The sequence below is a fragment of the Rhipicephalus microplus genome, unplaced genomic scaffold (genome assembly GCF_043290135.1).
Source record: "Rhipicephalus microplus isolate Deutch F79 unplaced genomic scaffold, USDA_Rmic scaffold_21, whole genome shotgun sequence".
NCBI classification, from domain to species: domain Eukaryota; kingdom Metazoa; phylum Arthropoda; class Arachnida; order Ixodida; family Ixodidae; genus Rhipicephalus; species Rhipicephalus microplus.
The window spans coordinates 4,545,405-4,689,583 of record NW_027464594.1 but is presented as its reverse complement, the minus strand read 5'-3'; the positions used below and the strand labels follow the sequence as shown (position 1 = coordinate 4,689,583).

The window sequence follows — 144,179 nt, the reverse complement described above, 5'->3', positions numbered from 1 at the left end:
AGAAAAGCCTGTTGTTGATTGAATCGCCGTATTGTAGGCGTACGTCACGAAAGAAAGAACAACGTCCCAGTTGGAGTGGTCGGAATCAATATACATAGCGAGCATGTCTCCGAGGGTTCTGTTGAAACGTTCCGTTAGGCCGTTTGTCTGAGGGTGATAGGCTGTTGATGTGCGGTGTACCGTACGGCATGAATGTAGGAGCTGCTGCAGAACTTCTGACAAAAATACGCGTCCTCTGTCACTCAGGAGCTCCCGTGGTGCACCATGACGAAGAACAAACCGGTGCAAGATGAAGGTTGCAACGTCACGAGCACCAGCCGAAGGTAGCGCTGCCGTTTCGGCGTACCTTGTCAGATGGTCGGCAGCCACAATCACCCATCGATTGCCACCTACAGAGCACGGTAGCGGGCCGTATAGGTCAATCCCAACACGGTCTAATGGGCGTGCAGGACATGGCAAAGGCTGCAGTTGACCGGGTGAATGAGGGAATGTCTTGCGCTGCTGACACTGGGAACATGAGCGAATGTGTTTGCGTACAAACGTGTACATACCCCGCCAGTAGTAACGTTGGCGGATCCGCTCATACGTCTTTAGCGCACCGGCGTGTGCGTGTTGCGGTTCAGCATAAAAATATTTGCAGATATCAGACCGCATATGGCTGGGTATGACTAGCAGCCATTTACGACCCGTCACTTGATAGTTGCGACGGTATAACAGGCCATCCCGTATGGCGAAATGCGTTGCTTGGCGGCGAAGAGCACGCGGGTAACCGGAAGTTGATGCGTCAGAAAGCATATTCAATAGCGAGGCGATCCAAGGGTCCTTGCGCTGTTCGGATGGCATGTCTGTGACGCTGACGGCAGAGAGGGGAAGGTCCAGGGCTGATATATCCGTATCATCGGATTTCACGGGTGATCGTGAAAGCGCATCTGCGTCAGAGTGCTTTCGCCCCGATCGGTAGACGACGCGTATGTCGAATTCCTGGAGGCGTAGTGCCCAACGTCCGAGGCGGCCGGAAGGATCTTTTAGCGAAGCCAACCAACAGAGTGCGTGATGGTCAGTTACCACATCAAAAGTTTGGCCGTACAAATAGGGGCGAAACTTGTTTAACGCCCACACAATCGCGAGGCACTCTTTTTCCGTAACAGAATAGTTGGCTTCTGCCTTAGTGAGGGCGCGGCTGGCATAGGCGACCACATACTCCGTAAAACCTGGCTTGCGTTGCGCGAGTACTGCACCAAGGCCAACGCCACTTGCATCCGTGTGTACTTCGGTTGGCGCAGTAGGGTCGTAATGGCGCAGTACGGGTGGTGAGGTAAGGAGTCGGCGCAGTGTTGCGAAGGATTCGTCACAGGCTGCTGTCCAATTCGAAAGATCTGCAGGGCCAGCAAGGAGTTTGGTGAGTGGAGCGATGATGGAGGCAAAGTTCCGGACAAAGCGACGAAAATAGGAGCACAGGCCCACAAAGCTCCGTAGTTCTTTAACAGTAGTCGGCTTAGGAAATTCGGCAACAGCACGAAGCTTGTCAGGGTCGGGAAGAATGCCGGCTTTCGAGACGACATGACCAAGTATGGTGAGTTGTTTAGCCCCGAAGTGACACTTCTTCAGGTTAAGCTGAAGCCTGGCGTTTGTAAGGCACTGTAGAATCTTGCGCAGACGAGTGAGATGCGAAGTGAAATCGGGTGAAAAAACCACAACGTCATCAAGATAGCACAAGCAAATGTTCCATTTGAGACCACGTAAAATGCTGTCCATCATTCGCTCGAATGTGGCAGGCGCATTGCAGAGTCCGAATGGCATCACGGTAAATTCATAGAGGCCATCCGGTGTGACAAACGCCGTTTTTGGATGATCAGACTCAGCCATTGGGACCTGCCAATAACCCGAGCGAAGGTCAAGCGAGGAAAAGAATTCTGCACCTTGGAGACAATCGAGAGCATCGTCTATGCGGGGAAGAGGGTAAACATCTTTCCTCGTAATGTTGTTTAGGCGCCTGTAGTCTACGCAGAACCGGACTGAACCATCCTTTTTTTTTTGACGAGTACAACTGGGGAAGACCAAGGACTACAAGAAGGCTTGATGACTCCGCGCTGTAGCATGTCGTCTACTTGTTCTGCAATTACCCGACGCTCCGCTGGTGACACACGATAAGGGCGCTGGCGCAAAGGAGTACTCTTTCCTGTGTCAATTGTGTGCACAACGGTGTTCGTTCTTCCTAGCACCGCTTGGGGAAAGCCAAACGAACGCTTGAATTCGTGCAGCAGGGTAACAAGCTGCTCTCGTTGAGCCGGGGCGAGATGGCTGTCAATAGAATGGTGAAATGCATCGGTAGACACGCTGTTCAAGGCAAAGTGAGGAACCAACGCGTTCAGCTCCATATTCGGCTTGGTGTCGAAGAAATCGGCAGGCACGATAGTACCTTCATCGATGAGCTGAATGTGGCCGAGCGTCTCGTTGCGGCGCAAACTGAGGGGGCACGAGTTGGGATTGGAAATAAATATCCCGGTAGTGTCTTGACAAAGCTCAAGAACGGCGAATGGCAGCGATGTGTGGTGGCGGCTACCGAAGATGTCAGATGGCGTGAATAGGACGGTAGCGTCAGAAAGTGAAGCACAGCAGGCAGGGACAAACTGGGCGCTGAAAGGAGGAAGGTCTATGTCCGTCGCGACGACAAGGTTAGCCACACTAGATACGGCCGCATCAACAGAAGGCGCATCACCAAACGGTAACAGCTCCACTTCGGCCCGAGCGCAGTCCACGACGGCGTGATGACGTGATAAAAAATCCCATCCTAGGATGACATCGTGGGAACATGAAGCCAACACGTGAAATTCAATGGTGTACAACACGTCTCGAATCACAACTTTTGCTGTACATGACGCGACGGGCTCAATTTGTTGGGCGCTCGCAGTACTAAGAGAAACCACGGGAGAAAGCATCGTCACTTTACGAAGAGAGCGGCAGAGTCTCTCACTAATCACAGATATCGCGGCACCGGTATCGATGAGTGCGAGTGTTCGTACACCTTCGACGATTACATCGATAAGATTGGCGGGAGACAGGCGAGGACTTAAACGATTAGACGATGACGCAGCTCGTGCCTCCGGAGCTGCGGCAGTTAGTTTTCCGTCTCAATGGAGGTGGGTCGTCGACGCATAGGCGACACGGAACGACGACTTGGTGAAGGTGAAGGCGAGCGGGAAGTAGAACGTCTAGAAGCGAATGTTCGGGCGCCGGAAGCAGTTTGCGCATCGCGTTCGTGAACTTCAGGTGGTACGTGAGGCGCGTGGTATGGAGGTCGAAACGAATAGTCAGGATATCTTGGTGCGTTAACTGTGAAGCGCCGACGACATAGACGTGCAACGTGACCTGGAATTCCGCAAAAGTAACATATAGGCCGGTTGTCAGCGGTGCGCCAAGGATTTCCGGCGTGTTGCTGTGGAAACGGCGCGGTGGACGGTCGCACAGGTTGTGGCGTATACATTGGCAGACGAGATGCAGGAGGCATTGCCGCGACGGCCGCATAAGTCAGTGGCGCGGCAACAGGCGTTGGTTGAGAGGCAGGCGTAGGTAATGGCAACGCCTCGGAGACCTGCTCCTGAATAGCCTGTCTTATTGTCGGCGTTAGGCGGTTCGTTGGTGCTTCGGTGGTCGGCAGATACGAGAGACATGAAAGTTGTCGTGCGACCTCTTCGCGTACATATTCTTTTATCTGCTCCAGCAGGGAGCTGTCACCACCGACGGCCAGGGCAGCGAGAGAGTCGTCTGCAGTCGTCGACCTCCGAACTGCTGCACGTTGTTTCCGAATCTCTTCCAAGCTCTGGCACAAGGTCACAAGTTCGGATACGGTACTTGGGCTCTTTGCCAGCAACATTTGATAGGCATCATCGTCTATGCCTTTCAAGATATGCCTGATCTTGTCATGTTCGGTCATCTCAGGGTTGAAGCGCCGGCATAAATCGATTACATCTTCAATATAGCTTGTGAAGTTTTCGCCCTGCCTTTGTGCACGTCCGCGTAGGCGCTGCTCAGCACGCAGCTTGCGCACTGCGGGGCGATCGAACACAGCTGCGAGGGTGGTCTTGAAACCGGCCCAAGTGATAAATTCAGTGCGGTGGTTTGTGAACCACAGGCTGGCGACGTCTTTGAGATAAAATGGGACATACTCTAATTTCGAGGGGTCGTCCCACTTGTTGGCGGCGCTCACCTTCTCAAACAGCTGCAACCAGTCCTCCACATCTTGGTCCTCGGTGCCACTGAAGAAGGGCGGATCTCGTTGGCGCAGGGTGGTAGGCACGATGACCAGTTGAGATTGGGCCGTGCTTTGCTGGGTGGTGCCTTGCTCAGTCGTCTGATCAGGCATTGCTGATGTAGTGGGCAGCTTCCGGCTTCGAAGTTCCAGGTTTGCGTACCCAGCACACTTCCACCACTTTGCAAGGGGGTTTATTAGCGACGCCAGGTAATAGGCAGACAGCCGGTACAGAAACAAATGCTCGGGCAGTCCAGTGTCTACAGCTCGTGCTCGCGCTTCGCACTCAGCGATGGTCCCACTATCATTGCCTTGCGAATTCTCCACTACAACTGTCGTTTTATTAATTTATATGTACACCTATAAGCGAGCAGGGCTTGTTGGGCGATTAGGCAGTGAGTAACTAACGTTATCAAAAATAAAATAGAGCATAACGAAACATGTGCTGGGGAAAAAAGCGCGCAAATATACGCAAAAAGCTTGATACACTCTATGTCGAAATAAAAGAATACTGCGATTTCTTGCATTCTTGCAGAGAAAAAAGGCGCAGGACGCGCACAATTATGCATTGATTATCGAAAGCTTAACTCTGTCACTGTGCCTGACTACCAACCTATTCCACGTATAGACGATGTTCTAGACTGCCTGGGAAAATAGAAATATTTTTCGACATTGGATATGACATCAGGCTGCCGGCATGTCAAAATGAACTAAGAGGAGATCCCAAAAACCGCTTTCGTCACGCCGAATGGCCATTATGAGGGGCTTGTTACGCCTTTCGGTTTGAGAAGTGCTTTTTCTACGTTCGAAAGAGCTGTGAAATCAGTTATCAGAAAACATAACTTGAAGAATGTCACTAATTATTTTGATGATATCGTAGTCTTCTCCAACACATTTACTGAGCACAGCAACTCCAATATCTATTGCGTGCCCCGAAAATGGAGAATATAAAACTTAAACTGAAGAAGTACCATTTTGCCCAAGATTCTATTGGATATCTGGGTCACAGAGTGCCGCACGGTACAGTATCGCATATACGAAGAAATATGGAAGCTGTATTGCGATTCTCAAGACCGAAATTCCCGTAAGAGCTTCAGTGTTTTTTAGGCACCACCGGAAGTGATTCTCTTGTGGAACACATCTTGCGGTCTGTGCTGTATTTTCTGCGTTCCAAAGCGCAACAGCGGGGTCTCCAGCCCCCTACATCTCGGTCATGGATGTACAATCCCCGGAGATTCCGCCCAGTACCAGTTCATCCACGGGCATTGCGTCAAGAAAGCGTAATAATCCATCTAGTGAGAGCGAGGACACCGAGCTGTACTCTGCATCAGACTACGAGTCCTCGGAAGACGGCTTCGAACCTGTGCTCTACCGCAAGGCCAAACGAAGAATCATGAACGCATCATCGGCATCAAGTACAGCCACTGTGAGGACACCGCCTCAGCGATGGCCTCACTCCATTCTGTTTGTGCCGCAGACTACTACTGCCAATCTACGCTTCCTCAACAGGCAAGCACTGTCCTTGTACCTTGAAAACATTGTGCCTAACGAGATTAAGGACATCAGGATAAACACGAGGAAGAATATTTTGGCAATCGACGTGAGGAACCCGAGTGCACTGAACACGCTACAGCATGTGTCGGAGCTGGGAAACATCAAAGTCCGATCCATCATACCAGCGAATGGTGACACCGTAACAGGAGTTATCTATGACATAGACACTGAAATCGCCAATGAAGATCTTCCTGTACTGATAAACCCAGTGAGTGAAAACAATGTTATTGTGCATGCTGGTCGCCTAGGCAACTCTCGTTGTGTGCGAATAACATTCAAGGGTGACTGTCTTCCCTCTTACGTGAAGGTTGGCCATTTCCGTCACCAGGTTCGCCCATTTATTCCGAAGCCTATGCAGTGTTTCAAGTGCCAGAAGATTGGCCACGTGAAGGGCGTTTGCAGAAATTCCGCAGTGTGCCCCCGATGCGCTGAACAGCACTCAGAAGACGACTGTAATGCGACTACGTTGAAATGCCCCAACTGCCAAGGAGCTCACAGTGCTTCCTCCAAGTACTGTCCTCAGATTAAGAAAGAGATTTATATTCTGAGGCAAATGGTGCGAGACAACTCGACTCACAGAGAAGCTGCGCAAAAAGTAAGGCGAAGGCGCCGTCATCGTCGAAGGTCCTCACGAAGGACAGTGCAAAATCGGACGAGAAAGTCAGAAACTCAAGTGAAATCGACAGGCGCGGCTCCTAGCACGGGAAACATCTGCGCTGAAAGAGAAGATGCTGGAAGATCTCTCTCTCCAAAGGAATAACCACCCCTTCAGCCTAGACGATCTGTTGAGCCTCAACAGAAGCCGCCTACACGACCTGTTGAGCCTCAACAGAAGCCGCCTCAAGAACAAGCACAAAATGCTGCAACGGCCGGGAAGCCAGATCATCGCGTGATGGTGATGCTAAGATCATTAGTGGACACCATTCGCATGTTGTTAAGCGACATGAATACACCGTCAGCCAAAAGTGCCCTTCAAGTACTGGACGTGCTTAGTCCAGTGCTAGCAGCCCTAGAGTCGACCATGGCTAACCCACCACTGTCTTTCAGGGATGAGGTTCGTAAAGCAGCAATACTGCAGTGGAATGCCAGGGGACTGAGATCGCGCATTGGTGACTTTCGTCGATTTGTGTACGTCAATATGTTTCCCGTAATCGTCATCTGTGAGCCGAACTTATCGAGTGCGATACGACTCTTGGGATACGAACCTTTTATGTCGTCTACTGTTACTGAAAGCAGCAAGGTTCTGGTGTACATTCGCCGAGACCTCACTTACATCCTTCAACTTGTACCACCTCATGACGGAAACCAATACGTAAGCTTAAGAGTGAAAAAGAGGAGGCTCAACATCACTGTGGTTGGCGCATACCTATCACCATCAAGCCGTTTCGATCAAAAAAGACTACGAGACATCATAGCGTTAACTCCTGACCCGTGTGTTATCATTGGGGATTTTAACGCTCCTCATACATTATGGGGAAGTCAGAATACCAACATGAAGGGCAGAAGCTTGGTGTCTTTTGCCTCCGACAACCAACTTTGGTTACTGAACGATGGTAGTCCTACATTTTTACGTGGCTCCACATACAGTAGCTGTCTCGACTTCGCTTTTGTTTCGCGAAGCCTAGTGAAACATACTGAATGGTTCACGGATATAGAAACGCATGGGAGTGATCACATTCCAACATACGTCAAGATCAGAGGATTGTCGCCTCCTAAAGTGCGCGACATAGTTCAAAAAGTGGACTGGAAAAAATTTCAGTCTCGTATGGAAGACCAATGCCAAGAACACATATCGGATTTACAAGAGGCCATCAAGAGCACTGTAAAAGAGACTGTGTGTACGATCCCATGCCCTGTAAGAATCATGGACATCGACATAGAGCTGGAGCGGCTTCGAGCCTTGCGACGACGAGCTGAAAGACGGTACCGGCGCACGAAGGACATAGAAGATTTACGGACTGCTAGACGTATGCAGAAGAAGATCAAACGTCAGTTGGACAGCTAGAATTCCAACGCTGGATTACCTTCTGCGAGTCACTCGACCCTCGTAAGCCTTTATCGCAGATATGGAGGACGGTTAGAGGTTTGCGGTCATCGCCCATTCAGAAGTCGCCATTCAGGGCCTTAGCCCTTCACTAAAATCGACCAGATGTGGACGTTGCTGAAGAATTCTGTGCCGGATAATCAGGGCAAACTACAGCCATCAGCAGCTCACCACTTTCGAGCAGTTGTCCGCCACCACGTGATTCCTGTATGGACTTCCCGTTCACCATTCAGGAGCTCAAAGCAGCACTCGCTTCATGCAAACGTACCTACGCACCAGGACCTGACGGAATCTCCTACAGAGCCCTGTGTCATCGGGGCAGAAAACACCACCTTTACATTGGCCCGCTCCCCAACCTTTTTCTAGTTGTGGGAGATTCCATGCAGATAAGGCACTACGGCAAGCTTCTGACGTCTTACTGGCTCAACATGAGGGAGAGCTTGCTGCAAGGACTGAAGCTTCTTGACCAGAATACCCGCGACGGAAACCTGTACGTGAGAGGAGCAGCCAGCGTCCAGAAGTCGTTCTGCTTGTTCCTTGAAACTATCTGCCATCAGATGTGGACAAGACCTCTGTAAGGCGTTACTAAAACACATGTTTACAATGCCTCGTTTTACGAGCTTAGTATGGGCGGAGTGGTACGGAAGCAAGGGTTTTTTACTCCTTAGTGACAACCTTAGTGACCTTAGTGACCTTAGTGACAACCGAATCATGCGCATCCTGATATTTGTTGACGACTTCCTCATTCTTCTTGACTGTGACCCCACTTTTTGTGCCCTAGATATCTTGAACTTCATCAAAGAGCGGTTTAGTCCCCTTGTTTTAACCCATGAGTTGCCTGTTAATAACACTCTCAGATTTTTAGATATCGCTCTCATTTTTCAACTAGACCACATTTGTTGGATGTACAAGCCGAGGAGTAAAAAAACCTTGCTTTTTTACCACTCCGCTCATACTAAGCTCGTAAAACGAGGCATTGTAAACATGTGCTTTAGTAACGCCTTACAGAGGTCTTGTCCACATCTGATGGCAGATAGTTTCAAGGAACAAGCAGAATGACTTCTGGACGCTGGCTACCCCTCTCACGTACAGGTTTCCGTCGCGGGTATTCTGGTCAAGAAGATTCAGTCCTTGCAGCAAGCTCTCCCTCATGTTGAGCCAGTAAGACGTCAGAAGCTTGCCGTAGTGCCTTATCTGCATGGAATCTCCCACAACTTGAAAAAGGTTGGAAAGCGGGCCAATGTAAAGGTGGTGTTTTCTGCCCCGAAAAAGCTCTCATACTTGTGTATGAAAGTTGTTTCACATGCAAAACCAGGATGCTCTAAAAATCACTTAACACTGTTTGTCACATGCGCGCAATTTGTAATCTATCAGATACCTCTTTCATGCGGTAAACACTACATCGGACAAACTGGCAGGTGCATTAATGACCGGCTCCGCGAAGACGCTTGCAACGTGGGAAATGGTCGACGTGGTTTTTTGCCACTACATTGCAGCACGTGTGGCTGTAAACCACTTTTTCATGGTACGGTAATCACAGGAAAAAACAGAAATAAAGTGACAAGGGAGATTATTGAAGCAGAAAAGATTAGTAGATTAGGGCTGAACTGCGTCAGCACTCCTTGTCTCGGTCTTTGTAAAAAAGAATTGTCATTTTTGAGATCATAACTTTTTTGCGCATGGCATTAGAGGGTTTTAATCTGTTTGTCTGTTGTATTCGAATTTCGTGAGCATATATATGTGCGCTCCTCGAAATAAAATTTTGTTGGAAGTAAGCGCTCCCTTCTGTCCCTTCCCTTGTCCTATGATTCTAAACGCGCTACGTCTATTAAATAGCTCTACTTCAGCTATATAATGATTGTTGGCTAGAGGGCAGTGTCCCCTCAAGTTGGAAAACTAGTCGTCTAGTACCATTACTAAAACCTGGCAAATCACCATTGGAACTCTCCTCCTATCGCCCGATCGCATTGGCTAGTTGCGTGGGTAAAGTGATGGAGAGAATGATTCTCAGCCGACTCGAGTGGTACTTGAAGTATCATGAGATCTACCCAAATGCAATGGCTGGCTTTCGACGTGGTCGACCATCGATCGATAGCGTCATCGACCTAATCACGTACGTTGAACACGAGAAAGGCCATAAGCGTCTTTGCGCCTCTCTGTTCCTTGACGTCAAAGGAGCCTATGATAACGTTACAAATGAAGCCGTCCTTACCGCACTAGAAGAGATTGGAGTGGGTGGCCGAATGTTTAAGTGGATACGCAGTTATCTCCAAGTGGGATCCTGATTTGTGAGTATAGAGACCGGGAACACGTCTACACATTTCAGTTGTCGTGGCGTCCCTCAGGGTGGTGTACTGAGCCCCGTGCTATTCAATATAACACTAATCGCTCTCAATACGCACCTACCAAACAATATTTATCTATCAACTTACGCTGATGACATCTGCATCTGGACATCTGCGGTAACTCGCCTGCAGTTGCGAGCGAGAATACAGAGAGCTGCTACTGCAACTGATTTGTATCTACGCAATCGAGGCCTGGAAATTTCCTCCGGAAAGTGCGCTCTTCTGGCATTTACGCGCAAACCCATGTCGAATTACAGTGTCAATTAACGGTCAAAATATACCATATCGTCGATCTCACAAACTTCTGGGTGCCATAGTCGACAGAGACATATCATGGAGCCCTCATGTGTCGTATTTGAAAAAGCGATTGACAGGCATATGCCATCTTTTCAAGTTTCTCGCTGGAAAGACTTGGGGAATGCAGCCTTATGCTATGTTACGACTGTACAGGGTGCTTTTCCTTGGCTTTTTACTATACAGTCTGCCTGCATTATCAAACGCCAGCAAAGCCAGTCGACGCATGATACAAAGCGTTCAGGCACAGGCGCTTCGACTATGTCTAGGTCTGCCTCAGGGAGCCTCAACAATGGCGACTATAGCTATAGCCAAAGACCACCTCGTGCAGACCCATATTGAAATTGAAGCCTTGAGGACTCACATAAGGCATGTGGGCCGGACTCCCCATCACCACATAGCCTCTCTACCAGTGGATAGACCTCATACTTCCTTTTGTCGAACAATAAATGCCCATGGTGACTCCCTACCAACTGGTTTTACGCCCGCGGCGAGACCTTCAATTCCTCCATGGTGCCTCAAACAGCCAGTCATCAACCTGACAATACCAGGCATCCAGAAGAGACGAGATTTGGGAATACCAGCCCTCAAGCAGCTCGCCTTACTTCTGCTGTACGAGAAATACCAAGACTGCACCCACGTCTACACTGACGGCTCCGTCCTGCCAAACAGCTCAACTGCGGCGGTCGTTATTCCAACGCACGTCACAACCATCAAATTCAGGACAGCTCATGCAACCACAACAACGGCAGCAGAGCTTGCAGCGCTTCGCGCTGCGCTGCGTTTCATTAACGACCAAAGCACACAATGGTGGACGATTTTCTGCGACTGCAAGGCGGCACTGCAGTCACTTCTGTCAAATCTACGCCGTGGCCCACACGAGCAGCTGGTATTTGAAACAGCAGAAATGCTACACCATACAACAGAGAAAGGGCACCACGTTATATTTCAGTGGTTGCCAAGCCACTGTGGAATTATCGGTAACGAACGAGCTGATCAAGCTGCCCGTTCAGCCCATACAGAAGACAACGACCAGTCAATACCTCTCTCAAGGACGGACGCTGCTAGGAGGCTCCGCATGCTTGCTCGCCAACGCTCCATGGCTCTTTGAAGTGATCCTCTCTTTACGCATGCAAGATTACGATCCCTTGATCCAACGTTAAGCATGCAGCTTCCAACAAAAATTCGACGAGGCGACGCTACTGCTCTGTGCAGATTATGGTTGGGAGTCGCGTTTACCCGTGCGTACGCGTTCCGCATAGGTATGGCCGACACCGCCGACTGTGCACACTGCGGAGATGAAGAAACAATTAGACATATCCTGTGTGACTGCCCGAAATACAACCTGGAAAGACAACTCCTTTCTAATAAACTAAACAGGTTAGATGACCAGCCGCTGTCAGAAGAAAGTATACTGCGCCCAACGTTACTAGAATAGCTTCTAGTAACGTTGACTGCGCCATCGTCATGACTCATCGTCACAAAAGAAAGCCGTGCAAGCGCTACTGGGCTTCTTACGAACTACTGGCCTGTCGGAACGCCTCTGAGTGGACTGATTTTTTGTGTGCGTGTGTGTCGGTGTTTTTCTCTTATTTATTTTTTAACTCTGTCTTTCTCTTTCAACCCCCTATTACCCAACCGCAGTGTAGGGTAGCAAACCGGATACTAACATCTGGTTAACCTCCCTGCCTTCCTTTTTTCTCGTTTCTCTCTCTTTAGGCACCACCAATGTTTACCGCCATTTTATACCGCACTTCAGTGACAGTTTTCCCACTTACAAAGCTGTTGACGGAAACACCATGGAAATGGAATTCCTCATGTGAACAAGCTTTTTAGAACATGAAATACTGTTTGACCAAAGAACCAATTTTACAAATTTTCTCTTGCGAGAAACCATGCAGTCTTTGTTGCGACGCATCTAACGTAGGCATAGGTACAGTTCTGAAGCAACGAGATTATGATGATAAGGAACACCCTATTGCCTATCATTCGCGAAAAGCTACTCACGCACAAATTAAATTATGCCATTACAGGGCTCGACTGCCTCGCTATAATTGACGCTGTTGACAAGTGGCACTGCTATCTTCATGGGCGACCATTCACTGTTGTTACCGATCTTGCTGCTTTACAATGGCTCAAAAACATAAAAAACCCACGGCCGGCTCTTTCGATGGTCTCTCAAGCTGTCGATGTATGGCGTAAACATTTGACATCAAAAAGGCAGCAAACAAATTGAGGCGGACGCATTTTCGCGGAGCCCTATGGCTCAACTCCTTTCGTTACCACAACTTCAAACTTACCAGGATGACCGCCCTCGCTGCGGAAAACGGGGTCACTATCGTGACACGTAAAGAAATTCGCAAAGTCTACGTTTCTCTCAAGATTCGACTGGGCCTTCTGTAGAAAGCACACTGTCAGTTCGGACACGTTGGAGTAAAAAAAAGTCTGGGCTTGTTGTCATCAACCTACTATTAGCCAGATATCATCACAGACGTTTCATCCAACGTCCGCCACTATGACATATGTCAGCGTTGCAAGAACCCGAAAACCAAGAGATTCGGATCTCTCGAGTAATTACCACCTGCAGAACAACCCTTTGATCATTTAACGATGGTCACTATAGGTGGCCTTTCATGATATGGCTCGACAAAAAAGTTTGCTTAAGAAGTTTACATGGCGATCGACCACGCTACGGGGTATGTCTGGGCGTTTCCCCACAAGAATGAAACTTGGGACGTGAATTTCGTAGATTTCGCGCACCACCACCATCTTGGCTGCAGGAAAGCCAAAAAAGTTCCTATCTGATCGTAGACCAGCTTTCACAACTGGAAAATCCAAGCAGTTCCTAAAACGCAATGGTGTCCACCAATTGTTCACGTTCTCCCAACACCCTCAATGTGATCGCATGAACGAACGTACGAATCACACTATTGTAACCCGGTTAAAGTGCAAAATGAATGAGCAGCCACAGAAGTCTTGGGTCAAACATCTTTCGGATGTCGTCGATAAGTACAACAGAACCCCACATAAAGTAACACAATATCCACCATCGTACCTCACGTATGCAATCCCTTCATACGACACAATTTTAAACGCACTAACGGAAAGTGTGCAAGAAGCAAGGAAACGTGCAATTAGGAACACTCTTGCCTACCATGAGAAGAACAAGATCATCTATACGACAAACAATTCCTACCACAAGATCTTTAACCTAGCGAATTGGCCCTCTACGAAACACCTTGGCACCCACAAAGGAAAGCTCAGTTGGGTTATCAAAGGACCTCACACAATTCTTCGCAGAGTCTCTCCTGTGAACTATGAGATCGACCGATGCGTAGCACCGTTAAGCAAAACTACTGACATTGTGCACGTTAACAAACTGCGCTGCTACTATTGTCCCAATAAGTTGACGCTCTCTCGGGGGAGGGGGAAACGTGTGACGCTTAATGGGTGAATGGATGAAAGGAAGATGAGGAAGAAGAAGAGTCAAAATAAACTGGTGGTTCTGACTGACACTATGTTTCCTACGTTATATATATATACATACATATATATATATATATATATATATATATATATATATATATATATATATATATATATATATATATATATATATATATATATATATATACATTCTCATTTACATTACAATTGGTCTAATATCTTCCCCTATACCTTCCTTGGCAACATTGTCTGTTAGATCTCATTAATATTGTGTAAACACGAAAAACGAGCCCTTAAATATACACTTGTTTCCCTTATATATATATATATATATATCTATATATATATATATATATATATATATATATATATATATATATATATATATATATATATATATATATATATATATATATATATATATATATATATATATATATATATATATATATATATATATATACAGAGTGTTGTGCATTATTGTGACCAGGGCAGGGGTCAATGCTCTGTCAGGCATTTAGCTGCCTTTTCATCACCAGTTCCCATTCCACCACTAGATAAATCAATGTTGTATGTTTTCGATAATGAATAAACTTCAAACTTCAAACTTCAAACAATACTACTTCTACAAGCTCCCTCAAAATCAACATGATATGAACTCGTCCGAACTCACGACCAGAAGAAACAATTGGCCATCGTTTTCTGGGCTCAAAGAGTTGGAGCCACGGTGACGTGCCCGACAACTTGGTCGAGTGACAGTTGATACCACCACCACCTACACATCGGAATTTTCCTGAATTGTGCAATTTCTGATATCGACCTTAAGCGTTGTCCAGCATGTCGCTTTTATTCTGCCAATACAAAATTTCGAAATGAAGCACCCACCGAAGATGTAGTGCTGGTGAATTGTTCTTTACATCAGCAGCAGGATGCATTAAAATCATTCAATTTACATCGGGCGAGCACGGGTGCGTGCGCCGCATGGTCTATACTGTTCATGGCTCTCCATTTCGGAGCACGTCGACGCGAGCTCAAAACACAACCCTAGAAAAACAAGTCGTCATAATAATCAGCAGCAGTAGCAGCAACAGCATAACTATGCCCACTGCAGGGCAAAGGCCCTGCAGTGGGCATAGTTACCCTTGCTCCTTCGCCCCACCGTGGTGGTCTGGTGGCTAAGATAGACTCGGCTGCTGACCCGCAGGTCGCAGGATTGAATCCCGGCTGCGGTGGCTGCATTTCCGATGAAGGCGGAAATGTTGTAGGCCCGTATGCTCAGATTTGGGTGTACGTTAAAGAACACCAGGTGGTCGAAATTTCCAGAGCCCTCCAATACGGCGTCTCTCATATTCATATGGTGGTTTTGGGACCTTAAAGACCACATATTAATCAATCAATCACTTTATCCGCCAATTAATTTGTTTCTTTGTATCCTCTAATCCATGGCTCGTACCGACTCTGGGGGATTGGCCAAGAGAACATATAGTCTCATATGGACGATAACTGCATTATTGCTTACAACGAAAAAAAAGGGGGGGGGGGGGAGTTGTATAGTGAAAACAGTATGTTAAAAAAAAGAAAGAAACCAAAGATTTAGATAGTGAGAAAAAAGAATAAACAACAAAGTAGACACTAACAGCTACAACTTGATTTTGGGAGCCGACCAGACAGCTGGTTTTGCCAAACCTGATTAATTTGGTGTGTCACGGATTTATCCAGAATTGAAAATCACTTTTCGACCCTTTTTTTTTCAGTATCTGTTAACGTGGGCTTAATGTTGAAAAACGTTTAGAGTCTTGAATAAAATTACACACCGCATCGAATGCATCTCTGTAGCAATTTCCCAAAACAGAGGCACCAAAACTTAGAACCTTTTCTGTGGTTAAATTTAAACCTAGCTTCGCAAATGGAATATCTAAAAGTTGTTTCCTAATTAATGCATAGTTAAGACATGAGCCAAAATAATGTTCAATAGTTTCTGATTCTTCGCAGAACGGACAAGGGGGGGAAAGTGTCAGACCAGCTCTGTGTAAATAAAAATTTAATGGGGGCACACGGCACCGGAATCAGGAGATTACAATTTCAAGTTTTTTTGACGGACTCCACTGGGCTTTCCATGGAAATTTGAGGTGCTGATAATCTGTCCATTGTGTGATATTTTCTAAACTACCTGTAAAAATATCGGATTTTCTATATCTAACCCCTGATAAGTATTCTAACTCGGGAAGTACTGAAATTACTGGTCCATCGAGTGATGCTCGTGCCAAAGCATCTGCCAATTCATTTAATTGTAATCCGCATTGACCTGGGACACACACTAATTTGAGGAGCTTTAAATGTGGCGGTGCTAATGTGTGGAACGCTGCTAGGGCACGAGATTGTTCAGAGGTTGTCAGAGCTGCACACACCGAAAGTGAGTCTGTTAGGACGATTGCACTGGTCTCGGTCGTAGGAATTTTACGAAGAGCCAATTAACCCGGTCCTGCGCTCTCTGCGGCTGCGTTTTACCTGCAAACTTCTTTCTCTCATCTGCCCACCCCAATTTGTCTCCCTCTCCCACGTTTGCCTTTTCTTGGAATCCACTCATTTACATTTAGTGGCGCTTATTGATGTGTTTATTTAAAGTGATAGTAGCGGTGTGCATTTTAACGGGAACCGAATTAACAGGCACTTGAGGCGATGGAATTGATGCGAGCGATTTTTACTGCTGCTTGATAGTGGAGTCAGAGACATTTTGGAATGCCCTTTTCATCCAAATTTATGTGGTTCAGTAAGCCCACTCCTCCATTGATGAAGCCATCGGACACGTCAGATAGAGAGAGAGATAAAGATACAAGGAAAGGCAGGGAGGTTAACCAGACGCACATCCGCTTTGCTACCCTGCACTGGGGAAGGGATAGAGGGGAGAAAAGAGGTTGCAGAAAAATGAGAAGGTACACACAATCACGAGCACACTCGGGGAGCACACACAGTTTACAGGCGGTCGCTCAGGTTTGTTGACTTAAGGTAAAGTAGCAGTGCTTTAGTTGCTTTCTGCGCAACTGAGGCAGATGCCCAAGGTCCTAGTATCCTCTGCACACAAAATGGTCCGTGGTCAAGTCGATTCAAAACCATCCGTAACTGGCATCGATGTGTGTCGTAGCAAGCGCAGCTGCACAGTACGTGTTCGATGGTCTCTTCATCTCCGCAGTAGTCGCATGTAGGAGTGTCTGCCATACCAATGCCAAAGGAGTACACCTTTGTGAATGCAACGCCCAACCAAAGGCGGCATAACAGTGTCGCATCGGAGTGGGAAAGTTGTGATGGTAGCTTTAGCTTGAGCGAAGGATCCAGTTCATAAAATTGACACCTTTGGAAGCTGGTAGACGACCAGAACGTGCGTGTGAGATCTCGAGCCAGCAGGTAAAGTTGTCTTGCTGCATCATTCCTTGATAGAGGAATCGGGACTACACGGGTTTCTTCATGGGCTGAGCGGGCTGCATCATCGGCTAATTGATTTCCGGTAATACCGATATGTCCAGGCAGCCATTGATATATAATATCATGCCTTCGTGCTAGAGCTTCATGATGGCAATGTCTTATTTCTTGTACCAATTGTTCATGACTCCTCCTACGCATGGCAGACTGCAAACTCTGAAGCGCTGCCTTCGAATCACAGAATATGACCCATTTTCCTGGACGTTCTTGAACGAGATATTGTAAAGCAGCCCTTATAGCAGCAAGCTCTGATGCCATAGATGTAGTCATATGCGACAACTTAAACTTGATTGTCATTTCTGCAGCCGGAATTACAGCGGCACCTGATGAGCTGCTGGATGAGACGCACCCATCAGTGTATATCTGCGTTCGGTCTAAGTACAACTCATGTAATAATAGCAGTGTTGCTTGCTTCAATGCTACTCTGGAGTGACTGCTTTTCTTTTTGATTCCCGGAATTTCTAGACGTACTTGCGGCTGGTCGAGGCACCACAAAGGACATGCCGTTCTCGCAGCTGGCGTATATTCTGATGGAATGCTGTTTAGGTGCTTAGCTATGACGTCTGAAAACGTAGCACGTGGTCTTCCGGAAGGTAGAAGGGCCAAGTGGTGGTCAGGGACACGGCTAGCATGTCGAATGTGCGCTCCACAACTATATATGTCCTGACCGGATGGTCTTTGGCAAGCATGATTGTGGCATAAGTAGAAGCGCATCGGGGCAGTCCTAGGCAGATACGCAGTGCCTGACCCTGCAAACTCTCCAATGAATGAGTATTCGATTTGCAAGTGTTAGTCAGTACCGGCAAGCTGTAGCGCAATATACTCAGAAATAGGGCCCTGTACAGCTGTAGCATGGAGGCCACAGAAGTTCCCCATGCTTTACCGCACAATAATTTCATGATATGCACAATAGATAGCAGTCTCTTCTTCAAGTACGCACAATGTGGGCTCCACGAAAGACTTCTGTCGATTATTATGTCCGGGAAACGATGCGTCCGTGCATATTTGACACTCTGCCCATTGATGTAAACAGGGTATGGCGTCATTGGTTTGCGTGTAAACGCCATCAACGCGCACTTCACAGTTGATATAGTTAGGCTTTGTTTCTGAAGGTAGGCTCTTGTGAGGGTTGCTGCCCGCTGTATTCGTGCACGCACCTGAGGGCGAGTAACTGCAGCACTCCAGAGGCAAATATCATCGGCGTATATGGATAGGCACACCGACTTTGGCAGAACCTTCACCAGACCAATGAGAGCAACATTGAACAATGTGGGGCTTAAAACGCCTCCCTGAGGTACTCCGCAGTAGGTGTAATGTTGGGCAGTTGTACCCTCATATGTTTGTACGAAGAAACCCCTGCCAGTTATATAATCTTTTATCCATTGAAACATTCGTCCACCAATGCCCATTGCTGCGAGAGAAGTGAGGATGGCATCGTGAGCTACATTATCATATGCACCCTTCTCGTCAAGAAAGAGTGCCACTGATATGTGCTTGCGACTTTTTTTGTTGAACAAATGTCGATAAATCAAGGACACGGTCAATGGAGGAGCGGCCCCGACGAAAGCCTGCCATGCAAGAAGGGTATTTGGTGTATCGTTCCAGATACCACTCGAGACTAAATAGAACCATTCTTTCCATCACTTTTCCGAGGCAGCTTGCGAGGGCAATAGGGCGATACGCTGTCAAGTCCAATGATGACTTTCCCAATTTCAAAAGTGGTATTAATCGACTAATTTTCCATTCTCGGGGAACACTTCCGCTGAGCCAGGAGTTGTTGAAGCATGTTAAAAGTTCTTTTCTAGCTTTTTGTCCAAGGTGTCCCAACGCACTATAAGTAATACCATCAGGACCTGGCGATGACATGCGCTTAGAAGCGACTAGCGCACCTTCCAGTTCTTCCATGGTGAACGGAATGTCCATTTCTGGTAATCGCGTCTCAGGAACGATCACGGCGTCGATGCTCTCGTTCATAATATTCCCGGCAACTCTCGTGCAAAATTCTTCAGCCACCTCGAGTTCTGTTTTTCCATGATGGAGTGCCAAAGCTTTAAAAGGGTGTCGTTGTTGTGGAGAGAAGCGAAGACCACGAACTGTTCTCCAGATATATGACAGCGATTTATGAGGGTCTAGAGATTCGCAGAATGCTTTCCAGCGTTCGCTCTCCAGTTTGTAAATGCGCCGTTGAATCTTTTTCTGGAGCCGCCTTGCTTCCCTGAGATCGTAAATTGATCTTGTGCGTCTGTATCGTCGTTCAGCACGCCTTCGTATAGCTCGTATTTTTCCAGTTCAATGTCAAACTGTGTTACTTTAGACGAAAATGGTAATTTACATTTGGACGCTTGCATAGCTTCCACTATGGTATTTTCCAGGCTGCAGGCGAGGCCTTCTTGGCAAGCGTTCTCAACACGCGATGTAAACATCGACCAGTCAGTGCCAATTGCAACACCGGAAGAGAAATTTTTTATGATACCATCGATCGTCACGTAGGTGGGTATGTGATCACTCCCATGAGTCTCAATATCGCTAAACCACTTAACTTTGTGAGAGAAGCACCGTGACACCAATGTCAGGTCAAGGCAACTGCCATACGTGAGACCCCGCAGATATGTGGGGGTACCATCGTTCATGATGGAAAGGTCGTAATCGGAAGCGAATGTAACAATGTTCCGGCCCCTGGCATTCATCCTAGTGCTCCCCCAAAGCATGTGATGGGCGTTGAAGTCACCGGTGATGATCCAAGGCCCATCGGTTTTTATTAGGATGTCTTTTAATCTGTCGCAGTCAAATCGCGATGACGGAGATATATATCCACCAATAAGCGTGAACGAAACTGCATTCTTCTTCACACGAAGACACACGTACTGATTGTCGTCATTTGAACTTATTGGGTGCGAAAGATAAGTCAAGTCTGTGCGAATGTAAACAATTACTTTGCTTCGTTCTTTGCAAGCGGCTGAACAAAAAGCTTCATAACCGGACAATCTATAAGGCGTTGATACGTTTGGTTGACATATGACAAGTATAGGGAATTGATTGGCCCGAACAAATTGGCGAAAGTCCGAGATACGGGACTTCATGCCTCTGGCATTCCACTGAAAAATCGACGCACATTTAACTTCAGTGCGGAAGTGGAGATTTTGTTGAGCCATTGTGCTTATACGAAGTTTGCAAGAACTGGATTCAGTGCATCCAGTATTTGCAGTGCACTCTTAGCAGACGGAGATTGTATGCGGCTCAGTAGCGTGCGAATCGTGTCAATTAATGATTGCACGATTGCAGCCACTTGCCTGTCTTGGTTGGAAAGATCTCGAACCGGGATGCTTGCAGTCACTTGCCTGTCTTGGTTGGAAAGATCTCGAACCGGGAGCGCGGACTGGCCGTCATGAAGCTCCTTCGGTTCGCTTGATGCTGCTTCCCTTTGAAGTGCAGGCCACTCTGTCGCAGTTAGGGTATGCTCACAGGCTTTGTCCTTTACAGCCTTTCCCACGGCATGTGGTCTGGGAGGCAAAGGAGGTGGTACTGATGAGGGATCACGCAAACGTGTCAAGGAGGTAGCGGGCGTCCTCGAAGACCGACGTCGACGTGAACGACGCCTTCTGACTTTAGCTGCGGCTTCTCGATGAGATGAGTGATCGCGCACCATCTCCTTCAAGATGGCAATTTCCTTCTGAATCCGCGGGCAGTCCTTCGATGTGGCTTCATGAGATCCATTGCAATTAGAGCATTTCTTGACAGTTGCGACGCACTCATCCGCTTCATGGTGCTCGGCGCAGCGGTGGCATACCACCGAATTCTCGCAGACGCTGCTCACATGTCCAAGTTTCATGCATTTACGGCACTGGAGAGGCTTTGGAATGAAAGGCCGCACAGCATGTCTGAAGTACCCCACCTTCACATGAGAGGGGAGTGGTGTGCTCTTAAACGCAATCTTCACACAGCGAGACTTGCCTAGCCGGGTGACATCAACAATTGGAGTATCAGTTGTTGACTTGACAAGAAGTTGTATGTCCTTATTGGAAATAGCGACATCAATGTCGTAGATCACGCCGGTTACTACATCACATCCCAAGAGAACATGAGAGCGCACCTGGTTGCCGTCCAAGTCAGTCACACTGCGCAGAACGCCCAACGCACTTGCGTGCAAAACGTCCACAGCCAGTATATTCTTTCTGGCGTTCACTCTTATGTCCGTGATCTCATTTGGCACGAGCGTTTCCAGAGACCTCGACACAGACTGTCTGTTAAGGCGTTTCATGCTGACGGTAGGAAGCGCAGGCAGAAACAGGATGGTATAAGTGTTCGATTTTGGCGCTTCACTTACAGTTTGAATAGTTGAGGATGAGGATGTCCTCATGTTCCTTCTCTTCACCTTGCGGCTCAGCACAGGTTGGAAACCGTCGTCTGAGAAGTCCTCACTGCTGAGATAGTAAGCATGAGTATCTTCACTGTCGCTGTCGCTCGCTTGTCCCATCCGCTTCCTGGAGGCGGTCGCCGCTGACGCCGCTGGTGCCGGCAGGCGCCCGGGGTGGTCTGCTTCCATCCCCTCCAAGGTAGCAGCGGAAACTGATCAACAGACTTAAATTACAACTGAAATACGCCGGAGTTAGCAGAAGCAGCTCCTATTCGGACACGTCAGTGTTTGTGGAAAGCACCCATGGTATGTCCAAGAAAAGTACGTACATGCTTTGTAGAAGACTGTGTTGAAGCAAGTCAAGCATTATTTATGCTCTGTACAGTGTAAATATTTTTTTAAACGAAGAAAGTTTCTTTTAAGTTCATTAAGAGTAAACTAGTGACATATGGTGTATATAAATAGCTCGGCGCATTCATGGGCAGTATGAGCGGCGTGGTCAACTTGGTTAGTGTACCGCGTTCAAGAGTGAGGCGCCCTAATTTCCGGGGGTTCCCTTGGAAGTTTTTCTTTCAATTTATTTTTCTTTGTACCTTTTGTAGATATATACATATTTATACATATCCGGGACATGGTTACGACGACGACAGCAATAATTAATCGAAAGTGGCCATATAATTGCTATCGCTATAAAAATCGTGATCATTGTCAGCAGCAGTAGTAGCAGCAGCATAACTATGCCCACTGCAGGGCGATTTCCTCTCACCTTTTTTCGCCAATTAACCCTATCCTGTGCTTTCTGTGGCCACATTCTACCTGCAAACTTGTTAAATCTAATGTGCCTACAAAAATTTCTCTCTCCCTCTCACACGTTTGCCTTTTCTTGCAATCCACTCAGTTACACTTAATAACCAGCGGCTATCTTGGTTATGTGCTACGTGCCCGGCCCATGTCCATTTCTTCTTCCTGAACAAGAATGGCGTGGAGCACATTCGGCAAGCATTCTCAAATCATGGATGGTAGTCTGCCGGTATTCCTCAATAGGAACGTATGTAACAGCTGCAGCTTCCCTGTATTCACTTACGGAGCAGCTACATGGAGGGTTACAAAGAGGGTTCAGCATAAATTGAGGAAGACACTGCGAGCAACGGAAATGAAAATATGTTTAACATTAAAAAAAGAAAGAAAACAGAGCGGTTCATTACCTTTTGCAGCCATGAGTTTTTTTTTCTTTTTTAACTGGCAGAAATTTTTGTTTCTGGTTCAATGGGAGTTACTTCACGCTCCAGAGCACGAGAATATTTCCTTTCTGAGCATCCCATCAGTATACAAGAAAAATGACTGCATGCCCTAATTAGAGGGCACCGGGGCTTAGATGTTATAAAGTGAAATAAGGTGAATTTGAACACATCTATTTATTTTGACCCTGTGAGTGCAAGTTACCATTGTGAAGCTAACATACAGCAACCGTGTATTAGTTACACTGCCCAGACTGTCCAAGAACAAGTCTTTGGGCTCGTGACACACAGCTCCTCATTGCACTGGCATGGCCGCCGTCTAACTATTAAACACTTTGGAAGATCCAACATCATATTATTGCCGAATCCTGCTTTGCAGTGTCAAAATAGATTTCGGCCATGTTTGTAAGGGCAAGCTGTTGAACTGCCATGGCCGCTGGATAAAAACAGTGGCCGTAGAACTGCGCACTTTATTGTCGTCATCTTCTAGCTCCATTATTATATTTCACAAAGTGAATTAAAATTTATTACGTACTATCTCGCTATTAGACACCCCTTACATAATATGTAAGTGATTTGGGCAGGTTTATCGACTAGAATAGCAAGAAATCGTGAGCTTTTCAAGAGCTACACATCTATATTAGCCTGGATGCATTCAGCGGTCTTACAAATACTCACCTCTGATGTTCAATATTTAGGACATGAAGATTTTCCTCTGCTGCGGGTGATACGGTTAGCGCTAGGAAAGACCCCTTTGTAAATAACAAGTCAAACATCTTAGAACTTGTCAGCAGGAACTGAGTGAACCAGTGTATACTACGCATGTCCTGCAGTGTTAGAACCATCGCCACCAAATGAATGGATAAGCAACCCACCGTGCCCAAATGTACTCTCATAGATTGTGCAATAAAGCGTTCTTCCAAAAGCTGCTGTGGCGTTCACGTCGGTTATTACAGAAACAACATGAAAAAAATAGAAGCTACTGCTAATATATACTCGGGGACAACTTTATGTGGCAATGAAGGGAAAGCTACGGGGGCGGACATACTGCTCCTGTACTCTTCCGCGAAGTAGTCCGGTTCGGCTCGCTTTTCAAGTGGCGGCCGTGTTCAGGTAATCTCATTGCACACAATTCGATACGGCTGCTCGCGTGCGCAGCGATTTGTGGGTGAAGTTTGACTCAAGCTCCTTTGGTGAGTCGTCTGAATAGCTCGATGGTGACGCGCTTATATACCTAAAGACGAAGAAGCCATTTTGGCCACGTAAAAAGTGCGATGTTTTCAGACGCGCAAAAACGCGGAGTTACTCTTCAGAAAGCAACGACAGATATGAGTATCTTCATGGTGCGTGCAGCGTCTCTTTATGAAACAGCATCCAGAAGAAAATATTGTTTTTTTTTAATTATTTTCACACGAAAAACATGGGCGCATTTGTGACACTATATTCTACAGCGGTGGCACACGTCCACTTTGCCTCCGTAGCTTTCCCTTCATTGCCACAGAAAGTTGTCCCCAAGTATAGTTGACGAGTAGACGATTTATTATTTAGTTGCGGCAAGTTTCATCGTTATCGCATTCCGTCATTTTGATTGACTGATTGATTTGTGAGGTTTAACGTCCCAAAACCGCCGTATCATTATGAGAGACGCCGTAGTGGAGGGCTCCGGAAATTTCGGAAATGCAGCTGCCGCAGCCGGGATTCGATCCCGCGACCTGCTGGTCAGCAGCCGAGTACCTTAGCCACTAGACCACTACGGCGAGGCGAAGGAGCAAGTGAGAGGCCTTTGCCCTGCAGCGGGCATAATTATGCTGTTGCTGCTACTGCTGCTGATTATTATGACGACTTGTTTTTCTGGGTTGTGTTTTGAGCCCGCGTCGCCGTGCTCCGAAATGGAGATCCTTGAACAGTGTAGACCACGCGGCGCACGCACCCATGCTCACCCGATGTAAATTGAATGATTCTAATGCATCCCGTCGATGATGCATAGGACAATTGACCAGCACTACATCTTCGGTGGCTGCTTCATTGCGAAATTTCGTATTGGCAGAATAAAAGCGACATGCTGGACAACGCGCAAGGTCGATATCAGAAATTGCACAATTCAGGAAACTTCCGATGTGGAGGTGGTGGTGGTGGTATCAAATGTCACTCGACCAAGTTGTCGGGCACGTCAGAGTAGCTCCAACTCTTTGAGCCCAGAAAACGATGGCCAACTGTCTCTTCCGGTCACGAGTTGGGGCGAGTTCATTCCATATTGATTTTGAGGGAGCTTGTAGAAGTAGTATTGTTTGAAGTTTATTTATAATCGAAAACATACAACATTGATTTATCAATGCGCATGTGCACTGCGCATGCTCGAACCTCACGTATCATGCCGCATGCTTGCATTTAGTGCCAACTGTTTGCTCCCTCCTTGTATCACCTCGCAAGGCCGACGAAGGCAGCGTCTGCTAGTAAAAACTGACAGCTGGAGCTGCACAACCGTTCACTGGCCACCCCGTACATGTAGTTCTGGGTAACCTGGTGTGAGCAAATGCACACGAAACACAACAGCAAAAAATAGACAGGGACTCCTCTGTCTATTCTTTTCTGTTGTCGTTCGTCTGCATTTGCGCGCACCAGGTTACCCAGAATCATGAACCAACTCTGCCAGCTACAAGTTTTACTGAACCGTGTATGTAGGTATACTGGATCGCACATCCGCGTCCCATCACTCGTTTAGGGCAACGCTTCAGCTCCGTTCAATAAATAAGAATGATAAGGACGACACAAAGAAACATACCTACATAAAGATCGGACACTCCCGTAGGGCACAGTGGCCCAGCTAGTGCGCTGCTTTCAGCGCCACGAGTTGTTGGTCAGACCCGATAATGTCTTCAGCATAAATAAAATAATACATTTTTTTCTTTACGACGCTGGAATTTGAACCCGTGTCCTCATGCTCCTAGAGCGAGGGTCTTGACCTCTACGCTACACACCTTTTTAGGGGCAAAGCTCCTTATAGCGGCACCCGTTCGTCCCTCGTAGTCTGTAACAAGTATAACATTTTGACTTCCAAGGTGGTGTCGGTGAGAGACTTCTTCTGTGCGTTGTTGAGCAATAAAACATAGTGCTCAATGTACATGTCAATGGCTGCTAATGGGGAATGAGAGACAGGAGCATTCGGCTTTTAGTTAACGCGCAGGCTGCGATCACCATTAGCAGCCATTGGCATGTACATTGAGCACTATCTGACAAGAAAGGGTTGGTACGTTATACTCGCTGGGTGTAACCTCCTTAGCTTTAGAAAAGTTTAGCGAGCGTTGAGTCGCAGTGCCATGAATACAATGAACTTCTATATACCATGAATGAACTCGAGGTGGTTAAAATGGGAAGTAGATACGAAGAGCAAGCCGTAAGAAAGTAAAAGCCGAATTCTCCGCCTCTCATTTCCCATTAGCAGCCATTGGCATGTACATTGAGCACTATATGAGTGAAAAAGTTTGCTACGTCATACTCGCTGGGCGTAACCTCCTTGGTTGTCGAAAGGTTTAGCGAACGTTCGGCCGCAGTGCCATGAATACAGTGAACTAGTATATACCATGAACTCGAGGTGGTTAAAGGTGGGAAGTGGACCCGAAGCGCAAGCCGTAAGAAAGTGTGCGTGTGCCACCTCTAATTTAGTACTTGGAATGTTCGCTGGTTTCGGTGCTTCTATATGGGGAATATATGATGAAAAGATGCGAGATAGTGGTACTTGGAGTGTTGAATAGATGGACGAACGGACACATAGACAGATGCATGGATGGACGCATGAACGGACGCAAGGGTGGCTGCATGGACGAACGCAGGGACGAACGCACGAACAGATGCACGCACGGACGGGCTTATGGACGCATGGACGGTCACACTGACGGACGCATGGACGGACGGAAGCAAGAACGAATGGACGGATGAATTCTTCGCCCCACTCTCCATCGTTCACTCCGTGGATATGCTGCAATTTTTTTTCTTTCCTTTATTGAACTACGCTACACACCCATGCGTCCACAAATGGAATACAAGTACAGTACATCTAACCCACACCAATGCGCCTCTCTGTCCAAAACGAAATGTAGAAAGGCAACTCTTTCTAGTCATACTTCACTGTTTTCTATTGTAAGACATTAAATGTCCTTAGCAGCACATGATGTAGAGCAGATATAGAAAAGTGCACAAATTAATAAACTTTTTTTGCAAAAAATTTATGCCGAACTTGGGTATTCATTGTCCTCCTGAGGAGGCCTGTCTCCTCAAACATGTCTTAAAAAAGAATGAAATTGAGGACGGGTACGCCATCAAGTGGTTAATGAGACCCTTTCTTACTGGGCTGTGAAAAGGCTTAAGTGGCCACTCTACATATAGTATGTTGCTCTACGAATGCCTGCCTGATAAGTCGAGAGAGCAACCCTAAACAAGTTTATCGCAGAGACCTCAGGGAATATTGGTCTCATTTTAGATTGCAAACACCCGGTCACTCAGACTGGGTCTCCGCCTTCCTCGGGCACTAATAATGCCTGAGGGCGGTCATCAGAGCTTCGGTCTAGAGCAAGCCCCAGTTACCGAAACCAGCTTCACGCTCAAGCGGAAACCCACAACTCATCATCGTGGACAAGGGTGTTCCGAGATCGCGGATGCGTCTCGGCGATCGCAGAGAAAAGATTTATTTTCTGCCAAACCGTACAGACAATATTTCAGAGAGGTACATTTCAGCTGAAGAACCGGGAAACTTCCAGAGATAATACAACACCTATTGTCAAAACCAATCACAAACTATGCACCAAATGCTTTCTGTTGGCTTATCCCACCACAGGAACACACAGGACAGGTATTTTTCCTAACAAATAAACAAAACCACTTGCTATCACGTATGCGAAAACCAGTACAACACATCATATTTTACGTCTTTCAAGTATCGGCCTTAACTCGGCCTGATAAGACCGTGTCATGGCACTGCAACATCTGGGAGCGCCACTGTGAGCCGCACTTTTTTATTAACCACTACCAAAAAAGGACACGACCGGTGACGCAGGAAATCTGCTTCGCCGTGTGTTTCGATTTGAGACTCAAGATAACTGAGCAATGTTTGCCTAAACTGCGCTAAAAGCGGCCACTGCAGCCGCAAGCGTTGCCGACGGATACATGCTCTGCAGTGATTCCGCCAAAGGACGTATTCGCCCGCGGCGATTACCAGCCTCCCGATGGTGCCCCGTGGGCACCGGCCTCTTGTGTAGTAGTGTGCGATCCGTAATCCTGGCATACACCTGTGGATAACCCTCCAAAAGGTCTTCGCTACTACACACATTGCAACGGCATGAGCTGCAGTTTCTTTACCACCGCAGTTGGGGCACCTAGCGTACTGTACTAGCCCCACCTCTGTAAACGATCTAGGGTCGGCAAAATTCGCCACGCTCCTTGCCATTGAACATCTGCTACCGGTTTGGGTAGCCTGCCTGAGGTTAGCTCTACCCAGGGGAACGTTGGTGGCGGGCTACTTTGTGACGATCGGGCAGACACCAAAAGTTCGCACATCCGTGCTGGTGACACTTCTCTAGGTTCGAGGTCAGGATCCACAGTTGCGAGTTCCCGAAACAGTGCTACGAGTGCTTTGTAGTAGGGCGGGGGGCTTTCCGCACTTGGGCACAGACTTCCTAGTGCTCGAGGAACCAGAACTCTATGCAGTGGACCCAAAAAAAACATGGCAAGTGCATGGCCTTGCGGGTGCCCCAATGTCGTCTAACACTCTTAACAGTGTCTTCAGTGCGAGTAGCTGTGACGTCGTTGCCAGACACGGGAGACCAAAGCCTCCGAGACCCCGGGGTAGACGTAGTGAGTCTCTACGGAGCCGCTCTGTGCTTCCGTCCCAAAAAAAGGAAAACACGGCTCGGCTGAGAACCTGCACCACCGGTGCCGGCGGCAAAACCAACCGCGCTACATAAAAGAAGCGAGCAAGAAAAACGCACTTGATAAGATACGCCTTTTCGGCAAACGAAAACTTGCATCTTATCGCCTTCTGTGTCGAGTCAGTTACTTCGTCGATTAACTGGTTCCAAACTTCCGCCGCTGATCCCGTACGCTCAAAAATAACCCGACAATTTTTATGTGTTCTTCTATTTTTAAGTTTCTAGGCAGGCTAACCTTCCGCGGACCGCCAAGCACTAGGGCGCTACTTTTGTTCATGTTTAGTTTAGCACCATAGAGCGGACTGTAATCTTCAAACTGCCTCAAGACATGGATCATACTTTCCCCATCGCGGATAAAAACCGTCACGTCGTCTGCATAAGCAGAAACTTTCACTGTCGTGGAACCCGGCAAGGGGAGACCGCGTATTTTTGAATCGGCCAAGATCAACCGAATAAACGGGTCAATACACATGACAAATAGCATAGGGCTCAAAGCGCACCCTTGCCGTACCCCTCTGGTTACCCGTATCCTATCCTTGACTACACCATTGATGACCAGGGTACTCGTCATGCTGCCGTACATGCTACGAAACGGATCAATCACGCCCGACTGAAAACCGTACATACGTAGCGCTGCGAAAAGATACTCGTGTCGGACACAGTCAAAAGCGTGTTCCTGGTTGAGCGAAACGCAGAGCCCCGGTATTTTTTGTGTGCTGCATGTAGGCCAACAGATCGCGAGTAAGCGTTAATGCGTTAAAGATATTTCTCCCGATGACAGAGCCTGTTTGCTGACTGGAAATTATTGCCGGCCACCAGTGCTTAAGTCTGTTCACCAGAAGTGCAGCAAGTATTTTATAGTCAGCATTTAATACCGTGATCGGTCGCCAAGCCCCGGGTTCTCGGTGATCTTTGCCTTCCTTGGAGATCAAAACTAGCTTACCCTCTGCCAATGACTCTGGAAACTTATCATTGTTTAAAACGCGGTTAATCATCCTTACGAGAGCTGTGCCGATTTCCCCCCAGAATTCTTTTTAAAATTCTGTTGGTAAGCCATCCGGACCAGGGGCTGAGCCCAACTTCATCGCGCGTAAAGTTATGAATACTTCCGCTGCCGAAGCTGCCTTTAACAGGTTGACGCTCGCCTCCGCAGGCAGTTTCGGCACTACGGCGCACAGGCGTTCCAATTCCTTGATTAACGCATCCGCGCTGGCCTCCGGATCGCCCTCGGTGAACAGGCGTGTGAAGTACTCCGAAAACCGCGTCTCTATGTCTGCGATATTTTCGGACACGGATGTATCTGGCAGGCGGACCGACGTAACGTACTTGCTGGAGCTATCCTGTGTGCGCCGCGTACGCAAAAAGCGGGTAAGCTCTGGGGCGTCTCGCAAAACTGAGTCCTGCGCATATGTGATCGCCTTTTGCGTGCTCCTCCAAAAATTTCGATCGTATCTGGTCCTCAAGACATCTAAATACTTCCTCGTGGTAGGGGTCAGGGGGGCACCTGCCTTGACAATCCTCATTCTTCGCAGGGTTTCATTGAGCTTACATGCGAGTCTCAATCTCACGTTACGCCCACTTTCTCTCGCCCAATGCTGCCACTGCGATTTTAGGTTATCCCATTCCTGGGAGGGGTCCCTCGCGTTAGCTAGTGCACTACTAATCCCTGCTCTCAGGATTTCTTTAGCGTCGTCATCCGCCAGTACGGCCAGGTCCAATTTCCAAAAACGCGTCCCCTCCAGCCGACGGTCTGGCAGGGCCATGGATAGGACCACGGGAAAGTGGTCCGATATACGCCCCGCTTCGTCTGGAAACGAGTGCACTGTCACATCAGAAACCAACGGCACTAAGACCTCGCTAACATAAAATCGATCCAGTCTAGTTTCGGAAACCCCCCTTTTCCATGTCGGGATGAAAGTTTCGTCCTTCAGTAAAACCCACGCATCCTGAAGACCGAAGTCTCGGATTAGACTAGCGAGTTCTCGCGCATGAGTTATACCCCTGCCTTGACCGGGGCCCCGAACATCGCGCACACTATCTAAGACACAATTGAAATCACCGCAAAGGACAGTGACGTAATCATCGAGAAAGTACGGGGTCAATGAGCGGAAAAAAACATTCGTACATCTTCTCCGAGCGGGAGCATAAACAGCCATAAAGCGCATGCGCAGGCCACCGACCACACATTTCAACATAAGTGCGCGCCCGTCGCTATCTACCGTGTGAAACACGGATGTAAAAGGGGAAGGGTTTACTATCACTGCCCCGGCCCCGCTCTTACGTGCGGATGCCAGGAAAAAAACATGGAAGATTAACTCGCCTTTGAAAGGCAGCTACCTCTGAAGAAGAAAAAAAACTCGAGGTGGTTAAAGGTGGGAAGTGGACCCGAAGCGCAAGCCGTAAGAAAGTGTGCGTGTGCCACCTCTCGTTTAGTACTTGGAATGTCCGCTGGTTTCGGTGCTTCTATATGGGGAATATATTGTAGCGAAACGTCGGGGTTGTTCAAAGTTAGGCGCATCGGACGACCAGGGAGACGAATAAGTGTGGGTGAAACTCCGCGGAGGCAATCGATGAGACGTCAACACGATGATTTCGGGGAGCACTCATTGGGGGTTTATTTAGCTAACACAACTTCAATTTACAAAATGCACTGGGTCACAAAGACAAAACATAGAAAATGGTGACATACCCCTCGGCCTGCATGGCCTGGTCTCCCGTGGTGAGATCCGCTGTTTACCCCGACTCCGCTCACTTTTCAAGTTCAAACATCCTCTTTTTAACCCTTGGTCGAACAAAGAGTCTTCACAAAAACCAATCACATGTTGGGACTCGCAGCATCACAACCAATCACAGAAACACTTTCATAAAAGGCACTACAGTTGTAAAAACCTCCTTACCAAATGAAACACGCACAGGGATAAGTTCTCCGCACGGGACACTCTCTCCCATACCAGGCCGTGCTGCCTCCTTCGGCCGACTACCGTCGGCGGCCGTTCCCACGCTCGGGCCCCGTAAGTTCTTTCATTAACTGTTGCTTCCTAGAAGCGTCCTTCAGAGCGATGGGTACACCATTGCTTACCAGGTGTACATGCGACAGCGAGGCGCCCCGACATCCTAACAACCGCGCGAGAGAATATGGTCGTTTACCTGCCGCCACTATGTCTCGGTCAGGCTAAGTGGTCGCGTCCCCATGTCATTCTCAATGACACGCGTGCCTGTTAACAATGGCTTAGACTCAGACGGTGGCGCCGGACCTGCCTCTTGCTAGACGCTTTTCCGAGTAAGCTTTCCCCTTCTAATCCCGAACGGGGGCGACCTTGACTGCTCCGTTTGTAAGCCGTAAAAGAACAAGATTCTCCGCGAAACCTTGCTCTCGTGACACCTCCCCCCTACGAAAAAGAGTGCCCCACTCGTTTTATCTGCAAAACACGACAATAAATAGACTAACTATACAAAAAGGTTTTGCATTCAACAAGTGTGTGAGATGCTTATTTAAAAACACTTATGCATGTGTATAACAGGTGAGAGGCTTTAAAAAATTACATAAAAACAACAGATGAAAAACAAAACAAAATCATTGGACACAGAAATATATGGGTTCACTCGTCGGTACTGCAATACAATTCAGTGTCCGTTTCGTAAGCACTGACATTCTGTTGTGCGTTGTTATTACTTGAAAATGTCTTCCAGTCCGAGTAAAGTTCAGTGTCCGTGTCGTAGCTTTCGCACTGCTGTACTGGAACACTGGTCTGTGTCCCGCGCACACAATGTTGCAAATGGAGTTCCTGACCCACTCGCGAACCGCACTCGCGCACATCACCATTGGAGCCGCACTCGCGCACAACACTTTGATGCAATCCGTGGTCATCTCTCCTTGCACTGCACTCGCGCACAACACTTCGATGCAATCCATGGTCATCTCTCCTGGCACTTCCCTCGCGCACATCACCACCGAGATCGCGCACCTCATGATTATCATCAGACTCATCGTCCGCGTCGTCGGCATCGGAGCCCAATCGAACGTGGCAGGGCTTTAAACGCGCCACATTCACAACGTCACGTTTTTTCCCAGTTTGGTCTACCACCTCCCAGTTGTTCTCGGCTACCTGGCGCACAAGACGGAAAGGTCCGTGATATTTGTGAAGAAGCTTTGTCGTCTTCCCTTTCTCCCGGAAGGGAGTCCACAAGTACACCAAGTCGCCCTGATGATAAACAACACTTCGTCGCCTAGCATCATAGCTGCGCTTGTTCTTCTCCTGCTGACGCTTCTCCCGTTCATTTACTATTTTTCGAGCCTGCCGCAGCCTGCGGGCCACTTTCATTGCATCCAGGGTGTAGTCGAATCCGCGTTGCGCGCCCAACCCTACATCCACCGGTAGTGTCGGTTCATGTCCGTGAAGAAGAAAGAAGGGAGTGAATCCAGTCGTCTCGTGGGTGGAAGAATTGTATGCAAATAGAACGTACGCTAGGAATTCATCCCAGTCGCGGTGGTGTGAGGAAACGTACATGCTGAGCATGTCAGCCAACGTGCGGTTAAAACGCTCGCACAAGCCGTTGGCCTGTGGGTGGTATGCTGTTGTGGTGGCATGCTCGCTACCCACGAGCCGGAATATTTCTTCGGTCAAGTTGGCGACAAAGTGCTGCCCACGATCGCTTATTACTTTCTCCGGGGCACCATGACGTAGGACGATTTGTTCGACGAAAGCTCTGGCTGCTTCTGCGGCGGTGGCCGCTGGACACGCGACAGCCTCGACCCATTTCATATGGTAGTCGGTAATCACGACGATGTAGCGGTTCCCTGCTTTGGATTTAGTGAAAGGCCCAATGAAGTCCATGCCCACCTGCTGAAAAGGTCGACCTGCAGGTGGGATCGGTTGGAGGAAACCGACCGGCCTCCCCGGTGGTTGCTTTCGTGTCTGGCAGTCGGGGCAGGAGAGAACGTACTTGCTTACGTACGAGAACATCTTCGGCCAGAAATATCGGCAACGAACTTTCTCCCATGTGCGCTTGACACCTAACAAGGCCTGCCGTGGTGGCGTCATGGCAGTACCTTAAAATCTCAGATCTCAAGCACTTGGGGACAACGAGCGCAGCACGATCCTCCTGAAACCCTTTCGCCCTTCGATACAGTACACCATCGATCAACCGAAAGCTCCGTGCCGTTCTTTTAGTTTTCCTGACAACGGGCGCATCCGGGTGCTCCAGGTGCTGCATAATTTCTTTCATCCATGGGTCTGCCCTCTGCTTTTTTCCAACATCCACCTGATCCAGAACCAGCAACGGTAAGGGGTTTTCTTCGCTTACAGGCGCGGGATCATGAGGAAGGCGGGAAAGCGTGTCGGCATTTCCATTCTTGAGGCCAGGGCGGTGTCGCAACGTTATGTCGAATTCCTGAAGCAACAGGGACCATCGCATAAGACGACCGTTCGGATTCCTTACTTTCATTAGCCAAGCCAGGCTGGCTTGGTCAGTCACGACCGTGAACTTAGAACCAAAAACGTATGGCCGAAACTGTCCGCAGGCGTACACAACGGCGAGGCATTCTTTCTCAGTGGTACTGTAGTTCATCTCAGCCTTGTTAAGGTGGCGGCTGGCATAGGCGACGACTCTCTCTTGAGTTCCAATTTTCTGTACAAGCACGGCGCCAATGCCGTAATCACAGGCATCAGTGTGCACCTCTATCGGCTTTCCCGGCTCAAACTGACGCAGAATTGGGGCTGTGATCAGCTTCTCTTTGAGGGTTTGCATGGCCACTTCGCATGCCGCATCCCAGACGAAAGGAACATCCTTTTTGGTTAAGTTGGTCAGAGGTCGAGAAATGCGAGAGAAATCTTTGATGAATCGCCGATAGTAGTTACAGATTCCGAGAAAGCTCTGTACACCTTTCTTGTTTCGTGGCTTTGGGAATTTTTCGATCGCTGCTACTTTGTCTGGGTCCGGCCGGATGCTTTCACCTGTGAGAATGTGTCCAAGATATTTGATCTCCTGGCGAGCGAAGCTGCATTTCTCGGACTTCAGTCGTAAGTTTGCCACGTCCAAAGCCGAAAACACACTTTCCAAATCTTGCAAATGAGTTGCCATAGTCTTCGAGAAAATAACGATGTCGTCCAAGTAGGCCAAACAAACTCTCCAGAGAAGACCACTGAGGACTTTGTTAATCATTCTCTGGAATGTGGCAGGGGCGTTGCACAGGCCGAAAGGGACAACATTGAATTCGTAGAGGCCGGGTCCACAGGCAAATGCGGTCTTTTGCTTATCTTCCTCCTTGATGCCCACTTGCCAGTAGCCTGATGTTAGATCAAGTGTGGTGAAGTATTTTGACCCCTGTAGCACGTCGAGAATGTCATCAATTCGTGGCAGTGGGTGCACATCTTTTTTAGTGACCTCATTGGCTCTGCGGAAATCGACGCAGAAACGCCAAGTCCCATTTGGCTTCTTCACGAGGACGACAGGTGATGACCAAGGACTGTGAGACTCTCTAATTATCCCATCGCGCAGCATTTCTTCTACTTGTTGCTCAATCTGTTGTCTTTCAAAAGGGGAATGACGATATGGGTGCTGATGAATTGGTAGAGAATCACCTGTGTCGATCACATGTTCAGCGACATGAGTCTGCCGGATGGGGTTGTCACTGCTCGTAAATAGATGGCGGTATTTCTCAATGAGCGACAGCAGTTCATCCCGCTCAGATGGCTGTCCCCAGTCTCTATGTCAAACTCTTGAGGCACTTGATCATTCTCGGGGGCCGTGATTGCCAGCTGTGCGTCATGAATAGATGAAGCCCATCCAAGCTTTGTTCCACTGAGCAGGTTTACTGGCGACATGGTAGGATTAGCTATGCGAATGAGGCCTCTCCCATGCACGATCCTCGTTATTGTGCGTGCAACCTGAAGTCCGTTTTTGAGCGTGCTGTTCGGTTCGACGAGGTGAATTCCGTCCCTTGCGACCTTTACTTCAATAGCGACTTCTGTGCGAGGTTCAATGCGAATTTGCTCGTGGCACCGCACTGTAAGTTATGTTCGGGGGCACTTGAGTCTATACGTAGCCGGAAAATTTCACCGTTTAGTTGCAGCTCTTTTTTGGAGAAGTCAATGAGAAGCCGGGCTGCTCGACAAAAAGGAAGACCACCGAGTAGCTCGTACGGGCAATCCTTGACCACTAAAAACGTCTCGTGAACTTTGGTGGTGCCAAATTCAAGTTTTATTTCAGCTTCGCCATTGGGGGTGAGCAAGCCTCCGCCAATTCCTCGGATGAATATGTCTTTTCTCGATTTGAATGAAGCACCTATTTTGTTAGCTAATTCTTCTGAGATGACATTTACGGCCGAGCCGGTGTCAATTACAAGTTTTGTTTCTGTACCGTTGGCTCGTGTGGGGACTGTGAGAAGCTGACCTTCCGACAATGTGCCGATGAGGCGGCCGGGCTGGCCCCCTAGGCCCGGCCGTTCTCGTTTCCCGAAGGATTAGGCTGTACATTCTGATTGCCTTGGAGCTCCGCCTGATCGTTCCTGCCATCTCGGAATCGCTGCCAGCACTGTTGTGCTATGTGACCTATGCGGCGGCAAATCTGGCATCGGGGACGCCCGTCGTTGGCACGAGAAGTTCTCTGAGGCCAAGGCATTGGGGGGCGACGCACCTCGTCTTCGATGCTTTTTAGCCGGTCAGACAGCACGGCGATCGAGTCCGCAATCGCTTTTAGGTCTCTTTCGCTGTCAGCAGCCTCCCGTGGGCAACGCAATTCGGCCGCGGCGCAAGTGGAGGACACACGTAGGAGGAGAGTACCCTGTCGCTGCGGCGGGTGCGAACCCTACGGGATGCGCGATGTTTTGCATCCACGACTGTAATCCGGTGGAATACTGGATGCCAATTGGTTGTGGCGCCTACGCACGGCTCATCAAAGCTGCCAGATTTATGCGTTGCAAAATTTGGAGGAATGCAGTGCAGCTCTCCGGGTTTACGATCATCATCTTCTCCAGAATATCCGGACGCAAACCGCGCATAAGGTGCCGCAACCGATCATCTTCCATCATGGACGGGTTCACTCTTGCACACAACTGTACGACGTCATAGTAGTACTGCTCGGGGGTTTCGGACGGCAATTGGGTGTGGTTTTGTAGCCGCAAATGGGCGATCTCGACTGAGTGGCGACTCGTAAAGGACGTTTTAAGTAGCGTCGCCCATTCTCCCCATGTATTAGGAGCACCGGTTAGAATTTGAGTGGTGTGCCACTTTTTCGCATCTCCGTCTAAAGCCAGATATAGAAATTTCACCTTCGTGGCTTGGTCCCAATTATTAAGCGACGCTACATGTTCGTAGCAAAGTAGCCGCTCTAAAATAGATTCCTCCGGCGCGCCTCTAAAGACTGGTGGTCCGACGAATGGTTTAACTTGGGGGGTAGACATAGCAGAGAAGAAGGTAGGGGGTTCCGTCATAGTAGAGCAGTCAGAGGTAGGTTCCTGATATTTGTTGTTGACTCGGGGCATAATTTCAGAGCGGGACTATCGTTACCGAGCAACCTCCACCACTTTGTAGCGAAACGTCGGGGTTGTTCAAAGTTAGGCGCATCGGACGACCAGGGAGACGAATAAGTGTGGGGGAAACTCCGCGGAGGCAATCGATGAGACGTCAACACGATGATTTCGGGGAGCACTCATTGGGGGTTTATTTAGCTAACACAACTTCAATTTACAAAATGCACTGGGTCACAAAGACAAAACATAGAAAATGGTGACATACCCCTCGGCCTGCATGGCCTGGTCTCCCGTGGTGAGATCCGCTGTTTACCCCGACTCCGCTCACTTTTCAAGTTCAAACATCCTCTTTTTAACCCTTGGTCGAACAAAGAGTCTTCACAAAAACCAATCACATGTTGGGACTCGCAGCATCACAACCAATCACAGAAACACTTTCATAAAAGGCACTACAGTTGTAAAAACCTCCTTACCAAATGAAACACGCACAGGGATAAGTTCTCCGCACGGGACACTCTCTCCCATACCAAGCCGTGCTGCCTCCTTCGGCCGACTACCGTCGGCGGCCGTTCCCACGCTCGGGCCCCGTAAGTTCTTTCATTAACTGTTGCTTCCTAGAAGCGTCCTTAAGAGCGATGGGTACACCATTGCTTACCAGGTGTACATGCGACAGTGAGGCGCCCCGACATCCTAACAACAGCGCGAGAGAATATGGTCGTTTACCTGCCGCCACTATGTCTCGGTCAGGCTAAGTGGTCGCGTCCCCATGTCATTCTCAATGACACGCGTGCCTGTTAACAATGGCTTAGACTCAGACGGTGGCGCCGGACCTGCCTCTTGCTAGACGCTTTTCCGAGTAAGCTTTCCCCTTCTAATCCCGAACGGGGGCGACCTTGACTGCTCCGTTTGTAAGCCGTAAAAGAACAAGATTCTCCGCGAAACCTTGCTCTCGCGACAATATGATGAAAAGATGCGAGATGGTGGTACTTAAAGTGTTGAATAGATGTACGAACGGACACATAGACAGATGCATGGATGGACGCATGAACGGACGCACGGGCGGCTGCATGGTCGAACGCAGGGACGGACGCACGAACAGATGCACGCACGGACGGGCTGATGGACGCATGGACGGACGGAAGCAAGAACGAATGGACGGACGAATTCTTCGCCCCCACTCTCCATCATTCACTCCGTGGATATGCTGCCATTTTTTTTTCTTTCCTTTATTGAAGTACGCTACACACCCATGCGTCCACAAATGGAATACAAGTACAGTACATCTAACCCACACCAATGCGCCTCTCTGTCCAAAACGAAATGTAGAAAGGCAACTCTTTCTAGTCATACTTCACTGTTTTCTATTGTAAGACATTAAATGTCCTTAGCAGAGCATGATGTAGAGCAGATATAGAAAATCGCACAAATTAATAAAAAATTTTCTTTGCAAAACATTTATGCCGAACTTGGGTATTCATTGTCCTCCTGAGGAGACCTGTCTCCTGAAACATGTCTTAAAAAAGAATGAAATTGAGGACGGGTACGCCATCAAGTGGTTAATGAGACCCTTTCTTACTGGGCTGTGAAAAGGCTTAAGTGGCCACTCTACATATAGTATGTTGCTCTACGAATGCCTGCCTGATAAGTCGAGAGAGCAACCCTAAACAAGTTTATCGCAGAGACCTCAGGGAATATTGGTCTCATTTTAGTAATGCCTGAGGGCTGTCATTAGAGCTTCGGTCTAGAGCAAGCCCCAGTTACCGAAACCAGCTTCACGCTCAAGCGGAAACCCACAACTCATCATCGTGAACAAGGGTGTTCCGAGATCGCGGATGCGTCTCGGCGATCGCACTATAGAAATGATCCTATGAAGCACGATCTTGATGAAGCAAGGGCCAACGACCCTATCATACTTCTAATGACCACGTTAAAAAAGCAAGCCACGTAAGCCAATCAGTGCTATATTTTTTGTACACATGGGCAAAAATAAACTAGAGCGTCAAGATATCCGCTCAAAGGCATTAAAAACCTCGACCTTTCATTGTGAAATAGTGTTTTCTTTAGCGAAAACATCCAAGAGGTCTTTATTTTTATATTTGAAGTGAGATGGCCTGCGCGAGCATTTGCGAGACAAGCGCCACCTAGCGTCGCAAACGCAAGTTATTCCGAAAAAAATTGTAAATACCAGCCAGAGTTGCTTAGTTTGTGGTATTCTTACTAAAAATGGCTGGTTTTATTATGTTTAGCGGGTGACATTGTTGCATTGCGGGGGCGGCGGGGGGGGGGGGGGATTCTCGGCGGTTTTGAAGTTTTGCTAGCTTATTTTGCGGCGGAATGAACGAAGTGCGTTTGAAAAGAGGAAAAGGAAGAAATAAGCGCAGTTCCGTTACTGCCTCTCTCAATGGAGGGCACCTCCACAGTTCTGCGCAGGGAATGGGGGAATGGGAATTGAAGAGACAGAAGAAAAGTGGTTAGACAAGGTTAGACATGGCATTCGTGTCGCATCACGTCGCGCGCGTCCGAACCACCGCGATGATCCGCAACCATAAGGAAAAGCCGCCGAGAGGCCGGGGAAATAAGTCGCCGAAAAAGAAGACGATGAGCCGAAGAGAAACATGAAATAACTGGGGAAACACTCAGATAAGCACGTAGCACGAGAAAAAAACATAAATGTTTCAGTTCAACGAGAGAAATAAAAAAATTTCAGTTGGACTCACAGATTAGGGTGCTGTTGGCCTCGATGAATCAGTCCAGCGAGTAAAACTCAACCTTCTACCCACTCCCTCTGTTCCCTTGAGCAGAGCTCTCTCAGCTGCGTAGTGGTTGTTGCTACAGAAGGGAGTGGAAGGTTGGTTGCATTGTGTCAGTATTGTCTTGTCGTAGCTGCTGCTGCTTGTAAAGGATGGAGACCAGCGCCTTTCGATACGTTGCAACAACTCGACTTTATGTACAGGAACTTATGTACATGTTTACAAGACTCCTTCACCATTGGAACCGTCGCATGTTGCCTCGGCATAGCCGATAGTGCAGCGCACTCTTTGCTGAGACCAGAACGACCCTGAGGAAACGGGAGCCAGGTTTTAACCCCTCGGTTGCCCCCCCCCCCAATTCTCCTCACGGCCAACCAAAACAATTCACTCCATTTATTGGACAGACTAAACACATTTGTTGTCATCCCCTCCTCTCGCTCTCTTATTCAAGCACTTGACCTCTCGGTCGGAGAGAAAGAGACGAAGGACCGGCCTGCACACTACGCTCCGCGAACTGTGCGAACGCACACAATGGTGGCGCCCTTCGACTGGGGGGGGGGGGGGGGTACCTGCCATTACTGCGAAATAACTACGCTGTCCAGCGTGACAGCCGCCCCGAGGACTCTAATCCTGATGGATGGGTGCCGATACACCGGCTGTCCTCACGTCGCCCACCGGCCCTGCGCTGGCCGGGGACCACCTAGCTGGTTGTCAAAAGCGGCGACCGACCACGGTCTTCTTGCCAGAACGGGCGTCCTTACGCCGAGATTATGGCTCTTTGGGAAGCGCGCCCTTTTGCGACAAAGAAGACTCACCCATCTGGTCTGCGACGCCAAACCTTACACAGCGGGTGCACAGAAAACTGGCCAGGACGCATAGCCCAAGCACGGGGAAAGAAAAGGAGAGAAAAAAATAGAAGAAAAAAAAGTTTAGTTCAGTCAAAAAGGGAAAAAGAAAGAAAGAAGAAAAAAGAGAAAATAAGGGGGGAAATAGAAAGAAAGTTTAGCTGAACACACTGATGAGAGTCCCGATGAACTCGATGGGGTAAACCAGTCGCCTTGATTCGCCGGAACGATCGCTTCATGCGCAGCGATAGCCGAAACACACCGACCACGAACCGGAGAATCAGGCGGCAGGAACACAATCACAGCGCGGATAGCAGCAACAAGTGCAGTGATCACCGCGTCCTTCGGATCTGTCTCGGAGGTGGGGCTATCCCGAGTATGGGGCAATTGGGCACTCGTGCCTGCTGGAGGAGCACTGGTAGGAGGGCGAGGAGGAGACGCCAACGCTGAGAGATCACCAGAGGCGACATCATCCCGAAAGGAGCGGCCCTGTAGGATTGCTGCGCTGCCTCGCTTGTCGATGTTGTTGACAGCGGCCCCGGCCTTCTCTGGCGCTTCGCGGTGCGTCACGGGGCCATCCGAGGAGGCGATGATGACGGCGGCCTTGCGCTGAATCTGCCAGGAAGGACAGCCCGGCTCGTTAGCCGGACGAATGCCGGTGCTTTCGGGTGGCTTCCGCCGCAGCGGAGGCAGCGTTGGTCCCGCGAACAGGTCGTGGTGGCGTGGCCGAAGCGACCACAGCGGGCGCACTGACGGGGCCGCGGCAGGCGCGGATGAATCGGTCGGCGCAGCTTGAAAAGGAGCACTTCCGGTGGTATGGTGGTCCCCTCAAACGTGACGGTGACGCACCTGCCACGGCGTGTACATGAGATGACCGGAACGGCCGAGTCAATGTTGGTCGCGATGTCAGCGGGATCCAGGTCCTCGTCAATGCCGTAGATAAGTCCAACACAGGTGTTGTCCATAAGGAACTAGGACTTGACGTTTAGGGAGCAGATCCGCCGAACATTGAGGGGCTTCGCAGGATCTGCCGCCGGTGGAATGTCGACGGCAACGAGGTTGCGTCGGAAGTTGACGCGAACGCGCCGGGTGTCGGCGAAACCAGAAAGAACGCCGTGATCGAGTCATGAGACATGGCGAGGAAGTTGGCTTGTTTCCTGGTCTGTAGATGATGGTGCCGCCGCAATTCCCACAAATGCGGGAGAGAGAGGGGCGACATGCTCGGGCGCCACGGTAGTGTTGACTTCAGCGGCCGGGATGAGGGAGAAGGTCTGAGGAGGGGTGGAGAAGCACGGAGTGACGACTTCATTTTGGAGTCGAAATGCCAGGGTGCTGCGCACCGTAATGCAAAACCATCTGGAGACTGTCTGGAGAGCGAGATGGCTTGGAGCCGACTACTTCTGCTCGTGTTTGTGAGGTGAGTACGCGTTGTATTGCGAGTGGGTTGAGTATATCGCCACATCTTTCATGAAATGGCTGACGTGACGAAAAGCAGTTTGAGCAAAGTAAACACGACAACTTGCACAGTAAAAAAAAAATGTATCAGGCTTCGTTCAGCTATGCAGGGTTATGCGAGCAAAAGCTGGTTAACTTGAGTATGCTTCTTTATCCTCGTAGTTGAAGCGCAGTTCACCAATCGAATGATATGACTAGTCGAACGTGTGGTCCTGCATGCATTCACTATCTGCGTTTCATCGGTTTTCGAAGCCGTCGTCGGATTTGTCGCGCGAAACGCCAGGTCCGTAAACCACCAACGCCATGAAGGCCAAACCTCATAACCACGAAAATGCTCGCGGCAGCGATGAGCGACGCGACCTAGATTGCGTTCGCGCGAACAGTTGCTAGCCACGGAGGAAGGACCTTTTTCCTTCCTCCGTGGTTGCTAGCGCAGGCAGTGGCTTCGGCGAACGAACTCCACTGTTGCTCGCATGAGGCCGTCTACTCGTACCAACAAAACCGCGTTGTGAGCGGTATGCAATTTAGAAATAATATATATTGTTGTGTAATTGAACGGAAAGTGTTTATTATTGCCTTGCAACACTTTTTTTTTATGTGCGCGTGCATAAACATTGCGTTATTTTTTCGCTGTGCACGCGTGACCAACACCAACTGGAAAGGGAGTGTTGGCGTGACTCGGGCGGAGAGGAGAGTGAGAGGAGGTGGTGCTTTCGCGGCACATGAAGAGAAGCGGCAGTACGTTAGTCATGTACATCCTGTTCCGGTGCTTTCAACACAGCACTTCCGGGTAATGCTCGATGGTTTCCAAATCTGGAGAACCGAGCGATCGCGTCGCGCGAACGCCCTGTTTTGTCGATAGCATCGCTCGTCGCTGTCGCGTCCATTTTCGCATTTATGAGGTTTGGCCTTGACTCTCGCGTTCGCATCTTCCTTTGCTAGCAGGTGTTCGCGTTCCTGCCCTTTCACCTTGGTCGCTTGAGGAAGGACATTTGGAGAGGTAGACCGACGAACCGACGACGCGTTTCCTGTAGACTCTTGTAGTCTTGCACAGTTGCAACACAACTAAATTTTGTGTGGTTTACCATGAATTTCTTTCCTTCAATAACACGCGGAACCAAGCTGAAATTAGCTCAGCAATGGCAAAAAGGATTTCGCTTTAATAATATAAAATTCCACAGATTTAGTGTTCGTGTTCGTCCGTCCTTCTGTCTGTCTGTCCTGAACGGTGCAGCATATGTACACTAAGCCAGTCGGTTGTTGGCCCATAACTCAAATACGCCCTATGCAAGATTCGGGCTCCGTCATTATTTTTGTTATCCTTTTGTTTCATAACCAGCCAAAAAGATGATTTGATATCGTGAACTCAGTTTTTATTTAGTGCTAGCGGAGAAAATGTGAATGGACTCCGTATATGTGGTCTGCGCCGCGTATGATTTCTCGCTTTATTGCTTTTTTTTGTAGGCCCACTCACTGCGAGGACACAAACTTCCAGCAAAGAAGGCAGGACAGTTTGAAGAAATTAAGGCAAGATGCTGTTTGGATGCTGTTTGCAATACAATCTGACCTTATGAACTGCAATACAATCTGACCTGGAAAAACTTGGTTTGTCCCTTATTGCTCCCCTTTGCTTTTCTTTTAGCCTAAATACAGGCTTGTGGGGGGAAAGGAGGATTGGTGTAATATGGTTGAGTGCCCTACTATTTTTTCGCAATGCTTACAGCTTGCAAGGCTTTTAAGCAGTCCATTGAACAGATTCGTTCACAGGAACTAAACTTCCTGCAGCAAATTGCACTACGGACAAAAGCAACATTTAGGGTATGAGAAACAGGCTGGTGGAGTTATATGATTTACAGAGAACATCGCGAGTTGCAGAGAACATCACGGAGGCACACGTCCCCCACCGTTCAAACGACAAGCAATTTATATCTGCATTTACCGCAATTGACGGGAATCTCGGGGGGGGAAGCTATCGTGTTTTTGCCTTACCGAAAAGATGGCGCAATGAGCGCGCGTCGCCACATCATCACGACGCTGCGGCGCGCGCTCTCATCTCCCACGCGTACTTTGCCCCGCGGAGAGGAGGGCGTGGACGCTCAGTCGCGCGCCCTTATCTCGCGTTGGGCAGGATCATACGCTTGGTTGGCCTTTGGCTTTCACCGAAGAATTCTGCTGTAGTTAACGGGCACACAAAGGTCACTGCAATCGTTGCACAGTCTCCGTTTGCGAAAAGAGCGCGCTTTTCAGACACAGCGAAGCAACAACCGAGACGCTTATTTGCGCATTCTGTATCTGTGACTCTTTTGTATGTTATTTGTGCGTGAAAAACGCGGGAGACGTTTCAATCTGCTAGCCATTTTGCGCGTGGCCTTCCAACTTGTCGCTGTCGTGTTCGTTGCTTCACCTTTACGGCAAAGCTGACTTTTTTCCTTTCTTTCTTGATCGTGTATTTTTTCGACAATATTTCCGTGACAGAAGAAAATTCTTGGTAGACCCTGGCATAAAACACTATCGCGTAAAAATGATGTGCCATACTGCAGGTAATCGTCAGCAAGGTGTATTCGATCAGGTCGTCATTGAGGGTGTAGGCATATTTTTGAGCTCTTGCTAAGTAGCTGGGGCACCCTGAGCTGCTCCTGTCGTCAAACAGCACCTCAGCCCCTCCCCCGCGTAAACTAATAATCCTCAATAACTGAAGTGGCACAGGCTAGCATACTCGCACCATCGTAGTTTCAAAGCAGACTATGCGCCGGCCGGAGGCTCCATAACTTCAATGTGCACAGTACTTAGCGGGCCCGGCTGTGTGGTCTATCCACTCTCATGTTGCACGGTCGTGTAGTGGTCAATACAGGTCTAAAACAAGGCTGGCAATGCTCCAACCAGCCCAGAAATAATTTAGCAAGGTGTAAAATAGCGTAATAAACTGCAGAAAAATCATTTGCAATAGTAACTTACCAAAATGCTTCGATACCGATGTCGCACAAGAGACTGCACCTCCTCCTCGGCAAGGGCGAGATTACTAAGGGGATTACTAGGTTGCCCGAGCTACTCAGTTGCTCATGTTTCACAGCATAGTGGAGCTGCACTAAGTGCAGCATTCAGTACTATACAGTATAGATACTGCAGTTGCTGGTTTTAATAATATTAACAGCAATTCTTTTCTATAGGAATTTTTATATTCGTCAATCCTCAATTAAGCTGTAATTAAAAACATGCAAAAACACAGAGTACAGAATGTGTACGAAACTGAGCAGAGCTAGATATTTCAGTACGTTGCAACAATTAATTGTTAGCTAGTGTTGCACTCTTTGCTAGCCAAATCAGTATGTTGACCTTGTTTATGAACTGTTATCTATTAGTTGAGCAAGAATAACCTAGCCACCTCGAAAATCGTAACTATATATTAATATTCTGTTTACTTGATTGCGGCATCAATTTCATCTTGTGTGTTTCATGTTACAAAGAAATGCAGCTCAAATCTTGCAAACAACTTGAGGGTGTAAAAGCAAAGTGTCGCATTTTTATTTTCATAATCATGGCACACAATTTTCTTACGAAAAAAAAGGAGGGTGATAACAATAAACATGAAGCAATCGCACAAGCTTTTACAGTAACTAGAATAAAACATACCGCCATTTCTGAGAAGCAAGGCTTTGAGCACATAAAAAACTCAACTGTGCGTAAATAATTGGGAGCAATCAAGAAGTTTCACTTTCTTTAACTTAATTCATTTGGGGAAACAACAGATGAAACCAACAGACAGGAAAGCCATAAAATCTGTAGAAAAAATGAACTGTAAAAAATTGATAAAGAAATACCATAAAAAGGAACAGTGAAAAATAGAAAAAACTGCCCCGTCAATTGGTCTTGAAACCACTACCATTGCATGCAACATGCAACACTCCCCTGGCAGTAGTTCTCACTACAGCAAAGTATATACTATTGTAAACATTCATATCTGTCGATGTCCATGGCATAAAAGGTCAGTTAAAGGACGAAAAGAAGAGAAAGGCATTCCTTTCTGTGTTCTTGTTCTTTTGTTAGCCCTTCGTGCCACAAACACTGTCAGCTCTCACACTGCCTGCTTATCGGGGTATTTGTGTGCATCCTATCGACTATGCTATGCAGGGGCCAGCTACTTAGTATCATGTATAAAGCATCTTGCCATGGCATGCTTAGCAAGCTAACTAAGGCTTGTTTTGGCTGTTACCATGTAGGCTGAGCATAGTGCATTATTTTTTTTCTGATAACCGTTTCATATAAGAACATTTGAAGCTGTATACAGTACAATGAGCTTCAGCGCTTATGCTTCAAAGATTGCATTACAGAAAACGAAGTTCCAGACTCTACAGTAGGCTTGGCGATCTGCAAATGCATTGTGACCGAAGGAGCAAAATAAATAATCACGCAACTAATAGGCCCAGACAATTCTATGTGACACACAGCTCTTTCAACTGAACCTTCGAGTACTGTCGCCTAAAGACAGAAATGCTGAAAGAAGTCCTGCACAAAAGTTTTCCACCAAACGACCATCATGCAACACTTTACAGTGTTTTGTGACATAAACGCTGAACGCTGTAAAGATGCCAATGAAGCATCTGTCAATGTTATTTATAGATTAGCAACAGCTTTTCAGACCTGACTAAAGTGATGGCAACCTAGGGACACGTGCCAGCTTCTTACACAGGCACATCAATGAGTTCACTTGCTTTAACTCTTTAACACTTAATCTTAGTTAATATACCTGCTTTCTCCTTTCTTTGTCTGTAATGATCACCGGGTTGTTTTTCTTTTTAATAAAGGAAGGGTGAAAAATTCACAGTGGACAACTCATGATACGCTACCACTTACTGTTTGTAAAAATGATGAAAATATGGCAAAAAGTGCCACACACTAGAATGCTTTCACCAGTCTACAACAAATGGGTCCTTTTGTGAATACCTGAAGCAGTTATGAGACGATAATTATATGAGCTACTAATTAATTTAACAAAATATAGGGCAATGCACTAGACTTGGAAAGTCAGATTGTGCTTCCAAATAGCATAAAAAGCTGAAATGTAATAATAACACTTAAAAACATTGCGCAGGAACTTCTTGTAAAACTCACCTAGTACTCATACAAACCAAGTATAGACATGCTAATTGTCATCGACTCGAGCAGGCACAAACACAAGTGTGAAAACGGGCATTGGAACACTTGCCATCATGTCCAAGAAACCAAGCATCACAAGCGACAACAAACAGAATATACTAACAGCAATACAAACAAAATTTCAGTAAAAAACATTTCAGTATAAGCATGGCACTACTAAAAGCTTTACATAATCTACATGGCACTATTTCTTCTTGCATGTACAGTGCTAAAATGCATCAAACGCGGCATAGAAACACTAAATGTGCAACTTGTTGAGACAAAAACGTCATGCAAGAATGGTGACCAAAGCTCACATTGGCTGTGGCAGAAATGTACAAGTCAGTATCATGCCCATGTGACGCAAACTGAGGACTGTAAACGAATTTACATCCCCATATATCCCTAAATTTACGCGTTTCATTTTAGGAGCACTAAGCAAACTCACGTACACATTGCTCAGGGCACTGTATATAGCATTAGCAAAGCACACTTTTGCATCATAGAACGTGTTGCTGGAGGAGTTGGTGCATTGTAGAGAATTGTGGAAACAATTAGATCATACGTCACGGACGCGGCTACGCACACCTCGCGAAGCTACTCATTCTAAAATCTAATACATACTGCGACAATTCCACAATTCCTTCATAGTAAAATCAGTTGGTAGTGAGCGCCCATCTTGCCTACTTGTTTTTTGCATCCCGTCTTTTTGCGCTCTACTTTCACTTTGAGACACCTCTGCACTATAAATAATGCCAGACACAAGCATCAGTGCACAAGACTCAACGAACAACTCAAGCAAGGTGTCTCTTTTACACCAGTCTTGAAAATAGTTTGAACTGGATTTCTATTTTCAAGGCAGCCAGTTGGGACTAAATTTCTACTATTTCTTGCACTAGCACAGACAGTGATTGTCAATCCGAAATCAGGTATGGATTCATCAATGCTCGATCTTTCAGCAATAACGATAGCTTCTTGCTGCAACGTTTAGTGTGTTGCGAAAGTCACTTCTGGGCGACTCAAGAAATAGGCAGCACAATGAAAGTTATGCTGAGGACATTAATGCATATACAAAGAATGTGAGTGAAGCCAGATACGCAGAGTGCACATCACAGCATATGATTAATACGAATGCATGTTAAGCTATTTGACATGATGCAATGAAGTGCGTATTAGCAGTGGTATTTGACACTCAAAGGGACACAAGAGGTAGTAATTAGATAAATCAATCTTCTTAGCATAAGTGCCCACTACATTCGCAATGTTTTTTCTAGGCCGAGCACTTGCATTGCTTCAGGGGAAAAAATGCAGCCAAAAAGCTGTACACGATACGTAAACTATCTGAATCACATGTAAAGTTACTTTTGTACTTCTGATGACCTCTCATCTTGTTCTGTGGTGGGGATTACAGCCTATTCAAGCTCATGTGATTAAAGAAGGCATAGGTGCACCTGCATTGAATGACATGTGGTGACATGCAACAGCCTGTCCCAACCAGATAGGCTGAGCTAAAGGAAGAAGGGGAAATGCAAGATTGGTCTTGTTGCTCTGAATACATTCTGAGATTTTAAGTCCCGAAATTATATGATTATGACACACAGCGTAGTAGAAGGCTTCAGAAATTTCAACTACATGTTCTTTTTCTTGCTTTTTTTTGTGTGTGCTTAAATGTAAGCCCAGGCACACCGGCCTCTAACATTCTTGCCTCCATCAAAATGCAGCCGCCACAGCCAGGATGCAATTCAGTGACTTTCGAATTAGCATACAACCACCGCAGGCTCTAGACCACCACGGACCTTTAGCATGTCGCAAGCAACGCACAAATGCTCATGTATCTTGATTTAAATGCTGCACATAATTCAGGTGAAATTAAGTGGTTTTGTTCTGAGTGAAAATAAATTCCAGCTCACGTTTTACTGCATACAAAATGCAGGAAGTGAATTTTCTTGTGCATGTGGCACGAACGTAGCCAGAAATGTTTTTCACGGGGAAGGGGGGTGGGGTCAACCATAATTTATTTATGATAAAGGCTGTATATACATACACGCAAAACTGACGAAGTTTGGGTAAAGGGATAACCACCCCCCAAAAAAAGAGCAGGATGAACCTAATTTCAGGTCTTGTGGTCCCACGTCACTGATTTCCCACAGAGTGGGTTGTCCTCCCAAGCAACTGTCAACTTCGTTCTGCCGAGCAAAACAGCCGGGCTGTTTTGCTAACAATGCGTCAGGTTCTCCACAGAACTTTCCTATTTCCAGTGTACGATGTGACGCTTGTCAGAACGACATCTAGGCATGTACGAATATTCGAGTACTTCACATACTTGAATGAATATTACAGTATTAAAATTCTCTTCCATACAAATTTAAATGTTCAAAATCTGAAAACATTTGAAATGAACGAATAAGCGTATATGAACCACATGTTGCGCCCCCCTCCCCAATAGAGGTAGTTCCGGACCGCCACGAGGAATACATGAGCATATTATGCTTACGTCGATTTGTCATTATTTAAATGAAGAAGCTTTTTGTACTGGCTTATCCACTCTAAGAGTAGAAAATTTAAAGCTTTATGCATTTTACATCTTATCACTTACACTGTAGAGAAAGGCGAAAAGCTGCTACTACGCAAAGCTCCTTCCACTTCCCTTTGAGCCAAAAAGAATGACATTTGTACATGCCTTGTTCAAAGTTTTAAAATTGTTTTGCAGGTTAGTTCGGCCATGACAGATACGCTCATTTTTCTTTATATTGTTAGATATATATTATTCCAATTCGATTCAAAATGATTTGACCAAATCAGTAACTTAAAAGTTCACTTTGATCCTAAAATTTCCTATTCGTACATGCCTACATACATCAGTAAAGAATTTTTAAACAGTCATTAGAGGGCAACTTACTTCAGCTTATACCACACTTTCTATGCGGCAACACCAATCTTGAACGCTATGCGATTTTCTTGATCATCAATGCTCTTAATGTAGGTAATGTGATGTTCAAGATGTAAAAGCAACTCACTCACTGAGTGAAAGGATATAGTAAGGGGTCCTGGATTACCTAACTTTGATTGCAGGTATTTTTTTTCAATCAAAATAAAGACTTTCAATTCAATAGAAAATGTGAAAATGTGCATTTCCACATTCATTTCAATTGAAACAGTGCTAGAAATCTGACCCACGAACTTGTCGCCAGTCACTAAATCAAAGAGACATGTTCCCTTTGCAACGTAGCAATATTACGCAGGCTGCCAAGAGGTAATGCTGACCGATCAAGATGGGCTTGGCTTTGCAGTTACCTTTAGTATCCCTTAAGAACGAGCAGAAACGCAAACCATGCATGAGGAAAAGCATGAGGGATTGCGCCATTGTCCTGAATACCGATAAAAAATAGATGAATATTCTTAATAAAAATTATGCCCCCCTGTCGTGAATGGGGACGTGTTTCAGGAGTTCAAGAGCATTGTGCTGCAAATAGCATTAGCCTCTAGACAAGACACTATACAACACACATTAACATAAACGAACACAGATTAGTGATGTTAAAACCATTACAATCAGAACACAATTGTACCTCTCTCTCCAACATGTTTCAATTCATAAACAGCAAAACCCATTAGAAGTTTACAGCCCAGTGGCATGCGTGCTGCCATCGGCCTGAAGCATGCAAAATGGCGAGGTAGGGCCAACTAGTCAATGGCAGTGCGATAAAAGGTAAAATACCATTGACAAGCTGAGCTAACCCTCGACTCTTTTTACCCGAAATGTGCGGCCGAGACCAGCTCCACAGGAGGGTAAAATGCGAGATTAATGAAAAAAAAAAAAAAAACAGTGTGGCAGCATCCCTGTGGAGCAGATGGAGCTGCTGTACTGAGAATGCAACTTCTGGTGGGGCAGAAATGAATGCACTAAACTTCAGCGAACAAAAGAAACGCAAAAAAGAAACAGCTGAAATCCAGCAACACAGCGTGGCGAAGTTGATAATACTGCACGAACAGAATATGAAAACACCTTCTATGCAATTGACCAAATAAACAGTGCTGTTCTGGCACTATTCTCGAAATGTAAGCTTCTGGTGCCACCCCTGCTACCTGTACAAATAATTGAACATTCGTGGTTCCCAAGTTACCATAGTAATCACGATGTGGTGCAAGAAATATCCGACACAGGAAAAACAGATAAAAACGAGGAACTTTTTTCAGAAATGCACACAATGCAGATGTCTCACTTGGTTTCTTGCGGGAGATAAACTTCACTTTCTTTCGTATTTCATAAATGCAAATGAGTCCACTCACACTGAGGTTCGGCCTATGTTCTCAATCTTAAGAGCATGCTGCTGCAACATTTATAAGAAATATAGGGTGTGTTCTCTAAACACAGATATATTACAAAAGGGCAATAGAAGTCGGGCAGCTGACGCCTTGCACACGGACTTTACATTGATGCAAAGGTAAACTACTGCAATTTAAGTTACACTGAAATGACTAGTAAGCAAGAACTTGTTGATTATAGACTTGAGGGCAAAAGCTTGATGGCAGTACTGCCGTGCGTAATGATCTACGGCACGTAATTTTTTTGCAAATCATAAATACTGTCTGTAATTTCAGATATATCAAAAATTTCAATGGTGATAACAAAACAGATAAAACACAGCCACTCTCTTGCATCAAAGCGGGACTTCTGTGATAGAGAAACGACAAAGATTGATTGAACGTCTCTCACACAGTGATGATTTGATTGATATGTGGGGTTTAACATCCCAAAAAGCACCATATGATTATGAGAGACCCCGTAGTGGAGGGCTCCGGAAATTTCGACCACCTGGGATTCTTTAGCGTGCACCCAAATCTGAACACACGGGCCTACAACATTTCCGCCTCCATCGGAAATGCAGCCGCCGCAGCCCGGATTTGAACCTGCGACCTGCGGGTCAGCAGCCGAGTATCTTAGCCACTAGACCACCAGGGCGGGGGAACGTCTCTCACATATGCAAGTTGTCATGGAAAGTCGTGACAAGTCGCCACCCTGGTATTTACAGGTCACCTTATCTTTGCACATAGCATTTGGTGCTTATGCATTTTTTTCACACAGTGAGCTACAAAATGGCAAAATCCACCTGTTCTAGCACTGTACTGCGTAAAACTGAAGGCCAGTCACTGTGGCACTTCTTCCTGCAGATAGGCGAAAGAATGCTTTATGCCTATTTATAGTTTAATGTAGCACTGTGCAATAGCAAAATTTTAGGTACGAAGTGAATTCAAGCAATGAAATGTGAGTGCCAGTCCAGTCAAGCATTACAAGAATATTTTTCTAATACTTCTAAGAGAAATAGCAAAATAAATGTAGAACAGGATTCCTCAAGATATTCTTATCAGATAGCAACATGAAAGTTTCTTTTGGCCTTTTGAAAGTTTCTTTTGACAACGTGAGCCACGAGGCTGTTCTCAATGCTCTTGAAGCAGCTGAACTTGGAGGTCGTGTCTTTCGATGGGTAAGAAGCTACCTCACAAAGAGATCTATGTTCGTTTTAACTGAAGATGGGTCTACGAATAAGTATTTTACAAGTCGTGGGGTGCCACAAGGCGGTGTTTTGAGTCCTACACTTTTCAACCTGGTTCTCGTGGGGCTCACTGAAATGCTGCCACAGACGGCTTATGTATCTCTCTACGCTGACGATATCTGCATTTGGGCGTCCGGCGTGACACGACCTCAAGTGCGCGCAAGAATACAGAAAGCGGCAACAATGACATCGACATACCTTCGCCAGCAAGGTTTGACTATCGCCACAGAAAAATGCGCAGCGGTGGCGTTTACACACAAACCGATGTCTTTCTACTCATTGTGCATCGATGGCAGATCAATCCCATATAAGAGCGCTCATAGATTCTTAGGCGTCATCGTAGATCGTGACCTAACCTGGAGCCCGCATGTCACATACCTGAAGAAAAAGCTCATTGGCATTGAGCTTTTCGTCGCCGGAAAATCATGGGGCCTATCCGTGCACTCCATGTTGCAGCTTTATACAGCCCTCTTTCTCGGAACTCTCCGGTACAGCCTTCCGGTCCTGTCCAACACGTGCAAGACTAACATCCGTGCACTGCAAAGCGTACAAGCCCAAGCACTTCGGACATGCCTTGGCTTTCCAAGATGCTCATCGGCAGTGTCAACTATTGTTATTGCACAAGAACAACCGGTCACAACGCACATCATTGTCGAGACGCTGAGAGCGCACATTCGGCATTTATCACGGCTACCGTCACATCATTTAGCGTGTTTGACAGCTCGGAGGCCCCATTCTTCGTACTGCGGTATCGTGACAAAACATCAGGACGTACTACCGCCTGGCTTCAAACTTGCCATGCATCCAGCAACTGCGCCATGGAGTCTTCGTCAACCTGACGTGCGCTTATCAGTTCCTGGAATCTTTAAGAAGGCACGCATGTCAACGCTAGCCCTGAAGCAACTGACTTTGCGTCTGTTGGACGAAAGGTACTTCGACTGCATACATGTTTACACCGATGGCTCCACTAATTCCAACAGCTCCACAGGAGCAGTGGTTGTTCCATCTGAAAATGTGTTGCTTCAGTACAAGTTTTCTCACACCACGACGTCGACAGCAGCAGAGCTCGCAGCACTTCAAGGTGCAGTAAAGTACATTCTTCACCAGGAACCTAACCAATGGGCCATCTTTTGCGACTCCAGGTCAGCCTTACAGTCACTACGGTTTGTTCAGCAGCACGGGCTACATGAACAATCAGTATATCAGATAAGGCAGGACTACCACGAAGCGCTCGCGGAAGGTCACGATATTGTATTTCAGTGGTTGCCGAGTCATTGCGGAATCGTTGGCAATGACCGCGCAGATGAAGCTGCTCGATCAGCTCATGACCAAGACCAGCGCACGCCCATACCACTCTTGAGAACGGACGCTGCAAGGCTACTACAATCACTTGCTCGCCGTATATCTCTCCTACAATGGAATACGCAGGGTTTCTCCAACACGCACCTGTATTCGATCGACCCAAACTTGCAACTTCGTTTGCCATCCGGGTTCCCACGATGCGCTGAAACTTTACTGTGTCGCACGAGGTTGGGCGTGGCATTTACGAATTCGTACTCTCGTCTCCTTGGAATGGCGAGCACTTCGGCATGCAACATCTGCGCCTGCGAGGAAACGCTTGAGCACATTCTATGTCATTGCCCAGCATACCAGACCGAACGACGTATTATGGAAGCCAAGCTCTGTCAGCTGGATTCACGGCCGCTTACAGAAGAGAAGATCCTGGGACCTTGGCCGACGGCTTCCCATACGCGCAAAGCCACGAAAGCCCTCTTGTACTTTTTAAGGAACACCAAACTTCACGACCGCTTGTGAAAGAACTGTGCGAGGCCGTGCTGTGTAGTTTCGAGCTGACTATTTATGCTTCTCTTTCTTACTCCTCCTCTTTTCTGTCTCTTTTCGTTCTATTATTCCCCTTTTCCCCCACCCCAAGTGTAGGGTAGCCAACCGAGCCAAGCTTGGTTAACCTCCCTGCCTTTCCTCTCTATTTATCTCTCTCTCTCTCTCTTTTGGCCTAGCCAAAGTGTTACCGCCACCACTGTAAAGGAAGAGATGCTATTTCCTCAGCCTTTCCTCCCGTTTCAACTCCTGTGGAAGCCCAAATAATGTGGGAGACAAAGGCATGCTCCCTTTGAGTCAGGTGTTGCGAATCTCCCTCGTACACATCAATATATCGGTACATCTGAAATATTGGATACTAATAATCTTCGACCTGCCTGCCCAGATTTCAGGTTCAAAAGAGCATTAATTAAGCCGCCACATCTGCTACATCCATCAACCCCATGTTGGAACCAGTCGTTTTCCAGAGTCAATACATTTGCGACCGTAGCGAAGCCTGAAAGGCAGCTTTGCCCCAATACAAGAATGCAATGGTAATAAGTATATAAAGAATGTGAAGGGGCCACTGCCAATCAGACATTTAACTGTATTTGTCTTCGGGAAGTTTGAATTCCAGCGTGGCTCAAATCAAACAACAAATACTATTAAAAAATACTCTAAATTTTGATAATTCGCACACTCTTAGTTTAAAGAAAGAACACACAAGCACTAGACAGAGCACAAAAAATACTAACATATCAGGGGTATTACGTGCCAAAACCACTGTACGATTACAAGGTACGTTGCAGTAGTGGAGGGCTCTGAAAATTTCAGTCACCTAGTGTTCTTCAATGTACACTGACATTGCGTAGTATACACGAGCGTGTACCACTTCACCTCCATCAAAATGCGACAGTCGCTGCTGGGATCGAAGCCATGACTTTTGAGTGATCAGCGCAACCGTTACACTACCATGGAGGGTATGACAGAAAGAATAAGCAGTCTAGATGTGTATTTCAGGTGACTCGCCATTCTTCCCGACCAAATCACGTTTCAACATGCCTTCATTTAAATTTTATTATGTCCCTTTCACAGGCAGCCCCAGTATGATGAGACACCAGTGGCTCCTATTTCTGCACTTGGTGCACTCTACTTATATACTTATCGCCTATCTCTGTAGAAAACACCACTCAAGATGGCACCATCAAATTTCGACAATGAATGCTTAAAATTGCTCACAATTTTCCTGCCATTCAAAATATAGGTACACCATAAATATTATCAAAGGCTTACAACTTGCACATATGTTCAAGTATAAAATAGTTACCATTTATCTAGCTTTTTCCATTTAGTCATTTCAATGTAACCTTAAAGGGCCACTCGCCAGGTTTGACAATTTCGAGCTGACAAGTGCATGTAGATGGGGCATTCAGGACCATGTCTGCCAAAATTTGCAATGTTACGCGCCGCAAAAATGGGTTATTTCAAAATGAACGCTGCTCCCCCTTTATTGCGCGGGCCCGCGCCCAGAGAATGAGGGCATGATGTGCACGCGTGATTTGCCCTAGGTACACAGTAGTGCAGTGACGATGGTCCTCTACGTAGACGACTGTGCTCAGACGTTGCCAACAGTGGCACACGACATGGCGAAAATGATTTAATGCGATATGCATAGTTTATGTAATTTGTTGCTTGCAGAGATTGAGAGAAACATGAGATAAATAATGAGACGCCATAAACAGATGTGCACGTCTCTTTTTCCATTTTTTTCTCGTGAATCGCAACGCGAGATGCAGGGCTAATGTGCCAGTGCTTTGCATGCGTTTGTGTCCCCACGGCAAGCGTTTCATGGCCCTGTCTGTGAGCGAAATGCCTGTGAGGAGTCAGCTCGAAAAAGCCGAGAGGAACAAACTCATGGTGCTGGCTTATTTTAGTGGCAGTGGCCACTACAAGAAGGATTGTTCTTTTTAATGTGCAAATTTCATCTGATTTAATGATATCTTTCATAAATAAAAACTCAATTTTAACTTTAAAACTTGTTTTTCTCAAAACACAAATTTCACCATTTTTTCCAAAGTGCCCCTCCTTTTTCAGGCACTTCTAGGGCTTGGATCTGCATGAAATTTTGCCCAAATTTTTTCCAAAGAATGACAAATGCAATTATCTAGTTTAAATTTCTATATTTTATTGTATAATAAAGAAATTATATGTAAAACTTTACTAGTGTAGAAGAAATACGGACTTTTTACGTCTATTATTTTTCATGCATAATACATATTTTGTATGTGCTTCCTAATTAGTTATTTGCACTCTACACTTTATTTGAAGCATCATGAACTATGAATGCTAAAAAATTTAAGTATTTTAGGGCTGAAAAGAGGGGGGGCAAAAGGGTTAAGGTTTTCACTTTGTCACGTTGCAATACTAAAAGTGTGTAACTTGCAAGAAAACTAATTATATATTTGAAATCAGCATAAAAAGCTCTGCAAACAGCTCAAGTTTCATTGCTGTAGTGTGAATATTAAAAAAAAAATGTCTTCAAGTAGCATCTCCCCTTAAGGTCGCTTAAGCATTCCCGTTTCAACCCTGAGTCCAGGCGCAAAGCCAGGTGCCTAATTGTCGCAGAATTTCGATAAAAACGTGTGTGGGCCTACAAAATAAAACCCACAGTGTCTATAGCAATACAGTTGACGTCCGATTTGCCGGGCCTTCAAAGGATCTCAAAAAATATCTGGAAAATCAGGCAGTGTAGAAAAACGAATGCAAGCAAAAACACACTCTATAAAAATCAGTATTTTTCGCTGATGGAGAGGGTTGCGGCAGGAGTACATGGTTCTCATTTCAATTCAACAAATGCATCATTCAAGTGGCTCTGAAAAGAGCCGAAAGAAAGAAAGAAAAAGAATCAGATGTGGCTGTGGCCGCCGCTACTGCATTTGCGCACTTAGGTGCCCAAAAAAAAAAAAGTCGCTTATATTCGTTTCCACCGCGTTCCACTTCCCCCAATAATGTCTGCCTCAATTTCAGTTGACGTCACAGTGATTGCTGTACACCGATGACAGTGCCAGTGCTTGCATCAACTCTGAGCTCGCTGGCTGTGTAGGTGCTGCCTCTTTGATCTATGTGTCAGAGTTGTCAGAATCGGAGTGCCAGAACGGACCGAAAACCGAAAACGAAAAAAAAAACGATATTTTGGATTGGAACGAAAACCGTAACCAGAACGTTATTTGTTATTTCCTTCCGGAGTAAAATTGAAATGTCTGATCGTTTTTCAGTTCACAGGAAATTTGACGAAACAGAAAAACTGAGGCCATGCAATGTGAACATCAAGGCATAATTCAGTACAACATCAATGCGCATCTCGGACAGATATCCTAAAGTAAAGATGTTGAAATATTGCGGAAAGATAAAAAAAGTCCCCACCAGAGCTATTTGTACTATTACAAGTGGACTTTCGTGTGCCTTTCAAACAAATTGTCGTGAATAAGGCATTATCGGCGCTGCAGTTTGCTTGTAATAGTTGCGCACATATCAGATGACGGGCTCCTTCAGAGATCATGCTCACACTCGACACAGAGCATTGAGCCTGCTCTACAAATTTCCAATTGAGAAAATAACCACTAAAAACTTGTTTAAAAATATCGAGCGAGAATGCACCTGCGCCAAACCTGGAAGCGCATTACAGGCCTGTGGTAGAATAAGTGTAGAAGTTGCATTCCAGAGAGAACCACTGTGCCAACTTCAGAGGAAGCAGAAGGTGCCTTCTTGGCGTTTTTTGAAAATGAAGAAAGCTGTAGTTGGCCCTCAATCGGATTTGACAAGTGAGCCAGGATCAGTGGACACCGCACGCTGACTGGAAATGCTGGACAAGGAGTCGTGCATTCCGGGAATCACGAAAGTGTTGACATTTTGAGATGAGCCAAGGAGCAACAGCCGGAGCTATACATGTCAGCACAAGTGGCCCTTGGTGTGCCAGCCACACAAGTCAGCGTGGAGAGGGCATTTTCGGCAGTGAAGTTTGCTTTGTCTGAGCAGCAGTCTCGCTTATCAGGAGGTACGCTCGATGACCTGCTGCTTCTGAAATCTTGTGTACCCCCGTCATAAAAATTCGGCATTCAAACTTCAGGAAAAATGACTATAAAGTTTTTCTTCAAGCCTTGCTTCGAAATTTTTTGCAGCTTCCCTCATAATCATATTGTGGCTTTCTGACGTAAAATTCCAACATTTATTAATACATTTTTTCTTTGTTAGTTCATTTTTTAGTTTTGAGTAAGTACTTTCAAGATTACGTTTTTGTTAGTTTTTATTATTATGAAACCGTTACGAACTGTTATGGAAAGTTGCTATTTTTTTTTTCGTTACGAAACAGAAATGAAACTTTTGTCTGTGGAATGGAACGAAAACCGGAACAAAAACGCCTTAGTCAGAATCCTCCCTAACTTGACGAATGATTTCGCCATTGGTCAATTCCACACACAGACAGAAGTTTTTGTCGGCGCCGCCGAAGCCCTCAAGGGTTATCCCGGCTGAAAACGAAACACTAGCAATCTGCAGATCGTTGAAGGCAACGTCCGCAGGTGGGAGTTTGTCGCACACGATGTCCTCTCCGGGCGAGATGGCAGTCTCGGTGTCCAGTATGAAGCTCGTGTGGCGAAAACAGTTCCAGATTACCTGTTGCATAACCACCTTCCACAAGTCTCCAAGCAAGCCAACGGCAGGCCAAAGGTCAAAAGTGTAGCTTTTGCCACTGTAGGAGCACAGGCTGCACAGCACCATGCCACCTAAGCTACGGCCAGAGGCTACGGCAGGCAATGGATTGGCGTGCACTGGATTGCAAAATTTTCAGTATCAAGGGTGCAGCAGCCACAACGTGATGGGTTCGAGGGTCCCAAAACAACCAAAATGGTGGCGTCAATATGAACTTTGAGGGTGCAGTTAGAGGTAAAAAGTCCAAAAAAATCGTATGGCGAAAGCTCTAAGCATCCGGAATTTCGTACTTTTTAATACATTGACTCTATAGAGACTTGACGGTGTCATAGGTAAGTTTGGGAAGTCAGGCCTGTCCGGAATTTCGGGCGCCCGAGAAATCGGATGTCGACTGTAATCTGTTTTTGGCATCAAAAAATGGTCTTCATTAATACTTCCCTATGGTCTTGGTTTCTGTGAGTACTGAACAAAGCATACTTTCACCTCACACATATTGTACAAATCAAGATGCAACAGTACGGAGCGGCTGGTGTAACAATGCAACTTTTACACAATGTGCACCCGCGATTATTATCTCTTCCTCCAATTTTTCCGCGTTACTTTATATTACGAACCTGTACTGGCCCACACATGCTACTGCAGTGTGCATTTTTGATCATCATGCACCTTTTATGACAAGCCTATCTCAGCAACTGTGTAGGCATGGCAAGTGACAAAGTGCTAGAAGGAATACTGCATTGCACTTATAGGAACCACTTCATCCCCGCCGAGCTTCAGCTATGTCAATGAAGATGAAGCCATCCCCTCTGATGATGATGATGATGATGATGATGATCTATACAAATGAAGATGTACACATGATGATGATCTCTAGAGATGACGATGAGGTGGTTATGCGTCGCACTCACAATATACCGCTGGAATAAAACTGTTTCGCTACTACAGCCATTGGTTGCTCTCAGGACTCTTTCCTCTGACTTCTGTTGGTGACAGCGATGTCGATGGTGCGTGCTGTTGCCTCCCAGTGGACTACCTGCTTGAGGAACTCCTGTCCACAGCGTGTCTTTCGGCTCCTTTGGAGTCGATCCTTGAAAGGGACGACAAAGCTGTACTCGAGGCTTTCCCCGAGCTCGTACTGAAATCAAAAACAGGTGCATTTCAGAACCACGCAGAGGAAGAAGGAGGGAGAGACTTTACTACGGGTTTGTGTATGTCTAGGCCCCTTACTTTTCTGCCTCAGGTTAACAAATTCTACTGTCTAAAAAAAAAGAGCGGGTAAAAGAATGTCATTTCGTCTAAAAACTAAACTAATCTATCTCGCACGCTTTCCCTTGGATTATCACCACGTGCCGATTACTTCCAGGTCATAATCAGCATGTACCTCATCAGCATGACATAGCGATAAGAAAGTAGCGAGTGCAGATTTTTCAAGAAAATAAATGCAAAAAAACCAGATGACAATTGTTGTGGCGGGAGAATAACTATTTCTGACAATCTTCTTTTTTTTAGAGCATAACATTTACCTTTGTACATTTTTTTAGTAATCAAACATGAGTACTCCACCAGCTGTGCCCACCTTACCTGCTCCATAGCCTGATGAAGCCCCCAAAATGCTGGCTCTGACTCCGAGATGAAAGCCCTGCGTGACCCATGTATGACAGCCGGCGGTCCGGCAGTGCAGTATGCTCCGTACATGCAGTGGTCGGTCCGGTAGTTCCACCGGCACGGGAACAACAGTAGCCGTTCTGGGTGAGCACTGAACAAGATGTTGAGAAGATCCTGATCACCCCAGGAGATGTCGCGGCTGTACTTCTGCAGCAGCGGCCCCAGCCGCTTCTCCCAGCCAAACTCTCTCATTCGAGTCAGGTTCATCAGCATCACTCCCGAGTTGACACCTGCGTTTGGTGCAGACAAGAAAAACGGCCCGGGAAGTTCTGATGGCGACATGTTGTCTAATGGCAAAAGGGCCAGGTCTGACTAAACAACAAAAAAGTATGATTCAGAGGTGTCAATGTAACAACAGGTGGTGTGTGTAACATGACCATAGTGTGTGCGACATGGCCTGAAATGCACCCCAACAAAATGTTTACTCGGGGCTTTTTTATTGTAGTTTCTAGCCTTGCATCTGGTAATGCTGAAATTGATTCATAAATGCTCTTACGTATCATACAATTAATACTCGCAGTGTCAATTGTGAACACTTTTAGCATGATTTCAAAACACTCGTCTAAAATCATAAGAAACTAGCGTCTCACAGAGGGGGGAGAGCCTAAGACCACATGCACTCAAGCTTTGGTGATGCTGAACATGCAGTTCTCAAATCAGGAGGACCAGCATGCAGTCAAGAATGAAAGAATGTGGGTGCTTCAAGCTGGCGTACCGCAAGAAAAAAAAAGCATTCCTGGCGTTAACAGTCAAAACCACCTTGAGAGCAGCCTGACAACAGAATGAGAGGGGTGACAAACAATAGCCCTTATTGTATGCAAAACCTGGTTTTGTGTGCGCCCTGTGAGTGCACTGCAACATCAACAACACTCGCTTTTTTTGCATGTTTTTGTAGTGATAATGCAAGCTGCTGCAAACTCTGATGAGCACTCACACTTACTTCAAGACCAAGTTAAAATATTTTAAAAGCAACGTCCACCAGCCATGATCGATCGGATGTGCCTTTTCTTATGTGATTCTTAAAAGAGAGAAAAGAAGATAAAAGTGCGCCCCGTAACTGTCTGCATTATAGTGCAACACCTCAACAGTAGCTCACGAGGAATGGGGGTAAGAAGGGATTAAAAGGATAGGATTAAAGGTATAGAGATAGAGAGGGGGAAGGAGAGAGCGTGGTGTAGGGATCGCGACACCCAGAAGCAGGGAGAAGATAGGAAAGATGGACACGGTCACAGGAGTCCGAGGACGAGGCACCACTCGGCGAGAGCTCTTGTCGGCGTCAAGAGATGGCGATGGCGAACCAGTCGGCCAGAACTGCACCGTCGTCGGAGATCGCGGGGGCACTACCGGTCGGCACGAAATCCAGCAAGCGAGTCATCAGGAGTGTCCCCCACATGAAGGACTATCAAACAGCCCAAGCATCTAGAGTTTCCAGATTTGGTGCAAGGGGGCTTTTCGGTTAGGTCTATGAGTATGATTACTGTTGCAACGATGCATAATAGGTGCAAAAAATATAAAGTATGCACTGTGAAAGGAAGGTATATTGAAGTGTGTAAGTGGAATGCTATTGCCTTGACCGTGAAAGCAAAGCCATAAAAAAATGTGGCATGTAGTACTGCTATAGCAGCCAAGTCCACATGAGCTACAAATATTTTGTGCCTATACCTTGTAAAATCTAAGCAGCAAGAAAGCCTACCGTAAGTTACTAGAGTTCCACATAAACAAGATGCAAGGTTAGGCTTATAACGCAAGATGCAATTCATCAATATGAAGGAACACCCCTCTGATCAGGCAACGTGTTAATGAAGAAGTTGTCGCTGACCAAGTCGAAAGTAGCTGATGTTTAAACTCGTACGATATCCGTGTTCAACCTTATCAACTGTACAGAAACCTTACTCAGTTGCGTTCACTGACTAGATAAGTGACCATAACTCCATTTCTCTCTTTGGAAGGAACTGTCTACAAGTCTCCATGCCAAGAAAATCGATGTCAAAGCTCCATTTTTTGCACGATGAAATAGCCAATCAGCCACTATGGTAGATACACGCACTTATCCTTACCAAGCGGTTGGTAGAAAGGGTGCCTGGCAAAGCGGCGGTACCAGTTGGTGGCATAGTCTTCACTCTCTGGGGCCAATGCTGCCAGGTGCGAGCTGTTCATGGTTGCGAAGTGTTTCCACAGTTCTTCGATGGGACTCAGAAACAGGACGTCAGCATCCACGTAGATGACCGCGTCGACATCTGGCAGCATACTCTGTAAGTAATTCTCGCGGTACATAACACAACAAAGGAAGGCGCACTTGTGCTGCATAAATCTGTATTTCTTGCTAACTGTCAATAGGTGGGGCCATGACACCAATTCTCAACCATAATCTCTGTGTCCCTGTGCATTCAAAACAGCATAGCATTATTATAGCCCACTCGGTCATGCGCTTAATATTTTAGCCAATTTCATTATCCACATAATTTACAACTGAACATACTTCTGATTTAGGCCTGGGCCGGCTTTGTGCTTGGATGACCCTCCTTCTCACGCGTTTATTCTCTCCTTACTTCTTCCTGTCTCGCTCAACTTTGACATTGTTGGCTTCAAAGTGTCTGCAATGTCAGAGTTTTGCTGATATCAAGTGATCCCATTTCTGCTTTGACGTTTTCTGTCAAATGATGAGTTGTGCGTTCCTGTATGACGAACTAATCAAAACTTCTATGAGATTGTTACACTGAACGTATACTTCGCGAATGGTTAAAGTGCATGAAAAGTAAATGCAAAAAGTTCCTAACTGCCAAAGAACAAATTGGGGCTGCCTTCGAGGCTGTATTCTATTTAGTCGGCGTTATTTAGTAGTAATTAAAACTCTGGTAAATGGATATAGTGGTGCTCCACTGAACATAGTTGAACCCAACTACACTGAACTACAGTAAATCAGATTATCTTTCGAATTATCCTTTGTATCGAACTATTTCTGATCACACCAATTGCTTCAATGTCTATACAGAGAGAAATTTACATCAAAGAAAAACAGCCAGAATACTCCATATATTGAAGTTCAGGCAGTACAAAATGTCCCACAAAGTTGACTTTTACTTAAAAACGTTCTTTTTTCCTCGTGGATAAGAACTTTTTTGCATGCATTTGGGAGAATGAGAGCCGTGATTAGAAAGATGCAGTGTGGAACAGGTGGAAAATACTGCTTGCCGTCACATGCTTTCAACAAGCTTTCTCGTTGTTGTGCCGCCAGCCTATTGCATGGGGTCCGTTCACTTCTCTGCTCATTTTTTTCACACATTAGATACCATAAAACAAAAGGAGCTACGGTTTATCAAAAGCTAATGATAATTAGTACAGTCGATCGTTGGCACCTCAAAAAAATGTTTAGTAAACTATTCATGAAAAAGGCCAAAATTTATGCTAAGGCAGACTACAAGCTTTCGGTGCCCAGCTAGAACATTCAGTTGCAGACGACGATATCGAGGTGCTACGCACATCAACACTTCGGTGTTTCAGCTCATAAAGCTTACAATAACATGAATTATTTTATAATTTTCAAGCAGTGGTTGACAGAAAGCCAGGACAGTGATGTATCCATGTGCGAGTTTTCTAATATATTTGGTTTCTGCATGAAGAAAATCTTATGTCATGAGACAGCACTTGCTTTGCACCGTTCTTCTGGTGCCCTTGCTTTTTGTACTCTGTCTAAAGATGTGATGAGCTAGGCTACGAACAGCAAAGTCTTTCATTCGCATCAGCAAGTACTTTCTTCATCCTCAGACACTGCTAGTAAGAGAATGTTCACCAGATGCTCCAGATAATATGTTTCAGCTACAGTCGAAACTTGTGACAACAAAATCCCAAGGGAACAAAATTTTCACTGCAACGAAATATTTTGAGAGCACGGGTGAATATTTATGAAGTCAATATATATCACAACCCATAATTACAAAAAAAAAAGTTTTATCGCAGTCCCTCATTAAGGAGATTTTTGAAATAAGAGTGCAGCATTAAGCTACTCTCGTAACATCAACTGCATTCAAAAACTGCTCAAATGCATTCATGGTACACTCAAATTGTGCAGAACTATCACCACAGCACACCTAAGCAACTGCCATCACTGCTTACAAAAAAAGAAAAACAAAAGGAAAAAAAATCTGACGACAATGATGGTGATGATCGTTTCATCACGCGCTGCTCAAGTGGAGTCGGCAGAAGGTTCACCTGCAGACACACTTGATGACGGTACTGCTGACAGTGCAGTGCACCCGCCACTGACTGGTGCATGAGGCGAACTTAGTGCCAAGACAAACAAAATGCCGGGTGGCCTGAGCATGGATGAGTTTGCACGGATGAAGGAGTTATTGTGCACACAGAAATGATTGACAAAGCCATCATCAGTAGAGCGTGTGAGGCCGGCGATCTCGACGATCTAAGACTAGAACAGTCGGAGAAAAAAATTACCCTGCAGGGTGCGCTGAATGCCCTGGACACAATTCGCTGTTTTTTTCAACATGAAGAATGACGACATGGCAATAAACATTTTAAAATGCGGGTCAAGAGCTATTGAGCTGCTGCAGGGAAAGGCTCGGCAAAGTAAGCTTATTACCTTTTCGCAATAAAATGTTTTTTTACTCATTTGCCTGTCTTCTCTTCTGCATTCTCGCACGCACCAGTGAAATTCCTGCAAGAGCAAAACTTTTTGTCTTCCCCGCCGTTTTCATTATTGCAGCTTTTAACTGTATTACCATCACTGGCAGCAGAGAAGCTGTGTGCATATCCACCATTGACATAGAGACAAGACCAGCACTGATAAAGTTGTTGACAGTGAGTTGCAAGAGACAAAAGACAAACATGCAAAAGGTATGGCGCGTAGTCTTCACGACTCACGGGAAGAAACAGCCGCTGAGTGGCACAGGGCTTGAAGAGGGTCTGCCACTTTTCGGGATTCGGTTCTGGGAATTTCACCGGTGACACCTTGTAATCCACTCGCTTCAGCACGCTTTCGGGCCACGATGAGATCTAGCAGGAGAAGGTAATGCGATGAAAAGAAAGTTGACAAATTTGCATAACACGAAAGAGACTAAGACCAACTGGAGACCATTCGCAAAATACTATATTTCAACGAAACAACCTGTGGTGTGCAGGTCTCTCTTAGATAGAATTTGCCCCGGTGGATTGCAGCCATCACAGAATACAACAAAGAAAAGTGGTCACTCGGGCCGATAAGCGACTAATTCGGAAACTCACTCACCAACTGGTTTTTTCATAGATTTCTCTGTAGACGAACCCTCAAAGCAGCTAAATATATGAGTGGCACTTAGAGCAGGATATTGGAACATGCTTACAAATATTTTACGTGGTGGTGCGAATGATAATGACATTTCAGGTTGAGTATGAGGTGAAGCAGAAAACTCATGCATGCCTCAAAGGAGGAGGAAAGTAATTATGATAACAAACTAAATTAAACACCAAAAGCATGGCAAAGATAGGAGTGTTCTTGCCATGTACTTGCATTTATATCTGTGCCCACAAAACCCATTGTTGTGTTGTTTAACAGCGGCCTGAAAAAAATGAATAGCAATATTCAGGCTACTTGAGCTGGGTCTTTCTTTTTTGTCTGTTGTCATTTTGTGTGTGAATTTCTTCAGCATTCTATAATGTTTTGTGTGGTTAGCTCATCTACTGAAGTAAAGCAACAGGTTGCGCCATCTTCTTGTTAGACCAGTGTATAGAAACTCCAGCATAACTATAAACTTTGGTACTGATTTTACTGCTTCACTTCTTTCAAGAAAAAAAGACAAATTTTTCCAACAATTACAACTTCGGCGTTTATTTGGTTATGTCTTTTCCTGGAGTAATGTGCCCTGTACACAATGAAAGGCAAAATAACCACCAACCGCTTGACGCAAAGGTTCCCTGTTCTCATCGTCGGCGAAAAGCAGGAGATCCAGGGGCCCCGTTGTGAAGGCCACTGCCGACTTGATGTTGGTGACAGTCATGTTCAGCAGTCCCTTGCACGTCACCACCACCAACTTAACTCGCTCCCTGCACAAAGCAACGGTAATGATGGAATACCAGCGAGATCAGCATCACATTTAGTTTCGGCTGGTTATTTATTAGCTCTGCAATTTGTACAAAGATAGCATTGTTCAATTCCATTGTCCAATGCCCTTTTCGCACAGTGTAATTTCAATAATGTCATTCGTCAACCCACAAGCTAAGTGCAGTTTACCACACAGTCATTGCAATTTGTGCGTATTAGATTTTCATGGTATTTAGAAGTCGCCTTACTTTTTCGCACTTCATAACTGACCTGCACGATAAATAATAAAGCAGCAAAATGCATCAAATTAGTCTTTCTTACAGCTTACAGCATGCCTAACAGATAGTGTGCCAGTGCTCCAAAAGTAAAGCGAAATGTGCGAGTTGTGGCCAAACTGTTGAGTTTGTATGCAAGTGCGCTTGATCAGACAACCCACCCCGATATTGTGATGCCGCCTTTATCACCGGTTGGAGTGAAGCCACGCTACCACCATCACTGCTTCTCGGGGCAAATGTGGTGGCATTCTTAGTGATGCAGAAGGCACATGCCTCCGAAGATTTTTTCACGATGCAGATAACCAAATGCACAAAGCCTTGAAAGTGCCCCCTGACGAGCAGCGATATCAGAGCAGCCTTGCTCAAGCCGGCAATAACAAGCATATAAATATTGAAATGAGTCAGCTAAATGTGCCTATGTACTCTGGCAGTGGGCTGCACATCTCCGGATTGAGCACAATAACATGCAGTTTGGCCCATAGCGTGGCCCCAGATCACATGCTATGTTTTACTTTTGTGGCACATCCGGAGCATCCGAGGTCAATTTATTCAACAATCATCCTAAAACCAGGAGGGTGCCAAGATGAGGCAGCATTGAATTTGAGCCCAATTCTGTTCTCATGAGCACGGCTAGCCACTGCACTGCCCTTTTTGAGCCAGTAATGCTGCAACGCTGCACCTGCAAGCATTTCAATGAGACTGTGAATTTAAAAATACTGGATATAATGGCCAGTTGCCCTCTTAGAGCTTTTGTTTTAACAAAATTTTTTAACAAAATTTTAATGCCAATTTTTTTTCCTTCTGCATGAGTTCATTGATTTTCAGACGCCACGTAAATCAATCTTCACAGCCTTCACACCCCACTTAAATGTCAACGAAGCGCTGACAAAAGTTTTGGCTCATAGCGGTTATTGCCGTGTCTTAAATCATTCCCCTCTTTATCTTCCCTACGGCCGCAAGAACTTTACAGGGTCGAAAATGAGCATCACATTAATGTTTGCCTCCCTGCCATCACAACGGCTGGTTTCAGCCAGACCAGTAGTTACTAAAGTCTGATATAATCATAAGTGAACAACGATTGAGCTTTATTCATAAACCAAAATGTAAACACTTAACAAGAGCCTACATAGTCGCAGTTCATCATGGTTTGTTAAATGCCTGCATGACTCAGTGGTGAATCCAGGGGTGTGGATTAGGGGGTTCAAAACCCTCCCCTTCTTTCTCAAAGTTTATTTCGTGTGCGCACAAATACAAACACATGCATGAATGCAGATTTAAAAAAAGGTGAAATCCACCCCAACAAGAAAGAAATGTTTCTAGCTACGCCCCTTATGTGTTTCTATTACCTTGCCTTGACATATAAATGGGAACTCCTAAAAAAAGCAGCTCATCGGGTCATAGTTATGTTCCCTACATTTGTTCTCATCCAAAGCGTTAACTGCAGCCTGAAACTCGCGGCCTCGGTTTGAGCTACGCCAGGGCACCACGCGCTCGAACATTGTGCTTGCGCGATGCAGACACCACATAGCGGTCACGCAGCAGCATTGGAACCGACCACAGGCACAAACCACAAACGAACACACTGCACATCGACTAGCTTAACTTACGTATGTGATCCTCCGGTTACAGCAGTCACACTCGGTTGTGGCAGGGATGGAGCCGCGCTCTGAGATTTCTTGGCTTTAGGAAAGTCCACCGGTGCATTCGTCCAAAGATTATTGTATTCATACTTCAATACGCACACGGCGAGGAGCACGAAAGCGACAAAAACGAACCTCACGAGGTGCGCCATTCTCTGCCCGGTCATCAGAGAGTCTCCACGCTAAAACGGTGTCTTAGGGAGTCCATATCCATATAACTCTGAAGAACTGCAATAGGTTAACGAGGCGGGCTGGCGGCTTCATCCGGCGTCTCGACTGGAGTGCCGTTTTGCAATGATATTTCCCAAGAGGAGCTATGACGTTGCGTGTCATTCGTTCGATCCGCGCACCTTATTCCGTGCGCGCTAAGTATCCGTGAGGCCTGCGCCAAGATGTGAGCCATAATCCCGTCGGCAAGCATCACGCGTCATATGTTCACTGTCGCATGCATAGCGTTAACGCCAGAGTCTTTTCTGTCTAATGGTGATGACCCAAAGGCAACGCTAGCACGTAAACACGGACGGCAGTCACGGTTTGTTGACACTACTACGTCACTACGATGTTCGGAAACGGAAATAGCGCTGATTGAGTCGGTCGACAGGAACAGGCAAGAACACCTACAATAAACAGCCACCGTAGCGATGAAATAACGCAGAGGGCGTTGTTGACCGCAGAAGCGTCGTAGAAGCGTTCGGGGTGCAGCAGGATAGCTAGTAACGAGGAAAACAACCACGGAGACTATTTGACAGGTGGTATGGACAGATACGATTCCAAAGTGGCACCAGTATCTAAGATAGGTTGAGTCCGGGGCAGAAATAAACGTAGCCACGAGCGCCGAGCCAATTCAGACATAGGGTATATTAACATGCAGGGTGGTAGGAGCAGGCTGAAGTGGGAAGAGATAGAAGAACAGCTAAGGGAGGAGAGGCCGGTGGTATACGGTTTTAGATGCGGAGCATCTAATACTCGAGGCTTGTAGTGCGGCGCCGTCCGCAAGCTTCCTCCTCCTTCTTCCACCATCTGTGCATCCCTTCCTCCTCTACACACCGCGCGCGCTTCACTCCTCCACCATCTGTGCACCCTTCCTCCTCTACACACCGCTTGCGCTTCTCCTCTTCACGAACATTCGCTAGCTGTATAATGTAGCGCGCATGCGCCGTCACGCTTCGAGAACATCGGCAGCTGACGCGCGCGCATGCGCCGTTGCGCTTCTCCCCCTTCTCGAACATTCGACAGCTGACGCGCGCATGCACCGTCACTCACCATCTGTGCCGCGCGCGCTTCTCCCCTTCGAGAACATTCTACAATTCTCCTGATTCTCCAGTGGACGCGCATGCGCCGTCGCGCTTCGAGAACATTCAACAGCTGACAGTGCATGCACCGTCGCGCTGTATATATACTCAAGGTCGGCGCTCGCTCGCTCAGTTGCCGCTCGTCGGTTGGTTTGTACGGCGCGTCGACGTCCAAGGTCGCAGTGAAATGAATTCCAACGAATCCACAAACACAATGATCGACGTCCCTTCGACCAGCGCCGCCCTTTCGCATACGTGTGTACGTGTTCACTCATTTAACACCCCCTCCTACAACCACGTTAACCAATTTAGCCATCGACCCAAGTAAGTCGCAATTTAACACCCCATTTCACAACCACGTTAACCAATTTAGCCATCGACCCAAGTAAGTCGCACTTTAACACCCCGTTAACCAATTATATGCTCCGCATCCTCCTCAGTGTTCCTCTGAGGGAAGCTGCGGGCAATTTTTTTTAGAAACACATCTCAGGGACATGGAACAACCTCCTAACAATGCGGACTACGCGTGGGAATATTGTAATAGAACAGAAGGCAGCAGAAAGGGGGTGGGTATTGGGGCATTCATTCATAAAAGTACAGACTGGCAAAGGGTCAAGCAGGAGTGCAAGGAACACTTATGGCTAAATGGGAAAGTGGCAGGGCAAATGTCACTACTTGGTTTCGTGTACTTGTGGACGGGAGCAAAAGCCAGAGAGGAAAACCAGGCAATGGTAGAGTGTATATCAAAGGACATTCAGGAGTTAGGAGGAGAGTGCGAGATAATTATACTTGGAGATATGAATGCACACATAGAAGATATAGATGGGTATACCGATACGACAGGCAAAATGATCATGGATATGTGTGAAAGGCTGGAATTGATCATTTGCAACAGTACCAAGAACTGTAAAGGGCAAACAACGTAGGAGGTAGGAAGGCTGCAGTCGACGATAGATTACGCACTGATGTCACATAGGATGTATGATAAGCTCAGGGGAATGCACATAGGTGAAGGTGGCTCCAGAAGTCTGGGTAGTGATCACAAACGTATCAAGCTAAGTTTTGGAAGAGCAGTGAAAGTGGGAAGGAGACAAGATGAGCAATTACAGGAAAATTTTATTCAGAAAGGCAAATTGAAATAGCCACTAAACAAATTGAGAAAGTAATCACTGAGGATAATAAAACAGTGTGGACATACACGAGTCTAATTAGACTATTTGAGCTAGAGCTTGCAAAGGCACGTGACAAGTCACCCCGAAAAGAAGACACAAACCCCAAAGTTGGTGGGATGAGGAAGTTAAGAGAGCCATAGCAAAACGCAAGGAAGCCTCTAGGGAACACAGACATGCTAAGCAGCGGGGTGAACCGACAGATGATGTCGAAAGAAAATGGGAAATCTTTCTAAGCTGTAGAAGGGATGCATCCCTTCTGATCAATGAAAATATTAGAAGAAAGGGAGCCCAGTGGCTGGCAGAAGTACATGAATAAGATAGAAAGGCAGCTGCGAAATTTTGGAACCATCTAAACTCCCTAAAAAATGAGACGAGCCTAAAACGGGGGTTTATAACTACAGCTCAAGGTGCTAAACTAGAAGGGGACGAAGCTCTTGAATATATAAGAACAAGGGTGACAGAAAAATTTCAACACAGAAGTGCTTTATGCACCACAATAGACAAGGATGAATCAAGTGGCGCTATGGCTCCATTTTCACAACAAGAGTGGGAAAGGGCTGAGAAAAGGGTTCTGTTACGACCATCATCCTTAGTGAAGTTTTTCGGCCTTTGTGATTGGGACGAAAATATTTCGACGCATTCCAAGCAAGGGTGTGCCGTCAAGACGGGTTGATTTCCTCTCCGCAAAACCTGAACGAGGGGTTCGGGACTGGTTCGCGCAGAGAAAACGCACGAGCCAAGAGAGGCCAGTGTGAGCTCGACACAAGAAAGGCCATTGCATTTGCTGCGAGCAAGGCTTTCGAGGCAGACAAGGAGGCAGCTATGCCATTTTCGAGGTCACCGAGGATTTGGAAATCTCGGAACCAGCATGGTATTTGCAGTTCAGGCTGCAAGCTAAAGCCAAATTGGTTGTGGCTGCATCTTGCGAGGACAAGCGGAGCCCCGGGATATGTGCAGCTAAGCCACAGCTTCTAGCAAACAACCAGGAATGGAATGTGGGGGTGAAGAAAGGCTAATGCTCTATCTGCTGCAGCCCTTGCCGGAGCTCGCCTGCGATGAGAGATTAGTTGACTACTCCCCCCCCCCCTTTCTCCGTAGTATCGGCTGAATGGGGTGGCACATTTTGACGGTATGCTGGCCCACCACTACATTGTCCTACCCAAACAGTCAGGCAAGTTTGACACGTGTACTGACAGCCGGTTTTTCGAACCTCACCCAGCTGCCAGAACAATCTTGGAAACCAAAATCATCGGACGTGCGCGAAACTTGGGGACGTGTGCGAAAACGTCGGTGCAGTGCTTTGGTGACCATATTTGGGCATCGTGTGGACTGTGCCCTCTCCGCATGCATTGTGTGGTGTCTTTCCTCTCTTTCGTGGGTGGAGCACCTAGACAAGGAGCGCCCTATTGGCGGAAACCGAGGACAATGTGCCCAGGGTTGGCAATGAGGCGCTATATAAACCGAAGACTTTCGTGTATTTGAAGCTCCACAGTTTAAAAGCTCTCATGTACAGTTTTGACTTCTAGTTCTAATTCTCAGTTACTAATCATGTAAATAAATTGTTGTCGTTTTTACGAGCGCCTCATCTGACTTGTTCGACGATGGGGCCCCTACCAAACTGAGACCCGCGGGACCCGGAGTCGCAACAGTTCCTAGTAGTACATCAACAGGCCCAGACGACATTCCAATTATGCTGATAAAGGCATTAGGTACGGAGTCTAAGCAGGCTTTGAGAGAGGCAGTGAGCAAAATAATAATTGATGGAGAAGTTCCCCATGGATGGAAACTTAGCAGGATGAGCATGATCTATAAAGGAAAGGGGGTCAAAGCTGACATAAACAACTACCGTCCTATAACAGTGACATCAGTGGTCTACAGGCTGGCGATGCAGATTGTAAAGGAAAGACTGCAGGCATGGATAGAGGATGAAGGGGTGTGGGGGAACTGCAGAATGGGTTTCGGAAACACAGGAAGTTGGAAGACAATCTGTTCTCACTGACGCAGTGCATCGAAATAGCAGAAAAAGAACACAGGCCCCTGTGGCTAGCATTTTTGGATATCAAGGGAGCGTACGATAGCGTGGTTCAAGAGGAATTGTGGGGAATACTGGACACACTTGGCGTGGAAGATGTAGTCACTAATTTTTTAAAGGAGATCTATAAAAGTAACAAGTTAGTTATAAAGTGGGAAAACAGGTATCTAAGCCCACAGTGGTGAAACGGGGGCTTAGGCAGGGGTGTCCTCTGTCACCCTTGTTATTCATGATGTACCTACAAGGACTAGAGGCTAAATTAGAGAGAAGTGGACTGGGCTTCAACCTCTGTTTCGTCAAACAAGGAAAACTCATGGAACAGGCACTACCAGCATTGATGTATGCAGATGATAGAGTGCTAATGGCCGACAACAAGGAAGATTTGCAGAGATTGGTGGACATCTGCGGTAATTAGGGAGATAGGTTAGATTTCAGATTCAGTAAGGAAAAATCAGCAGTCATGGTTTTAATGATAATGAATTAAGGTAGTGAGCTTAGAATAGAGGAGGTCACGCTAGAGATAACAGATAAATACAAATATCTGGGCGTATGGATAAACAATGGGGTCGAGTAGCTAAGGGAACACGAAATATACGTGTCGACTAAAGGTAACAGGAATGCAGCGGTAATGAAAAACAGGGCACTGTGAAATTACAATAGGTATGATGTTGTGAGAGGAATATGGAAAGGGGTCATGGTTCCTGGTCTGACATTCGGTTATGTGGTCTTGTGCATGAGATCAGAAGTTCAAGCAAGATTAGAAATCAGGCAACGTGGAATAGGTAGGCTTCCCTTGGGAGCTCACGGGAATACACCAAATCAGGGAGTACAAGGTGATATGGGATGGACATCATTTAAAGGCAGGGAAGCTAGCAGCAAGATAAAATTTGAGAAGCGATTGAGAGAAATGGGGAGGAGCGTTGGGCTAGGAAGGTATTCAGCTATTTGTACATGAAGAATGACGATACAAAATGGAGGAAGCGAACCATAAAATTGACTGGTAAATACTTAGAAAACAGCAGGGGGCCAAACCAAAAAGAATTATCGGTTAAGAAGAAGGTGAAGGAAGCTGAGACCGATATGTGGAGAATTGGCATGATTAAGAAGTCCGCATTAGAGATCTATCGAACATTTAAGCAGGAAATTGCCAAGGAAAGGATCTATGATAATAGTCGGGGTAGTTCTCTACTGGTTGAGGCCAGGACGGGAGTATTGCGAACCAAGACATATTGGGCCAAATACGAAGGGGTAGACATGGTATGCAGTGCGTGTGGAGAGGAAGGGAAAAATGCCGAACACTTGATAATGTTCTGTAAAGAGCTTCACCCTATAGTTCAGGATGATGGCGCAGAGTTCTTCAAAGCACCGGGGTTTAGGGACAGGTAGGGCATAATAGACTTTAAGCGGGTAGAATTAAAAAAAAAGGAGGTTATCTGATTGGTGGCTAAAGTCAAGGCACCAGTGAAAATTAAACCCTTCACTGCAAAGTACCAGTCCTCGACCTCACCATTTTAAGGGAAAAAAAATCTAGTTTTTGGTTCACTAAGTATTACGGCTTGATGGCGTGAGCCACCGCGCGATCTAAAGGGTACAGCCGTATCAATCCATCCATCCATCCATACATCCATCCAGTGTACACAAATCTAATTCGATTGTTTCAGTTAGAACTTGCGAAGGTACGCGTCAAATCAACCAGGAAAAGGAGACACAAACCCAAGAGGTAGTGAGATGAGAAATTGAAGCAAACCATAGTAAGACGTCAGGAAGCCTCTAGCATATAGTTAACTCCGCGCTGCGAAGCAGCCAGCCCCACACTGGCTGGCCTCCAGGGAACACAGGTATGCTAAACAGAGGGGTGAAATGAAAGATGATGTCAAAAGAAACTGGAATAGCTTTTTGAATTGCAGAAGGAAAGCGTCCAATCTTATCAGAGAAAAGATTAGAAAAAATAGGGGGGAGGGGCAATAGATGGCGGAAATAAACAAAAATGATATAAAGGCAGCTGCAACGTTTTGAAACCATATCGATTCTCTGAGACAAGCATGAAACAGAAGTTTAAAACTACAGTTCAAGGGGTTACACTTGAAGGGGAGGAGGCAATGGGATATATAAGAGCAATGATGACAGAAAAAATTTAAACACCAAGAAAGCGCTGCATGCACCATGCCAGATGAGGATGGACCAATCAGCTCCGTGGCTCCACTGGGACGATAGTGGGAAAGGGCAGAGAAAATGGTTTCTAATAGCACATTCACCGGCCCTGATGGCATCCTAATTATGCTGATAAAGAAACTAGGACCAAACTCTAATTAAGCAAAGCGAGCAAAGCAATAATGGATGGTGAAGTTCCCAGTGGGTGGAAACTAAGCAGGATGAGCGTGATCTATAGGGAAAAGGGAGATCAAGGCTGATATAAACGACTACCATCCAATAACAATAGTTTACAGGCTGATGATGCAGATAGCAAAGGAAAGACTACAGACATGGGTGGAGAATGAGGGGGTGCTGGGTAAACTGGTTCCGCAAACAAAAGAGGTTGAAGGACAATTTGTTTTCATTGATCATGTGTATTGAAATAGCGAAAAAGGCAGATGCCCCTGTGGCTGGCATTTCTAGATATCAAGGGAGCTTACGACAGTGTGATTCAAGAAGACTTGTGGGGAATATTGGACAAACTAGATGCGGAAGATGGAATACCTAATCTGAAGGATATCTGTACATGTAACAAGGCATTTATAAATTGGGATGAACAGGTATCCGAACCAATAAAAATACATCGCGAGCTTCGACAGAGATGTCCCTTGTCACCTTTGTTATCTATTCTGTATATACAGGGAGAGGAGGGTGGACTCGGCTTCAGCCTCTCTTTTGCAAAGCAATAAGGAAAACACGTTGAACAGTCATTGCCAACATTGATGTGTGCAGGATAATATAGTATTAGTAGCCGACAGCACGGCCCCGCCGTGGTGGTCTGGTGGCTAAGCTACTCGGCTGCTGATCCGCAGGTCGCGGGATCGAATCCCGGCTGTGGCGGCTGCATTTGGCGGCTGCGCTCGCATCGAGGCACTCTGCCCGGTCTAAAGGGCACAGCCGGATCCATCCATCCATCCGGCGTAAAACTCCTTGATCCTAGGGAAGTACCGCCACCCACTGGGGTGGTGGTGGTAGTGGTTAGAAGGAAGAGGAAAAAGACACCTAATTTCTGTCTGCCTTCAGGCGACACGGCGCAGTGCCTTATAGGGGTGGGGGGAAGGAGGGATAAAAAGAATAGAAGGAAAATAGACGAAGAAGAAGACAGGCAAGCGACGGAAAAAAGAAGGAGATAGGAAAAAAGAAGGAGATAGGAAAGTGGGGATCCGGTCGAAGCAGTCCAAGGGCGGGGCGCCACAATGCGAGAGCTGCACGGCGTCAGGAGACCGCGGAGGGCGAACCAGTCGGCGTGAGCTACGCTGGCGTCGGAGATCGCGAGGGCACAACCGTCCAGCTTGAAATCCTGCGAGCTCTGTACACGCCGCCACGCGCACGCCCGCCTCTCTCTCTCTCCTCGCCCCTTTCGAGTTCCTCCCGTTCTCCACCGCTGTTTCTGCGCGATGATTGGTCTCCTTCGCGGTTATATAAGCACGCGCGACTTATGGGTTGTGCTTATGTTTTTCTTTTTCGCTCGCGCCATTTTTCGCTGGGGCTTCGCGTAGCTCGCGTAGCGAACAAAGCGCGCGCCGTGTTTTCTGCGTTGTTTTCTGGCGCTATGCCTTGTAGTTGCGCCTATAGCTGCTGCAACCACAATACAAATGGCTGTGATTTTTTTTTTTACGACATCCAAGGTGAATGCGATAGCTCTTGTAAAAAGCAGTCACTGCACTACATCGGCTGAAAGAACTTAATTCCGTCAAAGATCTTAATTCCGTCAAAGATTCCGTCTTCTTAATTCCGTCTTCTTGCATAATAATTCCGTCTTCTTGCATAATAAACAGTTTTTTTTTGCGGCTAACTGTGCGTTGCATCAAAGTAGGATTTTCCCGAATGTGCCTAACGAAGTGAGGCAACGTAGTGGCAACACGAACTGAACCGTTTATTCCTTGATACATGGTCTTTCTATAGTCTGAAACCACGTGAGACACGAGTGACAGCCGAGTACATCGGAGCTGGCGTGCTAGTTAGTGATAAGGGGATGGGCGCGTGATTGTGGTTTATTGCCACCGCTGCATCTCTTCCCCCTTTAAAAGCCCAGTCGCTTTGGAGGGTATCGTGTTCGCGTTGAACGACGGAGTAAATTTGGGACTGCTTTCGGTGCCCTGGTTGCTCGCGTCGAGACGGGCGACTGAGGGGTCGCCGGACTGGAGTCAATGGTCGCTGGACTGGCTTCTCGAGCGTCTGAGTTTCCGCTGGACTTGTGCCGGCTGCCGATGGATTCTTTTCCGGCGTGCTTGACGTCAGTCGTGCCCTCATCTGGTCGACATGCCGGCGCTGGGTCCCCAGGGGGGTCTCCACTTTCACCATCAGTTTGCCGTCCGTTGCTGTTACTGTCCCTGGAAGCCATTTCTGCCCTTGTTGAAATTGGCGGGACCAGATGGGCTTTCCGGGTGGGAAAAGTCGTGGCGTTGTGAACGACAAAGGTCGTTCTCGGGTAGCCTCGGCCTCTGCAGGCACTGCCCCTGCTGGAAAGTGGGCGGACAACCTTGTCCGGGGCTCGAATCCCAGCAGCAGTTGAGCTGGTGATTTGCCACTCTCAGGAGGCGTAGATCTGTAACGGAACAGAAGACGAGACAATTTTTCTTGCAATATGCCGTGCTTGTTTTTCTTGAGACCCTCTTTTATTGTTCGCACCGCTCGCTCCGCTAGTCCATTTGATTGAGGGTGGTACGGCGCCGTCCGGACATGGCGTATGCCATTTTCACGCATGTACTCTGTCATCGTCGCACTCGAAAACTGGGGGCCGTTGTCAGAAACCACACACTGTGGGATACCAAAATGAGCAAAAATTTCCCTAAGCAAGTGAATAGTTGTGTCTGTGGTAGCCGTTTTTAGCGGCACTGCTTCTATCCACTTTGTTTCCGCGTCAACTACGACAAAAATTAGGTACACATCAACAGGACCAGCAAAATCCACGTGAACTAGGCACCACCGCTTCCCTGTCTTATGCCAAGGTGATGGCACTTGCGCCGCCAGCATGGACCACCCTTGCACACACTGAGGATAGCTTTGCACCAACCTTTCAATATCTTTGTCTAACCCTGGGTACCAGAACAGCGTGCGAGCGAGCATCTTCATGGCCCCAACACCTGGGTGCGTGTCGTGTAGCTCGTTGAGTAGGCACTGATGGGCCGCCTCTGGCGCGACCACACGATGACCCCAGTAAACGAGGCTATGGCTCACGACAAGTTCATGTCGGCGCGTTAAGTACGGTTGCAGATGCTGCTGCTGCCCTGCAAGACGTGATGGCCAGCCCTGCTCGATCCACTCCCGGATTTGCCGAAGTGTGCCGTCCTCCTGGGTCAAAGTAATGATTTGGTTAGACGGAAGTGCACTTGCGTCCAGACCCTGCGTATACAGTACGTATTCTGTCACTTGACTTCCACGTTCATGGTCTCCTGTCAAACGCAAGCGACTGAGGGCATCTGCGTTACCGTTTTGGGTTCCTTTGCGGTATTCTAGATTGTACTGGTAAGCTGATAGAAGCGCCCAACGCTGAATTCGAGCTGCCGCCATCTGCGGGATGGGCTTGTTGGGGTGGAAAAGCGCGGTGAGTGGCTTATGATCTGTCACCAGCGTGAAACAGTTCCCCAGCAAGAAATCGTGGAATTTGCAAATTCCAAACACCAAGGCCAGCGCTTTTTTCTCTATTTGAGAATAATTGCGTTCTTCTGACGTCAGCGTTCTTGAACGAAAAGCTATCGGGTGATCCACGCCATCAATGCGATGCGATAATACTGCCCCTAAGCCATCTGATGAAGCATCACACTCCAGTCGCAACTCTTTCAGCGGATCGTAGTGAACCAGAAAATTCGCCTTTACCAAGGCGCACTTCGCTCTTTCGAACGCTCTTTAATGCTCTTTTTCCCAATGCCAGCATTGTCCCTTGCCCAGTATGCGATAGAGCGGAGCCAAGGTCGTGGCCAAATTCGGCAAACATTTCGAGTAATAGGTTATGAGCCCCAGAAATGACTTGAGTTGGCTTACCGATGCTGGCCTTGGAGCAGCTGTTACGGCTTCGAGGTTGTCCAGCAGTGGGTGAAGGCCGGTTGCATCAATTTTGTGCCCAGGAAACTGCACCTCTTTTTCACGGAACTGACATTTGGCTTTGTTCAGTTGGAGGCCATTGTCACGAAGTCTCCGGAAAACTTGTCGAAGCGTGGCAGTGTACCATTCTTTCTCGGCGATTATGATGTCGTCTAGGTATACACGTACTCTTGGCAAGTCCCGGAATAATAACTCAATGCGCCGCTGAAACAATGCGGGAGCTGACGAGATGCCGAAGGCTAGTCGGTTGTACTAGTACAAGCCCTGGTGCGTATTGATGATATTCATCATCTTCGCTTCTTCATCAAACAGGAGCTGGTTATAGGCATTGCTCAAATCCAGTGTAGTGAATATTTCTCCCCCGTAAAGCGCGGCAAAAATATTATCCACCTTAGGCAAAGGGTATTGTTCCAAGTGAGTGGCGGGATTCACGGTGAGCTTAAAATCACCGCACAATCTGATGTCTCCATTTTTCTTCACCACTGGTACGACGGGAGCAGCTCATTCGGAAACGCTCACTGGAGTTGGGACACCTTGCTGCAAGAGGTTGTCGATTTCTGCTAAGACTGCTTTGCGAAGCGCGAAGGGCACCGGGCGGGCATTCAAAAACCGAGGCACGGCCCCTTCTTTCTTGTACAGCTTGACAGGCCGACCTTTGTAACAGCCGAGCAGATCTTGAAATAAGTCTGAGAACTCTTCCAGCCGCCCTTTTAAGTCAACTTCCGCCTGCAGCGCGTAGACACTCGGAAGAGCCCTTTCTTCTAAAAGTGACACACCCGCTTCACGGAAAGCCTGAATGGTGTTTCGGCCACACAGTAGTGGACCGTCACAATCCACCACCACAAGCGAACTATTCTCTCGTGTCTTGTCGTATTCGACGCTCATGACGACTCTGCCGACCACTGGAAAAGGACCGAGGAAGCAGGATAGCCAAAGTGGCGTTTTTTCTAGTCTTGGCCACCACTTACGGTTTTCCCTGAAGACCTTTTCTGTAATCACGCTAACTGATGAACCCGTGTTGATCAGCATCCGCAGTGTCCTGCTGCCCCAGACAAGGCTCCGTTCGATGGGCCGTGTAACTGGCTGGTCAACGTTGTTCTGGGCAGATAGGGTGAAAAGCATTTCCTTCTTACTGTCCTCTCCATCCGAAAGCTCTCTGAGCGCGTACGATCCTTGCCGGCCACTGCGCCTGCGCTGGCACATCCTAGCCAAGTGTCCTTTAGTGCCGCACTTGTGGCACACCTTCCCGACATCATGACATTCGTGTTCTGAGTGGTTGGAGCCACACCTCCAGCACGACTGACGCGGTGCGCCTGTGTCGTACCCGCTGCCTCTTTTTTTGTCCGCTGCTACGACGCCTTTGAACCATGTGCACGTTACCCGCGTCGTTCTCGCCGTTTACATCTTTCATGGACCGGACGTTACGGGCAGCTGTTTCTGACGACATGGCGAATTCCTCAGCTTCCCGCACAGTCAGCTTCTTTTGGGTCAGCAGAAACCGCCTGGCCTCATCATCCCGTATGCCGCACACTATCCTGTCACGCTTTGAGGAGTCCGTGATATCATTGCCTTCAAAGTAGGCCTCGAGACGCACCCGGTAGGCATCCCAGCTGTACGCTGCCTCGTCAAACTCCGGAGGCCTCAATCTCATCTTCGTCGCCACTGAAGTGACGCAACGTAGTGGCAACACGAACTGAACCGTTTATTCCTTGATACATGGTCTTTTTATAGTCTCAAACCACGTGAGACACGAGTGACAGCCGAGTACATCGGGGCTGGCGTGCTAGCTAGTAATAAGGGGATGGGCGCGTGATAGTGGTTTATTGCCAACGCTGCACCTAATATTTCTCCGAGACTCCATCAAATCGTACGTCTGCAACTGTTATTCAGTCTGAAACGAACTATAGAAACTGCTTTCCGCACCGGACGGTTACCTGCTATGACACAGCTTCTCGATTGCGCCTATCGTGATCGCTAGCATCTGTTGAAAATTAATGCGGAAAACATAAGTGAAAGAACGAATACATCGAAGCGACACTGGCGATGGTCACCAAATGGAGGTTCTTTTTTCATGGAGGGGGCGAGTATTCACTTGCAAAATAATCACGCAAGCGCGATCTGGTGCTACAAAAAACACAAAAAAACAGGCAGTGCCAGACAAAAATTGTCGAGAAAAAACATCAGCTTCCTGATAGAGAAAATTAGCCGTTATGTCACGTCGCGTAAGTTACCACAAATGTTGTGGCATGTAATGAATTTCCGTCATGACGTGACGTCGTCTCGTGATGATGATTTTTCGTATTACCTGTTCACGACGACGCGAGATGCCGACAGTGATAGTTCGCGTTTGATGAGGGATCTAAGGTCTTCGTATAAACGATAAGTACGCCCGTGGCATTGCTGATGAGCAGCGTCAGTGGGCAAAAATTGCGTTTTTTTGCAGTTCAATAACTCACTTTGGATGTCAGCATGCGCGTGACTGGGTGCTGGTTATTGTTCCGTTTTCCCGCGCATGCGGGCGACGTGCAAGGGGTGTTAATGGGATCGTACTCGCTTGCTGGATATGTCAACTTCGAGGAAGAGGCCTTAAATCCTAGCTAGCTTAGTGAGTGTTTTAAAGTCACCTTTCGGCGGTTTTTGGTGACCTTTTTCAATTGATGTAACATGAGCCCAAATTATAACATCGGTGAGTTTGGCCACGACGATTCGGCAGTGAGTTACGATTATGATTTATCACGTAATAATTCGGAGAAGTTCTGCAACACTGCTATTATTACATGAGTTTTACTTAGACCGAATGCAGATATATACTGATGGGTCCGTCTCGTCCAGCAGCTCATCAGGTGCCGCTGTAATTCCGGCTGCAGCAATGACAATCAAGTTTAAGTTGTCACATATGACTACATCTACGGCATTAGAGCTTGCTGCTATAAGGGCTGCTTTACAATATCTCGAACAAGAACGTCCAGGAAAATGGGTCATATTCTGTGATTAGAAGGCAGCGCTTCAGAGTTTGCAGTCTGCCATGCGTAGGAGGAGTCATGAACAATTGGTACAAGAAATAAGACATTGCCATCATGAAGCTCTAGCACGAGGGCATGATATTATATATCACTGGCTGCCTGGACATATCGGTATTACCGGAAATCAATTAGCCGATGATGCAGCCCGCTTAGCCCATGAAGGAACCCGTGTAGTCCCGATTCCTCAATCAAGGAATGATGCAGCAAGACAACTTTACCTGCTGGCTCGAGATCTCACACGCACGTTCTGGTCGTCTACCAGCTTCCAAAGGTGTCAATTTTATGAACTGGATCCTTCGCTCAAGCTAAAGCTACCATCACAACTTTCCCGCTCCGATGCGACACTGTTATGCCGCCTTTGGTTGGGTGTTGCATTTACAAAGGTGTACTCCTTTCGCATTGGTATGGCAGGCACTCCTACATGCGACTACTGCGGAGCTGAAGAGACCATCGAACACGTCCTGCGCAGCTGTGCTTGCTACGACACACAGCGATGCCTGCTCCGGATGGTTTTGAATCAACTTGACCCCGGACCATTTTGTGTGCAGAAGATACTAGGACCTTGGGCATCTGCCTCAGTTGCGCAGAAAGCGACTAAAGCACTGCTACTTTACTTAAAGTCAACAAACTTGAGCGACCGCCTGTAGACTGTGTGTGCTCCCCGAGTGTGCTCGTGATTGTCTGTACCTTCTCATCTCTCTGCAACCTCTTTTCTCCCCTTCATCCCTTCCCCAGTGCAGGGTAGCAAACCGGATGTGCGTCTGGTTAACCTCCCTGCCTTTCTTTGCATCTTTATCTCTCTCTCTCTCTCTCTCTGTACCAATAATGCTGATCACTCCAGCGTGCAAGTCATTTCTCATTTTGTAAAGAAAATATGTACCGTATCTGAGTGATCAACTGATGTCTATACATTGTTGCTATATTTCATTGAATACCAATCTGAGCCGCATATTTTTCAACAATTTGGGGGAAAAAACTGAAACACGGTGCAGTTCGAACATTATGTTTCCATCACGTATACTATGAAGTACAGGAAGCCCCCTCGACTGAGCCATGAGAATAACCTCGAGCTGATAGTGAGTGGTTGCTGCCACCTGCTCCTTTTCACGCCTATAGCAGTCGCCAAAAGCAAAACACTATATATAGCGAACGCAAAGCATGTTATCATCTAAAAAAAAGCACCTGCATTATAGAACCCTCCATGAAGCTGATTTTGAAGTAGCACGCCACATTTACACGGCTTTCAGCAGAAACTAATCTTCTAATAAACATTAATTGCAGTGTTCTCTATCTTATGATCACCATTTTTTTTTCGAATTCGCTACACTACCGCGGTGCGCAGGGGGCACGAAATCACGCGCCTTCGTTCAATTCGGCGGCGCGTCTGTGTGAGCCCAGGCGAAAAATGGCGTCTGGTGCAGCGCACGCCGAAGGTGGGAGAAGATAATAGAGGAGGAAACGTGCGTGCGGAGAAGAGTATCGTTACCTACAGGCGCGTAAAGCCCCTTGATCTTGGATAACCTTGGGGTTTTACAGAAGCGTAGAGTTACTGTATATGCTATACAGTAACTCTACAGATGGATGGATGGATGGATGGATATGGCTGTACCCTTTAGATCGGGCGGTGGCTAGCGCCACCAAGCCGTAATACTTAATGAACTCAAAACTATATTTATTTATTTTTTCCTTAAAATTGAGTTTGAGGATTCGTACTTTGCAGTGAAGAGTTTAATTTTCACTCGTGCCTTGACTTTAGCCACCAATCAGATAACCTCCTTCTAGTTAAGTCTACTTGCTTAAAGTCTATTTTGCCCTTCCGGTCCCTAAACCCCAGTGCTTTGAAAAACTCTGCGCCATCATCCTGAACTATAGGATGAAGCCCTTTACAGAACATTATCAAGTGTTCGGCAGTTTCTTCTTCCTCTCCACACGCACTGCATACTGTGTCTACCCCTTCGTATTTGGCCCGATATGTCTTGGTTCGCAGTACTCCCGCCCTTGCCTCAAACAGTAGAGAACTACCCCGAGTATTATCATAGATCCTTTCCTTGGCAATTTCCTGCTTAAATGTTCGATAGATCTCTAATGCGGACTTCTGAATCATGCCAATTCTACACATATTGGTCTCAGCTTCCTTCACCTTCTTCTTAACCAATAGTTCTTTTTGGTTTGGCCTCCTGCTGCTTTCTAAGTATTTACCAGTCAATTTTATGGTTCGATTCCTCCATTTTGTATCGACATTCTTCATGTACAAGTAGCTGAAAACCTTCCTAGCCCAACGCTCCTCCTTCATTTCTCTCAATCGCTTCTCAAATTTTATCTTGCTGCTAGCTTCCCTGCCCTCAAATGATGTCCATCCCATATCACGTTGTACTCCCTGATTTGGTGTATTCCCGTGAGCTCCTAAAGCAAGCCTACCTATTCCACGTTGCTTAATTTCTAATCTTGCTTGAACTTCTGATCTCATGCACAAGACCGCATTGCCGAACGTCAGCCAAGGAACCATGACCCCTTTCCATATTCCTCTCACAACATCATACCTATTGTAATTCCACAGTGCCCTATTTTTCATCACTGCTGCATTCCTGTTACTTTTAGTCGTCACGTATATTTCGTGTTCCCTCAGGTACTCGGTCCCATTGCTTATCCATACGCCCAGATATTTGTATTTATCTGATATCTCTAGCGTGACGTCCTGTATCCTAAGCTCACTACCTTCGTTGTCATCGAAAATCATGACTGCTGATTTTTCCTTACTGAATCTAAAATCTAACCTGTAGCGGGGAGAGAAGGAGAGACGTGAGATGACGTCGAAGGCGGCCGATGGGGCCGTGCCGATCTCGCCACTTTATTCTAGGCCTGAAGCGGAGCCACGTCGGCTACCAGCGTCCGCCACGCCAGGCGTGTCAGCTCGTTCTCCTTCTCGCGCAGCTCGAGCTCGCGCCAGCTGCGCGAGAGACGCGGCGCGGTGATGGAAAAAATGATGATGGTGATGATGGCACTACAGGGCTCCCCCCCTAGCGCTTTGCGCGATTTGAACGCCATGTGAAAAAAAGAAAGAAAGTGACAAATGCTATATACATGAACGGCAATCCATAAAGTGTTCATTTGGCAAGTCCAGGTTGTCAACGTTTATAGGCCATCGGTAAGCAGTGTGTCTCTGGTGGGCGACTCTGGGAGTTGCGCAGTGGACGCAGGAGGAAGTGCCGGGTCGCTGTGGCAGCCGACAAGCGGGTCTCACGGTGACCTGGTCGGAAAGGCCGAGAGTGGACCGTGTGTCGCGAGGTCATGACAGGATGGTGGGTGACAATGTTGGCGCTGGGTGCAGAGGACACTATACTGCCGCCTGTTGAGATTAGAGGTCCCGACAGGGCGCCATGATGGTGGTGGTGGTGGTGGTGATGGTGGGCATGCGCCAGTATCTGCGGCTGGGTGAACGTCGGTATCTGCACCAAGGATTGGTGCTGGTCTGTCTGGAACGCACCCAGTGTGGGCTGGGCCAGCATGGTCTGCGTGGGCAGCATGGCCTGCAGCTGTTGTAGCGGCAGTGGCTGTCCCGGGACTATGGCAAACGAGGGGGGCGACATCATGCGTGGCAGTGCCAGAAAGATGTTGGGCCTTGGCCCCAGGTTCTGTGGAATGACAAGCGTCGGGGTGCCAGGCGGTCCTGGATGTTTCCCATGGGACCTGGGCCCCGTCTGAGGTCCCAGGGTCAGGCCCGTGGCATGGGGTGGCTGCAGGGCTAGCTGGACCCCCTGTATCTGTCCCAGAGAGCTCTGGGTCTGCCCCAGTGTGCCTTGTATCAGAATCGGGCAGTGGCCCAGGCCCGGAATGTACTGGTTCAGCAGGAAAGTGCCGTGCGCAGGTCCAGCCGGAAACATGCCCGGCTGCGCTGCCGCGGGGTTCCCGATGAGCAGCGGACTCCCCGTGTTGAGCCCCATCGCGGCTCCGCGCTGCACCGTGGTCGCAGGCTGCGGCGCCGGTACAGGCGCGGGCCGCGGTGTGGCCTTGTGCTGGGCCGCCCGTGGAGACTGGGACCGGGTGGTGGCCGCTGCCGAAGGCGTCGTCATGTTCGCGCTGCCGCTCGACAGCTTGGGCAGGATCTGTGGTTGTTTCGGCTGGATCAGCCGGGGGGCACCAGAGGTGCGAGGACTGGGGCTAGCCGAAACCACCTGTGCGACGCCGGGTCTCGACGTAGGTACCTGCTGCGGTGCCACGGGCAGAGGGGCGACGGTGGCAGTTGCTTTGGTGGTTGCCGGTGTCGACAACGACGACGAGGGCAGGCTCTGGCTCCGCGAAGGCACGGCGCTGGGGCCCGTCGTAGACCACGAAACAGAGACAGGGACAGGGGCGGGGAGCGGGGACGCCGAGGGTGGTCGGCTGCTGGCCGGGGAGGTGCGAGTGGAATGTGGCGAGGCACCCGGCAGGCCATTGCTGGCACCAGTGGCAGGTGGCGGAGCGGCAGGGGGCACCGTCGAGGAGCTGACCAGCAGCTGCGGCGAGGAGGAGGCCGAGACGTCTGAGCTGGTGGTCGCGGAAACGGCGAGGGCCACGGTGTCGCGTGCCGTCGCTTGCTCTGCGTGCGCTTGCGTGCGTACCTTGCTCTGCGAGGCCGGGGAAACCTGCCTGGTGCGGGTAAACGGAAGCGGACGGTATGTGTTGCCGCTGCGGGCGAGCACTGCAGTGCAGAGGGCATCGTAAGGCTGCGGGCTGGTGCTTGAAGTGGCAGCGAGATGGCGCAACTCCACCGGAAGGGCGTCGAGAAGAATGGCGTGCATCTGCAGCTGGTCCGTGACGCCATTCAGCGCCAGAACGGCATCGAGCTGCATGAACCATACCTTAGGGTAGGTCGATTGGAACGGTGGCACTGGCGGGCAGAGTTGCGGGAACATGGCCGCGGGCCGCTCGGCGAAGGGCGTGCTCTCCGGGTCACCAATGTAGCGGGGAGAGAATGAGAGACGTGAGATGACGTCGAAGGCGGCCGATGGGGCCGTGCCGATCTCGCCACTTTATTCTAGGCCTGAAGCGGAGCCACGTCGGCTACCAACGTCCGCCACGCCAGGCGTGTCAGCTCGTTCTCCTTCTCGCGCAGCTCGAGCTCGCGCCAGCTGCGCGAGAGACGCGGCGCGGTGATGGAAAAAATGATGATGGTGATGATGGCACTACAAACCTATCTCCCTCATTACCGCAGATGTCCATCAATCTCTGCAAATCTTCCTTGTTGTTGGCCATTAGCACTATATCATCTGCGTACATTAATGCTGGTAGTGCCTGATCAATAAGTTTTCCTTGTTTGACTAAAGAGAGGTTGAAGCCCAGCCCACTTCCCTCTAATTTTGCCTCTAATCCTTGTAGGTACATCATGAATAATAAGGGTGACTGGGAGCACCCCTGCCTAAGCCCCTGTTTTACCTCTGCAGGCTTGGATACCTGTTTTTCCCACTTTATAACTACCTTGTTACCTTTATAGATACCCTTTAAAAGATTAGTGACTACATGTTCCACACCTAGTGTGTCCAGTATTCCCCACAATTCCTCTTGAACCACGCTATCGTACGCTCCCTTGATATCCAAAAATGCTAGCCACAGGGGCCTGTGTTCCTTTTCTGCTATTTCGATGCACTGCGTCAGTGAGAACAGATTGTCTTCCAACCTCCTGTTTTTCTGAAACCCATTCTGATTTTCCCCCAGCACCCCCTCATCCTCTATCCATGCCTGCAGTTTTTCCTTTATAATCTGCATCGCCAGCCTGTAGACCACTGATGTCACTGTTATAGGACGGTAGTTGTTTATGTCAGCTTTGTCCCCCTTTCCTTTATAGATCATGCTCATCCTGCTAAGTTTCCATCCATCGGGAACTTCACCATCTATTATTATTTTGCTCACTGCCTCTCTCAAAGCATGCTTAGACTTCGGACCTAATGTCTTTATCAGCCTAATTGGAATGCCATCTGGGCCTGTTGATGTACTAAGGAGAGTACATCCAAGGAGAGTACGAAACCAAGGAGTGTCATTTGACCTGCCACTTTCCCTTTTAGCCATTAATGTTCCTTGCACTCTTGCTTGACCCTTTGCCAGTCTGTACTTTTATGAATGAATGCCCCAATACCACTCCCCTTTCTGCTGCCTTCTATTACAATATTCCCACGCGTAGTCCGCATTGTTAGGAGGTTGTTTCATGTCCCTGAGATGTGTTTCTACAAAACCGTATACCATCGGCCCCTCTTCCCTTAGCTGTTCTTCTATCTCTTCCCACTTCAGCCTGTTCCTACCACCCTGCATGTTAATATACCCTATGTCTGAATGGGCTCGGCGCTCGTGGCTACGTCTATTTATGCCTCGGACTCTACCTATCTTAGACATTGGTGCCACTTTGGAATCGTATCTGTCCATAACACCTGTCGAAGAGTCTTCCTGGTTGTTTTCCTCGTTACTAGCTATCCTGCACCCCGAAGGGCTCGCTTGCCCCCCAAAAAAGCTACTGCGCGTCCTGCAAGTCGCCAACCCACCTCATGACCATGTCGCCCCAGAAGCGCTTCCATAAGCGCCATCTGTCGGATCAAGCGAAAACAGCCCAGTCGGAGAACACGAACTGGACGCGGCGCCGGGCGCAGTGTCATCACTGATTAGTCACCTAAATTATTTTTAACCATGGCCCTGTCAACTGATCACGATGGCAGCAAAGATTACTCTTTCGGGAAAATTCCGCGTTGCACCCGCAATTTCGGCAGTGGATTGCAAAGTGCGTCGAGCAAACGTTACCTATACATTCAGGAAAGTGTGATGCTTTCTCGATCGTGAGTTCGTACATTGCCTCGTCTGGCCATTGTAAACACTTCCAAACGTGAAGGGTCTGCTGTATACAACGCAAATAGCGCATGGTACAAAAGCTGTGCTTGATGGAACACCAACCTCAACAATAGGCCTTTTCCTGCTCGTTTTGCCACCGCTGCACAGACATTGCTAACTTTCTTCTTGGCTGCGAGAACAACATTCATGCCATGGTGCGCGATCCCACATTCTTTAACTATGCGATAGTTGGTGAGCGTATGGTAACACGACATTCTTTTTTATAGCGAAGCATCTCTTAGCGAACTTCAGCGACTTTGAGCGTGCCTATCTATCTATCTATCTATCTATCTATCTATCTATCTATCTATCTATCTATCTATCTATCTATCTATCTATCTATCTATCTATCTATCTATCTATCTATCTATCTATCTATCTATCTATCTATCTATCTATCTATCTATCTATCTATCTATCTATCTATCTATCTATCTATCTATCTATCTATCTATCTATCTATCTATCTATCTATCTACCCACGACTTTTAGCTCTCCTGGCCGTTTTAGTAATGTTATCGATACCTATATTGGTATCGAATATCATGACGGTATTACGAGTATAATTGACTAGTCATAACATGAAAATCATTTCAAAATTACATTTCATGGTCTTCCAGCTCTTGCGGTGGTTTTGTTCACATGACATATAGCAAAACTTGTATGGTATGACATGACTGCATGCCCTGCATGAGTGACAGACCCGAACATGAAATTCATGACATGCATGTCATGTAAGTCCTCACTACACGCCATACACTCATGGGGTGCTCGTTCTCGTTTCGCTAACTTCACATATACCAAATTTGATGTTCCGTACGAGAGGTGAATGTACGAAGAAGGTAATTAAGTGACACATCCAAACATGATAATCATGACATGCGTGTCATGTAACATGACTACATGCCACGCTCATGATGCGCTCGCGGCCGTTTCGCTAGCTTCTCATATACAAAATTTGGTATTACGAGACGCGAAGGGATGATGAAAGTAAATACCACGTCTAAACATGATAATCATGACATGCGTGTCATGTAAGAGCATGACTACATGCCACACTCATGATGCGTTCGCGGCCGTTTCGCTAGCTTCTCATATACCAAAGCGGGTATTATGAGACGGAACGGATGATAAAAGTAAATACCACTTCTAAACATGATAATCATGATAAGCGTGTCATGTAAGAACATGACTACAAGCCGCACTCATGATGCGCTCGCGGCCGTTTCGCTAGCTTCTCATATACAAAATTTGGTATTACGAGACGCGAAGGGATGGTGAAAGTAAATACCACGTATAAACATGATAATCATGACATGCGTGTCATGTAAGAGCATGACTACATGCCACAATCATGATGCGCTCGCGGCCGTTTCGCTAGCTTCTCCTATACCAGAGAGAGAGAATAAAATGAGGGAAAGGCCGGGAGGTTAACCAGAAAATGGACTCACATACCGAATTCGGTATTACGTTATGGGGATGGATGATGAAAGTAAATAGCACATCCAAACATGATAATGATGACATGCGTGTCATGTAAAACATGACTACATGCCACCCTTATGGTGCGCTCACGGCCGTTTTTTATACCACATTTAGCATTACGTACGTGACGCGAACGGGCGACGAAGGAAATAACACGTCCTAACATGGTAATCATGACATGCGTGTCATGTAAAAACATGACTACATGCTAAGCTCATAGTACTCTCGTGGCCCTTTCGCTAGCTTCACATTGACAAAATATGGTGTTACTTGACGTGAATAGATGACGAAGGTATATGGCTGGTGCTAACATGATAATCATGACATGGAAGTCATGTACAGCATAATTTACATGTCTACCACTGCTGGGGTTGGTATTGCAAACGTTAGTGGTGCCGCCTATGCGACTATAAACAACATACTTGCATCTTACCAGGTACCTGAGTGCGCATGTTTCCACTTGTACTTACTGTGTGTTACATCCATGCGCCTCGTAACGTTGTGGTGATTTTGAAGTGACATATTAACCTTCCTCATTCGTTCTTCGCATGTCATCGATTCTCACTATACGTGGGATCTGCATTTTTTTTTTCATTTTCTTTCGCTGGTGCTCCGTCTTACCTTCCTATAGATTTCAAGCTCTCGTCTCGTACGCCAGGAAAACGAAGCTAAAACAACGAATCTAGATAGATTCCTTCTTTAGCCTCAATATCTGCAACCGGACACCATGTGGCACCTTATGGTCACAAAAAATAGCGCATAGTTTAGTGTGGTAAAGCAGATACTGCAACAGATCTCTAGAAACTTTCGCAAATATTGCTTGCTTATCTACACATTTTCATTGCAATAAACATGTTGTCTATGTTGCCCATTCGTACGGGGTTGTGCTCCCGGTCAAACTAGCCCATTAGAGGCTTTGGACCCCAGTCATTGGCAACGTTTACAGAGCGTTTATAGAACAGGTTCTATAAACGTTGATAATTGGTGCAGCCAGGGTGTAGCACTATGAGCCCGTGCCTCCCCCCATCCCCTCTATTATATTTCGATGCCTCACATAGCCCGTACTTGACCACACCTGTCTCTGCTACTCCGAAACGAAATGGTGCTCCGCCCCGCTCACACAGCAAAAAATTTCTGCCCACGCCCCTGACCCCAGTCAGCACCGCAAATGTTGGAAATAAAGTTTCAATGTCAACTGTATGGCGATGAAACTTCAAACGCGTTAATTAACGCACAAGCTGTCTTTATTAGAATTGCTATATAGTATATTAGAACGATGAGAGTGCAACATCTCGTGAACAATTTAAGTTCTTTACCAAGGCATTGATCAGTGACGCTTTAGAATGGGAATGTCGCAAATGCGAATGGAAAGGGTTGGAGGCAAACATTTTTTTTTTTTTTTGTTCCAGAAAGGAGGCGGGTATGACTACCCGTTACGTGTGATTGTATGTGCACGCGCATATACGTACATGTGCCAATACAAAGGTAAGAATGCCGGGGAGGAAGCCGATTACTTGAATACTACCCCACCCTCCTTACTACGACGAATCCACTTACGTCGGATGCGATATGTTTCACTTACAACACAAATATATTTTTGTAGCTTCGAGGGAAGTTCAGGGAAACACATTTTAATACAAAAAAGAAAGATGTGCTAAAACTAGTTTGTCAGAGTCGATAATTTCGTTCATTAGGTAAAGTTTTGCTCCTCCTTGACGTTATTTTATCGCAGGAAACATTTTACTGGCGTACGAAGGTTTCCATATTCGTATTTGTTTTGCATGGCTGTGGCAAATTACAACCATAAATATTATACTACTAGTACACTCAAATTATACTACGTGGCTTATATGCACACATGCCTACGGTGTTTCACTAAATCCGATAAGATTAAGCCAACGGTATTTCAGCGTACGCCAAAAGACAATAAGCACGAGTGCCAGCGCTTAAGTCCCGTTTCCTCTGATCCGATCTTGACTGGGACTGAAACCATACGCTAAAATTTTGCTTAAAGGGGTACTGACAGAAAATTTTGGCGCCGAGATAGCCTGCGGGGTCGATTCTCGAGAACATTAGTGTATCATCTGCAAGATATTAACAGCCAATATAGCTTGCAAGGTATTTTAAATCAATTATGAAATTTGCGTGAGCGATAGACATCTTCGAAGATGACCCCGAGGTGACCCTCTACTTCCGTGCCACGTGACCACGCCGCAACAAGTTATGGTGTCGTCATAGCCGCCATTTTTTTTCCCCGCCGTGTGCGCTTCAGCAGACTGTTCGGCGGCTGCTCGCTAGTCCGTTGCATCAGCGCACGCATTGAAAGTTTTGGGTTTGGTTAGACTGCGTTCCGGTTTGCTGTTCGTAAGGACTTCTTTATTTCGTTATGCTGTCGGGGCTGCAGTCGCACGCCAATGCCGAAAGCCGTGTGCGCTGTTTTTACCTGTCCGTCGAAGAGCGGATCAGGCGTATCGCTACATGCCTTTCCCCGCGAAGGGCCACGGCGGCAGAAGTGGATCGAGTTCGTGCGCGCGTGTGGACGCGTGAACTGGGATCCCGTGCAGAACAGTCGTATTTGTGGGCTACATTTCGAGGCCCAATGTTTCATGCCAACGACACTGGACTTGGCGGACATCGGTCGTCTGAAAAAACCTATTGCAATCCTCAAGTCTGATGCTGTACCGGGCATTCGTCACGTTCACAGAAAGAAGGTCGTAATCCACAGATTCCCCACTCCTGGGCAGAGTGATACGAGACTGCCTAAGCGACCGCGACCCGAGGTTCGTGCGCACAGCTTACATGCAATCCAAGAGTGCAGCGAATGATGTGTCTTTTTCCACGCAGACGTGCTCGGACAGAGATAACGAGCCTGACATCCCTGTACAACTGTCGACTGACCATTGCGCAGTCAGCGACAATGTCACTACAATTTCAGGTGTGCTTTATATTCCACTCGTCGGAAAGTAGCCTTAGCTACCACTTCTGTGATTCTTGGCAAGGGATAGCCAGCTGTCTTGTTCTGAAGGCAAATAATCGCGCCTATTTTATGACGATGGGGTACGTTTCTTGGGTTTATTCCTTTTTTGTGAATTCTGCGGTGCGCCTGAGCATGCGGAACTGAGCTATTTTTTTGGCATGGCAAGTACGGCGTATAAATGGGCATAAATGTAACTTTTGTTCTCTTGTGCAGTTGATATCAGCTGGAAACATTGTTCACCAAGTATTTCCTATGGAATGCTCACTACCATGCACGAAACATTATTGAACTGATTTGTTTCCAGATTGAAATACTAACGGGGCCAGCAAGAACACTAGGCAATATATAAAAAATCGTCATTTCATATAAAAAAATCGATTGTATCTTTGTTTTTAGTAATCATTGAGATTAATCACTCTGAGTAAATTATTCAATCAAAGCTGCTATGAAATGTCAACATTTCACCTATTTTGTACAGGCTGTCACATTGCAAATGTCCACACACAATGCGATGTTGAAGAGAAGTATACACAGGTGTCTCACAAACACGCATCAAGTTCAACAGGTGTTCAGACAAGGCCAACAATTAGCAATGTAGGTGAGTAATCACGGTGTTCCAGCTGTGGAAAAGGCTAGTATTTCTGAAATTTCAGTGATTATACATTCCCTGGAAATGTTTGTAGCTTTGAGCAGTATCTGTGTGTGTATTGACTGCTTATCATGAAGAAATGAAGAGAACACGGCAAGAGTGGCTGTGCTATGCATTCTCTACAACGCATCAGATGTGTTTTGCATTCTGCCCATCTGTTTGTTCATTTCTTGTGCTTAAGAGCATGAACATTTTATCTGGCTTCTTGTAACTATAACTTTCCTGCAACTGTTGGGCTGAGCTCTTGTAACACTATACCTTCGCACAATTTGCTTGTCTTGCTACCTTTTTATTTCTTTTGCTGTCACATACGTGTAAACAGGAATGTTCACTTGGTCTCGTTACTGGCTGTATTAACTGAATGAACAGTTTTTACAGCATCATCATTGCAGCTCTAAAGGTAAAATGCTAGAGGCCCATTTCCTCAGAATTAAGTGCAGGGTAATTCATCATCAGGGATTTGTGGATTTTGAAGCTTATCCTCCCTCCCCGTAATCATATTGTTGTTTCGGCTAACAAAACCCCGCATGTTATTATTATGGTACTTCTGTGTCTGTATGTATATCATAGTTCACTATTTTCATTGCACCTTTTGCTTCATATAAGCACTATGGGCTTTTATATAATATATTCAGGCTTAGTGCCAGTATTATTGTTGTGCTTCCAGGATGTCAGACAGACCTGGAGCTTCCAGAAATTTTATTGTCGGAAGAAATCCGTCAGAGGACCTCCTGGCCACGCCAAGAGCCACTGCTTGTGTGTTCGGAGCCATTTTCAGAGCCATCTCTAACGTACAAGGATGATTCCTAGGACGAGACCTATGAGCCTGAGTCGGAACAGCTCTGAAGTGTAAGTGATGCTACAATCGCTTTGTTCATGTGGCTGTGAAGCAAAGTTTCAGCAAGTTTCACAGTCCTGTGGGAAATGCGTGTAATTTAATTATGCTGCTACTGCCAGCATGAAAGACTGAATTTGGAATTCCCCGAGGTGTACAGGTGATTGTTGAATTCTTTGCAACTGTGCAAGCTACTCCACGTTTTAATACATATACTAAGAAACCAGTTAATTAGCTTAACACAAACCAACACTTCAAGATAATTTTTCTGGGTGCTACTTGTTGCTTGTGATGCTTACATTGAAAACCAACTCCTTTTCATAAATGTGTAGTACAACATTATTACAGACAATAAAAAGAATAGAAAAGGACAATTGGGCATACTCCCAAATAAAATTGTGTTTAGAAAAACCGCACGTTAGTAGAAAATTACCGAGCTTACGGTGTATCACCAGAATGTATAAGAGGTGATCTAACTGTAAAATAGTGGACTGTTGAACGAGTTGGTGTTTTCACATAAACACCACATCATCTTGAGTAGCACAACTAAACAGGACACACATGAAGGAACAGGTGTGTACACACTAACTGATTTTATTGAAGGCAAATGCACTCCATCATAGATCAACAAGATGCACAGGCTTGCCATCACAACAACAAATACCACCACAACAGCCAAGAAAACCAATGGCCTGTTCAACCTACTAGCCACTCTTTTCAGGCTATATGTGACCTTGTGCATGTGGAGAACCACAACGATGCCTCTCTTTATGGTCTATGAATGAGCTGATTTAGCATTTTAGAATGAGCCGAAATCCTAGGTAGAAGTAGACAGACAACTGCTTGCGAAACATTAAAGCATTTTTTATTAGGAAACTTGGTAAGAAGCGCAAAAGCGGCACTTCTATTGCACTGCACAGTGCTAAAAGTTTATTTTTTTTTCGCGCCTTGCTTCATTTTTTATGTATATTGGTTGTTGTGGTGGTGCACATGTGCAGCTTGTTGATGTATAAAGGTGTGGATTTGCCTTCGATAAAATCAATTGTTAGTGTGTGCCTGTGCTCACCTGATACTTGCTGTGTGTTCTGTTTAGTTGCGCTACTCACGATAGTTTCTATGATATAACTGACCATGACGACACCCACCATAAACATTGCCCAACCAAAAAAAATATAGAACCACAAGTACCAGGGGCAGAATACCATGTACATAAATGTTAGAAAATTTACAACACTAAAAAGGATATGTCATTGCGTGAGAAACTGATAAATCTGGCACTGATGCACATATCACCAGTTTTTTTATTGTGAAGCTCTTTCATGATGTTACATGCCTGCCTTTTCTGATGCTAAAAAATAATGTTGCTGTCACAAAACAAAGGTATAGATTTGCACGAGCTTTAGTGTATGGCTAAATGGGAATTTTCACTAGTACTTAGTGTTCTGCTCTTGCACGCGCATTTTCACACAATGACCAGTTGGACCATCCTGCAACATGCAGGAATGTTTGTGAAAAGGGCCTCACACACTGTTGTGCCACCGATTCATTCAGTCAAACGATACCTTCTGGCCTAAATGTTTGTGCTGCTTCAAAGCTAGCTGTACTTAACTACTGACCTAGAGTAGCTCTGTTGAAGCTGTAGAAAAGTGGGAACGTGATTTTTAATGCTTATGCATCACAGAGAAGAAATGTCGTACCTTGCATATTCTTCATGAAAGGCTGCAACCATTCAAACACTATATGGCATTGGGGTAATTTTTTTGGATTTAAAAAACAGTGGCCACTGGTGGTGTTCAGCACAAGTGTTTTTTTTAAAGACAGGTGAATAATAATAATGCGAATGGTCGTGTATTTAGTATGAAAACTCTTCAATTACAGGTTATTACGTGAGGCTTGTGCTAACAGGAAGTTTATTATTTATGAGGAGTGCCTCCTAGAGCTCTGCCAATTATGCCAAACTTGTGGTCTTCCTGCAGAAGCCACAGTGAAGGTGTGCATGTTTTATTTTTCTCTCACAGAAAATGGTAAATAAATTATGATTTAAAAGCACTGACAATCAGTGAGCAGTGTAAGATTCATAACAATAACTAACAATGAAGAAAAATAAAGCCAGAAAATGGAAGAATTGAGTCAACAAGCGTGATTTGTATTCGTGGCAAGGTCCGGCTATAGGTGACAGCTCTGTCCCAGTGCAAGTGTGGATAAGCGGTCGGCAATGCGTTTAAAAATACACGCATCGGCGCTCCGTTGCGTGCGGTCAGAGCCGATTGTCGAGGGATAAAATGCGTTGACTACTACTTACTGTTAATATCTACGATCTTCTCTACAGAATAGGTGTACGACGCCTATGCAACGTTAACGCTACCTGCGAGTAAAGCGCATACTGTCTTTCATAGGGATATGCTCGCCCTGGGTGACTCTCTTCATGCTTTTACACTAAATAACGCCTTTGCTGTATCGATCGAGCAATGCTTGTAAGCTATGCGCACGCATGCACCACTGTCAACGAAACTAATCTTAGATAATGACCACACGTGGTTATCATGCTGCATACTATATATATACGCGTTCCTTGTTTGAATAAACGGTCTTTTGTTACTGGCTTCCACTCGTCACAGATCTGATACAATTTGCAATAAGTTAGCTCGTGTTCCGCCTGCTACGCACTGCTTTAGAGTGACTTAACTTACATCTTTGCGATCTGCATACTACAAAAAAAAAGAGAGGAAGAAAGATAGTAGAAATCGCACATATCTGGGCAATTACTTAGTACCACCGTTTGCACCTCATACGCATATGATTTTTTTTTCTCTCATTCTGTTCACCATAAAACGTGGGACAGTTGACAAGTCTTGTCAAGAAAGGTTAGTGGCTGACGACGCTTTGCTCTACAGTGTGTTTACACGTGGACGCACATGTTTTTGCACCAGTAAAAATATACAAATCTTATTTAGGAGCTCAGCAGAAAGCTTTCATCGATAAATTACGTGCATTACAGTGCTACAACAAAGGCCTGCTTAAGGGGACAAGCATGTTTTTTTTTTTCTTTTTTTTCCCCCAAAAAATGACTGCTGGCTTCCATCGGTCAGTAACGGTAACAGAACCAGATTTTACGAGGTTACCAATCTAGCAAAGAAATGGCAATTCTCTGGCAGGTATTCGTAGGGCCCAATGTTGTCATCAATTCAAATGAACAAAACTAGCTAGGCAGCGATTTCATCTTAGAAAACCATTTTTTTTTAGTACGCTTGTGCATCAAAGTATCTCGCCACTTTTGTTGCGACCCTGATTTCATTTGACAAAACTGCTTGCTGCGCTTGTGCTCTAAAGAACGGACACAGCACTCACCATCCCTGTTTTGGTACCAGATTGTGCTGGGGGGGGGGGGGGGGGGGCAAAGGTTTGTTATTCCTGCAAATGCTGTCCCAGCAACGTTACAGTGGTTGGTTTTGCTGTTCCATGATTTATGCAACAGATTGCTATCATCCACTTGCAACTTTCTTGCTTGTTCTGCTTGCATAACTGCTACCTTTGTTCTACCTTTTTTTGCACATTGACAGTCAGCCATAGCTTCGTGTGACAGTCTACTTAGCCTGCATTGCCAACACAGGGCCTCCCATGCCAGGGTGACGTGGAAGGCTCTATGTTCAGGCCGCCCTCACATCGTTTTCACACACACAGTGGAAGTTAGTGGCAAACACAATGCCATGATAGTTTTAGGGTGCTGCTTTGTGGAAAACATCGGTTTAGGAAATTAATTTTCAGTTATAGTAATAGTAATAATAATAATGTTCATTTTCTATCAGTACAAAATGTAATGATATAGGGGGTGGGAAAAAGCAACATTATGAACTTCTTGATGTAATAACGGAAAGAAAGGTAAATGTAACGGCTCATTGTCTGTGTTAGACACAACATTCTTGAGATTTAATAAAGTAACTTGAGAATACTCATCACTTCACTGAGTTTCAATTGTGTTGCATGACTACAATATCAAAAGCTGTCCACGCTCGTTATTCATTTTGTTGCGTACGTGCGCCACCTTGCTGCAGCGCATGTTCTCTTAGGCACACACAGACCGCACGTGCGCCTGCATGCCTTGCGAGAGTGGAAGGGGAAGGGGGAGTGATTTTTTAGGAAAAGATGGAAAGATAGAAAATGGAGTGTAGAATGCACAATAACTGTCTGTCCCATGAAAACACGTTAAACGATACACTCGCCCGCAGGGGTGCCTGCGCAAGTAGGCGTTTGGTGTGTAGCGACACCACGGACCCAAGCTAATGGGGGGGTTTTGGCTCCCTCCCCCTAGCCGTGCGTGGCTTTGCCGTGTCCGGGGAAAAGGGGATCCTGGGGGTTGAGTCGACGCCGGGTGATTGGACCTTTAAGGCCCCCCGGCGGAGGCAACACACCCCTTTGGCCCCGGCTTCACGTAGACGACACCCCTGGGCTGACCCACCCAGGGGAAATCGGCAGTCGCCTTTTCCTATCTCTCTCTCCCTACATCTTGGTCTTTATCTCTCGCTATTTATCTGTCCTGTCTTCTACTCTCTTCTGTCTACTTCCAAACTTCCTGGCGGCTAGGGTTAACCCTGTGCAAATAGCCTACCTTGGTCTAGGCGCATTGGGTTATAGGAGCGTTGTACGGCTGGCGTGTGCAGGTTTTAGCATCCGCGAACTTGTAGCGTCCCCTCGTTGGGCTCCGTGGTGGGTGGCCGCCAACGCTTCTGAAGAAAATTAAACTGGCATGCATAGAGCATTTCCCTTATTAAGTGATCGTACCGCCTTGAAGCGTGTACGCACCGAAGACTTAGGATTTTTCAACCGATCAAGTGAAAACTTCCCCCATTTTCATGTTATACATAGTGAGATAAGCAGCAAGCAAGCCAGAACTGTATCCCCCTTTGTAGTAGCCAGATGTCTCACAGAAACTCTTGGAGCCGGGTACAAATTTACCAAAATGGCCAGCGGAGACCTCCTCCTTGAAGTTCGAGAAAAAGAACAGTTTGAAAAGCTACAGAATCTTTCAACTTTTGGTGACACTCCCATCACTGTAACGCCACACAGATCTATGAACACAACCCGTGGAGTAGTATCTGATGCTGATTTGCTCGGCTTGACTGAAGAGGAACTTCTGGAGGGGTGGAAGAGTCAGAATGTGACCAATGTACAAAGGATCATCATTAGAAGAGACAACAAGGTAACACCAACGAAACACCTAATACTCACGTTCACTTCCAGTAATCTGCCAGAAAGTATTCAAACAGGGTACACTAAGACGTCGATCAGACCATACATACCTAACCCACGTCGTTGTTTTAAATGCCAGAAGTATGGATACGGCTCACAAAGCTGTCGTGGTCACCAAACTTGTGCACAGTGTGGAGTGTCAGGCCACAGTTCTGACAATTGTGAAGAACCATCACACTGTGTGAACTGTGGTGGAAATCATGCCGCATACTCACGGTCTTGCTCATTTTGGAAAAAAGAAAAAGAAATCATCACATTGAAAATTAAAGAAAATATCACAATCAAGGAAGCGAGACGAAGAGTGTCGCCATTTTATGGCGCTACATATGCTGATGCGGCGTGTCAGGGGGCAACACCGCACCAGCCCTCGCCACTCCTTCGGCCAGCGCAGAGCGAGCCGTCGGCTGTGGCGCCTGCCCCCAAGGCGGCAGTAGTTCAGTCTACTCCGCCTCCTAGCGAATTGAGGCCGGAGACTCCAGGGTCCTCTGGTCTCAAGGCCTCCCCTCACCAGGCGAGGCCTAAAATCCGAACCACCAGCTCGCATGTGCGGGCACCCAGTGCCTCTGAGGAGGCAATTGACACAACGGTACCCTTGGTACCAAAACTGCGGCGCGGCTCCTTGGAGCGCACCAAGAAAAATAAAAAAAAATAACAGGGCCGGACGACCGTCCTGCCACCTGAATTAACGAGCTAACTCCAACACAGGATACTCTTTGTACACACAGCAGCATCTTTCTTGTTTAAAGATGCAGACAGAAATATTACAGTGGAACATCCGAGGCCTTCTTCGAAACCTCGAGGACTTACAAGAACTCCTCCATGAACACAATCCAAGAGTGCTGTGTGTACAAGAGACACACTTAAAACAAACAAATACAAACTTTTTACGTAACTACGTAATCTTCCGAAAGGATAGAGATGATGCCATGCCATCATCCGGTGGTGTAGCGGTTATAGTTAGTCAAGGTATAGCATGCACACAATCACCCCTTCAAACTTCCCTCGAGGCGGTGGCTGTCCGAGCAGTTATTCTAAACAAACTTGTCACTGTCTGCTCTTTGTACATACCTCCGCACCACCGTCTTGAAAAACTTCAATTCCAGTCTTTAATAGACGAACTACCTGAACCTTATCTGGTCCTTGGGGACCTGAACGCACATAATGGTCTGTGGGGTGACTCTCGCTGTGATGCATGAGGTCGTCTCATTGAACAATTCCTCATTTCATCAGGTGCTTGTCTGTTGAATAGGAAAGAGGCAACATACTATAACCTTGCCAACAAAACTTACTCTTCCATAGACCTCAGTATCGCATCTCCTTCACTTGTACCATTACTTCAGTGGAAAGTCATAAATAATCCATATGGAAGTGACCATTTTCCTTTAGTTTTGAGTAGACCAATAATATATGAATGCCCTCCACATGTTCCCAAATGGCTGGTAAACAAAGCCGACTGGGAACAATTTCAAAAGATTACTCACTTAAGTTGGACTGACATATGCGGATTAGGCATAGATGAAGCTGTGCAGTACTTCACGGCTTTTCTTACTGACGCAGCAGCCAAGTGCATTCCACAAACATCTGGACTGCCCGGCAAACGACACGTCCCGTGGTGGAACACTGAGTGTCAGAATGCGCGAAAGGAACAGAACAGGGCATGGAGGTTGCTGCGGAACTCGCCGACAGCGGAAAACCTTGAAAGCTTTAAGAAAATAAAATCTCGAGGCAGGAGAACGCGTCGGCAGGCCAGAAGAGAAAGCTGGCACAAGTTTTTATCAGGGATAAATTCATATACACAAGAGGCTAAAGTCTGGAACATGGTTCGTAGGGTAGTAGGAAGACAAGTACATTCACTCCCACTCTTAAACACACAGGGTGACAGCCTGGAAGATCAGGCGAACTTCCTCGGTGCACACTACGAGCAACTGTCTAGCTCGTCACACTATACTGAAGCTTTCCAAAGATATAAAGCAAAGATAGAAAAGCAGAAACTAGAATACAAGTGTACAAATCACGAGGCATACAACCAACCTTTCAACTTAGCTGAGCTACAATCATCACTAAACTCCTGCAGTAATTCTGCCCCAGGCAACGACCGTGTCACGTATGAAATGTTGAAAAACCTGCTGCTCAAAACGCGAAAAACTTTACTGTCTCTATACATTGCTATCTGGCTTTCTGGCACCATCCCTGCTTCCTGGAAAAAGGCTATTGTTATCCCTATTTTGAAACAGGGCAAGGACCCTTCCTCAGTTTCAAGTTATAGGCCCATTGCACTAACCAGCTGCCTTTGTAAACTTTTTGAAAAAATGATAAACCGCTGACTTTTATATTTCCTTGAAACACACAATCTGCTTGACCAATACCAATGTGGGTTTCGAGAGGGTAGAACCACCACCGACCATCTGGTGCGTATCCAGGCACAGATCCGAGACGCTTTCGTCCACAAACAATACTTCCTCTCTGTGTTTCTTGATATCGGGAAGGCTTACGACACAACATGGCGTTTTGGCATATTAAGAGACTTGTCTCACCTGGGTGTGCGCGGTAGAATGCTTTCCATAATCGAGAGTTACTTTTCCAATCGGAAATTCCGTGTCCGTGTGGGCAGTATTCTCCCCCAAACATTTTTGCAAGAAACGGGAGTATCACAAGGTGGTGTACTTAGTTGTACACTTTTTATTATAAAAATGAATTCCTTGCACCTGTCCATCCCCCGCAATATGTTTTATTCCACATATGTCGATGGCGTCCAGCTTGGCTTTAAGTTATGCAACCTAGCAATGTGTGAGCGGCAGGTTCAGTTAGGTTTAAACAAGGTCTCCGAATGGGCAGAGGAAAACGGATTCCGGCTGAACCCAGAAAAAAGCACCTGTGTCTTGTTTTTCCGAAAGAGAGGCGTGCACTCAGAACCTGACATTGAACTGAACGGTCAACGTCTGTCTGTCAATGCGAAGCGTAAATTCTTAGGCTTAATCTTGGACAACAAGTTGACCTTCGTACCGCACATCAAGAATTTAAAAACAAAATGTTTAAAAGCCATGAATGTTATAAAAGTGTTGTCACGTACTACGTGGGGTAGTGACAGGCAATGTCTCATGAACTTGTATAGAAGCCTCATTCGCACCCGCTTAGATTATGGGGCCGTTGTTTATCACTCTGCGACTCAAAGTGCTTTCAAGATGCTGGACCCCGTGCACCATTTGGGCATCCGCCTTTCTACGGGTGCTTTTCGCACCAGCCCCGTAGAAAGCCTTTACGTTGAGTCAAATGAGTGGTCGCTTCATCTGCAGAGAACTTACATGTTCTTTGTTTATTTTCTTAAGGTGAAAGCAGACAAGAAGCACCCCTCATACTCTACTATTATTGGTTTGTCGAGCTCCATTCTGTTTCAAAACAGGCCTTCGATGAGGCAGCCCTTCTCAGTTCGCCTGAAGGGTCTAGCTGAGGACACTGGAGTGTCACTTGAACACAGTTTAATGGCTCCTGTAGCACACCCGCCACCGTGGCAGTGGCAGACTATAGATTGCGATGTGTCTTTCCTAGAAGTTACTAAACATGCGCCGATTGCCCATATCCAAACATACTTCCTGGAATTTCAACACAAATACACACGTCCTGAGTTCTTTACAGATGCCTCTAAGTCCAAATCCTCTGTGTCCTACGCTGCTGTTGGCCCTTCCTTTTCGGATGCTGGCCCTCTACATCCAGGCACAAGTATCTTCACAGCGGAAGCTTACGCGATACTTGTGGCAGCTAAACACATCAAACAATTACAAATACAAAAAGCAGTAATTTATACAGACTCCCTCAGTGTGGTAACGGCTCTGCACAGTCTTAAAAAACAAAAAAACCCTGTCCTCGTCTCACTTTACTCCATTTTATGCACACTCTACACACTCAACCAACATGTCGTAGTGTGCTGGGTGCCAGGCCACCGAGAGATTCAAGGCAACGTGATGGCGGATCAGCTTGCTGCATCCGTCCACGAAATCAGTGCCACTACACCTATATCGATCCCGCCCCTTGATCTTAAGCCGTCTCTCAAACGAAAGCTCAGGGACTACTGGCAGAGCAAGTGGGATAGACACACACAAAACAAGCTACACGTTATCAAGCCACACCTTGGCCAGTGGCCACCAGTATCAAAATCACGTCTAACAGAGGTAACACTAACAAGACTCAGGATAGGACACACATACACGACACACACTCATCTTTTGTCCGGTGGCGATCCACCACTGTGTGATAAACGTGGTGAGGCATTAACAGTTCTTCACGTTTTAATCCAATGTAAACAATTAGACACTCTAAGAAGACAACACTTTCCATTACCCTACTGACAACATATACCATTACACCCCGCAATGTTTGTCGGTAGGGAACCGCTTTTCACCCATAAATCATTGCTAGCTTATTTGAGAGATGTCGGTTTATACCATGTAATATACCCAGGCACTGCGTAGCGTGACCTCTCAAGAGAGGTTGTTGCTGCAGTGACTACATTTAAAAGCACTTGCCTCGCAGCCCTCGGGCACAAGGGTGCTGATGAGGCACTTGTGCTAGTGCCAAATATTTTTACATGTTTTTATTATCAAAACCTTTGTCACCCTTTTTACTATGCATATCAAGCCACTGTCATGATCTTAATACTTATGTTTTTACCTGCATTATCGTGAGGAATTTTAAGGCCCCTATACAGCCACGCGGCATATCATTGCCGGCATCTCTACTCATCGAAATGGCACTCTTTGGCCATCAATTGGCCCTTGCGCCACAAAGCGCCACACATCATAAACGATACACTCGCCAGGGAATGTGACTGAGAGGACAGTGAAAATGAAGAATAGTAAGATAAACGAAGAGGTATACGAGAGTATAAAAATATGAAGTCATAAAAATTGTCTGTGGGGGGAGTGGGGAGGTTTAGGTGAAGGAGGCATAAAAAAAAAGAAAAAAACTCGCATGACGGACGGAAATACAACCGGAGAGGCGCTCGACAAAAGATCAAAGCGACTTTGAGAGGATACCAATAGAGGGTAGCGAAGGAAAGAGTTAAAGCAAGGATTGCCACGTTTTGGTAATCAAACCCGTATTACTCTAAAGGGCCCTTTAAAGCTATAATAAAGTAGGCATGAATTTTGAGGCTGTCGTCAAAGGGAGAATCCGAGTCTGCTTTCTGTTGTTTCTGATAATAAAGAGGTGCAACCACCCTTTCTCCTTGCTTCTTCTATAATCAAGTGAACCACTTGTTTGCGCAGGCTATGTGGGCAGACTCCTTTTTGCTGTTCAAGAGTTACTCAATGGAAGCACTCCTGACAGCCTTTCAGTGGAACCCCCTTATGTGTCAAGTTCACTGCGAGCTGTCGACAAGACTGTGCTTGTGCAGTCCCACATGTCAAGATTTGCGTCAAGATTTGCAACGCGTCAGTGACCAAAGAACTATTTCAACTGTACAAAGTTTGGAGTAACTTTTCTTGCTGTATTTTTGGCGACAAATGTACAGTACTCACAGATTGAAACAGTACAATTCACAGCTAATTAATGTTGACTCGAGCACTGAGATCAGAGATACATTTAGACAGCCAATTTCAGCACATTAAGATTGCGCCTTTCATAAAGATAGGTCCACCTATTGAAACGACGGCCAGCCTGTCTGAGGCATTTTCACTGTTCACCCTGATCATCACACCAGATTTGTTGTGACATAAGATGGTTATCCAAAGTAATTGCACTAACCAGTAATTCTACTAAAAATATTGATGTTGCATTTCAATTCGTGAGTATTGTACATTGAATTCAGCCATCCATAAGACGGGCGAAACACTGATGACGTGAACTCCAAGCTGTAACTTCCACCGTTTGCAGCAAGATTGTCTTATTATTTTGAAGAGACATGTTTTAACTTCATGCAGTCATAGATTTTCCTGTACCTCTGTCGGAAAAAGGCATGCAGAGTGTGCTTAGTTCAGACAATTCATGAAAGATTTTGCCACAATCACTCAACCACTCACTGACCTTGTGAAACGAAACGTGCGTTTTTCATTGCGTTCCATTCAAGCTCATACTTTTCATCACCTCAGTGCTATTTTGATGATATCCACTTTTGCAGGCCCACTGTCAGTCATCTACTTGTACAGAGGTTTGAACTCATGCTAATGTTCACGGATCAGAGCTGTTTTAGCCAAATTCCAACGAAGACACAAACACATTATCACCTACACTAGCAGCCTCCTTAAACTAAGTGTGCAACTATTCAATTTTTGACTGTAAATGCCCTCCTGTAGTCTTTGCAGTCTCCAAGTTGAGCCCATATTTATATGGCATGATTATATCTGCATTTACGGGGCATCTTTCTCTTTGTTTGCTTTTGTTACTAAATGATCCTATGGGCTCGCTAGGCTCTACAACTTCAATGATATAGCCATACAGTGTCATACAAATTGAGACACCCTCATCAGGATGCAGACTGTCCATCTTTTAACACAAAAGTGTTTTATGCCCGGGTCCACCAAGACTAGAATGATGCATTTCTATCGCAGTAGTGGCAGTAAAAAAGTTGACATGATCACATGGCAAAGAAAAAAAGTTCCATCAGCGAGAATCGAACCCAGGACGCCTAGTTCCGCAACAAGAGATGCTGGGCGCGCTATTAATTGCACTGCAGTTGCACACTCTGCAGGCTTTGCAAATGAGCCTTTTGTATGTATGACTTTCCTCTCACAGTTGCACTTGTTTAGTGGGAAGTTGTCAGCGTGTGGGAGTGGTCAAGTGAGTAAACGCACCCGTTCAGTGCGTTTTCAGTACGTAACTTGAATTTTGGCAACACCATGACACACCACGTGGTGGCAACCATAGCCCAATTGTTGTAAAGTGTTGACCTCGTTCATCACAATCATTCATATCCAAAGATCTCTGCGACGCATTGTAAAAGCATTCCCCACACGAAGAAAATTGCGGCCGGGCTACAGGAAAGACATGATGCACATTCAGTTTTCCTCTAGTTCCGCTGTGACGTTCAATGACTCTCTAACATGTTGTGAGTAGGTGACTTTAGTTGAAGTTTCTCATTGAATGAGTGACGCTCCTCTTGATTCCGCATCACATTCTATGATGGCATTCACCTTTAGCTATTACATCTATCACTCTGCTTTGTTTAATCATTGATCATGGATGTAAGTCGCTGAGATGGTGTTGTATCACCAAATGTCAATGTTCGTGCATCTGTGCTGAACGGCGCTATAGAGAAACAGACAGACACAGAACTTTATTGAGGTCCTGAGGAACGCTACCTCAAGAAGGTAGAGCAGCGGGCCTCTCCCACGTCGGAACGGGTAGGCCGAGTTTCATTGCCGCGTCGTGGGCCCTCTGGACAGCCCAGAGTTGATGTGCAAGTTCTGAGCACAGAGCTTCATTCCCCTTAAGTCATGTGCTGAGAATTGTGTGATAAGGGGCACTGCCAGAGCATGTGGCTAGAGCTGCCAAACAAAAACACACATTCCACAAACTATGTTTTAATGTACAGCAAACACTCAAGTACTTTTTTAGCGACAGTTCTTACTTTGGTGTTACACCATTGGTCTCAATGGTCTCAACCATTGGTGTTTATTGGAACGAAAATTCCACCCCCATCTTCCCACTGGGGGAACTCTAATAATTGTGTCGCAGAGTGGTGGGGATATCGCGTGAAAGTTGCGTAATTGGATATGGTTGGGAAATGCTTAATTGTTATTTTCTCTTATTCTCATTTATAGAATGAAGGAAAAGCGTTGCCCTCAATGAGTGGTGTGACGCTGACATATACGGGGTGGCCAGTGAACGGCTGCTCAGCTCGAGCAGTCGGTTTTTACTAGCAGACGCTGCCTGCGTCACTCTTGCGAGGCGAGAAGGGGGGGGGGGAAGCAAACAGTTCACACGATATGCAAGCATGCGGCAAGATACGCGAGGCTCTAGCATGCGCAGTAAGAGTGTGTACATCGCCGCTGACTCAAGACATCGTGCAAATGAGAAACGCTCCGTATTTAAAACATCAAAAGAAGAAAATGCATTGGCAAAACATCTTTTTGTTAATTTGTATCGATTTCGAACAGATGTGGTTCATGTGCTTACGATAACCACACTTCACCTGGTCTCCTGTGTCCTCTGTAAAATGATAGACTTACACCTAATCTACTAAACACAATGATATTGCTATCTGTGAGCCTGTAAAGACCACAGGTACAAGCCAAAGTACTGTCACATGCATAATGAAAGACTGCAAGACTACTTGAGACATTTTCAGAGCTTTGATTCCCTGGTGAAGGGAGTTTGCATAACTCTGCTTAGTCTGTTAGCAAATGTTTGCTTTTGTAAGGTTAAATCGAGTTGATTGTGCTATTCCTGTGACTTCATGTTTTTGTGCAAGGCAACATTTGCAGAGTGCATCTGATTAGGAGGTGCCTGGAGTTGCATTGCATTATGTCCGAACAATGCTATTCAGCTCATCTTTCTTGTCTTGATGGTGGCTTTGGTTATGTCTCTTTTTATTGCCCTTGCAGAAACATATCATTCAAGTGCTCGCAGATTTTATGCGATGTTTGACAGAAGTCGAGATCGATGATTGATTGATTGATGATTGATATGTGGGGTTTAACGTCCCGAAACCACCATATGATTATGAGAGACGCCGTAGTGAAGGGCTACGGAAATTTCGACCACCTGGGGTTCTTTAACGTGCACCCAAATCTGAGTACACGGGCCTACAACATTTTCGCCTCCATTGGAAATGCAGCCGCCGCAGCCGGGATTTGAACCCGCGACCTGCGGGTCAGCAGCCGAGTACCTTAGCCACTAGACCACCGCAGCGGGGCAGAAGTCGAGATCCTGTCTGTTTCTATATTCTGTTGTCAGCTCTGCATGATGCTTGCAAATTGTTGTGTGTGACAACGTATTTGCAAGTTCGTGTTTACAAATAAAGAGAGGTTCAGGACTGTTAAAAGAGAATACAAGTCTAGCACATACTCTTTCACCTGAGCCGATTGCTGACACGTGCATACAGAAGTTCACGTTGAGTGCACTGTTATACTGGTTGCAAGTAATTTTCGAGATACAGTTAACACGTATACCCTTCATACTTAAAAGTGTTTATTAGATTCCATATTCAGCAAGGGGGATTGGTTGTAATTCTTGTACCCAACGAGCCGATTTCAGCACACTTTAATATTCGGGGTACCTGAATCCTGTGTACTCCTCAGAAGGGAAGGAGTTTCTTATTGTGGAAACAACACAGTTTGGCAGCACCTTTCTGTTTTGTTTGCCCAGGCGATGCCATACCATGCACACAAACTGGCGGTACGCTGTGTACCTGTAGCTTCTGAAAGAGAAAAAATATTAAAGAAAATATAGACTGTAGCCAGTATAAGCGCCAAAAGGACTTTTTTTTCGAGAGTGGGGGGGGGGGGCATTGGTGCTTACATTACTTTAATACTATAGACTGTGGTGCAAAATGCAGTTTACCAAAAAAAAAAAAAAAACGGGGGGGGGGGGGGGGGAGGGTTGGGGAGGGAGGCACTCCCATTTTTTTTTTCACGAAATGTATTTTGCACAACAGCGTAGTGTGCCTAAGCATTTTATGCGCCTTTTCGTGGTTGGTAAATATTTGCAGGCAATCTATGGGCATATAAATTCCGACACGGTACGCGTTAAGGCGCCGCGAGTAATGCAACAGTACTGCTGATGCGAGTACGCATGCGCGTTAGAGCAGTAAAAAAAGAATGAACAACGCAGTGATGTGAGCTGCGTATTCACGTGTGAATTTCGGGCGCTCCAACCAGTGCTGGCCGATCTTCCATTAAGGCGTAATAGGCCATCGTCAGAACGTTTATATTGAGGCATACATCAGAAAATGCCTCATGGTCGATGATGTGTACACTTTCTCCTTGTAGGCTGTCAATTTTCTGCACCTTGTGACAGCACATAGAGTTACCCTACATGCTACCTTTAGGTAGCATCTAAAGGTAGCATATCATCATCATCATCAGCCTGACTACGTCCACTGCAGGACAAAGGCCTCTCCCATGTTCCGCCAGTTAACCCGGTCCTGTGCTTGCTGCTGCCAATTTATACCCGCAAACTCCTTAATCTCATCTGCCCACCTAACCTTCTGTCTTCCCCTAACCCGCTTTCCGTCTCTGGGAATCCCGTTAGTTACCCTTAATGACCAGCGGTTATCCTGTATACGCGCTACATGCCCGGCGTACGTTCATTTCTTCTTCTTGATTTCAGCTATGATATCATTAACCCCCGTTTGTTCCCTAATCCACTCTGCTCTCTTGTCTCTTAAGGTTACACCTACCATTTTTCTTTCCATTGCTCGCTGCATCATCCTCAATTTAAGCTGAACCCTCTTTGTAAGTCTCCAGGTTTTTGCTCAGTAGCTAAGTACCGGCAAGATACAGCTGTTATATACCTTCCTCTTGAGGGATAGTGGCAATCTACCTGTCTTGCCAAATGTGCTCCACCCCATTCTTATTCTTCTAGTTACTTCAATCTTGTGGTTCGGCTCCGCGGTTATTACCTGCCCTAAGTAGACATAGTAGACATAGTCTTCTACAACTTGAAGTGCACTATTACCTATCTTGAAGCGCTGCTCTTTTCCGAGGTTGTTGTACATTACTTTCGTTTTCTGCAGATTAATTTTAAGACCCATCTTTCTGCTCTCCTAGTCTAACTCCGTAATCTAGAGTTGCAATTTGTCCCCTGAGTTATTCAGCAAAGCAATGTCATCGGCAAAGTGCAGGTTACTAATGTACTCTTCATTAACTCTTATCCCTACTTGTTCCCATTCTAGGCTTCTGAAAACCTCCAGGAAGCACGCGGTAAATAGCATTGGGGAGATTGTGTCCCCCTGCCTTACACCCTTTTTGATTGGCATTCTGTTGCTTTTTTTATGAAGCACTATGATAGCACGACAATAGTTATAGCGCGAGAACAAAACGAAGACACAGAGACAAGAAGGACACGAAAGACACGAGCGCTGTCTCTGTGTCGTTTTGTTCTTGCGCTATAACTATCATCATGCCATACCAACTAGCCCAAGCTGCCACACTACTATGGTAGCAGTTGATCCCCTGTAGATTTCTTCCACGATGTTTATATATACTTCATCAACACTCTGATTCCGCACTCTGATTCCGCAGTATCTGCATGACGGCTGATATTTCTACTGAATCAAACGCTTTCTCATAATCTATGAAGGCTATGTATAGTGGTTGGTTATATTTTGAGCATTTCTCTATTACCTGATTGATAGTATGAATGTGGACGATTGTTGAGTAGCCTGTTCGAAATCCTGCTTGTTCCTTTGGTTGATTGAATTCTAATCTTTTCTTTACTCTGTTAGCAATTACCTATGTAAATAGTTTATATACTACAAAGAGCAAGCTGATCGGTCTGTAGTTCTTCAAGTTCTTGTCATCTCCTTTCTTATGTATTAAGATGTTAGTGTTCTTCCAAAACTCTGGTACTCTTCCCGTCAGGAGACACCTCGTAAACAGGGTGGCTAGTTTTTCTAACACAATCTGTCCTCAATCTTTCAGCAGATCTGATGTTACCTGATCTTAACCAGCAGCTTTGCCTCTTTGCATGCTCTCCAAAGCTTTTCTGACTTCTATCATTACTGGTGGGGTGTCATCTGGGTTATTGCTAGTTCTTATAGTAGTAAGGTCGTGGTTGTCCCGGCTACTGTACAGATCTCTGTAAAACTCCTCCGCTATTTCAACTATCCTATCCATATTGGTAGTTATTTTGCCTTCTTTGTCCCTTAGTGCATACATCCGACTTTTGCCTATCCCAAGTTTCCTCTTCACTGCTTTGACGCTTCCTCCGTTTTTTAGAGCGTGTTCAATTCTCTCCATGTTATACCTTCTTACATCGCATACTTTACGTCTATTAATCAGCTTCGAAAGCTCTGCCAGTTCTATTTTGTCTGTTGTACTTGACACTTTCATGCTTTGACGCTTCTTAATTAGGTTCTTCGTTTCCTGGGAAAGCTTGCCAACGTCCTGTCTAACTACCCTGCCTCCAACTTCCACTGCACACTCCGTAATGATACTCGTCAGATTATCATTCATTGTATCTATGCTAAGGTTGGTTTCCTCACTAAGAGCCGAGTACCTGTTCTGAAGCGAGACTCTGAATTCCTGTACTTTCCCTCTCAGTGCTAGCTCATTGATTTGCTTCTTGCGTAACAGTTTCTGTCGTTCCTTCTTCAAGTCTAGGCGAGTTTCTAGGTAGCATATAGAGTAACTCTGACAGCACACAGATTCGAGCGCCGTGGCCGTAAGGCGGCAGTGTCCACAGTTGCACCTGCGATAGCAGCAGAACTGCATGATCATTTGCGCCATACACGATCATGTGCAAATGGCCTGCAGCGCTAGGTAGTCGTGTGAAAAAACAAACAAACAATTTAGTTTTTTTTTTTTCACGTTTGCCGTCTGTGTCAAAATAAACGTGCAGTGACTACAACCCCTAGCTTCCGCTGATTTCAATGATATTCTAAAGCGTACGTCACAGGGAAAAAATGCCGACCGTAGCAGCTGCCTGTCCTTGGCGGCGACGATTGTTATAGCGTGAAAACAGAATGACGACAAAGAGACAAGAAGGGCACGAGCGCCAACTTCGAACTGTGTCCTTCTTGTCTATTTGTCGTCGTTCTGTTCTCGCGCTATAACTATCGTTATGTCATACCAACTAGCCCCAACTGCCACACTTCTTGGCGGCGAAGTGAGAAATGACCGCGTGCCTGCCTTGTACAGCCCGTTGTAAAAACTCCAGAACTCTTGAATACGGCATGCCTCGATTAGAACTGGCTTTTGCTCGTAAGTCACGAGAATGTAAGTTATTCAATGTAATGTCGGGGCTGTGGTATGGCCTAGAATTATTTTATTTCTTCTGTACCAAGAACTTCAAGGGCTCCTAGGTGGCAACTGATAAATAAAGCGGATAGTAAATGTGCAAAAGACAAACATACTTAGGTTAAATGAATTCTACTGTAGAGCGTTTGCCCATGAATGTGTCGTGTCTTACCATTAAACATTGCCGACGCGAGGTTCCTCGTGGTGGTCATCGTCGCTGGTATCGCTGCTGCTGCTTTTCGACGAGTCACTCATTGCCAGTGGGTCAAAGTGGAAGTGGTTGGCCACGTCAAATATGCCTTGTACGCCAGCCTCAATGGAATTGTCGTCCACAGACAACAATGATACGGACGACGACAACGAGGAAGTTGACGGTGATGACATCGCGCCGATCGCGCAGCACGTGCGGCAAGAATGAAAATGCGAGCAGACGACGCAATTTATCCAGAAGTGCGTCACAGTTCTGTGTGCTGACGTAAACGATTGTTGCATCCGCTAGGTGGTAATAGTTGCACCCGGAAAGTAGAGTTACTGTATATGCTACCTAAAGGTAGCATATACGGTAGCTCTACCGGAGAGATGTCGTTTTTTGGAACCGAAACTGAAACTGCTCAATAATGAGGAGCCTGTAATTAAATATCTGCCACGTGCTGTAGCAAACAATGTGCTGCGTTATGACTAACAAGCCCACAGCAACACATTGCAGCAAAAAAGAAAAAACACGAGGCCAAACAAACCAATAAATTAACCACCACGACGACAGTTAAGACGGAGCAATACGAAAATGAGCTGCACACAACGGCAAAAGCGCTTGGCCTCTCTTTCCCGACGTGGGAGCAGATAGCATCAGTCTTGGACTGATTCTCAGGACCTTAATAAAGCTCTTCTTACCATACCATACAACGACGCGGCTCGCGAAGCCATGGACGAAGGAAAAACTGAGGAGAGGCCCTATTGTATCCCAATGCATTGCGAGAAATGTGGCGGAAGTGATGTCAAATTTATGGGGCAAACAAAACAGCAGACGCTCCGCGGCATGCTGTCAGCGCTGGTTCGCTTCTGCGCGCACTTTCTGACGTAAACTTAGCGCGTGTTGTATGGTTTGCATGCAGTAAAATGTTGCGAGCACACCTTTCGCTCAGTGTTCGTGCGTGGCAGGCCCGAGCGCGGCGTGCTGAAATACTTCGTGGAGTGTTTTTGTGCAACAATTAACACAGAAACCACCGGTACGTGCCGCAGTCAAAATCATTCAGCCCTGCATTATCGTATTTGAACTCACCCAGCAGTGACTTGCGCGTTCTGCTCGCCATAAAACCTTTTTTTCTCTTAGCCAGATTTCCCAATCTACAGGCCGATTAGCAGTTCTGTTTCGTAGCTATTCCGTGCAACGCCAGCCTAGTACTTGACGTACTTCACGTTGATGAGAAGACATACCACTGTATTGTATACGCGATCATGCACCTAAAGTGTGTAATTCCAGTGTGCACACAACTAACACGCAGCGAGCGCACACCGTACAATACATACACACCTAGCCCGATAACAAGAAAAGTCTATTGTCCTTCCGTATGAAGGACACAACTTCTAAAAACGCGACACGATGCATACAGCACTAAACACGAAAGTTCGCGTGTGTTCTGAGTTGACACAATGAGTAAGAACTGACGGAGCGTACAGTTAAGAGCTCTGCATGTAAGTACCACGCATTATTGATCAACATGCGTGCAGCGAACATGCGTGAAAAGTGCCGCTAGGTACATCCGGCAGTGCATGCGATTCGCAACGAGTATACACTACAGCTAGACATCACACAGCGTTCCTAAAAAACACGCAATGGCGGAGTGTCAGGTGTTCTCGCCGCCGGCAGAGAACACCTGCCACTCCGCCGGCCCCGCTTCCAAGGCCGCTGCGGCGGCTCCTCGCCGGAAATCGCGAAGTGTTTATCTGCTTCTCCGATAGGAAGCAGTGCGGGTATTTGCGAAGTGGGGTACTTAACTTTGTGGCTAGGTAGCATGAGCCACCGCCCGATCTAAAGGGCACAGCCGGATACATCCATCCATTCATCCATGCGAAGGCTTCACGCATACGACGTCATGGCCTCTCTTTTGTTTTTTCTTCCTCCATGCGTGAAGCAGTCGGAGACCTCCTGTGACCGGCAGCGCCAACTAGGGACACCAAGAGCGACCACCGCAGAGAACACCCTCTTTCCTCTATCAATCTACAGACCGAATTTTTGCCACTGCAAGGCACACTTTCCGAATTCTAGAATTTTTAGCCCACCTCTTGTGCCTCTTGTGCCTTGCGGAGCACAAGAGGCACCTGACTAATTGTCGTTTATCCCCGCATCTCATGTGGCGTGCCCACGCTCTCAGGAAAGTGCTCAGTGCACACCATAACAAGGCTAGCAACGGTGAAAAGTGATTTGAAGTGAACAAAAAAAGGTCTAAAACATCAATAGAGACTACTCGGAAACCTGTGGCTGACTCTGGTGACCTAGTGACGAGCTACTGGGTTTGCGGGTGGATCACCTTCAGACCCTGGGCTAATCGTAGCAAATATGACAAAGGCAACAAAGAAACATCTTTTCCAGCGCACTGCTCAGATCACAGTCTCATCTCTCAAGTCGTAGTGGTCCGCACTCATGCTAGCGTCAAATAAAGGCACTTAAAAATTAACCATTCAAACAATAACATAATGAGGAATGTAGGCTTGGTTAATCTGTGAATACACAGAATAAAATATTCAACTGGTAGATTACCTTACAATCAATATATCGCCATGTGATGAAATTTTCCAGGTTTAGGCGTGATAGGAATCACGATAGAGGCTAAGTTTTCCTGACCCACGAGCTCAATCACAGAGCACCGCGAGTGCGCCCGCGCTCAGTGGCTCCCAAGAGCGGGCAATTGATGACGAGTGTTGAGGATGTGAATGTTCTCGTCTCGTGGGACGCACTGTAAGCGACCCGGTCTGCCAATTCAAGGGGAGAGACTCGCGTACGGAAGAACAATCACCTTACCTTTTTTCCGCAAACAGTGACCTCCAGATACGGGGATAGACCTGATTCAGCCGCAGAATCGGTGCACAGTGTATGTCGCCCACCAGGCAATGCAACGGCACTCGTGCTGTCGGTGCTGATGGCTGTCATTAAGCTATGCACTGCGGCTCAGTGAAGGGGGATGCCTCACATCAGAAATGTTCTCAGGTTCTTGTATCGAAATACAGGTCCCTCCAGACGACGCCCGACTCTGATCCTCTTGCAGAGACAGGCGTTTGTGCAGTTTTATTGTCACTTTCATTTCTGAACTTTTCTGAACTCAGCAGCGACGCGAATACGCCATCTCCCAGTCGTAACGGATACGCTTATTACGCCGTCACGCTTCTAGTGCTGAGAATGGAGTACAACGCCGATATGAACTCGACGCGCGTTCGAGTCGGCTCTTCGCTTGTTGTCAAGCAATGCGTTTGTTCTATTTGGCTCTTTTAGCTACTGCGGTTTCCTTTATGAAGCACCGGATTTAAGTTTTTTTCGGCAGTTGTGTAATATTTAATCTGTCCCTAGTTGGTTTAGGTATGCTTTCTGTCGGTATGAAACACTTTGTGAGCTGGAGCTCCAGGCACTCCATAATTTTCCTTCCGATTTTACCTCTCAAAAGCCTTTGATGCCGTGACACCATGGCGGCTAGCTCAACCGAAGTATTTGACACGCCTATAGTTTCGCAGTAGAGGAGTGCATAGGAATACCTAGGGCACTTTTTATGCCTATTCTGATAATGGCTAACTTTATATTTCTCTGTTCTACCCCGTTTAATTAAGAGGCAACGTATAGTGCACGGCTTATGACGAAGGTTGAACCGAGTTCAAAAGACTGGCTTCCTTCATTCCCGCATTCTAAGCAAGAGCCGTAGCCCTGCAGGCCAGATTTGTAGGTCAATTTGACGTCGCACGGGTGCTGCCGAATACGAAAGAAGGGAAGCATACGCAGCGGTAGTGGTCCGTGAAATGGGAACCTGGTTTCCCATTGCACCTTTAGAGACACGATTGCAATTGAGGCAGAATCTGCAATTTATCTGGAAATATAACTCAAGACGTGTTTGTTCTTCAGCACTGTGTAAGGCTCACGTCTCCTCCTAACTTCGCTGAGGCCTACTATATCCCATTGGCCACCTTCTAATTTCTCAAATGGGACAGCTAGACTAGCCTTTCTAGATAGCTTTCTAGCGTTGAAGATAGCCAAGTTCAGGTTTCAATGGCGACCTGTCAGGACCCAGAGATTCTTAGCACCCTCTGCTGCGTCGCAGGTCTGACCATCGCTATAGTGTCTGCCACTTTCGACAGTAGTTTCGCAGCCGCTGATGACTGAGAGCCAAAGGTTAATTGCTGTAGTCATGGAATTATAGGGCCAAGTGCTGCACCAGGGTGGCCAATCCTGCTCTGGTGAAGAAGTGCATTACTGGCAGGTGGTCGCCAGTGAGGCCGCACCCCAAAGAACTCTTCTTTGTTCTTTAAACAATTTCTTTATTGCGCATTTTAATTGAATGTACCATTGGGAATCGGGAGAGGTGCGGCGATGGCGTAGTGGTTAGAGCATCCGCCTTGCATGCAAAAGGTCCGTGGTTCAAATCCCGGTGCCGCACAGTTCCCAACTGGATAAAAAAAGAATCCGCGTGGTGATGGAACTGCATCAAGAGGCCTGGGGTGCGGCCTCACCGGGAACGCACTTCCTCACCAGAGAAGGATTGGCCACTCTGGTGCAGTATCTGGCCACTACCTCCCACATGCATACGTCAAATAACTCACGGCCCTCAGTCCCCAGCAGCTGCGAAGCGACTGAACACGGCGGCGGTCAGATCTGCAACGCAGCAGAGGGTGCTAAAAATCTCTGGATCCGGACGGGCCGCCATTGGAACCTGAACTTGGCAACGTTTAACGCTAGAACCTTATCTAGTGAGGGAAGTCTAGCTGTACTATTCGAGGAGCTAGAGGGTGTTAAATGGGATATAATAGGGCTCAGTGAGGTTAGGAGGACAGATGAGGCCTATACGGTGCTACAGAATGGGCACGTCCTTTGCTATCGAGGCTTGGCAGACAGAAGAGAACTGGGAATGGGGTACCTAATTCACAGAAACATAGCTGGTAACATAGAGGAATACTATAGCATTAATGAAAGGGTGGTAGGTATCGTAATTGAACTTAATAAAAGATACAAGATGAAGGTGGTAGAGGCTTGCGTGCCTACATCCAGCCATGATGACGCTTCAGTTGAAAGCTTCTATGAAGACGTGAAATCGCCAATGCGTAAGGTAAAAACACAGTATACTATAGCGATGGGCGACTTTAATGCAAAGGTAGGGAAGAAGCAGGCTGGAGACCAGGCAGTAGGAGATTATTGCATCGGTACTAGAAACGCCAGAGGAGAATTACTAGTAGAATTCGCAGAACGCAATAATTTACGGATTTTGAATACCTTCTACCGAAAACGAGGAAACGGCAAGTGGACATGGAGGAGTCCTAATGGCAAATATAGAAACAAAATAGACTTTATAATGAGTGCACACCCAGGAATTGTGCAGGATGTGGAAGTGGTTGGCAAGGTACGCTGCAATTCGCCTAGACTTGAAGAAGGAACGACAGAAACTGACACGCAAGAAGCTCAATCAATGAGCTAGCACTGAGAGGGAAAGTACAGGAATTCAGAGTGACGCTTCAGAACAGGTACTTGGCTCTTATTGAGGAAACCAACCTTAGCGTAGATACAACAAATGATAATCTGACGAGTATCATTACGGAGGGTGCAGTGGAAGTTGGAGGCAGGGTAGCTAGACAGGACACTGGCAAGCTTACCCAGGAAACGAAGAATCTAATTAAGAAGCGTCAAATCATGAAATTCTCAAGTACAACAGGCAACATAGAACTGGCAGAACTTTCGAAGTTGATTAATAGGCGTAAGGTATGCGATGCAAGAAGGTATAACACGGAGAGAATGGAACACGCTCTGAAAAACGGAGGAAGTGTCAAAGCAGTGAAGAGGAAACTTGGGATAGGCAAAAATCGGATGTATGCACTAAGGGACAAACAAGGCAAAATAACTACCAATATGGATAGGATAGTTAAAATAGCGGAGGAGTTTTACAGAGATCTGTACAGTAGCCGGGACAACCACGACCATAATACTATAAGAACTAGCAGTAACCCAGATGACACCCCACCAGTAATGAAGTCAGAAAAGCTTTGGAGAGCATGCAAAGAGGCAAAGCTGCTGGTGAGGATCAGGTAACATCAGATCTGCTGAAAGATGGAGGACAGATTGTGTTAGAAAAGCTAGCCACCCTGTTTACGAGGTGTCTCCTGACGGGAAAAGTACCAGAGTCTTGGAAGAACGCTTACATTATCTTAATACATAAGAAAGGAGATGACAAGGACTTGAAGAATTACAGGCCAATCAGCTTGCTCTCTGTAGTATGCAAGCTATTTACAAAGGTAATTGCTAGCAGAGTAAAGAAAACATTAGAATTCAATTAACCAAAGGAACAAGGAGGATTTCGAACAGGCTATTCAACAATTGACCACACTCATACTATCAATCAGGTAATAGAGAAATGCTCAGAATATAACCAACCACTATACATAGCCTTCATAGATTGCGAGAAGGCGTTTGATTCAGTAGAAATATCAGCCGTCATGCAGACACTGCGAAATTAGGCCGTAGATGAAGTATATATAAACATTCTGGAAGAAATCTACAGGGGATCAATTGTTACCCTAGTGCTTCATAAAGAAAGAAACAGAATACCAATCAAGAAGGGTGTAAGGCAGGGGGACACAATCTCCCCAATGCTATTTACCACGTGCTTACAGGAGGTTTTCAGAAGCCTAGAATGGGAACAGTTAGGAATAAGAATTAATGGATAGTACCTTAGTAACCTGGGCTTCGCCGATGACATTGCATTGCTGAGTAACTCAGGGGACGAATTGCAACTCATGATTACGGAGTTAGACAAGGAGAGCAGAAAGGTGGGTCTTAAAACTAATCTGCAGAAAACGAAAGTAATGTACAACAACCTCGGAAAAGAGCAGCGGTTCGAGATAGGTAATAGTGCACATCAAGTTGTAAAAGACTATGTCTACTTAGGGCAAGTAATAACCGCAGAGCTGAACCACGAGATTGAAGTAACTAGAATAAGAATGGGGTGGAACACATTCGGTAAACACTCTCAAATATGACAGGTAGATTGCCACTATCCCTCAAGAGGAAGGTATATAACAGCTGTATCTTGCCGGTACTTAGCTAAGGAGCAGAAACCTGGAGACTTACAAAGAGGGTTCAGCTTAAATTGAGGACGACGCAGTGAGCAATGGAAAGAAAAATGGTAGGTGTAACGTTAAGAGACAAGAAGAGAGCAGAGTGGATTAGGGGACAAACGGGGGTTTAGGATATCATAGTTGAAATGAAGAGGAAATGGACATGGGCCGGGAACGTAGCGCGTAGACAGGATAACCGCTGGTCATTAAGGGTAACAAACTGGATTCCCAGAGAAGGGAAGCGGGTTAGGGGGAGACAGAAGGTTAGATGGGCAGATGAGATTAAGAAGTTTACGGGTATAAATTGGCAGCAGCAAGCACAGGACCGGGTTAACTGGCGGAACATGGGAGAGGCCTTTGTCCTGCAGTGGACGTAGTCACGCTGATGATGATGACCATTGGGAATAGTCTGGCATTAGCATTCGAACTGAATTTTGTCATTCCGGACACGTCCTATGCTGCCGTGGATAAATTGACAGAAAAAAAAAAAACTACGGGCGGAGTTTCCTATACACAAGAATATTGCTGGCAACATAGAGGAATACAAAAGCATCAGTAAGACGGTGGCAAGTATCATATTTAGGCAATTTATCATTGATTGATATGTGGGGTTTAACGTCCCAAGACCACCATATGATTATGAGAGAAGCCGTAGTGGAGGGCTCCGGAAATTTCGACGACCTGGGGTTCTTTTACGTGCACGCAAATCTGAGCACAAGGGCCTACAACATATCCGCCTCTATCGGAAATGCAGCCGCCGCAACCGGGATTTGATCCCGCGGCCTGCGGGCCAGCAGCCGAGTACCTTAGCCACAAGACCACCACGGCAGGGCCCATATGTAGGCAAACAAAAGGGATTAGATGAATGTGGCACAGGGCTACGCTCCTACATCGAGGCATGATGATCATTTGGTTGAACACTTCTATGAAGACGTAGAGTCGGTCATTAATAAAGTAAAGTCATAGTTCCTCTTCTCATGGGCGACTTTAATGCCAAAGTAGCCAACAAACAGGCTGGAGACCATGCAATGGGGAAACATGTCATCAGCTCTAGAAGTTCCAGGAGGAGTTATTAGTAGAGTTCACAGTACGTAATAATTGAAAGATTTTGAATATCTTCTTCCGAAAGCGGGATAACTGTGTATGTGAACGTGGCAAAGTCCTAATGGCGAAACTAAATATGAATTAGACCTCATTCTATGTGCACACCCTGAAATATTGTACAAGATGTAGAAGTAGTTCGCAAGATTCGATGCAGTGATCATATAATGGTAAGAGCTAGCTCGTATTCACCTAGATTAAAAAAAATAAAAGACGAAAACTCATGCGCAAGACGCCAATTAATGAACTAGCGGTGAGAGCGAAACTACTGAAATTGGGAGTTTCGCTTCGAAATGGGTTCTAGGCACTTAACGAGGTAATCAACCTTAGCGTTGCAAAATGAACCATAATGTTACTAGTATCACCAAAGAGTGCGCAATGGAAGTTGGAGTTACTGTCACTAGACAGGACACTGGCAAACTATTTCAGAAGACGAAAAATCTTATTAAGAGACGACAAACATTGAAAGCCTCAAATGCAACCGACAAAATAGAGCTAGTGGAGTCGACGTCAGAAGGTGTAACATGGAGAGAATTGAGCAGGCTGTGAAATGTCGAGGTGTCGGAGGAGTTCTATAGAGAGCTGTGCAGAATTCAGAACAATAGTCCAGAATTTTATATCCTACAAGTAACGACAGGAGAAGTAAGAAAAGCCCTAGAAGGAATGCAAAGAGGCAAAGCCGCTGGTGAGGATAAGGTAACAACTGAGATCCTGAAAGATATGCGGTGTCTCTTGAGGGGAAGGGTGCTGGAATCTTGGAAAAACCAACATAATCTTACTCTTTAAGGAAGGAGATGTCGAGGACTTCAAAAATTACAGGCCGATTAGCTTACTGTCCACTTTCTACAAACAGTTTAAAAGTAAAAACTAATAGAATTAAGGCGACATTAGGGTTCAATCAATCAAAAGACCAAGCAAGATTTCGTACAGGCTACTCCACAATACATCATATTCATACAATGAATCATGTCATGAAGAAATGCGCGGAATACAACCAAGCCCTACACATACCCTTCATAGATTAAAAGTAGGCGTTTGACTCAGTCGAGACATTAGCAGTAATACAGGTACTACGAAATCAGGGCATCGAAGAACCCTACGTAAACATACTGGAAGAAATCTACAGTGGATCCACAGTCACCATAGTTCTTCATAAAGAAAGCGACAGAATCCCTATAAATAAAGGTGTAAGGCATAGGAGACATGACCTCTCCAATGCTATTCACGGCGTGTTTACAGGTGGTTTTCAGGACCATAGATTGGGAAGAGTTCGGCATAAAAGTTATTGGAGAGTATCTTAGTAACCTGCCATTCGCTGATGACATTGCCTTGATAAGTAACTCAGGGGACGAATTACAGCTAATAATTACAGAACTGGACACGGAAAGCAGCAATGTATGCAGGATTGATAATCAATATTGTCACGTTACTCTTGACAAACTTGATAAAAAATGAGCTCATTTAGTCGGCTACTCAAGCAGCGGCTCAGAGAGATCGTCTTTGTCTTCTTTCACTCTTCGATCTCACCCAAGCAAACCATGTGGCAATAGTCCCCCCCTTTGAAAGCATCGACTCGATGCTCGTAAATAAAAAAAAATGAAGGTATACACACGCAGATATAGAGAACCAAAAGAGGGAGAGTGGCACTACTCGCAGCGCAAATGAGGAAGTTTCGCCAACGCTTCCGCCAAGCGCAAAAAGAAAGGGCATAAAAACACAGGAGAACACAAACAGCAGCAGCAACGCAATGTCACGGCATGTCGTAGCACGTGAAACCACAAGGGCTACTGTGTGAAGTAGGGCTTCAGCGGAACGACATGCACGGTTTCGGGCCGAAGCTGTCGACAAGAAGACGCTGCGCCGTCCGGAAATACCTCGTAGGTAAGATCTGTGATTCGTCTAAGAACCTTGTGCGGTCCAAAATAACGGCTTAGAAGTTTTTCGGATAAGCCTGGTCGCCGGACAGGGATCCACGCCCACACTCGGTCCCCAGGGTGGTAGGTGACATTTCGATGGCGGAGGTTGTAACGTCGTGCGTCTGCATCTTGTTGGTGACTGGTGTTTATGCGAGCTAGCTGACGAGCTTCTTCGGCGTATTGAGTGTATTGCTCAGCATCTTGAGCAAGTTCATTGCTTTGGTCGCACGGAAGCATAGCATCGAGCATGGTTCACACGTTGCGTCCGTAAACAAGTCGGAAAGGCGGAAATCGCGTTGTTTCTTGCGTTGCCGTATTATAAGCAAACGTGATGTATGGAAGAATCTCGTCCCAGGTTTTATGTTGTACGTCCACGTACATTGACAGCATGTCGGCTATGGTCTTGTTAAGCCTCTCTGTCAGTCCATTGGATTGCGGATGATAAGCCGTTGTTTTTCGATGACTTGTGCAGCTCAGTTTAAAAATGTCTTCTATCATTCGTGCTGTAAACGACGTCCCTCTGTTCGTAATCACGCATGACGGGGCACCATGCCGTAGGACGATTTGGTGCACGAAGAACTGCGCGTCTTCAGAGGCCGTGCCACGGGGTAACGCTTTTGTTTCAGCATAACGCGTATAATCTGTCGCAACTATAATCCATTTGTTCCCAGAGGACGACCAAGGGAAGGGCCCGAGAAGGTCCATTCCCACAAGGTCAAACGGTGTCCGTGGTGGTGCGATCGGCTGGAGAAGGCCCGCGGGTCTCACAGGCGGAGTCTTGCGGCGCTGGCACTCACGGCAGCCTTTCCCATATCAATGTACACTAGTTGATAGTCGCGGCCAGCAATACTGTTGGCGTACTCGGGCGAGAGTTCGTGAATAGCCCAAATGTCCGGACGTGGGCTCGTCGTGGCACGCAAGGAAGACTTCATCACGCATGTCGGTAGGAACAATGAGTAGGAAGGCTTTGTCGCTACCACGGGCGTTTTTCTTGTAAAGAATGCCTCTTCTTAGACAAAAAAAGGACAGTTCGCGAGCAATGTGTTGAGGGACCTGAGAGTTGCGGCCTTCCAGGGAATCAATGACTGGGCGTAATTCATCGTCTGCCCGGTGCTTTAATATAAATTCGGAGTCACTAACTGCTCCGAGAAAGGCATCTTCATTTTCGGAGCCCCTGACAGCGTTCCCCACAGGTGCTCGAGAAAGCGCGTCGGCGTCTTCGTGTTTGCGCCCTGATCTGTACACAATCGTAATATCAAACTCCTACAAACGCAAACTCCACCGTGCGAGACGGCCGGATGGATCTCCGAGATTTGCCAGCCAGCAGAGCGAGTAGTGGTCAGTCACCACTTTGAAGGGACGACCGTAGAGGTAAGGCCGAAATTTGGTCGTCGCCCACACGATTGCGAGGCATTCTTTTTCTGACGTAGAATAGTTGGTCTCAGCTCGAGAAAGAGTACGACTGGTGTAAGCTATCACATGCTCAACGCCACCGTGTCGTTGTACAAGGACAGCGCCAAGTCCGACGTTGCTGGCATCTGTATGAATTTCTGTAGCAGCGTCCTCATCAAAATGGGCAAGAACAGGGGCTGTTTGCATTCTCTGTCGTAACTCTGTGAACGCTGTATCTTGTTCTGCGCCCCAAGTAAAGGGTACGTCATCTCGGGTGAGTCGCGTAAGAGGTTCAGCTATCTTAGAGAAGTTGGCGATAAATCGGCGATTATACGCGCACAAGCCGAGGAAACGGCGTACTGCTCTTTTATCTGATGGGACAGGGGAGGCGGCGACAGCAGCAGTTTTGTCTGGATCAGGTCGCACTCCATCTGCACTAATGACATGTCCCAGAAATTTCAGCTCTTCATAGCCGAAATGGCATTTTTGGGGTTTCAGCGTAAGTTCAGCTGTGCGAATGGCTTCCAGAACCTTTCTCAGACGCTTCAGATGTTCTTCAGAGCTCTCGGAAAAGATGACCACATCATCGAGGTAGACAAGGCAGCTTTGCCACTTCAAGCCAGCGAGAACTGTGTCCATCATCCTCTGAAAAGTGGCTGGTGCAGAAGAGAGGCCGAAGGAAAGAACTCGGAATTCGTAAAGTCCGTCTGGAGTCACAAACGCTGTTTTTTCTCGGTCTCGTTCATCCACTTCAATTTGCCAATAGCCACTCTTTAGATCGATGGACGAAAAATACTTCGCACGTCGTAACCTGTCGAGGGAGTCGTCTACCCGTGGAAGCGGGTAGACGTCCTTTTTTGTGACGCTATTAAGCTTCCTGTAGTCAATACAGAATCGCAGCGTTCCGTCTTTTTTCTTTACTAGAACGACTGGCGAGGACCAAGCGCTGCTCGATGGTTGAATAATCCTGTCATTGAGCATCTCTTTTACTTGTGTCTGAACAGCCTCGCGTCCTTTGGCAGAAACGCGATAAGGCTGCTGCCGGATGGGGCGGACGTCATCGTCGGTAATAATTCGATGCTTCGTGAGGTGTGTTTGACGGACTTTAGAAGAAGTGGCGAAGCAACATCTAAACTCCCTTAAAAGGTCGTGAAGTGCAGCCTTTCTCTCGTCTGACAGCGTCGAATTAATGTCGATGTGGTCTAGAAATTCCTTATCCTCATGCGTTTCCTCGGACGCGAAGCACTCTGTGACGTCGGCAACAGGTTCTCCATAAGCTAGGGTGGTTCCACGGAAAAGATGCCGGTGCTCGTAATTGAAGTTCGTAGCTAGTATCGTTGACTGTCCGTCACGGACGCGCACAACACTTCGGGCGGCGCATACACCTTGGAGCAGCAGAAGTGATAAGTTGCTTTCAGCCACCACGTCGCCGTCTTGGAAGTCTTCACAAGTGACTTCGATGGGAACAGTTGCTCGAGGTGGCAGCGTCACACTGTCGTCAGCAACACGCAGCGCAAGTCTACGGCAGTTATCAGCGTCTTGATCCGTTGCGCCTTGAGTCGAGAAGGTCACGATGCGCTCACGGAGATTTATGATGGCACCGTATTCCCGAAGGAAGTCCATGCCGATAATCAGCTGACGCGAACAGTCGGGAAGAACGAGGCAGCTGAGCACAAACGTTGACGCACGAATTTTCACTCTTGCGGTACAGCGACCCAGCGGTGTTACAACGTGTCCTCCAGCTGTTCGAATTCGCGTTCCATTCCACGGCGTGATCACTTTCCTGAGATCTTTCGCTAGCCTCCCGCTGATGATCGAATAGTCTGCACCAGTGTCTGCCAATGCACTGACCTGAATACCGTCAACCAGCACAGGTATGTCGAGCGACACGCGGTCACTAAGTTCAGATGCGGATGTCGGCGTTTCTTCGGCACTGCGATTATTCTCTGACAAAATGCCTTCGGCGTTGCGGTCAAGCATCGATGGGAGGTCTTCCGCACTTTGAGTCCCAGCGACCTTGCCCCTGAAGGCCGCTGCCTTCAGTTTTCCAGACGAGGGCTCGGGGAGCGTTCCCGTGCCGTCACCCCAAAACGCGGCCCAGTGGCTGCGGGTCTCCTCGGAGATGGTGACCGCGATTGTCGTCGTGTAAAGGGTGCACGCTGTTGCGCGAGATATTCTTCGATATCCCTTGGCCTTTGACCAATTCGACGACGAGGGGAATTGACGGAAAATCCGTGCAGTCCAAGTTGCCGGTATGGGCATTCGCGGTAAATGTGACCAGCCTCACCGCAATGATAGCAGAGGGGTCGTCTGTCTGGCGTACGCCAGAGATCAGACTTGCGCGTCGGTGTACGGCGACTATCGATGTCCAAATCAGCGTGCGCTGACTGAATCGCGACTGACGGCATCATTGTCTGGATCGGGACGTGCGGCACTGTCTGGATCGGGACGTGCGGCACTGGCTGGATCGGGACTCCTTGACCCGAAAGAGGAGTGGCAGATCGCAAGGCTTCCGCGTACGTACGACGGCGACTGTCAGTAGACACAGGAGCCGTTTCCGGATCAACCGACGTGGGCGGAAAACGATGGGCGTGCAGCACCTGCTGGACCTCGTCGCGGATGACACTGGTGATAGAACCAACATCGATTTGCCTTGTCCCGTACATCTTTTCCATTTCTTCCCGGACGACAGATCGAATGATCTCGCGAATCCATTCGGGGCTTTTGCTTCCAGGGGTGGCGAAAATTTCGGAAGTTGAGGCAGCATTCACTTGACGGTCAAACTGGGCAGACCGTTGGTGCAGTACTCGCTCCATTGTTGCCGCTTCAGTAAGGAACTCAGCAACACTTTTGGGGGGACTACGCACCAAACCAGCAAAAAGTTGTTCCTTCACACCACGCATGAGGTGGCGCAACTTTTTTTCTTCTGCCATAGCAGGATCCGCTCGCTTGAAAAGCCGTGTCATATCCTCGACGTACATCGAGACGGTCTCGTTGGGCATCTGGATGCGTGATTGAAGTGCACGCTCCGCCCGTTCGCGGCGGTCGGGACTCCTGTAGGTCTCCAGGAGGCGACGCTGGAACTCGCGCCAAGATGTCAGAACATCATCCCTGTTCAAAAACCACGTCTTGGCACCGTCTTTTAGGCACGTGTACACGTTCCGGAGCTTCGCAGCATCATCCCAGTAATTGATCGCTGCGACACGTTCGAACTCACTCAGCCAGTCGTCAACATCTTCATGCAGCTCTCCGTGAAAGGGGCTAGGCATGAGCGGGTTCTGGACGGTGCAGTAGATCGGCGTGGAAGGTGTCGGAGCTTGCATGGGATCTTCTGCCGAAGTCATAGTCGCTGCGTCAGTGGTTGGTGTCTCGGGCGGTAGGCCTCGTTGGCGGCGGCTTACTCTATGAACAGGAGTGTCCACGGGTGCAGGGCTTGTGTTCCGGCTGCTGGACGGGGTCTTGGGCATCGGGTGGATTGCGAGACGTTGTACCCAGCAACTCCACCAGTCTTGTCACGTTACTCTCGACAAACTTGATAAAAAATGAGCTCGTTTAGTCGACTACTCAAGCAGCGGCTCAGAGAGATCGTCTTTGTCTTCTTTCACTCTTCGATCTCACCCAAGCAAACCATGTGGCAATATGCACAAAACTAATGCGCACCAGACTCGAAAGAAAACAGCACTTTGCGATATAAATCGAGAGACGCTGGAAGTTGTAAAGAAATATGTCTACTTAGGACAGGTAGTAACTGAGGAGCCGAACCATGAGAGAAGAATAAGGATGAGGTGGATCACAATCGGCAAACATTCTCAATTCATGAAAGGTAATGTATATAACAGCTGTATCTTGCCGGTACTTAGCTACGGAGCAGAAACCTGGAGGCTTACAAAGAGGGTTCAGCTTGAATTGAGGACGCAGCGAGCTATGAAAAGGAAAATGATAGTTGTAAGAGACAAGAAGAACACAGCGTGAGTCAGGAAACAAACCGGGGTTAATGATATCATAGTTGAAGTTAAGAAGAACAAATAGACATGGGCCAGGCACGTAGCACGTAGGCAGGATAACCGCTGGTCATTAAGGGTAACTGACTGGATTCTCAGAGAAGGCAAGCGCACAAAGGAGAGTTAGAAAGATGGGTGGGCCGATGAGATTTCAAAAGTTTGCGGGCATAACGTGGCAACAGAAAGCACAAGATGAGGTTTATTGGTGGGTCATGGCAGAGGTCGTTGCTCTGCAGTGGGTGTAGTCAGGCTGATGTTGATAACTTAAGAGCGTACAAGATTGATTGTGATCGAGAAAGACTAAATCACTAATTAAGAACTGTGATATGGCTAGGATATCTGCTGCAGCCGGCAAATTTCTCAGACAAAGATCTCACTGATATGGTTCCCAGCTAGAGTGTATTACAACTGTTGAATGACGTGAATGCACCTCGCCGCCCGATGCCTTCCGCGTTGACCATAGCGGCGGCGCTGCAGTCGATTAGTACTGAAGCACATCTAACTTCAGTTAAAGCCGCGCGCAATAACTGCTATGAGCTTCGGCTCCCCCAGCGCACTTTTTTGATGCAGCTTTTTTTGTGCTTGCCCATCAATCACGTCTAGCCATGCTGTCATAACTCTTGAGGGGTGACACTGAATTTCTGCTATATAAAAGCCCTTGTAAGAGATCAAAAATTATTTCCTTGGGGTTAATGAAAACTAATAAATATACTTAATCGACACAGTGAAGCTTTGTAATCTCGGCATTATTACCCTATTTGATTGAAGTTTGATGTGCTTCAAGGTAATTTTGTACTGTGAACATCAACATTTGCACGTATTCTAAAACAGCTGCTCGCGCGTAAATTAATACCTTGGCGTAGATTTAAGAATTATAATTATTGCGAGTAAAAATACGCTGTAAAAAGCACACAGAACCAGAATGCCGTAATTAGAGGCGGGAGAAAGAGGAAATCCGAACCCCCTACACCTAGATATTTTTCATGCTTTTCAGGGACCCTTCGGCAAACAACCCCCCACACCCCACTCCCAAAAAATCTTATGTAACCCTGCGCCAAGTGTTTACCAATGGCAAGGCTGAGCTTAGTGTATCTCTTTACAAATGTGCAATGTAGATTTGACTTTTTCGACAGCATGATGTCTCAAAAATATTTCAAGTCGGACGAGAGATGCACCGCGTATGCAAATAGCGGCCCGTTCTAAGGGGCATGCACGGATAATGATAATGAAGCGGTAGACGTAGATGTCATTTATTTGCGTGTGCTATGTATATATATATATATATATATATATCAGGGAATGGAGTGTTCGTTTTTCCGCATTTCGACACATTATTAATTAATGAGATCTAACGGACAATAATGCAAAGAAAACTATAAGGGAAGTTATTAGACCGAATTGTATTGTAAATGTGAAGAAAGAAAAGTGGGTGAAAAGATAACTTGCCATGGGCAGGAACCGAGCCTGCGACCTTCAGATAACAAGTTCGATGCTCTAGCACTGATCTACCACGGCGGCTATCCTCCCAGCCACTTTATTGGGTATATATGTGAATTTAAACGTGGGAGTATCAGTCAGCGCCATCAGTAGCCATGGCGACGAGTGTGGCACACTCTTTAAGAGCCTGTGTGATGTCACGTAGCACGTGAACTTATTCCGAGCTGGTAGCTGACCAATAGTCCCTCGTATACAATCTAAGGCACCAGGTCTGCCAGTACGAGACCCTCCTTAATGATTAAGGGAAAGAAGTGTATACTTAAGGGCACGTTTTCCGTCTTTTGACACATTACTACAAGGAAAGTATAGGAGAAGTTGTAATTGTATTGTAAATGTGAAGTAGGAAAAGTCGGTGAAAAGATAATGTGCCGTGGGCGGGAACCATGTGTGCTATATATATATATATATATATATATATAGTCAAGTAGATCCTCTGTGAACGGTCACAATGTGGTTTATTTCGACGTTTCGGCCTAGAGTCTGGCCTTCATCAGGATCCTGATGAAGGCCATGACAGTCTTGCATCTGGAGAGAGTGAATAAAACGTTTATTCGATGTTCTGCGCAAGAAAATCGGTGAATGGTATTCTGGAGGCGCTGCGTTAGAGTGCTTCGAGCGTGTAGCGGAGGCGAACGAGCGCATCAAGTCACGTTACACGTGAGACATGAGCGCTGTTTGGCAGGTATTTTGGAAAACGAAGCACGTGGCGTGCGCGCCCATCTCAGAGGATAAGGTGTAAGAACCCAAGGCGACGGGTAGGTGCCACCACCGTGTCGTCTTAGCAAAGCGTTGGGAACACTTTAAAAGACACACATGTGCAGAATATTGACAAGTTGTTACGGTGCCTTAATATGCGCAATAATTGCATTTTAATTGACAATTGCACAAGTATGAACGCTGAATCTTGAGCAATATTGGTGGGTGCTACGGATGGGGTTGGCCATTTGAGGTATTGTTTGGTGCCGTTTAAGAGTATTGTTAAAAACGGACAGACAGACAAATGTACAGACAGACAAACCAAAATTTTTGCTTCGAAGGTCCCCAAGAAAGACTATCGTCTTTAATAAATAAAAGAATCCTGCATTCAGAGGGTGAATCGAACCAAGGTTTTTTTGGGTCCGAATGGGGATCGAACAAGGGTCGTTTGCGTGGCAAGCGGATGTTCTACCACACGGCCACGCGTCTGCTTGTGAACACAGTAAAAAGAACTCCCTCTGCTTGGAAATGCAGTGAAAGTAACTGTGCACATGCTCCACAATGCAACTTGAAATATTACAGTAACAATGCATGGTACAAGCACGCATTGCCAGCGGGCGTTAGAACATGTCATTATCATTATAGCTTCGTGGTTTAAAGCCAGTCACTCCCAACAACAGGCACGCATGGTACTGCACCATAGTGGGTGCGTAGTTCGAAAAGGTTTCATGGATTAAGTGTTCGAAGTACGCACAAAGGTCCCCTAATGTTTAAATTAGAAATCGTGAAAAAGAAACATCGTAGGCACGTTGTAAATGGTTGCAGATACCGAATTCATAATAACTTCGCTAATGCATAAGTGCTTCAGTGTCCCTTTAACATAGTACAACTATATACTGAACACATGCATAGAAGTGGCTCAGACTTTATTTCCCCCGATTCTGAGCAATGGCTTGGCTAATAAATGTTTAGGAAGTGATGCAGGAGGGAGTGCTTGCATTCAGTTTCTAACGAATTGCAGCATAAACTTGATTTATATTACCTGGGTTGTTGCATGACAAAACTTATCCGACATAACTGTGAGGCAAGGTGTAGCGGAGAGCTCAGAAAATGGTAACCAAATGAGCTTTTTCACTGCCAACAGTTCAACTTAAATATTATTTAAACTGTTCAGAAGCATCTGCTTGTGTCCCGTGACAAGTTTTCCACTAGATCTGTTCACTGCCTCACTATGTAAATACTTCAGGAGCACTGATGAAAGAAGCGATGATTTGTTTTGAAAGAACAGCACATGTCCTTGTTTTTGACGTCTTTTGGTTCAGAAAGTGTGGCATAATTGCAAGTTTAGTTGATGGCAACTACGACTAAACGTTTATAAGCATTGCCACTGTAAGCGCAGACACACTTATCATGAAATGCTTTCTCAGCTTTGCTTATTTCTAGCAGCAAGGGTTCAGTGTTATCTCTAAAACTCAAAATACAGTTAGAATTGTAGCGGTACCACTTGGAAAATAAAGAAAGAATGCTGAATACAAGTGCACCTTTTCAATGATGGACCCAAAATTGGTGGTGGCAAAGAGGTGTACGAAATTTTTTCCTGGTATTAAAAGTTTGTCACGACTGTTTCTAATAATGGCCACAAGAGACTTGATAAAAGCTTTGTGAATGGGCATAAGAAGCTTCAGTCAATTAAATCAATTTACCCCCAAGAGAAAGCTGGTAAAAGATGCACATGATAATTATATGTGGGGTTTAACGTCCCAAAACCATCATATGATTATGAGAGACGCCGCAGTGGAGAACTCCGGAAATTTCAACCACCTGGGGTTCGTTAATGTGCACACAAATCTGAGCACACGGGCCTACAGCAGTTTCGCCTGTATAATAAATGCAGCCGCTACAGATTCGATCCTGCAACCAGCGGGTCAGCAGAAAAATACTCTAGCCATGACGGGGCAAGAGATGCAGAGAATAGTAGAGCACTGGCAAACAGTGGTGCACCCATCTGCAACTGGCACTTTTTTTGAGCACATCTTGCCAACAGAGCAGCAACACATGACACTCACGCATCAACCAGAGAATCAAAATATAAAACTTTTACTCGCAATCTTCATTCTAGAAGGCACACACGGGCGAGAGTCAATAGTTGCCAGGCTGAGTCTCGCGCTGCTGCTTTGTGCAACGCGACAAGCACAGCCCGGGACTGATGGAGCTGGTGGTTGTGTCCACAATGTTCCAAGGGGAAGAAAAAAAAAAAAGTTTGCGTGGCAAGCTTCAGCAGCACAGGCTCGCATACTACGCACACACTCACACACACACTTGCACGCGCTAGAAGGGGAAAAAAGAGCAAGGGGGGTGCTGCAGACAGGCTGCCACCCCCATCATTGCGGTTACCCTGGTCTGGAGTCGGGATCGTTGTCCTTGGTAAATTAGAACAGTACTCGACCCGGAAGTGCACAATCTGGCACACTGCATAGTGGGGCTTCCATCCAAACATTTGTTCTTACTCCACGACAGTTCATCGATGAGTCCACCAGACAAGCAACAGCCTTTTTGTTTTTTCTCCGCACTACTCACTTTTTTCTGACGAAAGCAGCAGCACAGTGTGGCCACCTCAAAGCGCTATTGCAACCAGGTGCATGCAGCCCCTGCCCTTGCCCAGACTGGAGTTAGATGTTCAGTTCGTGCATTCTTGCAGCCAGTGGGATTCGGTGCGACATTCAATCTTCAGAAAGACGATGTAGCCCGCGCTGCAAATGATCCGTCACTGTAACCGTGCCTAGACTTTTGCCTCCTCAGTGGTTATTTCAAGTATTCAGTAGGATGTGGAGCAAATCACACAGTTGAACATCACTCACATTCCATCTGTCGAAAAGCAACAACGCGACCTGAAGCTGCATAGCCGACTTGGTGATACCTGTCGTCAATGCGCTGCGGGGCGTCGGCGATGAAGATTGTTCGGTTCTCCATTGAAAGGGTTGCACAGCAAGAGCTACATGCGACAAGTCACTCAAAAAGCACTACTGCCAGTAAAAAAAAAAAGAAAAGGCTAGACTTTCGAGTTCAAGCACTCAGGAACATGCTCGGGCAATAGCGGTGCCGAGTACTCGCCGCAACCTCCATTTTTTTTTTTTGCCCGCTACTTCTCACACAACTGAAACACCTCACGCTTGAAGTCTGAAAACTGTTCCAGAGCACACAAGCAAATGAATTAAATGAATGATTAAAAAAAAAAGAACTTGGTGCTCTTGTGAAACAAGGCCCATGTTTAGCCAAGTGTGAAGACGATAGTCGCTGCACGAGAATCACCGATGATGATGTAGCTGGCACGGCTCAGGCTCGTAATGATTGCAGCAACTTGAGCTTAGAGTCCAGCATGGTCCCTAGCTCCTTGAGCGAGTCTGCGTAGCTCTGTTCGATCCTCTGCCGCACCAGTTTGCTCAATTCCTCGCTTCCCTGCAGTTGGATGGGGGACAGTAGGTGTAAGCTCTATGCAACGACGCCACTTTAGTCTCAAAACCTTCCTCAAGAAGACGTTTATACTTCTGGCAGTACACACGCAGTGAGAGGTTCCCACTTAGGGTGTGTATAATTTGACCGTCTTGAAATATCAAACCGAACAGGCGCTACTCGTAGGTACAAACAAATACTTTTCCAATTAGCCCAAATATACTTCAGCATAGCAACCACACTAAAGTACACTAAATGGGTACAAGTAAGTAATAAATTTGACAACAAGCATTTGTAGCCTTGGTATAAAGGGTCGAAGCCTGAATAGTCATGGGGTCGACCTTGGCCGCCTATACAATGATTGACCCCAATCTCTCAAAAGCCTTGTGCAAGCGAAGAATCTGAGCACTTAATTTCAAATGATGTACTCTAATTGCAATTTTACTGCCAAAATTATCCATACTAGGATGCAAAAATTCTTTAATATGAACTGAAAAATAATTGTTCCTTATTCGATACAAATAGCTGCAGGCATTCTTCAATCCATATTTAAGTCATTCACGAAAAGCAATGTGCCCACACTGATATTTGAAACTTAAAACATTAAGAGAAAGAGCACTACAGTGAAACACCCAATAACAAATTTTTTGGGACCATCAACATACTCAATCATCCAAGCTGTTTCATGGTGAAGATTGCACACCATATTTATGATGCGGACTATGGAATAAGACACCAGGAGCAAACACTGTTCTTAAATGTAGCTCTTGTTTTATTGGCATTATGTCCACTAATGGAGGCAATTAACTACACTCAACAAAGCAACACAATGAACCTGGACATAGACAAGTTTCAGGAGAACGCTGGAAAAGTGAACAGGTTCATAATTTGCAATAATATTGATCTGAAGTTAAAGCACATCTTGGGCAGTCTTGAGCTTAGGAAAAGTCCGAATAAACTGATCAAGTCCTCTAAAGGCTCACTAAAAATGTAGAAGTTTACACATCGGCTTTTGACCCGTGCTTTCTCGTCTAATGTGAACATTAGATTGGGAGGCCTTTTGCATGCTTCATTCAAGGCCCTCTTTCCCACAAACAACCGCTGCAGACAGTGTGCTTCACTGCATGACAATTACTTCTCTATCAGTAAACAGTGTGAGTATAGCCGACACAAAACCCTGGCACATGCTACAAAATAGTGTGTCTTAATTGTGCAAGAGCAAGACATTATCAGGAGTTTCGAAGGTTGTATACACAGGCCAACTATCTGCGCCGTAATTGGGCTTATGCGTATATCCAAATGCTTCAAACATTTGAACTCGCTTCGAATCAAAATTTGGACCTACTCACTGTTACGTCACTGCCAATGTACAGACAGCTTTAAAACTAAGTGCAATGTGAAGCTCTACGCTTGTAAAAGATCACACTGTTCGATGAGCTGGTTATTCGTGACAAAGAAAATCAGTCCGAAGGAACTTAAAGCAACACATAGGTGTCAGACGACACTAATCTTATCCTTTTTCCAAGCCCACGCAACAGAGCGATGCCCAAGCACACAAACAACTACTGTTGCATCTGACAGTGAAAAGGAAAACCAACCTGAAGGAATGGCTCCTCGTGATCAAGGTTCAGGGAAGCCATGAGGTTTGCTAGCATGTCTGCGGGCGCCTGCAACACCACAGCCTGGAGGTCTGCGGCTGCTGACTCCAGCTCACCCACCAGCGAGACGAAGCACTTTGCGGATGCCTGAAAAGCATGCCGGTTATACAGCACAATTTTGTTATGGTTTCGACCGACAACAAGCAACCACCATATGCCATCCAGAACACAATCGAGACATCTTTGCAACGCAATGCCCTACTGATGGAATGTATTAGGATACCGCAACAATGTTTACACTCAAACCTAATCATAACAAGGTTGCATATTACATGAAAATCAGTTTGTTACATCCGAAAATTCGTTATAAAGGTATATTCCTAACACTATCTACTGCAAGACTAGTCTTCCTTTGCTTCATTAAAATTGATTTTTTGGTCATATTCAGGTTCGTTAAATTGAGGTTTGAGTGTATAGCATAGAATTCAATTGTACAGTTTCCAAGATAAGAAAAAAAAGGGGGTTTGGTTAGATGCACACCAAACTTCACTTAGTAAAATTTCTTTTAAATGAAGCAGTGAAGCCTAATGTGAACTATCGGCACTCTTTTGCAAGACTATTCTAAAACTTTCATCTCGGTCAACTTCATTATAAATCTGACCCCTCCAAGAAGTTCATGCAAGGAAACAATGCAGTGACAGTCTGAACGTAATGCTGTTCCTGTGTTAAAGAAAGGCAAACCCTTCAGCGTTCAACCTAAAAGCTTCCAAGTTTATATATATATATATATATATATATATATATATATATATATATATATATATATATATATATATATATATATATATATATATATATATATATATATATATATATAAATATATATACACACACACACACACATATATATATATACAGTAAAATCTTGGTAAAACAAACCCCACATTAACGAACTTTTCAGATTAACAAACTTTTCCCGTGCTGACAGCTAATAGTTTCAATGTAAAATTATTTCGCTACTACGTACTTCAGAATATCGAGCTTTTCAGGATAACGAGCGTTAATTTAGTTCCGCATTATCTTAACAACGCCTCAATGCTACGAACTTACGTTCTGAAATTCATCGCGACCACCGGAGCGGTATGCAAGCAGACGACAAAGCGAACGGACGCCTTGCTTTTCAGAAAACGCGTGACAGTGCGGAGGGAAAAAAAAAATGAAAGGGGAACTTTTTCTTTTTCATTGAAGCGCCGACGCTGCAGGTTTACAAGCGCAGAAGCGAAGGCAGAATGGGAGTTGCGAAGCAGGAAGCATGGGCGCGGAAAACCTGACTGAGACAGCGAGGGAGCAGAAAACGAAATGCGACGAATTTTCTTTTTTAGCACTTTCTTTTCTTCGGAAGAGGCGATGACAGCCGCAATGCTTCGGGCTTTCCTTTTTTTTTGTCACTTCCACATGCGTTCTAGGACAAAGCGCTCGTGTCCTACTTGTCTCTTTGTCGTCATTCTGTTCTCGCGCTATAACAATCGTCGTGCTGGGGTCCTTCGTGCTACAAAGCTTGTGCTGCACGTGTAAAAAAAAGAAAAAAAAATCAGATTATTTTAATGTAAACGTGCATTTTTTAGTGTTCACTTGTGCATTAGTTTTTTTCTGGTGAATAACGAGTTCAAGGACCCACCGTTGTAAAGGTAAGTCGTTTTGGCCAGTGGAAAATAAATATTTATGGTTAAGTTTTGGGCTTTACTATAACAACCTTTCAATATAACAAACGAATTGCTGCGGCCCCATGAAGTTCGTTACACCAAGATTTCACTGTGTGTGTGTGTGTGTGTGTATAGATATATAAAGCAACTGATGCACAAAGCCACCCTTTTATGCAATGTTATTTTTTCCTCCTTAGTACTTATTGGCACTCCTCTCTGTAAATCGTAGCCTTCTAGGGTATCGTGATGATGCTGCTTACCTCCTCTATTGAGCTCGTCTCTTTAGTCTTCTTTTTGCCCTTCTTGGCAACTGCCTGACGTGAAGGCCTCGCTAACGAGCTGCCCAACGCTGCCACTAGGCTGCACCATCCAATCACCTGTGGCCAGGAACGACAACTGCTCATCACCCGCTCACATACAACACATGCACACACCCTTAAAGGAACTGTCTACTGCTCAGAAAAATTTATCCAATTGTGGCACAAATGAGAAGATTGTTCATCCTATCGGCTGCAACGAGCATGCTTTCGTCCTATGAAAAATTGAATTACAATTTTAACTTGATGCTAGCATCATTCAACAGCAATGCGGTCAATCTACTGGTAGGACAAGAAACCTTCGCGAGTACACTCATTTTGCTTCAAAACAAATATGTATAATTTGAAGTGGTAATAGACGGTAATAGTTTAGCGCTAGCGTGATAGCGTAAGTTAAGGGAATGGCGTTACCGTGCAGCAAGCGCTCGTTGTGGGCAGCGTCTTATAGTTTAGCGAAATAGTGCTTACGTGGTTTACGTGCCCCAAATGGGTTAGTGGCACCACCTATTAGATGGTTACCGTATTTTCCGGTGTATAAGACGCGGTTTTTTTCCAAAATTTTCGGAGGTGCGTCTTATACAACGGTGCGTCTTATACGCACTTTTTTTGGTAGTTTTTTGGGAGAAACTCATGTTGATGCTCATTAGTCTTTTTTTTTTTAGACCACTAGAGCAGTCCAATGCGAATTATGCATCATAATTATAATAACGAACACTCAACGTGCCGGTACTACAGTTTTAAAACAAAACCAAAGTACATAAAACGGAAAAATTAAAAAAAGTATGTCGTCGTGCGAGTTCTCAGCTCACTGAAGCTGCGCGAGTTTCGGAGGCTGTACCATAGAGAGCTGTACTCAGTGAGTGAAATCGGCGTAAGATGGCGATAGGTGCGCGACGGGTTCGGCGGTTTGGTTCGCATTCGGCCGCTACTGCCGCTACCACCGCTACGCTGTCGTTCAGCGAGTTGAACTAGTCGCCATTTGCAACTTCATTCGTTCGGTTGGTCCGCGCCTTTGTTACCTTCACCTGCAGTATGCCGGCTAAACGGAAAAGTTACACGGCGAAGTTTAAGCTTGCTGCTGTGAAGTATGCAGAGGACTACGGAAACCGGGCAGCGGGCCGTCATTTCGACGTCACGGAGAAGATGGTCCGCACATGGCGACAGTCGACTGCTAAGCTTCAGGCCATGAAGAGTGACAAGAAAGCTGACCGCGGCAAGAAAGCACGATGGCCAGACCTTGAGGGACGCCTGCACTCATGGATACTGGAGCAGCGTGCCCAAGGTAGGGCGATGTCAACGGTGCAGCTGCGTCTCAAAGCGCAGGCGCTAGCTAAGGAGGTGGGCGCCGTTGATTTTGTTGGCGGGCCGTCCTGGTGCTCCAGATTTATGCGCCGCAAAGCGCTGGTGATGAGGGCCCGCACAAGCATGTGCCAGAATCTGCCAGCAGATTTCAAGGACAAGCTTGAAAGATTCCAGGCTTTCGTTAAGAAAGCCATTGAAGACGATGGCATCGGCAACAGCCATATAATAAACATAAACGAGGTGCCACTTACGTTTGACATCCCAATGGAAAGGAGTGTGGCACCGAAAGGTGACAAGTCTCTCACCATCAAAACTACCGGCCACGAAAAAGCGCACTTCACGGTTGTGCTGGCATGTTGCGCCAACGGGCAAAAACTTCCGCCAATGATTATATTCAAGCGGAAGACGATGCCGAAAGAGTCTTTCCCGCCTGGTGTCGTCATAGAAACGAGCGTGAAAGGCTGGATGGACGAAAAGATGATGGGCAAGTGGCTTGAAAAATGCTTTTCTAAGCGACCGGACGGTTTCTTTCATGCGAAGAAGGGCCTCCTGGTATTGGATAGCATGCGGGCGCATATAACGGAGCTCACTTTGAAGCGCATCAAGGCAAAAAACTGCACCGCTGCGGTTATCCCAGGCGGGATGACAATGCTTCAGCCGTTGGACATCTCGGTGAACCGCAGTTTCAAGGCTATTCTGCGGCGCCTGTGGGAGTCATGGATGTCCGACGGCGAGCATAGCTATACCGCAACTGGACGCATGAGGCGTGCTTCGTTTTGCGAGGTCGCAAAGTGGGTGCGCGAAGCCTGGTGTGCGGTGTCACAGGCCACCGTAACAGCGGGGTTCCGCAAGGCAGGCCTGCTAGCATCTTGAGCCCCTGGCCTCGACGACGACGACAGCAGCAGCAGCAGCGATTCCGAAGAGGAAACAGAGGAAGTCCCAGCGTCACTGCCGCCAGAGCTCGCTGAACTATTCCAAAGCGCGTCGGAGGATGAGGACTTTGAGGGCTTTGAGGAATAAAATGTTTTCCTGCAGTCGTGCGGAACGTTTCAGTGGGTGCACATTATTTTTTCTCACAAGTTCGGTGTAGTATAAGTTTTCTTACGGACTGGCGCTCAGAAACGTAAGTACGGCATTTTACAATGCTCGCTCAACTGCACGTTATGAAGTTTCTTTGCGGAAAGTGAGTGAATGTAGGTGCGTCTTATACACCGGTGCGTCTTATATATTGATTTCTGCATGACAACTTGCGAAAACTGGGGGGTGCGTCTTATACAAAGGTGCGCTTTATACACCGGGAAATACGGTAATAAGCTAAACAGTGAAAATGAAAAGAAAACGAGAATGTTTGCCTATGCCATCGCGCGAAGCATTGTTAGAAGTTTAATTTTGTGATAATAAAGGTAAATAAATATAAACCACGCACCAAACGCGAAAACATCTACGTTGCCGATTTGTTTACATTGATCTTGTAGTTAGGCCTAGGCGCATTCGAAATGAGAAGCTATCTCAAAAACTACGCCAACTTATTCGTAATACTCGGTCATCGAAGCTAACTGAAGGCAAGCGAAGCGACTTTGAACAGTCGTTTGCGGCGGACAAGGTGAATCTTTCAACAACTACGCCAAAATCACCTTGAAGTGGGCGTCCGGGAGCGCCGCCTTGTTCACGTACACTTACGCTACCACGGTACCTTATATCTGAAAAATACCGCGCGTACGGGAAGCAGTACGGGTGGCGTACGTATCTGCCCATGCGCACTTTGATTCCAGTATCACGGTACACTCGGTAACCCGGTAAACCCGGTTGTGATGAGTGAAGAAAACGATGACAACGACGAAAGTGCGGGGCAAGGCGCGTGTGATTTCGAGCCAAATGTGCGCGTGAGGTCAGCCAATCAGCTGATGACCTGTGGTGGCCCATAGAGGTGGCGTGCCACGATTGGGCCACGTGTGACCATTACGTGGCGGTAGGCTTTGTGGCTGGGGACGAGCCGAAGCAGCGGCAGACGGAAGACAGCGGGCCGAAGCGTCGGACGCAGGCGATCCAGGTTCCGGCCAGGGAACACGGCTGTCCACGCTACTGCCGTCCAACTACCAGCTGGGGTGGCGTTGCCGGCACGAGTACTGCATCTCGGGGCGCGGCCTGGCCTGCTGTTCTCTTCCTTGCCGAGGGCATCGCGGATCTCGGCGAGGCGTCTCCGTGGTCAGACGTTCGGCACAGCGACGTACGTGGCCTGGCTAATGGTCACGGTTGCGCCGAGCATCGCGTCTCGACGCAAGCTGTTCACTGGACGGGCTGGCCATTTACACACATGCAGCATCGCGTCTCCGATGCGGGTTGACTGCTCCGTAGTCGTACTTACGCCCCCACTCCGCCAAGCGCCGGTGTCACCAGAGCGTCGTACATCGGCAAGTTCGTGGGCGAGGCCTACCAGGTGTGATCCTCGTGAGCCGTGGCCTGATCCTGGACCTCAGTCAGAAGTTGCGACCCTGACTGCTGGGTTGGCCGCGACGTCCGACTCAACGGCGCTGCACACGGTAGCGCATCCGTGTGCGGTCAGTCGTTCCAGCCGTGCCACCTTTGCCCTCGCGCACGTCGATGACCGCATCATGTCGGGACGACGGGGACCCAAACTGTGAGACAGCGGTTTCTTCTTACGAACCGAGAACTATACGCGCTGGACACTGAGTTAGCGTAGTCGCGAACTCTGCGCATATTAATGGCGGTCTGACTCTCGTGCATGTTACGTGATGCTTGGCGTATAGGGTTGGATATATAGTTTTATTTTCTCCTGTCACTTCCTTCTCTAGTGTACAATATAAAGCTTCTTTTGTTCGCTTAAATTGTTCATGTTAATCTTTTCTTGTCCGCTATAAACAAATATAGTGACGAATGTCCTTAACCATCATAATATCTGGCGTCCGCGACAGGACTAAGCTCTCGCGTTACATCTGAGAGCCTCACGTTGTTTGTGTGTGGCAGACGAGAATGGACGACAAGAGAAAGCTAGTTGAGCTAGGGAAGGAGATGGGGCTGAGTGGAGAGGCTTTGCTGGCATGGGTGAGCGCTGAGGAAAAAGAAATGAGGGACCAGAGAGCGAAAGATCGAGAGGAGGCACGTCAATCAGCACAGGTAGAGCATGAGCGTGAAATAGCTGGCATGGAGGCTGAAAGGCTCCTGCTCGAGGAGCGACGTCGTGTCGCAGAAGCGCAGCGTCCGAGCACGAGTTCTGCGGACGATAGTATGGGTGGTGGTCAGAGTTTCCGCAGCCCACACAAAATGATTCCGCCCTACAATGAGAGTAGGGACGAACTGGATGCATACATCCAGAGATTTGAGACTGTTGCCACGAGCCAAGGCTGGCCAACCGACAAGTGGGCCCTGTCACTGAGCTTGTGTCTAACGGGTGACGACTACGGCAGTTTTAGGGACATTGTAAGTGAACAGCGCTTGACATTATGAGTTGGCGTTTGGCATAGGAGCATAGCAGTTTTCATTCATTCGTTCTGTTCACAGAATGTAGTTACTTGGCGTAAGAAATCATGAGTGTACCAGGAAGCTCTATACTGTTTAGTACATCAGGAAGCTCTATACTGTTTAGTACATAAGAGAATGAAATCTTTTGCAGTGATTGGTTTTTGTTGCCCGTATGCATGTTTAATTTAAAAAGTTATCATTCTTCTGGACTGTATCATTGTAAAGACAGATCGGCGTTTCCATTAGTGTCATCTCCGGATATTGTTGGAAGTTGCATGTTCTTCTGTCCCTCATCACTTTGTTGTGTGAGGAAAGTTGTTTTGTGGAAACAACTTTCTTGTGTGTGGTGTTATTGTGATGAAATAAGAAAATGATGACAACGACGGAAGTGCGGGGCAAGGCGCGTGTGATTTCGAGCCAAATGTGCGCGTGAGGTCAGCCAATCAGCTGATGACCTGTGGTGTCC

The 144,179-nt window shown here is 46.6% G+C and overlaps 3 protein-coding genes and 2 non-coding genes across 7 annotated transcripts in view; 1 reads left to right on the top strand and 4 right to left on the bottom strand.

The window, feature by feature from the left end:
- Window positions 1-27,495: 27,495 nt before the first annotated feature.
- LOC119160201 (small nucleolar RNA U3) lies at window positions 27,496-27,630 on the bottom strand. The gene has a single exon (XR_005108280.2). It is a non-coding gene; the product is annotated as a small nucleolar RNA U3 (small nucleolar RNA).
- An 11,446-nt stretch (window positions 27,631-39,076) lies between these two features.
- LOC142785427 (small nucleolar RNA U3) lies at window positions 39,077-39,275 on the bottom strand. The gene has a single exon (XR_012888966.1). It is a non-coding gene; the product is annotated as a small nucleolar RNA U3 (small nucleolar RNA).
- A 6,659-nt stretch (window positions 39,276-45,934) lies between these two features.
- LOC142785331 (glucoside xylosyltransferase 2-like) lies at window positions 45,935-69,814 on the bottom strand. Of its 2 annotated transcripts, XR_012888919.1 has the most exons (7): window positions 69,235-69,814; window positions 67,207-67,354; window positions 66,197-66,328; window positions 63,379-63,571; window positions 61,238-61,551; window positions 55,146-60,791; window positions 45,935-52,972 (listed from the first exon to the last, which is right to left on the bottom strand). XR_012888919.1 is itself a non-coding variant. In XM_075883795.1 (6 exons), the coding sequence occupies exons 1-6, from the start codon at window positions 69,432-69,434 to the stop codon at window positions 60,615-60,617; spliced, it is 1,164 nt and encodes a 387-aa protein (XP_075739910.1). In that variant the 5' UTR covers window positions 69,435-69,814; the 3' UTR covers window positions 45,935-60,614. The 2 variants fall into 2 exon arrangements, 1 of the variants encoding a protein (XP_075739910.1); XM_075883795.1 differs by having other exon boundaries at window positions 45,935-60,791.
- A 23,806-nt stretch (window positions 69,815-93,620) lies between these two features.
- Window positions 93,621-109,683, top strand: LOC119173936 (uncharacterized). 2 transcript variants are annotated; one of them, XM_075883859.1, is made up of 5 exons: window positions 93,621-94,137; window positions 94,202-94,292; window positions 94,813-94,932; window positions 95,651-95,832; window positions 106,327-109,683. In XM_075883859.1, exons 1-4 carry the CDS (start codon window positions 93,772-93,774, stop codon window positions 95,791-95,793), a joined length of 720 nt encoding a protein of 239 aa, XP_075739974.1. In that variant the 5' UTR covers window positions 93,621-93,771; the 3' UTR covers window positions 95,794-95,832; window positions 106,327-109,683. The 2 variants fall into 2 exon arrangements, with proteins under 2 accessions (XP_075739974.1, XP_075739975.1); XM_075883860.1 differs by lacking the exon at window positions 106,327-109,683 and adding an exon at window positions 97,697-97,874.
- Window positions 109,684-133,944: 24,261 nt separating this feature from the next.
- LOC119169857 (phagocyte signaling impaired) overlaps window positions 133,945-144,179 on the bottom strand; it is a 98,923-nt gene continuing 88,688 nt past the window's right edge. The window contains exons 25-27 of the mRNA XM_075883760.1: window positions 138,875-138,991; window positions 136,912-137,058; window positions 133,945-135,319 (exon numbers count right to left, since the gene is read on the bottom strand). Of these exons, the coding sequence (XP_075739875.1) occupies window positions 135,197-135,319; window positions 136,912-137,058; window positions 138,875-138,991 (387 nt within the window). The 3' untranslated portion in view covers window positions 133,945-135,196. The remainder of the gene's footprint in view (window positions 135,320-136,911; window positions 137,059-138,874; window positions 138,992-144,179) is intronic.

Excerpts from the sequence above, each read along its gene's own strand:
- LOC142785331 (XM_075883795.1), bottom strand. The coding sequence starts at position 69,434 with ATGACCGGGCAGAGAATGGCGCACCTCGTGAGGTTCGTTTTTGTCGCT. Across the intron at positions 67,355-69,234 it reads GTAACCGGAGGATCACATAC|GGAGCGAGTTAAGTTGGTGG; the intron begins GTAAGTTAAGCT and ends TGCTTTGTGCAG. Across the intron at positions 61,552-63,378 it reads CCCTTTCTACCAACCGCTTG|GTGTCAACTCGGGAGTGATG; the intron begins GTAAGGATAAGT and ends CACCAAACGCAG.
- LOC119173936 (XM_075883859.1), top strand. The coding sequence starts at position 93,772 with ATGCCGAAAGCCGTGTGCGCTGTTTTTACCTGTCCGTCGAAGAGCGGA. Across the intron at positions 94,138-94,201 it reads CTAAGCGACCGCGACCCGAG|ACGTGCTCGGACAGAGATAA; the intron begins GTTCGTGCGCAC and ends TTTTCCACGCAG. Across the intron at positions 94,933-95,650 it reads GCCAACAATTAGCAATGTAG|GATGTCAGACAGACCTGGAG; the intron begins GTGAGTAATCAC and ends TTGTGCTTCCAG.